Source organism: Euprymna scolopes, chromosome 28 (assembly GCF_053919585.1).
Source record: "Euprymna scolopes isolate OS-2025 chromosome 28, ASM5391958v1, whole genome shotgun sequence".
NCBI lineage: Eukaryota > Metazoa > Mollusca > Cephalopoda > Sepiida > Sepiolidae > Euprymna > Euprymna scolopes.
This window is the reverse complement of record NC_136509.1, coordinates 49,518,190-49,651,607: the sequence shown is the minus strand read 5'-3', so window position 1 is coordinate 49,651,607 and position 133,418 is coordinate 49,518,190. Positions and strand designations below refer to the sequence as shown.

General features: G+C 31.4%; 2 protein-coding genes across 3 annotated transcripts; one reads left to right on the top strand and one right to left on the bottom strand.

Moving 5' to 3' along the window:
- Nucleotides 1-18,142: 18,142 nt before the first annotated feature.
- LOC145249601 (DNA topoisomerase 3-beta-1-like) lies at nt 18,143-101,363 on the bottom strand. 2 transcript variants are annotated; one of them, XM_080111310.1, is made up of 17 exons: nt 101,235-101,363; nt 58,526-58,603; nt 56,026-56,139; nt 53,933-54,100; nt 52,450-52,584; nt 46,499-46,611; nt 43,811-43,902; nt 42,730-42,838; nt 38,032-38,115; nt 35,817-35,937; nt 31,221-31,403; nt 30,479-30,688; nt 29,819-30,036; nt 25,776-25,956; nt 22,911-23,110; nt 20,862-20,967; nt 18,143-18,493 (listed from the first exon to the last, which is right to left on the bottom strand). In XM_080111310.1, the coding sequence occupies exons 1-17, from the start codon at nt 101,298-101,300 to the stop codon at nt 18,269-18,271; spliced, it is 2,403 nt and encodes an 800-aa protein (XP_079967436.1). In that variant the 5' UTR covers nt 101,301-101,363; the 3' UTR covers nt 18,143-18,268. The 2 variants fall into 2 exon arrangements, with proteins under 2 accessions (XP_079967436.1, XP_079967435.1); XM_080111309.1 differs by lacking the exon at nt 101,235-101,363 and adding an exon at nt 71,078-71,388.
- A 3,729-nt stretch (nt 101,364-105,092) lies between these two features.
- LOC145249600 (lambda-crystallin-like) lies at nt 105,093-129,537 on the top strand. Its single transcript, XM_080111308.1, has 6 exons — nt 105,093-105,259; nt 122,463-122,697; nt 123,714-123,875; nt 124,481-124,675; nt 127,224-127,329; nt 129,211-129,537. Exons 1-6 carry the CDS (start codon nt 105,228-105,230, stop codon nt 129,420-129,422), a joined length of 942 nt encoding a protein of 313 aa, XP_079967434.1. The 5' UTR covers nt 105,093-105,227; the 3' UTR covers nt 129,423-129,537.
- The last annotated feature ends 3,881 nt before the right edge of the window (nt 129,538-133,418 follow it).

The following is a 133,418-nucleotide window of genomic DNA, read 5'->3' as shown; positions in this document are numbered from 1 at the left end:
ATACTGTACTTTGGGGTAATTGCGCCAAATCCTGAGATAAACTAAAAAAAAGTGCTCTTTATATGCGTGGTTGCCAAAAGAGCACTTTTAGCTAGTTGTCGCAATTACTCCAAAGTATGATATATAATTTACTTATAATGTATCCACATGTTATGTACATTTTTAAATTCAGATATATGTGAGAATCTTTTGTTTTGTTTATAGATATTTGTTTATATTTTTCTGAAAATGATTAAAAGATGCATTTGGGATTGAAACCTTTTTTCCTAGTAACATTCGCATGCTTCTTAATATCAATGTATCCATGATGTCATGTGACTACTAAGAAAGTTAACATGAAAAAAAACAAAATGCTAAATTAGGTTGTTACAGCTTTACGAATTAAGTATTACTGTGTACAGACATATTGGTTTTCTTTTTAAGTGAAACTAACTATTGAAAAATAGACAAATAGAAATAGCAATGCATATTTAAATAATCAATTTAGTTACAGTGTATTTTGTTATGAAAACGATTGCAAATATGAGCATCTTTATTCATAACAATAACGACCTTTGCTCTCGATAACTTGATTTCATTTGTCAAGGAATTTATAAATGCATCATTTGTAAGATTCTATAGGTTTTGATGTGAAGTATGAATTGTATTCGTGTTAAATCTTTTTTTGTGAATGTTAACCTAAGGCCATTTAAATTGTTTTGTAATCCTCGAAATAAGTGATGAATCGAGGGAGCTAGGTCAAGAGAATATTTCTTTCAAAAGCCAGAAATGAAAAAAAAAAACTGAATGTTTAATTATCAAAGAAAAAAAACATATTTATTTTTGTGGTGTATACATTCTGAATATGTCAGGCTTGGTATTTAAGTATTTAGTAGTTAAGCAAAGCAGTGATCGCCTGTAATATTAAGTTTTTTCAGGGAGTGCAAAGACCAGCTAGCTTCAAATTTGAAATACATAATATTTTTGGTTTTTCAATATTATCCATTCGTTTACAGATGGAATATGATCTTTCAAGTCTAATACTCGACTTGCAAGTTTCATTGCAGATCACTTATCAAAAAAAAAATTTGATACTCGATCTTTCTCTCTTTCTATTTCATAGTAGCATATTTTCAATGTTACAAACTAATCCTGATTCCTTCTTTCGATTGACTGTTTAAGCCATATAAACAATTAGGAGAGACAACTGAAAGAAGCTTTACGCTAATTGTAACATTACCCAACATGTAGCCTCAGTCGCGAAGTAGACAAAGAATAGGAAAGAACTTCAACTCGTTTTTTCTGTTGTAACAATGATATTTCCTCATTCTCCCTCATTCTCCCGCCATGCATGGCTGCTCGTTATGACTGTGACATATTTATACGTCTCTAACGTGCTCTCAAACGTCATCCACATCTCTAACATGATCATCTTCTCTAACGTAGTCTTTCTCCTTTTTATAGTCTTTTCCTTTACCGGTGACGTCATTTTGCATGCATTTGCATATGTGCATCTGCGCTGTGTTACACAAGTCCAGTAAGTAATTACTTGAATAGTAGCTCAGACCACTCAACTACTTCAAACGAATATAACTCTTTTGTTGGACATATCACAAACAAAAACAGATTTGTTTTTTGTAAACAGACAAAATGAGTGTAATTCTTTCTAGGTAGATAGAAGTGGTGCTAGTTTTAATAAACTAACATAAGAACTATTGTCTCTATTTATAAAAAAACCAAAAAAACCTTGTTAAATAAAATAAAAACCTGATAAACTGATCTGTGCTTTATCACAATCTACAATCTAATACTTGATGTTGGGACAATTTTATTTTGCACTGAATCTAAACATGATCTTCATTTACCACAAATTCTTTAAATATAAAACTATCCTTGCTGTATGATTACTATTTTCTGTTAATTTCGGTATTATGTGACCAGTAGTTTAAGAGTCTGGCAGTTAAATATTTACACGCAGACAGATACACGTATATACATCTATTGTTTTATTTATATAGATTAATAAGATATGGATATGTCGAATACTGCAGATTAAATTAAGCTCAATATGTCAAGCAGTAAATTACAAAATTTATGGCAGAATTAATATTTTAAAATTAACACTTAAAAATGTTTATCCAGAAGTAAACATGGTTCAAAATATCATTATCAATATTAGATCAGAGTTAAACTTTTTAAAAATATATATATATACATATATGTGTATATATATATATATGATTCCAGATTAACATTTTAGGTGAAGCAACCAATGAAGTTTTTATGGAGTTCATGCAAAAGTATTCGATACTGAAGTAAGGCCAGATATACTTTTTATTTGTTTTACATAAGCGTTTATATGTTGTTACACATTCATGAGACTGTTTCGGTCAGCCAGTTACAAGTAACTAGAGACCTCTTAAGCATTATCGCTTGAAGAGGTCTCTAGTTACTTGTAACTGGCTGACTGAAACATGCTCATGAATGTGTAACGACATATAAACGCTTATGTAAAACAAATAAAAAGTATGACGTTTCTGAATTTTTGAGATGAGGATTGATTATTCATATCTTTTCGAACTCAGGAATGTTTCTGTCGAACTTGGGAGTTTGGACGGAACCCTTTATTTACTTCATAGGGGTAGCGATAATGATGCGATTTTAGAAAAAAAATAAAAAATTAAGCAAATCTTACAGGTTAGAGACGTGATTTTCGCCTCTGCACAAAAAACATTTTTTTTAAATAACTTTTTCTATGTTGACTGAGGTATGTTGCTGGTCCTGTGCAGTTCTAGGAAGTTCATCCATGTAGGCTTTGCCTTCTAACCCTTCGGGAAGGGGTTAATTTGTTGCTAGTCTCCTGATGTATCCCTACTGAGAATTTCGAATGGGACTCTGCCTGATCATTTTTTACAGGCCAAAGACTTCTCTTTCTCTTTCTTTTTATTTGGCAAATGTAAAAATGATCCCAAATCAGTTTGAAAACTTTTGACTTGTGAAAAAGATTTGAAATGTAGACTTAGTGTAACATATAAACTTTTGTTGGCAGACTTTGTATCATGATGCTTTGCTATTAGGTTGGTGCAAAAATAAGTTTTTTTTTTAATTTTTGACTTATATATATCTGATAAAAAATATTTTTGCACCAACCTAATAATTACAAATGTATTATTATTAATGAAAGTTCATTTAATAAAAATGTGAATGAAACATAATTGTCTGTTAAGTTTTAATATAGACTAGTAGACTCCTTACCTCTTTCTTTCCTGCTCTGCTCAGCCCATTCTTCTCTAGCTGGGGACACACACACACACACCTTTATATAATAGATACCTCTAGGAATGAGTCGACATTTCTTTCCAAATTCGTACACTGAAAGACCGAGCCTCTCTAACGAAACCTGGCTCCTAGTGAATGAATAATTTTTTCTAAATTTTAAATATTATTTATTCAGAATAACACAATCAAGAAAATACCAACCTTGAAGGTATTTGTTTAGTCATTTTTTTACTTTTAACCAGATATACAAGCATACACACAGACAACTGTCGTTTATATAATCGATTAGTTTTTGAGTGATACATTTTTTATTCTCAATTCATAATCTTACACCAAATTTGTTTTCCTCCTACATGAGAACAAAAACAAAGACTCTGTTTCATCTCCTAATCATTGCTGAACATTTTCAAAATGAAGGCATTATCATAAAATTAATATTTAAAACTATTTTTTATTTCAATATCTCATTGCAATTATTGTTTTCTGGGCAGAATTATTGGAGCACCACGTAAAGGCTGAAAGTAATACTGATCTGCTCAAAACAACAAATTTATTTTCTAAGATTGGCACAAGGTCAGCAGTATGAAGCCTCAAAATGCAGATGAAATGCATTGCTAATAGTTTAGAAACTTATATCACTTACCCTTATCTTATGTAAAAGTCCTGATTATTTTCCCAACTTTAGATTTGGTATAAAGCCAGTAGTAGCCTCCTCCCACTTTTTGCCAAAATATTTGAGACCATAATTAACCATGCTCTAGTCCATCATCTTACAGATGCTAAACTACTGACTGACAAACAATATGGATTTAGACAAGCCCGTTCCACAGCAGACATCCTAACTGTGATCTCTGAACGTATATACCATTCACTGGACAAAGCGGGGGAGGGCAGAGCGGTAGCTCTAGATATATCTAAGGCTTTTGACAGGGTATGGCATGAGGGTCTCCTCAGTAAAATCAGATCATACGGTATCACTGGTAGAATACTTAACATAATTAAATCCTTCTTAGATAAGAGAAAAATCCAGGTTGTCCTCGACGGTCGTACATCTAAACAATATGATATAAATGCGGGGGTGCCCCAGGGTTCTATCCTTGGACCTCTATTGTTCCTGATATTCATAAATGACCTCCCCGACAACATTGCCTCTGAGATGGGTATATATGCTGATGACACTGCACTCTATGGCAGGCACGACAGGAAGACGAATGAACACATTTCTAAAGAAATGGCAGAAACACTAGAGGAAGACCTCCAATCTGTAGTGGAATGGGGACAAAAGTGGTTGGTCGCATTCAATGCTGCCAAGACTAAACTAGTTTCATTCAATAATTACAAGAAACCCTCTCTACCACCCATAGCAATGGCCAACGACTCTTTATCTGAGAGTCCATCTTTCAAACTCCTTGGCCTAACGTTCACAGGAAACGTGAGTTGGAACAATTACATTGAAGGCATTGCTAGGGCCGCTGCAAGAAAGGTGGGCTCTCTCTACCGTGCTAGAAAACTACTAACACCCGAAAGTATCCTGTACCTCTATAAGGCCACCATTCGCCCATGTATGGAGTATTGCTGCCACATCTGGGCTGGTGCATCTGCTACTAGTCTCTCGCTCCTTGACAAGGTTCAAAAGAGAGTCGCAAACCTGATAGGCCCTGAACTGGCATCTAAGCTTCAGCCTCTGTCCCATCGACGAAATGTTGCATCCCTCTGCCTTTTCTACAAGTATTTTAGTGGTGAATGCTCTGACGAACTGCAATCACTTGTGCCCCCACGACGTGAGCACCCTCGACAAACCCGACAGGCTGCTAAATCCCACCCCCACACTGTAGAGATCCCTAGATGTAAAAGATCTTTTTACTCCAATAGTTTCTTCCCCAGAACCGCTAGACTCTGGAATTCCATTCCAGGTCCCTGCTTCCCCAACAGTACTGATGTGCAGAAGTTCAAGTGTAACGTGAACCGACACCTTGCTGCCCAAATCCCTACATAGTACCCCAGTAGTTGTTGCCCCTGATAGTAGCCCCCTACACCAAAGTGGCAATTTGCCTTGTTTGGGGTGAAAATGTAATAAAAAAAAAAAAAAAAAAGTTATCGTATGGGACATTCAGTATATATTAATTCACTAACAATAGTATGCTAGTATAGTTTCACCTTCGAAAGTAACACCAAACTTAGATTTGGCACAAAAACATCCAATGTAGATCAACTATACTGATAATAATCAATTAGTGCTTATCGTTATTACATTGTACCTATTTACAATGCCTCCCCACGGGACAGAGTTAGACACCAAGGTCGTTTTTTAACGTGGAGAAAAGGTACAAAAATAAGAAATTGTCTCAGTCGTGAAGGACTGATCCTCCACTGAAAGAGAACAAGAAATGGAAGTGCAGTATCTGAAGAACAGATACTACACTATGATCTTGACCAAAAGGCCAATTGGGAATTGCCTCTCCTTTTTGGTAATTATCTCCCTTTTCTGGACTTCTTTAGTCACGTAAGCAGAATAAAACTTTCCAAATCTTTTGTACTCTCATTATATGCATGCATTAATCATTATTCTTGAATGGCCTTTATAATTTTAATTAACAATTTCTTCATCATATTTTCCCTCCTTTATTTTGACCTCATGTTATCCATGATGACCCAACATATTCAATATGGCGGCCATGTGTTGGAGAAGAGATTCCAACATACATTGTTTTACAAACGATAAAATAGAATATTCTAATTTTTAGCTAAAGTGTTTATCTCTCTCTCATATATATATATATATATATATATATATATATGTATATATAAGTAATATTAGTGATATTAGCAATGTATGTGTATGTATGTAATATAGGTGTGTGTGTGTATATATATATATATATATATGTGTGTGTGTGTGCGTGTACATGTATAGATATACGTATGTATGTATATTAGTGTTGGGACAATGAATCGGAATCGGGAAAAATCAGAATATTTGAGGGCATGGGAATCGGTATTGGAATCAGAAAAATTTGTACCGATTTTCCGATGCCAAAACGATTCTTTTAATTGTCTTTTTTATTTGATTTTGTTCAAATCAAAATCTTCCATTGTTGGTAATAATAATAAAATAATAAATATTTATCAATTTAAACTGAAGCTAAAATCGATAGATTGTCTCCTATAAGTATATTTTTATGTTTAGGAAAATATCTGCACATTTAATGTGTTTCTACTGTAATCCTAGAAAAATACAGCTACATAGTTAAATATTTAGTGATTTATAAAGAATTAAAATCAGGAATTTAGTGCGGAATTGGTAATTGTATCGGAATCGGGAAAAATATTGGAATCGTCCTATCACTAAAATATATATATATGCATGTATGTGTATATATATATTTTATATACATGCATATATAAAATATATATGTATGTATGTGTATATATATATATTTTATATACATGCATATATAAAATATATATGTATGTATGTGTATATATATATATTTTATATACATGCATATATAAAATATATATATATATATATATATATACATGCATATATAAATAAAAATGATTATATAAGTAATTAAACAATGGAAGTTTACATTAAACTCATGATAAATGTTTGAAAGTTCCCTTAAGAATAAGTCAGCACATTTAGTTCAATTCTTCACAAGCTTAGCAAATTCACACCGACACAGTTTGAGTAGGTATTGTTCTTTACTAGTCAAGCATATGTCTTCGTTGACAATCAGTTTGACAGTTGCCTTGTTGCTGTTGGGTTGAATTATACTTCTGTTCAGTCATCGAAAGTCCACCTTCCTAACCTGTACGTTGAATTTTCAAAACCTCACCTGACGTTGTATCTAACATCCCTGAAGAGGAGGTAAATAAATACTTCATTTGTTTAAATGACATTATTGTCTTTTATTTTTTTATGCAAACGTGTAGAGCAAGTAGATTGCGACCGAGCTTGTTGGGTGTGATGATAAACATGAGCCTTTAAATGTCGCCACAACTGAGCTCAGGAGACTTTCTCCTGTGTAAAATGTACATGCCTTTTCCCAAGAACACCAGCGTCATCGTTTTTCTACTTTCTCTGCATGATTGAGGTCTGATGAAGGCAGTGGCCATCATTGTTCAACTCCTCTGGTGATAAGTCAGTCCTCTGTAAATTGATTTAAAAGGACCTCATCTAGACTATTGGTCACGGGGATTCCTAAATATTCATGTCTATCATCACAGACTCAACAATTTGGGGGTGATTTATTTGATATTGAGCACTTTTGCTGTAGAGTCAGTATTGTTTTTGCCTTATGTGATCATTTTTTAAAAATTGTGAAATATATTAATTCTTGTATACATACACACATATACAGACGTATGTAAATAAGGATTAGAAATGAGAACTGAGTGAAAGCATAATAAAAAAACAAACTATTTTGTGAACTTACAACACAGAAGAGTTAACAAAGGGAGATTATCATCAGTTATCAAGGTGTTTGTTTATATTAAGACTCGAGTGAAATATATCAGTTCAAAATAACAGGAAAATATACTTAATTATCAATAAAAAATATATTAGTGTACACCAAAAATTACAGAAAATTATTGAGCAGAATTTTAATTTAAAATTATTTTACTATTTGGAGTTCACAAACTCCAAACAACAAGCCAGCATGTTATTTCCATATTGGAATAAGCATGGCCAAAAAATGAAAGAAAAACCTAGTTGTTTTTTTGTTTTTTTTAAATTAATAAAATCTATCAAAATGCATTATTCTTGAGCAACTTTTTTTTCCCAGAAAGATAAAAGCCTAAATTTTATCATATGAAAAGCAGAATAATATAAAACTTTTCTATTTTTAATAATTTCAAATTTACAAATAAACACCATTCACCACTATTTTTGTATCGATGGATAAACATAATTAAATATTTAAGAAAAATATTTTTAAACCAATCTTTATTTGTCTAAATAAGATTTAGGATAATTTGCTATAAGAATATGCAAAAATATAACATAAGTACCTTAATTTCAAATAATTCCATCTTTTATCTCAATATACAGATATCATGTGGCGAAATTAAAAAATCAAAAATTTAATATTAAAGAAACTATGGTAGCCTTTACAAGACAAAATAAATTTATTTAGTCCTAACGTTTTCCTTTTTTTTTTTTTTTTTAACAATTAAGTGAAGAATAAGAGTTTAATTTTTTCATAAACGAGATAATTCCCAAAGTTAAGCAACAACGAGGCTGGCCATACCAGATGGGTGACCATTTTGGGAATGCTAGGCATCCTATGTGTTTGGGACAACACCTGCATCTAGTATCATGCTTGGTCGTCTTGACGCTGTCTTGCCATCAGGACCAAGTGTTTCTGGACGATAAAATGTGGTAAATGTAAATCCCCACACTTTAAACTAAATCAAATGCAAGTCACGTCATCATTAAATAGTTGACAAACCAGTAATGTTCCCATTTACTTGCCTCCTCAGGAGGGCAGAGTTTGACACAAAGTTGGTTTTTAGTGTGGGAAAAATCAGGCTCACCAAAATGGGGCACTCTGGATAAGAACAAACATAAAAATTGCCCCAGTCTAGAAAGAGTTCTCTTTCATTGAACAAGGAAAGGATAAGTGTAGCATCAGAACAGATAGTAGACTCTGATCTTACCTTTTCTCCACGTTAAAAAACGACCCTGGTGTCTAACTCTGTCCCGTGGGGAGGCATAGTAAATAGGTACAACGATGGATGACATAACCATAAATTCTTTTATTTTCAAAAATTGAATATATTTTTAATTTCATGATTGCAGTTATTTTCCCATTTGTAACCTGTGAACCATATGCTTGTTCCATAAACCATATAAAATTGTTTTTTTTTCTATAAACCATATAAAACTGTTTTTTTCCCATAAACCATGTAAAATTGTTTTTTCTCCAATTTTTTATCGCATAATTTGTGAAAAAACTTTTATTAGAATTTGTTGTCTCTTAAAATTATGGAATCGCGTAGCGGCAGACTTGGACGTAATTTTGGAAAAGGAGGAGGTGACAACTATTTGCAAATACAAAACAACTGTTTTTAGGTTGTATAATCTTTCGTAGATGAAGTAATATCATGTAGCAACACATTACTGAAAGAAATTATTGTATTTTTAGCAAAATGCGCAGTTATTTATCGATTTTTTTTTTTTTTTTTTTTGGTATTGATTCTTCAAAGCATTTCCTATTTATGCAATATTGGGCTCACTAAAAGAAAATTATTAATTTATTTTTCAAAGATTTAAAAGTAGTGTTTTTCATAAAAATAATCAAAATATATAATTTTTTTTTGCTAATCTGAAAGAATAATAATTATTATTAACACATTCGATGAATTTCATACGTCAAAACACAAAAGATGAAAAATGAAATGCGTTTAAAATTCGGATTTTTAACTTTAAAATCTGATATGTGCAGTTTTTTTTTTTTTTTTTTGTTTTAACTACAATCCTAACCCTTCTCACAATACAATATATTTCGTTCAGTTTAGGCTGAATATTTCAACCATATTTGTAACCACAAATAAAGAAGAGGGTTTTGTAGGCAAAAAATATATATATAAATATCGATTATGAAAAAAAAAGTATACTGTTATAAAGTTCATTCTTTACTTAATAATTGGTGAAAATTTCGTATTGATTATGAAAAATTATTGAATATATTTTCAATGAAAAAAAAAATTAATTTACTATTTGCAATCCATGAACTCCAAATGACATTTGCGTCAAGCCAAGCTTGTCATAGAAGATTATTTCCCTTGTTAATGATGATGACATGTCGGGTTGTCGTTCATCGACTCTGAATAGTGAATGAATTTTTTTTGATTTTTGTTGTGCACAAATATTTTTCACTGACAAGTTTTAAACCAACGATTTTTCTCTTGGCGCTACAATCAAATCTTGGTTATTTCTGAAATGATGTGGTATATGTGCACTACTAGAAGGTCCACCCTCCCAGGCTTTGCCTTCTTCCTTTGAGAAGGAGTTAGTTTATAGTTAATTACCTCGAGTTTCCTTACTGGGGAATTCTAACAGGGCTGCTTAGGTGTTTTTCACAGGCTCCCCAATCCCACTTTGTAACCCTTGTGTCACACCATCTTTTCGTAGGAGGGAGATAAATTACTTCCCTGTTATTTTATTTTGAAATGTCATATTTTACTTGAGTCTCCATAAAAATAAGCACTATCATCGAACTTGTTAAATACTTGCAACAGTTTTATCGGTAATGGTTGTTTTTATTATTGCATATTAAAAATATTTGTTGACGTTATAAGGCCATACTTGACACTTGTTTCCGTGATTATTTAGTGTTGATATTTTTTGTTTTTATTTGGACACAATATTTTCCCACTTTTCAATAGTTTGTTATATTTCAGCAGGAAATCTTTGGTTCGTTCACTTGTAGAAATGAAGAAGTCATGAGGTCAGTTCAAAAACGGAATAAATTGTACAAAACTTGTTCAAAATTTAACTGTTATGAACATAAAACTGTTATGAACATAAAACTCGATAGTGAATATGCAGGATGTGTAGAATATTTGAGGACACATTTATTCACAAAAAATGACTTAAAACAAATAATGTATTTTTGTGAAAATATTAAAGAATAAATATATCATTTTTTATGTATTGAATATATATATTGAAGTCTATATTCCAAAGTATGTTGACCATCTTATTCCTTTAATTCAGTTGACTTTTACAATTCTTGACAGTATCTGTTTCGTAGCACAAAATCAATTATTTAATTATTATATCAATCAGTAAATCTATTATGCTCTTAACTCATCAGAAGAAATAGCAACAATCTGTCAAAAGGAAATAAAGTGCGTTTTGACACGACTAAAATCCGAAAATTGGAAGAGAAGCTATAAATACCTTATGTTTCTATCCAAATTCAAATGGTATAATTTCAGTTTTTGGATTTTAATCATGTCAAAACGCACTTTATTTCCTTTTGATGGATTGATTGTTGCCATTTCTTCTGATGAGTTAAGGGCAAAATAGATCACTGATTGATATAATAATTAAGTGATCGATTTTGCGGTACGAAACAGATACTGTCAAGAATTGTATAAATCAACTGAAAGGAATAAATTATAAGATGGTCAACATCATGAATTTTGGAGTATATAGTCTTGTTATTTATTCAATATATTGCTCTATAATTACATTGAGCTTCTTAAAAAAAGGATTGTTATATATTATAAGAAAAAATATATATATCTATAAAAGTGAAACTGTCTGTCTGTGTACATTTCCCTACACAATAACTACGTCAACCTTCAGTTTACAGACTCGAAATTTGATATACAGAGTAGTGAGATTTGGGAAAATCTTTGTAATCGGTTTTCAGCCAGAAATTTGTTAAGAGGTCAAACCTTGAGAACTCTACCAAACTCCTCCGACAATTTTGGGTCTAAACACTTGAAATTTTAGATGTAAGTTCCTTGGACATGGATCTAACATAATAACTTGATTTGAGCCCAAAACAATAAATGTTAAGGGGTCAAAGTTAAAAAAAATTTGGTACCTCTGCGGTCTCTACCAAATTACTAAAGACAATTTCTGGTCTAAACATTTGAAATTTTACATAAAGGGTATTCAGAGATAGGGCAAGCTTTTTAATTGGTTTGGGTCGAAAATTTGAGCTACAAATATATAAGTCTATGTATGTATGTTTGCATGTCTGGCTAAAACTTTCGACAGAGGCGACGGATTTTCACAAGATCAGTATCGTTTTGAAGCTCGACCCTTCAGACGACAAATACCAAAAAATTGGCTAAAAACATTAATTTCTTCACCCTCAACTGGGCACTTTTCTACAGGGAGGGGTTGCTTTTTTTCACCGATATTTTCGAAAGTAATCCCCTCTTTTTGATTGTCTAGCCTTTATTTAAACCTATGTCACTTCCGGTTTGGCGGTAGTCGTAACAGCAAAGACGTCACATTTTTTTCTTCCTTCGCGGTACGGGTTCGAGCCTGCCTTCCTACTACCACTTTTTTTTTTTTTCACCACACATATCTCCAAACACCCGGGCACCCATGCTAGTATATATATATGCATATATATATATATATAAATATATATATATATATATTGTTTTATTATTTTACTAGCAGGCCGCCTGGCATTGCCCAGTCATAAAATCATTATAGTTTATGCAGATTTCGTCTTTATTATGATAGAGCCAACTTTCTAATGATTAAAGTAAAAAAAAAAAAAGTATATCATTTGCATACCATCAGGTAGAATCGAAACCAAAACATTTAGTACTCCAACCTTAGTCATTATTGTTTGAGCTATTGTCAGACAAAAAACAAATAGGTTAAAATTTTTTCAATTTTGACCCCTTTAGTAATTTTTTTTACTGGCTTTTGTATATATATAAAATAATGTATATATATAAAATAATGTATATATATAAAATAATGATTCACAAAAAATGCAATCATTTAAGCCACATCATGCCACTCTGTGAGTTTGGGTCTTGGAGGAGATGCACCTTGAAAAAATGGGGATAGACAGATATTCACACAAACATAGTGAGTTTTATGTATATACAGATATATTAGAGGTTCATTCAGCTTCTATAAAGGCTTTTATGCGAGGTATGAATCACCTACGTGTTACGATCAAGTGATTGTTGATCATATTTTGACATTAGTCAAATGTAATGTAGATCCTAAAGACAGGCTTAGATCTGATGACCTCAGAGGAAGCTCAAATATGAGGAATGCTTGTAGAAGAGGAAATTCCGATGGTATGGCCACATTGAAAGAATGAATGAGAGTTCTTGAATTAGTATACAAGTAAATACACGATCTTTATTATAGAGTGGAAAATACTAATGCCCTCAAATACCTTACATGTCCTGTATATGTTTTTTGAGTGAATCAAAGGAAGTGAAAAGAAGTCACATGCAATGGATCATGTGTAGATTCAGTGAATCCCCAGTTCTGTTGCTTTATACGAAAGGAATCTGTTTAGCTGATTACATCATGACTTCCAAAATAGAAACAACATAAAACACCTTTTTTTTACGTTTCAGTCGATGATCTGCTTCAGGTCTATCGTGGGAATCTTTCTGTTGAACTCGGGAATTTGCACAGAATTTCAAATGGTATCCATTATTTAATCAAGCCAATTACACTCTTTTGAGGTTGAAGGTTCAATTCTCAGTATGGGGCGTCACTCAAAACAATTGCGAATTATTTAGACTTGGACCCATGGCTGACAGAATGAGATAAAATAAAGGTTTGTTTGAAATTCTGTGCAGATTTCAAATCCAGAGTTTGACAGAAAGGCTCCCAAGCTGGACAAGGCACACCTGAAGAAAATTGAAGGTTACATCAATTGAAACGTTATGAAAATAACACTAAAGGTAAGAACAGTATTCTGAAGAATCCAAATAATACGAATAATTAAACATCATGAAGATAATACCTACTTTCAAGTTGCCCTGTTCTCAGAATAATTGATTTCTTTTTCTATCTCACTTTGAAAATCCATGTTTATTATTTAAAAAACAATGACATTCAGAATGTCATTTAAATGTCTGAGTTTTTTTAAGATAACGATTCAGAATTAGTTTCATTTGGAGTATCACTCTCATCTTCGTTGTTATTCTCACATTTCAACCGATATACCAAGAGTCATATTTTAGGTGTGTCTTGTTGAACTCAGAAATCTGTGTGAAATTTCGAACAGAACCCTTTATTTAATCTACGAAGGATCGCTTGTTCTCATTCTGTCAGCCATGACCGGGTAGAAGTCTTAAGTAATTCTTTATTTAGTATTGCCTTTGATTAAGGATCGAACAATCAAATTCCAGAAAAGTGTCGAACTGATTATTGTTTAGAATGTTATCTGTTGCAGCACAGTTTGACATTACAATTTCTCAAATTCAACAAGACGCACCTAAAGGTTAGAGCTGAAATTTTGTGAGAACAACATCCAAGATGAGAACAATAATTTGAATAATCCGATTCCTTTCAAAGACAAATGGCAACATGCAATTTGAAATTGAGTTCCAAATTTTTAAAGGCAAAAAAAAAAAAAAAAAAAAATGCCACCCATGGAATTATTTGTCAACTTGTTCCAATTGCAGTTTTTGTTTTATTGCCATTAAATCATATGAAGGGACACTTTAGTGATTGTCTCATCAGTATAATCTTGAATGAGTTTCACACTCACTGAACCTTAGCCCCCTCCTTTTTTATCTGTAAAGTTATTTCAAAAAGAATCTCTATCAAAACAATCCTCCAGACTATCATATTTGAATTCTTCGGACTACTTGAGTGTTATTTCTACGTTTCAGTCGATGTAACCTCTATTCTTCAGGTATATCTTGTCAAACTTGGGAATTTTTCTGCCAAACTCAGGAATCCGCAGAAAATTCCAAACAGAACTGTTTATTAAATCACCGGAGGTAGCATGCTCTTTCTCATTCCATCAGTTATGACCACAGAGAAGTACTAAGTAATTCACAATTGTATTCGGACCCGTGATGTAACGGATAAAGTACCTGGAAAAATTGTATTCGGACCCGTGATGTAACGGATAAAGTACCTGGAAAAATTCAGTTGTAAATAACACTCCTCTGAAGGTTGAAAATTCAATCCTCATTGTGGGCAATACTAAGAATACAATTGCGAATCACTCCTACTGAGTCATGGCTGACAAAATGAGAGCATGTTACCCTCATGGATTAAATAAAGGTTTTCATTTGAAATTCCATGCAGATTCCCAATTCTGATAAGATACACCTTGCGAAGGTCGGAGGTTACATCAACCAAGATGTTGTGAGAATAACACTCAAGATGAGAATAGTAGTCAGAATAATCCAAATAATATAAATAATTTATCCTCATCTCAAAAATTCAGAAATATAATCTCCAGACTATTTCTGAACCGAAGATGACCATGACTGGCAAAATTGTGGCAGTTTTTGATAGCTTTGCATATTGCATAGAGTTGCGATTGCAATGCAGAGGTGCACATTTTGGAATATGTAATGGAATAGTACGAAAAAAAAAAAAAAAAAGGAAAAAGACTGTTGAACATTCATGATTGTAACGGTGGAAAAGTCTTTGATGTATGTACCTGTTACGGAATGAAAAGATCATATTCCAAAAATTATGTAAATTGACAGAGTAGTTTTTTTTAATATAGAAAGTTTTTTTTTTTTTTTTACAATTTTAAGTGATTAATGTTGCCATTGTAGACATTACATGGCTGAAAACAAAATTTTATAATCTTGAAAGTTTTGAGTTATCTCCCTTTGTTTATTCAAGATAGCAGAGCAAGATACTATGTCCTTGTTTCCTCATAAAAGTTAATTTTCTTAGTAAAAAACAAAAAAAAAAAAACAAATGATCAATTTACATGATTTTTAGAATGAGATTTTTGTTCCATGATGGTTATGTACATCATACAGATTTTTCTTTTTGTTTTATAATACAAGGGGAATTCTGGACAAGAACCTTTTATTCTGTTGGGAAAAGATGCATGCTGAATAAAATTCTAAATCATTAAAGATTACTGGTATGAATAAGTCTCTCTTGACAGTACTTCGCAAACGAAGATTCTATGAAGGGGGTTTTCCACATCGACTGCAGGCACGCTTGTGGCTGACGAGCCCGATACGGGACAAGCAGATTTGGCCACAGCGGTTGCAGTAAAAAATCACGTTAGGTGTGGCTGCCGAGGCTTCCCGAATGAATAAGTAACGTAATGATGAAAGACATTCTGATTATTTTTTGAATGACGGAATGGCCAAAGAAAACTAAGATTTAAACACAGAATATCTGGTTGTTATTATACATGTCAGAAAATTTAACATTTTTATTTTTATGTTAAATTTTACAAACAGAAATTGCTCCAAAATTAGTGGAGCTGATTACTGTCTTGTTATCCCATTGTATTTTGCACTGAGTATTTCATAAAAACAAGATGGCCGTATATAAAAAAAAAAATAAAATAAAATGCATTTTTAAAAATTGATTTGTGTTTTTCTTTATAATTTTCCTAATTAAAATTTTTTTTTATTACTAATAGAAATTTAAAACACTTGTGTATTCTTGGTTTGGAGGGCAAATTTTTTTGTTTTTAAATTTTTATCAAATAATTAGAATTTTAAAATAAATTACAATGAGCATTTTGCGTATTTATGTGACTTAAAACCAAAAATAAACCATTTTTAAAATGAATGACTTTTCTTTAAAAAAACTTTTTAATTAATATTCTCTCTAAGAATCAAAAATTCTAAAATGAATGAAAATGTTTGACTTTTTAAAAAGAACGTTTTTTTTTTGTTCTTTTTATTACAAAATTTAACTTTCATAATAAATCAAAATAATCATTAAGTTATAAACTTTTTCAATTGTCTCCCCTTAAAATTCTTTCAAAAATGAAAACAAAAAATGTTTGTGCTCCAAACCACATATACCAATTTAGTATAAGTTAGTGCAACAAAAAATGATTGCGAAGGATCTAAGAGGATGGGGGAAAAATTGAGGAAGGCAAATACAATAAATCCTCTAAAATAGAGTGCAATCCTTTCATATCAAGAATTTTGAGAGATCAGAGCAACGTTTCGTTCCTGTGTCTGTTTTGCAAGTACTTTACTCAACTGATGAACTTATAGCATTTCTGTTCACCTCAACATACATACTCCCAACTAATCAGCCAAGCAGCAAAATCCCATTCCTTCACTGTTGAGGTCCCTAGATGCCAGGAAGCCTTCTTCCCTCGGATTGCTAGACTTTGGAATTCCCTTAGTTTTCTGCTTCTCTTTTTTTATTACATTTTCACCCCAAACAAGGCAAATTGCCACTTTGGTGTGGGGGGCTACTATCAGGGGCAACAACTACTGGGGTACTATGTAGGGATTTGGCCAGCAAGGTGTCGGTTCACGTTACACTTGAACTTCTGCACGTCAGTACTGTTGGGGAAGCAGGGACCTGGAGTCCAAAGTCTAGCGGTTCTGGGGAAGAAACTATTGGAGTAGAAAGATCTTTTACATCTAGGGATCTCTACAGTGTGGGGGTGGGATTTTGCAGCCTGTCGGGTTTGTCGAGGGTGCTCACGTCGTAGAGGCACAAGTGATTGCAGTTCATCAGAGCATTCACCACTAAAATACTTGTAAATTGCAGAAATTTAAATTTAATGTGAATAGATATCTCGCTGCTCAACTCCCCCACATAGTGCCCTGTAGACATGTTCCCAAATAGTAGCCTTTTTAGATCAAGTGACAAAAATGTATTTTTACTCCAGTAGCAGGAAAAACTTCTAGAGTTGTTGACTCTTGTTGTTGCAGCTCCTTTAATACTTGGCAAATTGAATGAAAGATGATGCTTACTTTCAATAGGGTGTGGAGTATTACTTTTGTCATCCTTGCAGTTAGAAGAGAAAGCTGAAAAAATTTGTCATTAAGAAACTATATGGTACTTGTGTACATTGGTCATCTTTTAAACGAATGCATTTCAAGTGAAAACATTACGTACTTATGTGTCATGTTGAAATTAGTAGAAGTTTCAAAACTGTGCTTAAAAATGATGGACCTCAATTAAAGTCAAGAGAGAGAAGTCTTGAATTATTTGCACAACTTTTTCACATTAAATCATGCAATAAATTCTATTTTTCCTAGGAATTATTTTTCTATTGGATCATTTCTCATAATTTTTGGAATTTATACTAATTTCGACATAAGTATGCAATGATGTTTTCACCTGAAATGCGCTGATCACCAATCTACACACGCACTATTTTCCACTTTTTCTGCCGCAAAGGTGTTTTTACCTTGGAATCCTGGAGAAAGAAAAAAACAAAAACAAAAAAAAAAATCAAAAAGAAAAGATATTTATTTTTGTATAATTTTAATAGAAAATTTGTTTAATTTAGAAATAAATTTAAAATAAAAAAAAAGAAAAAAAAAAAAGCTACTAAAAATAACAAAATGTTCAAAATGGTTAGACAAAATAAGCTGCTAGTTGTGCCATTTTGTCTTTAGGTTTATTCTTGCCTCGACTCCGACCACGTCCTCGTCCACCCCTTCCTCGTCCTGTCCCACCACGAGCAGAACGTCGCATCTTGGGAGCCATGGCATGATGCATTTCCACTAATGGTTTGAAAGTGGCATCGCAGAACACACATCCGGTACAATCCGTAGCACCATCAGGAAGAGGAGATTTGTTCTAGAAAAAAAAAAAAAAATATTGACATTCACCAATATTTGTATGGATTTCATTTTAAACTGATTTTAACTTATCAGGTTGACAAGAAAGTTTTTAATTTTTTTAATTCAGATGAACATATCTCAGCTCAAACATTTATTGATCAAAATAAGCAACATGAGAATCAACACACCATTGTTCATGCAAAACAAGTGTATTTATGTATTTACGCCAGTAATGTAAACATCTTGTGTTCGAGTGGCGATGAAGTCGCTGAAAGTGTTTTTGATATTACTTAGGTTTTTGAAGCATTTCTCACATAGAAAGTTGTTGAGATGCTTGAAAAAGTGATAGTCAGTAGGTGAGAAGTTTGGAGAGTATGGCGGATGAAGCAGAGTTTCAAAGCCCAATTCGTTGAACTTTTGCAGGGTTGGTTTAGCAATGTGCGGTTGGGCATTGTCGTGGAAGAGAATTGAGCCTTTTCTGTTGACTAATTTTAGGTATTTCTAATGCATTTCATTAATTTGTTCACAGTACTTCCCTGCTATTATGGTTTCACCGGCCTTAAAAAAAAAAAAAAATAACGAATGAGACCAGTCGCAGACCACCAAACAGTCAGCATGACCTTTTTATGGTACAACTCTGGCTTTAGGAAGTGCCGTGGAACTTCGTCGGCGTCTAACCACTGAGCTGAGTGTTGCTGGTTGTTGTAAAGAACCCACTTTTCATTGCAAGTCATAACCCGGTCGAGAAATGGGCTGTTCTTTTTGCATAAAAGGGAAAATGACTTTTCATAACATTTCTTTTTGTTGTCGTTCAATTCGTGAGGCATCTATTTATCATTTTTTTTTTGTCTTTCCAATCTTTCTCAAGTGGTTAGAAATTGTTGTATGCGTTATGTCTAATGCAGAAGCAAGTTCTCAAACAATTCTCTTCGACAATCCATGCACAACTGTGTTGTCAACATCCGATGGCCAACCACTATGCTCATCAACTTTAAAACTTTCACCACCACAAAATTTCTTAAACCACCATTGTGCTGTGCATTCAGTAGTGGTTCCTGGGTCAAGCGCTTCATTGATATCGCTCTTTCAACTGCTGTTTGGCCTAGCTTGAATTGAAATAAGAAAATTGTGTGAATTTACTTTTTTCCCATCTTGAAATCAAAATTTCCGCAAGTACTTTCTAATCAACCTAATAAAACAAGCTTAAAATAATTTAGAAATCTATTTATAAAGTTAGACTAATTTATCATATTTATAGTGATGCGAGACCCATGTGTTATCCAGCTTGACAACAGCTAACCCCTACACTATCTCTTTGGTCTTACTTTGTCTTTTTTCCTGCCGTGTCATTGTCTCTCACACTAGCATCCACCAAGGGGGTGCACAAGGATTCACAAGTATAAAAAATAAAAACACTAAAAACTAACTCACACACATTCCATTGGACTGGGTGTGTGTGTGACACCATCGACCCTCTACACGCTCCACATCTACGTCTACTGTTGAGGTAGTGTTCATCAGTTTATCAATTCACTCCCTCATCTGCTCCGAGCCACAGCTTGCATTTGTCTGTGTCCAACTTGCAACTCTCGTAACATTTTGGGTAAAATGAGACTGACTGGTCTTTTCTGATAAATTTAATTGTAGGGGTTGCAATTCTTAGTTTCTTCAATTTTCCCAGTGAATGCCGAATCACAAGAGTATAATAGACAGGTTTTTATAAGCTATTAAATTGTCTTCTTAGATTTTTTAAAATCAAATCAAAGTGAAACTGAATTAAGTTTTCACAGCAATTTTATATTTGCTGCTGATAATCGTCGTCATATAAATTTGCATATTTGACAAAGTTTGCTCTTTGATCTTAACTGTTACTCGTTGAAAGAAAAATTTTGCAAACATTTAAAAAAAAAAAAAAAAATGAACCCTATACATTTTTTTTTTTTACAATTTGTCTCGGTTATGTTTATTTAAAAATATCTGTACTTTATCTGATGTTGCCTGGAAGTCTTTACTTGTATGGATTCATACATCATACATTATTTTTTTTTATATGAATTCTAGACAAAACCATAAATTGTCCATATTAAAACAAGCAAATAATTTCAGATTTGAAATTTTTTTGCTTGTTTAAATTTGAGAAATGTGTTTGCAAACTTGATTATTTTAATTAAATATGAGTTGATAGTTAAAATGAATGCACAAGCTAAAATTGGACAAGTAATTATCTCTTAAATTTTTCTTTTATAATTTAAAAAAAATGCATAGATGAGAAAAATAAAGAGGTAGTGCCAGATAAGCTTTTTGAGAAAACAAATAAAAAAATTAGAAATCCAATATAATGAAAAAAAGTATTGCTGTCCAAAAGAAATCATCTGCACACATACCTTGCCATAATCAACATGAATTATAGAAGCTCCACATTCATCGCAATCAACATCTTTTAATGTGACTTTGTAAGCTCCTTCAAGGAGATTAATCACAAGGTTACATCTGCAAAAAAAAAATAAATAAATAAATAAATTATTAACTAGAGATTTTTGTTGAATTCCATAAACATTTAAGACATTTATCATTTGAAATTCAAAAAATGTTACGTTGTGATATAGAAACTATGTTTAATAAATTTTTAACAAAATCTTAAATTTCACTTTCAATAATTTTTACCAGAAAATAATCTAATAACAGAAAGTTGACTCCTCCCACTCTCAAGTAATACAGGTTAAAGAAATGTAGTTCTTCTCCAGAATTCTCTCTTCATTAAAAAAACAAAACAAAACAACAAAAACAAAAAATCTGTAGGATATATATATATATATATATATATATATATATATATAGCATGTTTATATAACAATAAACAAGTATATATATATATATACCAATGATGAAATGAAAACATCATATTCAAAAAATCAAGCAAATTAATCAAAAAGTTTTTTAAATAAGAAAAGTAACATTTTATGAGTATCTGAAAAGTGACTGCCTCATTTGTCATTGTGAAAAATAAAAACAAAAACAATGGAAATAATCTAACAATAATTCATACTATATACTTATGTGTATAATCACATTGACACACCAGTTCCCCTGGATTGCTGAAGTTAAGCAACTTTGAACCAGGTCAATACTAAACGGGCAACCATTTGGGACTTTTAGGTGCTGTATATCCATAGCCCTTGAGCCCCTGGAGGAGCATATGCCATCTACAAGTTTTTGTAGATGTTTTTGTAGCGAGGAGTTCTTTTTTTTACAGGGTGGGGGTGCTGGCCCCATGCCCAACCTTCCCAGAAGGTACATACACCGAGAACTGGTGTGTCAACGTGATTGTGCCGTACAGGTGTTGTATATGCTCTCCATTTATCTTGGTATTGTTTGCAGTTGTCTTGAACTTCTCCTTGCCACTGGACTCAAATAGTGCAGATTCAGGAGAGGTGTGATTAGGATTGCGCAACCCTTGTCTCACAAGTACATCCGAGACAGGATGGAGGCATCGTAATTCATACTAGATTTATGTTGTATTGCTTACAAATTGCCATTAACCACTTAAAAAAATGATTTTTTTTATAAAAATAAAACTACTGATCAGTTTACAGGATTTTTGGAATATGATATTTTCAACTTGTCATGAGGACATACATCATACAGATTTTTCTGTATTTTTATTTATAATATAAGGGAATTCTGGAGAAGAACAAAAAATGAAAAACAAAGTCATTAAAGTCTTGTCACTAATGTTTTTACATTCGAGCTAAATCTTTCAGTGAATGTTCTACCGCCATCACTATGATCGTTCATTTTTGTTCTCCCTTAACTGCCAGCAGATCCAAAATATAATTACTTTTTGCCAGAAATGTTTGTTTTTTTCCTTCAACAGCTTTATAAATTTTCTATCTCGTCTTGATCCCCACCCTCCCCAGCTATTAAAAGCTAACTGTCTGTTTTTTTTTTTTTATATAAAATTGAAATTGCTCCAGACAAGGTATGAAACTACTTGATGTAAGTAGCTAATAAAAAAAAAACACTTTAAGATCAAAAACTAGCCAATGATAAATATATGGATAGATCTCAACTCTGAAAACAGCAATTCTCCCCACTTTGTCAGAAACATTAATCAGAGACAGAAAAGCAAAATAAGGAAAGTAGAGTTATAAGGCTGCCATAATTAAACCCAAGGTCCACCTTCTCATCCAACGAGCCGATCCTTTTTAGTGTCTTTTCTTGTCATTCCTAAATTCCTAGTTAATCTCACCCGATGATCAATGGTTGTTGGTATGAAATGTCATTCCATAATATCACGTTGATAAATAAAAATACTTTTCGAGACTTGAAAAACTGGATGAATGGTTTCCGTTAGTGAAGCAAGAGACAAAACAAAAAAGAACATTTCTGGTTGAATTTGTGAATGAAAATGTAATTTCACATAAGACACTTACTTGTTACAGGCCATGCGCCATTTAGGGGCTGAGGATTGATCGAGAACCAAAATACCGAGGCTACATTCAAGGCATTCAGACACTCCATTCTGGGAGAAAGCGTGCTGGCAAGTTGGATGTGTGCATTCATTGCAACCCATTCCTTTACGCATGTCTTTGAAAGGAGGATTGTTATAACAATAAGGACACAACGGGTAACTCTGGAAGAAAAACAAACAAGTGTGAATTTTCAATTTTAACAACTTTCAAAATCACATGCAAAACAGACAAAAGTTTAATTATGAAAAGAAAAGGTGGTTCTTGTTCAGAATTCCTCCTACATTAAAAATCTGTATGTACCTGTCATGAAGTATCATATTCCAAAAATCACAAACTGAACAAACAATTTTATTTTTAAGAAAAATCATTTTTAAGCGATTGATGGGAATTCATAGACACTAACCAGGGGTAGCCAGCATTGCCCGGGTGTTTGGAGGTGGGATGGGGGGGGGGTTAAAAAAAAAAAAAAAAGTAAGTATGAGGATCGAACCCGAACCGTTGAGGCAAAGTTATAAATTAAAGTGTGTGAAAAAAACAAAAACGTGCGGCATTAACCATTGCCCCACCGCGACATGCCTACGGAAACATGTTTGAATTTATTTAATTACTTGGATTTAGCAGGTGCTCGTTTTAATGAGTTAATGAGGTCAAGTTTGACTGCGGGATTTCATTTACTGCTGAACGCTCCCCCCCCCCCCCCCCCCCAAGATGTTATAGGAAAAAGACTAACCCACATGCGGCGAGCGACAAATATTGAATATCTTCCCGAAATCGAGCAAATTAAATAGACAGGCGAGCTTCGTTGTTAACTGTGAGATATTACGATTTACATGTGATATAAAAAGTTTTAAAAAGTTGTGAAGCGAGCGACCGCTTCTCTGAAAGAAGCCTTTTGTAGACACACAGAAAAAGCGAACACACATACATACATTTTCGCTTTTATATTTTATAAATCTCAAGTTGGAATTATTGTTGAGTTATCTTCCTAGTTACTCGAGATCTTTTTTTCAAAATGGTGGTCAAAACAGTCTTTCTTCTGTTATTCATAAAATTAGATCATTCAATCCCGGGCAACATCGAGTTTCCCTGCTAGTTATATAAAATACTAATATATTAGTAAAAGAAAAATAAACCCACAAAAGACATTGGAAACCAAGAGCAAAATAATGTTGGTGTTTTTAATTGCTTCAATTATTAGTCACTATTTCACAAAGAAGAGAAAAAAAAGGAGAGGCAGATCAACTCTACACACCACACGATGAATTACTATTACCAAATCTATTCTCTGACAACAGCTGTTTACAATATTTCTACAACAAAATATTGGTAAGAGATTCTTAACTGAAACAGCAATTATTTATTATCTCTTGTAATCCAATCAGATTAGACATAGGCAAGTTTTGCTTTTTATTGAAAAATAGCTGTAGTTGACCAGGAGTTTTCTTAGTTTCATTTTCGTTACACTTTTTAAACATTTATTTCTTAAAAATTATTATCTATATATTAATACGACAGCATGTGTATTTTTTTTTGTGTCACACTTACATCCGGGTCGTTTGATTGTTATGTAATTCTATTTCTTGCCATAAATAATTTTACTAAGAATTCTTCATAAATTTTGGTTTCGGTTTTGATTATAGCTAATGTCACTTAAGTTATCTATTTTTTTTTATAAATAATTTTATCAAGAATTCTTCATAAGTTTTGGTTTCCATATGACAAGATATTGGTCCCTCTAGTCTTTTTTAAATAATATTGAAAAAATTGTCATATACTACAGTATAGCATTTTTCATTGAAAGATTCAATATTAAATAAAAATAATTCAATGTGTAAGTACCAATGTTGTGTGATACGAGAAATATGCACATGCACATGAATGAAATCATCTTTATATTTCATTAACAGAGAGATTACTAATTTAATTGTTCAATATGGAAGACTTACATCAGATGCATTGCCAAAGTCACTGGAAGAATGGTTGGATCATTCTACTGCTCAAGAAAGTATCTCAGTCCTGATGCAATTTTTCTATCTGTACAAGAGCCAAATACATCCGAGATGAAGTACTTTTGCTACATTTTGGGTGAAGCTGCTTAGAGCACTCTTTCCTGCCTTGACAGGATACAAAACCATCTTTGAAATCTAGTGGGCAAAAGCTTTTTCTCTTCCCTACTTCTTTCTCACAAAAGAGACATTGAAAGTCTATCTTTGCTCTATCGTTACTTTCATGGTAGATGCTTGACTGGGCTTCAATCTATGGTTCTCTACCCCTGCAACACATTCGCAACACTTGTCTAGCTACAACAACTATTAATAATCTCCTTATCTCTTTATCAGTGCTAAAAACTAAACAAAAATTCTCTGAGCAAAGTTTCTTTCCTATAACTGTCCGTCTGTGGAACACAATATCGTGGGCTGCTTCTTAGCTGACTATAACATGGTCGTTTCAAATCTAATGTAGATAAGTTCTTAAATAATAAAATCCTCCCCAAGTTCTGCCATTACTGATCATTAGGGCTATGATAATAGAATATTCTTATCATTGTTTTGACTCTTGAGTATATATCCGACAGTTAATCAACCGAGAACCACATCATTCAACAAATATCAACAAATACACACTCGAGAGTCAAAATAATGAAAAGAATATGCTGTTGTCCTAGCTCTACTGATCATATAGGTGTTGTTTCACAGTTTATGCGGCAGTCATTAACTTTTATTCTCAAGTGACCTCTGTCTTCTTGATAAACAGTGACCCTCTAGTAAAAGAAAAAAAAAGTGGTATTCAAAAGATTTTAAAAAAGATGAAAAAAACAAGAATTACCTTTCCTTTGGTGCCTGTTGTCCACAAAACTAATTCATAATCGTCTAACGGACATTTTAGTTCTTGATAAAGCTTGATACCACCATTCTGCGGTAATGAATACGTCTCGTCACAGTTTGAACAATGCAAACGGCTTGGTTTTGCTTGAATTAGTTTCATGTAACGGCGACATTTTCCACAACTAAAAAGAGAAACAAAAATTTTACTGTAGTAATCTATTTTATCACAGAACGACCAAATAATTATTGAACCAACTTTTAGTGTTGCTCAACAGCAGCAGCAACATTCATGTTGCCATTAAAAAAAATTAATAAACTGAATTTTCAAATCCCAAATAAATTGTAAAATATAAAATCATTTTAAATTAACTTGGATGAAAGAGTAGTATCTGTTTTGTTCTCGGTCAGAGTGTGACATGATAGAGTATCATGAATGCATGCATCGAGGTGCATACTGCAGTGAAGGGGTGTTTGACCAGATGAGATAGGGTGGCGAGTGCAGAGAAATGTAAAAATCTAGCTAGAAATATAGGATATAGAGATAGAGACATAGGATATCGATATAGATATAGAGATATAGGACCGACTGCAATGTTGTCATTCTCAGTTTGTTACGCACAAGCCAGATGGAATATCATCTTAGAAATGAAGACAGAATTAAAATTATCTTCTTCAGATATTGGAGAAAATGTTTTGATCTGGAAAAGCATTACTGACAGACCCCTCACAGTGTTGAGCAAGGAAAGCCAGAAACTGTCACAGATATCACTGTGAGCAACCACCCCCCTCCTAGGAAGGAGAGGGAGAGGTGTTGAATGATTGAGACAAAGAGAGGCCCAGAGAGAAAGGGTGTTTTTAAAAAACTTCTCCTCCTTGAGGGAGAGGAAAGGGAATGGCATTGGATTCAGAAAAAGGATTCTGAGAGACTGAGCAAACTGAATGTTCGGGCCAACTAAGTGTTCCTTGGCCTGGAGGCCCTTAAGGGCCTGATGTGATGATGTTAACTAGATTGTGTTAATGGGATTTGTGATTTTTACTTGATCTGATCAGACATTGTTCACTGCTTGTTTATAAACCAGAGTTCTGTTTGTTTGTGGTGAGGGCTCTCCATCTGCAGCAAGCTGACCGGACTAGCAAGAAACTCTGAGATGATACAAGAAACCCGGAGACTACACAGGAGAACAAGAGATAATTGGATCGAGAAACGAAGTGCTGCACCATGGGACACAATGCACAGTGTGTGAAGACGATCATTAGGCCACCTAGTGATGGGACTTGTTCGAAAACATCTTTCTTGATTAGAACAATTTTTTATTATTTTTGTCTTATCCAGTGATCCTCCTTTTTTCAGGGTGTACGATAAAAAAAAAAACTATGCAGTATAAAACTGTGCTATCAAAATAAAGCAAATAAAATTTCCAGATTTTACACAGAAAAGACATTAATCACTAGATCCAAGGTTTACGAATTGGATTCCATACACAATCTCCAGATCGAATGAGAAATCTACTAAATTAGCAATACTGATCTGTGTAAGATGCTGAAACACGCAGTCTTTTATATTGTCATTCACTTACTCAGGTACTCTTTTCTGATGGTCCTTACCTTGGAGTGGAAATAGTCTGGATTAAAAATTATTGCTACTATAAAATGGCCTGTCTTTGTCCAACGTGTAAAACCTCATTGTGAGAAAAAACAAGTAAACTGAAACTAGAGAATTTGATACTTATGCAAAATAACGACCGTGCTTATGTGGGAATTTTCCAGGAACTGAAAAGTGCTGAAATGCTGAACCAATGAAATTATAGCAGCCAACATCATTTATGACAACATTTGTCATCATAGGTTTATCATATATATATATATATATATATATATATATATATATATATACACACATATATATATATATATTGTAAATTATGGAAATATATATGGTAATTAAGCTACACAGAATATTCTGTGTTTCATTCTCATGAGAATTTGTCACGCTTATGCATAAGCTTAATTGCTTTCATAACTTACTACCTAGCTCTATGTATTTATCGAGCACTGTTGAAGTAAATACTGAAAATTTATGCATAAAATTATATCTTTGTATATTAATTTAGTGATTAAAAGAAATAGTTATAATATATATATATATATATATATATATATATATATATAGAGAGAGAGAGAGAGAGAGAGAGAGAGAGAGAGAGAGAGACGAATAAAAGTTATATATAACTTTATTATATCACCAGAACAGCTGTCCAAAAAAGACTGTCCTGTGCTTTCTCCTTCATTCTTTTTCACAGCAGTCATTATTCTCATATGCAAATTAATACCATATTTATATTAATAGGCCGTCTATAGACAAAAAGTTTTTCTTTTCTCTTTCCTTCCGTCACCCGATAGGATAGACAGAAGCACTGTTGCTTGTGTAAGTCACGTATTGCATTACTTTCGCGACACTGCCTGGAAAATTCCAACAAAAGCACAGGCCTTTATTCTGCATAAGTATTAAAATAACTAAAAAAGAAAATGCTTTTGCATTAGTTTTAAACCCTGAGGAACTTATATAGATTTTATTGCAATGGTGTTCACTGTGATGTATTGATGCATCACAAATTATTGTACTCCAAATACAACAATCCGTGATGAGTTCCAAAGTAATTTTGTGCAGCTATAGTTAACCTCTCTATAGTGAAAGACTGTTTATATGTGGTGAAGGGTCACACCCTTTATGAGGTAATCCTGTTAATGCTGACTATTTGAGAGCTCAAACAAATCTTCCTTGACAGTTGTTGTCCAGATCCACAGATATGCTTATGTCACTCAGGCGGAAAGTATTAATGTTTGATAAAACTAGCTAAAAGGAACTTATTTTTCAGGTGACTTTTAATATTAAATTTAATATAATTTTAGAAACATATAGATTTCCAAATTTTAACATAAAATCCAACAAGATGTAAAAGGTTAAACACAAAAATAAAATAAAAAACATCTTTACAGAAAAAATATCAACATAAATCTAGAAGTGTAAGCCATTTTGAGTTTCAGAACAGTTTCAGATGGTTCGCTGTTACACACAAGTCCTGGGAGGTGACTTGTTTGTAGTAGACAGTTCCACAGAACAAAATATTCTTACCGTGTCGAAAGCCGGGAAAAGAACATGTGAAATTGCTCCAGAAAAGGTTTAATATTTATGAAGCAATTCTGGTTTCTGATTGGTTGGTAGCAGAACGTGAATTAATTTGATTCGTCAGTTCTTAGCAGCATCGTTTATAAATAGAATCGTCCGACTGTGTGGGATCATACCCCATTAAAAGGTCCAAAATATTGCAACAATAAATATCAACACAAACATTTGTAGGGTATTGAAATTTTGTCAAAGAGAAATTTTAATGAGTTTCTTTAGGATAAAAAAATTATGTTTCAGGAAAAACAAAAAGATTATTATTCAGAATTCCCCCATATAAAACATAAAAGAGAAATCTGTATGATGTACTTAACCATGACAAAACGAAAATATCATATTTCAAAAATTACGTTAATTGACCAAGTAGTTTTATTTTTATAAAGAAAATCATTTGTAGACGTGACAACATAAACTAGTAAATATGAATTCTCCCTTGGTTTTTTTTTTTAAATTGCTTTCAAAATGGTGGATAAGACAGCAACTCTTTGGTTACTGATAAAATTTGATTTTCTTATCTAAAAAATAGACCTTGATCAATTTACGTCATTTTTGGAATATGATATTTTTGTTTCGTCATGACTATGTACATCAGAAATTTTTCTTTATTTTTGTTGTTTTAATATAAAGGGAATTCTGGGCAAGAATCAAACAAAGTATTTATACCTATGCATAGAGTGGTAGAAAAAAAAAGTTCAAAATGCATGGACAAAGTTAAGAAATATATGTAGAAGTGGGAGGTAGGTGTTGAGGACCGTAATGGGAGATGCAATGTAAAACGGATACGAGATTTAACCTATAATGTGGATTCTACGAAAAAAAAAAAAGAAAAAAAAAAGTGGAGGTAAGGCTTAACCACTTACCGAGACATTGGTTTGCCTGATGAGGCCAAGGGCGAGAAGGAAACTTCAAAGAGTTCATCCATGCCACTGATATTATTCACAAAATATTTGAATTTGAGAACAAAAATCTCAAGTGCATGTTCGAGCACCGCGTGGTAATTTGCCTTGCCGATTGCAATCAAGTTCAATTGTTGTTCCATGGCGGACCGGATCGTTGGAAGAACAAGGTCTGCATCAATCTGCAATAATCAGAGCAATATTTTCAAAATATATTTGATTCAGGGATTTTATTTCTTTGTTGCAGGTCAACAGTTTGGGGGAAAAAAAGTAAAAGCAAGTGGAAAAACTAAAGAGGAAAAAAAGTAAGAAAAGGAAATTGAAATAAAATTTGCAGATATCTTTATGATTTTAGCAAAAATTTTTTTATTTCTATGTCATGTTCTATTCATTCTATTTATTATAGAAAAAAAGGAGATAAAAGTGAGTAAAAATTTCTTTTAAAAAAGTAAAATAAAAAAGTGGCAAAATAGGGAAGAGAGAAAAGAGGGGAAATTAAGTGGAAAAAGATGGAAATGTGAACAAAAAAATGAAACAAAAAAAATAGAAAAAAAATGAAAAAAGAAAATGGAAATAAGAAAAAAAAAAAAAAGTAAAAAGTGAAAAAATTTGCAGCCATCTTACTTTTTTGTAACCATGGACAAGAACGATTCCCAGAGTTGTTGGTTTGAGTTTCCGTCCAGAAATAATAGTGACATAATTTCTTTCACAAATGTTGTTGATATGGACTGGTATACTGGCATCAGTACCAATGCCATGTTTCTCCATTAATGTGATGAGCTCGCTTTCAGTCAAATAGTCAGGTGGTCCTGTTTGACGCTCTCCAAGACGAACCTTCAATTAAAACATACCAATACAACATTAAATAACTTGAGAATTTATTTCATTAAACATAAGAGAAACTTATAAATCTCCCGTTAAATAAAAACAAAAATATAAATAAATCTTTACGTACCTGTCAAGAAACAAAAATGTCATATTCCAAAAAATGACATAAATTGATCAAATAGTCTTTTTTTTTATATATATAAATTTTTTAAATGATTTTTAGTGATTAATGGTAAATTGAGTTGTTCCCCTTTATTAAAAATGTTGGAGCAAGACCTATTCTTATAATAAAAGTTGATTTTTGTAGTAAAAATAAAAAAAATCTCCTTGATCAAGTTATGTATAATATAAAAATATTTCTGTATGTTTGTTTTTTTTTAAATTAGATTGAATTCTGGACAATAACTGAAAAATGAGATAATCTACATTTACTTATTTTAAATAATTAAATGCAAACTTTGTAATCCCCCCTCCCCCAAAAAACGCTTGCAATGAATAAAGATGAAAAGAAGAGTGTTAATTCTATCGTCATACTTACCTCAGTAATGTTACATGATTGTCCTTTGCTAAAAGGTGGAATGTCTTCATCATCACTAATTGCTTGCCACGTCATGACAGAAGTGAAACCAGGATCTATGAGAATTTTGCCAGTGCACGAGAATTTCTCTTTGCCAATATCAAAATAAACTGTGGTTTGCATATAACGGCAATCAGGAGACAACTGAAAGATAAAACAGAATGTGTATAATCATAAAAAGCTAACGCATTTCACGCTTGTATGTACGTTATCACCTTTCACCCATATAAAAAAGCTAAAGAAACAAAAAAAAACAAAAAAACCCTAATACAAAACATCTATAAAAGTGAAAATGCGTGTGTGTGTGAATGTGTGTACATTTCCCTACCAAATAATTCTGTCAATTTTTGGTCTAGACACTAGAGATTTGGCACAAGGGTTATTGAGATTTGGGAAAATCTTTCTAACTGGTTTTCGGCGATAAATTTGGCTGTCAAGGGGTCAAAGTTCAATGATTTGACCATTGAAAACTCTACCAAATTCCATCAATTTTGGGTCTAAACACTTGATATTTTAAAGGTTACTTGGACATGGATCCAACTTTTTAATTTGATTTGAGCCCAAAAAATAAATGTTAAGGGGTCAAAATTGGTGTCAAAGTTAAAAAATATTTGACCTCTGTGGTCTCTACCAAATTACTCGGTCAATTTCTGGTTTAAACATTTGAAATTTTACACAAAGGGTATTCAGACAAAAGGCAAGTTGGTTTGGGTTGAAAATTTCAGCTGCCAAGGGGTCAAAGTTCGAGAGATTTGACCTTTGCTGCAGTGTCTATCAAACTACTCAGACAATTTTGGGTCTAAACATTTGAAATTTATACATAATAGGTATTCAAACATGCGACAAGAAGTGAGGCGAAAATTTGGCTGCAAAAAAGTCAAAGTTGAAAGAGTTGACTTTTGTAGATTCTACCAAATTCCTTCGCCAATTTTGGGTTTAAAGACTTGAAATTTTAGATGTAGGTAACTGGGACATGAGTAAAACTTGGTATTTTGATTTGAGACTAAAAGATAAATGTTAAGGGGTCAAAATTGGGGTCAAAGTTAAAAAAAAATTACCTCTGCAGTCTCTACAAAATTACTCAGACAAATGTTTGGTCTAAACATTTGAAATCTTACATAAAGTGTATTAACACATAGGGCAAGTTATGAATAATACATAGGGCCCGAGCAAAGCCGGGCTAAACTGCTAGTAATTTTAGAAAGTTTACTTTCAGCAGCCTCGTAACTCTTGCTTCCCTTATTTTGTCCTTTAGTCCTCACATTCTGTGAGCAAAGTTTTTGACCTTGAAATAATATATATATATATATATATATATATATATATATATATATATATATATATTTAAATAAGGGAGTAGTCATCAACAATGTGTATTTTTTAACATTATTTTATTATTCCGTGTCTTGGTTTTTCATTGAGAATTATGTTTGGATCATTGTAATAATGTTTTTAAATCATTGAAATCGTTTTTAACGCGTTTCGGACGTTCTGTGAAGCGTCCTCGTCAGAAATTATTTTCAAATGTGTTTGAGATGTAAAAATGGTAATTTTCGTAGTTCATTTGAAGTGTTTCCAAGGGATGGAGGCTTGTAAGTGTTTATTATTCATTGGCATGTTCATTTTTTATTACTTATTTATTGGGCTTGTCCAGGCTGCTGACCTGGCTGTAGTCACTCTCTCTTTCTGCTAATGTTTTTTTCTTTTCCTTTAGGGTAGGGTAGTGTGTGTATGTGTGTATGTGTGTGCGCGCGTGTGTGTGCATGTTTGCTTTTATTGGTTTAAGGATGTGTATACTGTTTTATAGTATTATGAGGTTATTTTCTTCCTTAGGAAGGTGACTGTGATCCGAGGTCATTACTAATGTGTATGTGTGAGGAGGGTGGGGGGGGGGACCAGCTCTTCTGAAATAAGGGTAGGGGTGCTTTCATTCTATTTTGATATTTATTTTTTGGATTCTTGGATTTTAGTATTTTTTCGTTTTAGTCTTTTCGGGTATTCCTTATATTATGTTTGTTTAGAAAGAGGGGTGTATTTAAAATATGTATAGGGGATTTTTTAATATTTCTATTTATTTGTCTCCCCATATGGGTATGGCCAGACTCAGGATCGATTCCTAGTGTGGGGGAGATTTTGTTCCTCAGAGGGGGGGGATTGGAGGGGGTATTGGTATGGGAGGGGGATGATAGAAGGGATGATAGTTGTTTCAGTCATGGGGTTCTCCTCCACTGACTGAGGAGGGACCGAGGTGTTGGAACAGATATTATACTATGGTTCTAGGTGTTTCCTAGTGTTGTTGGTTTCGAGGTTAAGTAGGGTTGGTATTGTTCAGTGTATTGTATTAGAGATAAGGGTGTTATGTCTGTGTGGTTGTATGCGCGCACGTGTGTGTGTTTTAATGTGTCAGTTCTGATTTATGTGTGGGTGTGTATATGTGTGCATGCGAGTGTACCTTGCATTTCATGTTTTTGTGTGATGATATTAGGCTCTGTTCAGTTTAGGAGTGAATCTGGTGATGAAGTTTTTTTCCTGTGTAAGTAAATAAAAATAATTGTCTGTTTGGAAGATTGACATTATTTTGAAGCGGTTTCCACTGCATGTGTGTACGTGTTTTGAAACATAGAGGTGTCTGTTATCTGCAATTTTGATGTTGCTCTTATGTAAGGCCACTCTATTGCTGAAATTTTTGGTGGCGCCTATGTAGGATTTGTTGCATGTTGTGCATCTTAGTGCATATACTACATTTCTGGAGGTGCAATTTAGATCTTTTTTTATTTTGAATGTTTGTGTTGGGTTTTTGAATGTGTATGTGTTACCTTCTATTATTATGTCACATACTCCACATTGTGGTTTGTTGCATTTTGTAACTCCTTTTGTAGTATGTGGGACGAGTTTTGAGGAAGTTAGGATGTGTTTTAAGTTTTTGGGTTGGCGTTTGCTTTTTATTATTTTTGTTGTTTTAAGTATGTTGTTTAGTTTATCGTTCTGATTGAGGAGGATAAGGTTTTTTGTTATCTGTGTAAATAGTTCTGGGTTGTTTGCGTTGTGTGTAGAGACGTATGCTAAAAGTTGTTCTTTGTTGTGTTCTTTTGGGGTTCTTAGTTGGCCTATTGGAATTTTTTCAGCCAGTTCAATACCTTTCTGTATTAGTGGTAGTGGATATACTCTTTTCCGCAGTGTTATTTGTAGTTCATTCAGTCTAGTTGAACGGAGGTGTCTGTCTGTTACTATGGTGCAGACTCTACGTGCTAGGGAGTAGGGTATTGATTTTAGACAGTTTTTAGGATGGTGGCTTTTGAAGTGGAGGTATATATATTTTCAATGTCCTTACATCAATTAGCTTCATGCCTTGTCTGGCACGATTTCCACATGCATACACAAAAGATATTTTTAATAAGATTTTCAATTTTTTTTTTCTGCTAATCATTTTTTATTTCAATAATTATACGATTAATGATGTTAATAATACTAAATAAAAACAAAGTAATTCAATGTTTAAATTATCAAAGTCACATTGACACGAAAAATGCACAAACACACGCAAAATTGTCTCATAATGTTATTTATAAAGAGAGGAGTTCTTTTTAACTGGTTGTAGGCTGCTAAGTTTCTTTTTCTTCTAATGATGATGTGATATTTTTTTACAAAGGGGAAGAACTGGTCTTTTCTGGGTCAGAAATCATCCATCTAGTTTTTGACCTTGAAGTATTATTTTATTTTTTATTTATTTTTTAACCTCTTTACATCAAGTGGCTTCATGCCCTGTCTAAAGCAACCCCCCCCCCCATACTAAGATATTTCGTATTTATATGTACGTTATCACCTTTCACATACATTAAAATAAAATAATATCATTGGATCAACAAAGATTAATATGATGTCGCTAAGGTAAATAATTCTGACTTTAACCATTTTAAAATGAATTCTTTCCATATCAAATTGTGTCCCTTATTTAACAACAAAAAGTACTATTTTAAATTAATTGGAAAAAGTGATGTTTCTTTCATTGATTTAAAGAATATTTACTGGACGATTACTTTTGTGGTAAGAAGAGACAGAATATTTGTTTAAAAAAAAAAAAGTTAAATTGCTATAGTTTTAAATAAACGTTTCTTTTATTTATTTAAAAAAACACTTAGCTGGCGATAATTATTTTTACAGAAGAAAGACTCATATTAATAATCGTATTGGTGCTGACAAACATCTATTTCGAAAGGAATATAATTATGAACAATAAATAATACAGATTGATGTAGAAAGTAGCGTAGAATTTCTATGGGTTTCGCTAGTTAAACCATTATTAAACAAACAGGATTTCCATTTATGATGAAGATTTTGGTTCATTTTATGGCTGATCAACACTTTCTGGATTATTCAATGCAGTTTTTTTTTCCTATTAAAAATAAAAAAATTATTTTTAAACACGGAATTTCCAGAAGGATACATCTTAATAGGTCTGAAGATGTGGAATTTCCAGAAGGATACATCTTAATAGGTCTGAAGATGTGGGTGATGTGTTTTGGGATATGATGTGTTAGCACTAATAATAATACTTACAGTTCCAATGAAATGTTGTGTGATGTATTCGTAGAGTTTCCATGCTTCATGGCCCAATTCGGATTCACTGGCTCCTTTCATGGGTGTGATGGGAGGATGGTCACCAGCATCAGAACCTTTCCTGAAGTAAAGGAGAAAAAAAAAGGGAAAATCAGAAAAAAAGGAGGTAGGTGAGAGAAAACAAAGGAGGGGGAAAAAAGAGAAAAAATAAGAGAGGAGAGAAAAAATGGTGGAAAACACACACATTAAATTTTTTCAGTCCTGAATTCTAAGATTTTTTTTCATAGCTCCAAACAAAGCGTTAAAAGCTACTTGATGTAAGGTGTTAACAAGAATGAAAGATGATTATCACAAAGACCTATTAGCCTTATTCTTGAAAAGACCAAGGAGGAAAACAGCAGGAAGAAATTTTCACATGTACTTCTTGGAAAAAAAATCTACTAGAATAAGAAGCTGTATTACAACAAGGTATAAAAATAATTGATGGAGACCATTAGACCAATGAATTAAAGAGCTGGAACAAAAGAAGCAACTCAGACAACTCTGGAGAAAACATACGATAATAGTATTTAAAGAAAAGACTGAGACTAGCAGCATCACATCTATGAGAAAGTGAGGATGCAGAGAAGAAAGAGTGGGGGGTGGGGGTGCAATCAAATTACGGATATATTTCTACACCTTATCAAGAATCCTCAAATGAAAGAGATTTACCAGTTGAAACACAAGATATGCTGTGGTGAAAATGTCTTTGAATATTTGATTTAAAACATTTTCCAAAATTTTATTTTTATTATTCACTACAATGGATACCCGACGTTAACTGGATGGACATAAAATTCGGTTCGGACAGAGCTGCTATACTAAGGATATTGAGCAACCGCTCAGAAAAGAATCAAAGAAGTAGGTGACAACCTAGACTCCCCCCCCCAAATTAATCAAAACAACTTTTGTTTCAATAAAAATAGCAGCGAGTGCCCGTATCACCGTAAAAAAAAAAAAAAAAATAGCCACGTAGTCATGCTTGAACCTGAAACATGAAAGAGAGAATGAAAGGAAAAAGTGGCAAACGCTTTAGCCAACCATACCATGACGACATGACTCTAAAAAAATAAATTTTATAAACATAAATGCGTCTTTTTTTTTCTAATTCTCAGATATGCACCTGAGGTATCGCTCTTTCAGATGGTACTGGTTTTGACCCGGTCTAATGCGGGTGACAAAAATTTTTAGCGGATATATGAACACACACACAAACAGAGAGGATAAGACAATAGGGAAAGTAATTCTAAACTGGTTTCTAAAAATACTGATGTCGGTAATAATAATTCAAAATAAATTATCATTATAAATCAATTTTAAATAATCTTAAATAGAACACTTAAAACAATTCTTGGTACTTGTACAGTTTAATGAAGACATTAAAAAATAAAAATATCGAAAAAAGGTTATATTGTACGTATCCGTTATCGAATGAAGGTCTCGGAAAAAAAAAATTTCATCAAGTAGGTTTTTTTTTTACAGTGAAAAAACAATTTGTTATGATACAGAGCAAAAGGTTCGATTTTTAGGAAGAAAAGCTAATGATGGGGAGGGAGTGTCGGCACTTTAAATTGAGTTATCTCCCTGTGGCATTTCTAAAATCCAAACAAAAATTTTAAAAATGAATTTAAAATTTTTTTGTCTACCTTCAATGCGCTCTCATAAAAACATGTTTTTCCGCTGTTAAAAAAAAAACAAAAAACTACTCGATCAAATTAAGTGAAATTTTTTTCGGAGATCTTCAGTTCAAAACGGATACGTACAATATAACCTGTTTTTGATATTTTCATTTTTTAATGTCTTGATTAAACTGTACACGTACTCAATTCTCTCGCTATAAACTAACTAACATACAGCTTTTTAGTAAAATCGATTTTCCATAATGTAATATGCAAATGAGGTTATCTCTTAATCGTATACTTTGCAAGAATCATACTATATATGGAAATAAATGAAAATAGGAAAGTAATGGACCATTTGTATAAATCAATCAAATTGTGAACAAACATACCAACAAACAGACAGGAATATGAATTTATATATATAGATTTACCAAGTTCAAATCAAGAACTTTTAGTGATGAAGATTAAAAAGAAAATGATGTAATAAAGTCATATTTTTTTTTTTTACTAAAATGAGAAAAAAAAAACTAAAAAATTAGTAAAATATTACTTACCGTGGTTTCTGGATTCCTTGTTTGAGTAAATCCTTTACATAAGAACCCCAGCTGGAATTATTTGTTTGTTGTCGCAAGGTACCACTGTTAAAAAAACAAAAAACAAAGGTTTCACATTTCATTTGAAACATCGAATCAACAGTAAACAGAAAAGTGCTTGTACAATTTTATAAATGATGAATCATTTCTTTTACGTTGCATTCAACTGTCAACCTGAACAAACAAAATGTGCATTCAATTTTATGTCCTAAAAATAATAAAATAAAAAATTCAAATTCATATCTTAAAAATAATAAAATAAAAACAAATTTTTTTTTTTTATTACAATTTCACCCCAAACAAGGCACATTGCCACTTTGATGTAGAGGGCTACTATAAGGGACACAGGCTACAGGGGTACTATGTAAGAAGTTGGGCAGTAAGATGTCAGTTCACGTTACACTTGAACTTCTGCATGTCAGTACAGTTGGGGAAGCAGGGACCCGGAAGGGAATTCCAAAGTCTAGCGGTTCTGGGGAAGAAACTACTGGAGTAGAAGGCTCTCTTACATCTAGGATCTCTGCTGTGAAAAGGTGGGATTTAGCTGCTTGTTGGGTTTGTTGGGGGTATTTACATTGAGAGGGGTACAAGTGCTTGCAGTTTTTCAGAGCATTCACCGTTAAAATACTTGTAGAATTGGCAGACGAATGCAACATTTCGTTGATGGGACAGAGGCTGAAGCTTAGATGACAGTTCAGGACCTATCAGATTGGCGACTCTTTTGAACCTTGTCTAGGAGCAAGAGACTAGTAGCAGATGCATCAGCCCAAATATGACAACAATACTCCATACATGGGTGAATGGTGGCCTTATAGAGGTACAGGATACTTTCAGGCGTTAGTAGCTTTCTAGATGTGTTCATTTGTTTTCCTATCGTGTCTGTTATAGAGTGTGGTATCATCAGCATATCTACCCATCTCTCAGACAATTTTGTCAGGGAGGTCATTTCTGAATATTAGGAATAATAGAGGTCCAAGGATAGACTCTTGAGGCACTCCCGCATTTATATCATATTGTTTAGATGTACAACTGTCGAGGACAACTTTGATTTTTCTCTTATCTAAGAAGGATTTAATTATGTTAAGTATTCTTCTAGTGATACCATATGATCTGATTTTCCTGAAGACCTTCATGCCATACCATGTCAAAAGCCTTAGCTATATCTAGAGCTACCGCTCTACCCTCCCCTACTTTGTCCAGTGAAGGGTATATACGTTTTGAGATTACAGTTAGGATGTCTGCTGTGGAACCGGCTTGTCTAAATCCACATTGTTGGTCAGTCAGAAATTTAGCATCTGTAAGGTGATGGACTAGAGCTTGGTTAATTATGGTCTCAAATATTTTGGCGAAAAGTGGGAGGAGGCTAATGAGGTGATAATTTACTGAGTCAGTACTTTCGCCAGAATTCTTGAAAACTAGTACCACATAAGCAGTTTTCCAGCAGACAGGAAAGCAAGATTCATTAAGGCATTTGTTGTAAAGTTTGGAGAGAACTGGAGCTACTTTGACCGAGCACTTTTTTAATAGCACAGCCGGGATGAGATCAGGTCCACATGCTTTTGCAGTGTCAAGATTTCTTATGATAGCATGCACCTGAGCAGGAATAATTTTCAGATCGTCTAGTGTGGCGTCTATCTGCAAAGGAAAGTCAGGTAGCGGGTGGTTAGCAGGGTCCAGTGTGGAGTTGGAGGCAAACCGACTGGCAAGCATGGTAGTCTTCTCGATTGCTGAGCAAAAAAACCTCATGATTGTTAGATGTTGGGGGAATTGTTGATTGCCCATTATTTACTACACTGTTGTAAATAAAATTCAATTTTATATCTTAAAAATAATAAAATAAAAAATTCAATTTTATGTCTTAAAAATAATAAAATAAAAAATGTAATTTTATGCCTTAAAAATAAAATAAAAATTTACATTTTAATGTCTTAAAAATAATAAATAAAAAATTCAATTTAATGTCTTAAAAATAATAAAAAATTCAATTTAATGTCTTAAAAATAATAAAAAATTCAATTTAATGTCTTAAAAATAATAAAAAATTCAATTTTACGTCTTAAAAATAATAAAATAGAAAATGTCCATTCAATTTTATTTCAAGTTTATACTTTTTGTTTAGATAAGGTTTTTAAAAATTCTTTAGTTTTCTGTTATTTTACTTTTGATTTCAATAAATATTTTAAAAGAATAAAAAATAATAAAAAAGAAAGAAAAAAGTGAAAGACGGTGTCTATTGATAGAAACTGGAATTCACGATTGGAACTTTATTACAGGGTATACTTCTCTCTGGTCATGCCATATTCAATGCAATAACATGTTTGCCACTCGATATTTATCACATTTAAACTTTTCTACCTAACAACATTTGCAATACTGATATTTATCGCTAAATAATCCTAAACCTTTCAAATGCTAAAAGGCCTTGTATCAACTTTCATAAAGACAGTCTTATGGATGGTCACATACACTCTCATTCTAGCATGTACGTTTTTTCTAATATAGAAGCTCTACGTCCTTGGAAACGAGTCTTACATGGCAGTGATAATGTAAGTCAAGATTATTTTCACCACTTGATCCAAGTTCTGAATCATCATGTCTGCCATATTACATACGAGTAAAAATGCCATTAAAATGAACTAATGTAATCATTAACCTGATAGGTCCTGAATTGTCATCTAAGCTTCAACCTCTGTCCCATCGACGAAATGTTGCATACATTTGCCTGTTCTACAAGTATTTTAATGGTAAATGCTTTGACGAACTACAAGCCCTTATACCTCCTCAATGTAAATACCCCCGACAAGCAACTAAATCCCACCCCTACACAGTAGAGATCCCTAGGTGTAAGAAAGCCTTCTACTCCAATAGTCTCTTCCCCAGAACTGCTAGACTTTGGAACTCCCTTCCATGATGCTGCTTTCCAAACTGTACTGGCATGCAGAAGTTCAAGAGTAATGTGAGGAGACATCTTGCGGCTCGTCTCCCTTCATAATGTCCCTGCAACTTATGTCCCCGATAGTAGCCCCTACTTCAAAGTGGCACTGTGCCTTGTTTGGGGTGAAAATTGAATAAAAAAATAAAAAAAATTAGTTTTTTTAAAAATTATTCTAATTCTCAAATTCATAAAATTTCTATCAACATTTGAATGAATATAAAAAGAGAGAGAGAGAGAAAAAAATATAGTCTTTATCATTGGAAACAACATGCTCACCATTGGAACTTTTTTACCTGGTATTCTTTTCTCTGGTGACACTATTTAATGCAATAACTTTGTTTGGCATTGGATCTTTATTACATAGTAGTTTTTTTTTTTTTTTGACAACAGCATATTCTTTATAGCAATTTATCCGTCACTGTACTTGAACTGCATAGTGGATTTTTCTCCCACAACATTCTTTTCAATACTGATCTTTATGTATTAATAGCCTCCTCTCAACTTTCATTAAACCTTTCTTTTATGGATAACGAAGCATGCTGAGCAAACGTTGTCGATACGTACAAATACTCTTGTTCCAGTGTATACTTGTTTTCTCACATGAAGGTTCTACATGTTAGACAAAGAAGTATGGTCATTTTTAAGGTAAGTCAAGACGATTTTGCCCCTATGGCAGGAATCACCAAAAAAGATTAGCTGGGATAGTGAATGACAATATAAGACTAGATGACTCATCATCCTAGAGAGACCAGTGTTGCCAATTTAGTGGATTTTTCATTAGATCTGGAGATTTTGTTTGGAATCTAACAAGTAAAATTTGAATCTAGCGACAAGCGTTTTTTTTTTTTTCTGTAAAATTTGGAAATTTTGTTTGCCACCCACACAGTCGCAATCTAAGATTTTCATTAACTCACATACCACGTTCATTTCCTATCTAGTCATCATACGTGACTATTTCTTAAATTATCATCCATACATGATATATGCAGAACAGTAGTAGTTGTACATTTCCATAAAATTTTCGGTGTTTGTCTACATTTGGGCCCATAAAAAAAATTTTTTTTCAAGAAAAATCTTTATGATGTACATACCTGTCACTGCACGAACATGTCATATTCCAAAAATCACGTAATAGTTTTTTTTGTTTTTTTTTAAAGAAAATCAACCCCCTCCCCCAATGTAAACACAGATTTGGGGGAGGGGGGGGTCAACGTCTAGGTGCTCATTTTACGTTAAATTGTGTTCATAAACGTTATTTTCATTTTCAGCACCCCTGAAAACCTACAAAAGTGGTAATTTCAAAGGATTTTTTGAGGATAGAAAGATTGTTTTGTTTTTTCAAAGTTGATTTGTCTGCCCTTGTTGATCCTACATTCCCTTTCATTTGTAATAAAGATGGTGCACTAATCTTTCGATAAAATATGTCATAAAATTTGATTTTCTTAAATAAAAAAAAACTTCTTGATTGATTTACATAATCTTTGGAATATGACATCTTTGTGCAGTGACAGGTATGTACATAAAGATTTTTTAAGATTTTTCTTGAAAAAAAAATGGAAATCAATTTGTAAAAGACGACCAATACATGCCAGTATGTAAAATGGACATCAAACCGATGGTGATGAGAAAAAACATTACAGGTTTAAATTATTAAATTATACCAAGGCATAGTTTTGATATTTTCCAAGAAAAAAAAAAAAAAAAAAAAAAAAAAAGATTCTTACACCAAATCAAAATTTTCTGGATAATGAGTGGTCTCTGTCCTCGGGTAACTGATATAACCCTGCGTATAAAGCCTTTCAGCAACTTGCATGGTGTGATGAGGACTCATACCTAGAAAAAAAACCCAAAACCAAAATGAATAAATAAATAAATAAAAAATGGAGCTTTTTATCTTTTTTTTGTATCAAATCAAAACTTATTGCTAAAAGCAGAAAAAGACATAATACCATATAAAAAGATATAATACCATATAAAAAGATATAATACCATATAAAAAGATATACCATATAAAAAGATATAATACCATATAAAAAGATATAATACCATAAAATTAAATTTTGTTTTCTAAAAAAAATCTTTAATTTTTTTAAAAGATAAATCAATTGTTAAAAAAAAAAAATCGAGGTAAATTTTTATATATTACTACCCTCTGCTAGATGTATTTTTAAGATTCTATTTTTTTTAAAGCATAAAGTGTGAACACTCTGAAAAATTTGGCAGAAAGAAAAAATAAAAATAAAATAAAACAATGGCCAAACTGCAGCTGCGAGAGGGCCATGCCTACTGATCAGTGCACCTGTAAAGGAAGAGCTCAACCCTGATGATTAACAACAAGCGGCCAGCGTGTTAAAGATCCTGCCACACACACTTAGGATTGTGCACGTTTTGTGCACTCTGAGCATCAGAGCAGTAATTCCAGTGACCAGTGAGTGTCTAGTTACGCTTCGAAAGAGTCCATCACTAGACATAGATATAAATGTAGCCACTGGGACTTTAGGTTAGCCCCCTTGTGCCAAAGTCGGCAACACAACCCTCCTGGCCTGGTTAAACTAATTGATCCCATGACACAGATGTGATTGCATATAGGTAATTCTGGATAAGAATGAATTTTTCCGCATCTAATAATCGATTTATTACATTTTGCCCAATGTGGTCTCATCCAGGTAAGAATGCAGACTGGACCAACTATTCAAAAAATTTTCTACATCACACCAATTTTGCCTTACAGAGAGATATGAAAATAGACTTGTAGAAAAAAAAAAAAAAAAAAAAAAAAAAAAAAAAAATGGACAAATTCTTCACCTAATCCAGAACTGGCAATTCTCAACATTTCGACTGTATTCAGCGCTTGTGGACGGGGTTTGGTTTTTTCCTTTTTCACCACGTCAGTAACTCTAATCCAAAGTTGAAAAGAAAAAAAAAATAAATTAAAAAAATAGTTACAGTTTTTAAAATATCAAGAATTATAACTGTATTATTCAGACTACCATTTTCATTTTAGTTATTATATTCGTAATATTCTCAATGATGAAAACTGCAGCCTTCTTCAGGTGCATCTTTTTTTTAGATTTGGCAACATTTTTGTTGAAATTAGCAATCTTCATGGTGAACCTGAAAATTTGTACAGAATTTCAAACTGAACAACTTATTTAACTCATGCGAGTAGATTGTTCTCATTTTTCAGCCACGACAGGTTAATTTATGTTATTCTTAGTAATCGACTGTATTAAAGATTATAACTTTAACTACCAGATTATTGTCACTTATGACTAATTATTAACTAATACTGCTAACCATCAAGTCATATGTCCATAATCAATTAATAGTGTTATCTGATCATGGTACGCAACTAAGCCCATGCTTCTCACTGACCACCTTGCCCCGAATGTATGTGGTTTTTCTTATGAACTGTGTCTAGATTCTATCTAGAACAGCCGATCACCAGGGCATGAAGCCAATAGTCCACATTTTTTTATACATAATAAAGACAACACGGATACAGTCTTGTTGGACATGAGTGTGAGAACAAATGTCATCAGCATTATGTCTTACTAAACTCATCTCCGACCTTCTGAATGGCAGGTAACTGTAGTCTCTGACTGTGATTCTTCGTCCTATTGCAGTTTTTTGTCATTTGTCATGAATGCTTATGGGTTATTTAGAATTTGACTTAAAAAAAAAAAATACAGACAAATTTTTATGATGGACATACCCATCCCGGAATGAAGATGTCATATTCCAAAAATCACATAAATTGAACAAGTAGTTTTCTTAAAGAAAATCAAATTTTATTACAATCTGAGACGCTATTTTTTGATTCGCCATGTTCTTTAAATCAGGAGAAATAACTCAATTTGAACTATGAAGATCAAAATCAGCCCTGTAATGGATACAATTTACTCTCAATATCACTAGATTTTGCCTTTATGAGATATGAGTTGTCTCCCTTTATTTATTAAATATGGCAGAGCAAGACAACACCATAGCTTAATCAGAAAATCAAATTTTTAGTAAATGAATTTCTATATAAAAAAAATCTACTTCAATTTATGTAATATTTGAAATTTATGTAATATTTGTAATATTTGACATTTGTTTAGTGACGAGTATGTACATCAGAAAGATTTTTGTGTTTTCGTTTTTTTTAAAAGTCGAATTCTAAATAAGAACCTACTTTTGTTCTAACAGCCAGCGTTTCCCCAAATATATTTATTTTTCTCTGAAAATTAAGATGTCCATTTCCTTTTTCAGCTAACTTTTACTAGAAACATCCATTTTTCTTCAACATCTTTCTGAATCGTAATTGACTTAACAACTAATTGTTATGGCATCTCTTGTCTGTACAATTCAAAGGGCCCAATACTTTTGTTTGTCATTCATAGATTCTTAGCTAATCTCTCCCACTGGCCTTGTAGATATTTACTTCCTTCCCACCGCAGGAACATGTGACATAAAATCAAAAGGTGAAAAAAGTTAAGCCAGCACCCTTAAAAGAGGAGCACTCTGGTCCTTTAAAAGTTACCTGCGCAGCCCTGTCATAATTTCCTGGTAGGGGTGCTTCAATAAACTTATTCCATCTGAAAGATAAGAAGCAACGATCTGGGAAGGTGAACCTCCTAGAACTACCCAGAACCACACAACCTAACAAATGCAAGGTCATTCCCTACTCCAAAATGGTTAAGACTGTCACATTGTGTTGAGAATGTATACTTGATTAATAGGAATATAACCTACTCAGATTGTACCAGATTTTATGATGGCTGATGGAATAAGAACAATCTACTGACGTGAATTAACAGGTTTAGTTTGAAATTCTGTAAAGTTTCCCAGGCTGAACTACAAATTCTCAAGTTTGAAAAAAAAAATGCTCTGAAAGAAGATTGGAGATTACATTGGGCAAACCGTGAAGATAAACAACCAAAATGAGAATAGTAGTTCGAATAATCTAAATAATAAAGTATTTTGATCATTTATCAAAAACTTGACAAAAATGTTGGTTGTTGTCCAGAATTCAACCTAATTAAATTAAAAAAAAAAGAATATAGAAAAGTCTTTGATGTATGCCCCCATTACGGAACAAAAATGTCATATTTCAAAACTCATGTAAATTGATCAAGTATTTTTTTATACGATTTTTAGTGATTAATAGTAATTACAAAAGGTGATTTTGATCTATATTTGCCGTGTTTAAATCGAGTTGTCTCCTTTCATTCATTAAATATGACAGAGCAAGACACACCACCATCGCTTACTCATAAAGTTTGATTTTCTTGGTAAAAAAAAAAACAAAAAAAAAACTTCTCTATCAATTTACATAATTTTTGGAATATGATATTTTTGTTTCATGGCTGGTACGTACATCATGAAGATTTTTCTATTTTTGTTTTTTAATTAGGTTGAATTCTAGACAAGAACCAGAAATTCACTACTGGAAAACATCTTAAGAGATTAGTGAAATAAAATTGCAGCAGGAATTAATGCCTAACCTACCTAGCTGAATCAGAGGCTTTAATCATTCCAAGGAACATTTGCACAACCTCCTTATCAAATACTCTGCTACGTTCCCATTCCAGGGGAAAGGTCTTACCATCAGGGTGAGCAACCTGTAAAAAAAGATGGAATATTTTAAGCAAATGCATCTTGCTATATTTAAAATGCAGTTTGGCTGTTGTGTTTTACTGTATAACAACCCTTTTCAGATTATTTAATGTCAAATCCAGTCATTTGAGGAAAAAAAGTCTTATGCTTCAAGTTCTTCATATCTTCAAATATTTATTCATGATGTTTGGTTTGATTTGGTTATTTTGTTTTCCAGCATATTAACCCCTTTCAGATCATTTAATGCCAAATCTGACCATTTTTGTAAAAGCCTCCATTCTTCAAATTATTTTAATCTTCAAACACCCATTCATGGGGCTTTGTTTAATTCCTTTGTACAGGAAAATAGTTTTTGATTTTGCAAAATATGAGTTTTATAAAGAGAAAGAAAAAATAAACAATAACATCAATGTTTGGCATATAACAAAAGTCAAGCCAATATCTTCAGACAGCCTAATCTAAAGTGTGTATAGAGATTATATGCAAGTACGGTTTTGGCATACATTGAATATTATGCTGTTTAATACACAACATTTAATTATGAAATGTTTCTAGCATACATTTTATAACTGTAAAAAATCTTTAATTTTTCATTTAATACAATTTTATAATTATTGACTTTCTAGACACACTTTATATCTACTTTTATATGAAAGTTACTTTGTGTGTGTAAGTGTGTGTGTGTGTATATATATATATATATATATATATATATATATATATATACACGTTTACTTTATATGAAAGTTACTTTATGTGTGTGAGTTCCTTCCTCATAGGTTCCGAAACGGCTGATTCTATCTTTTGCAAATTTCACACGAAGGTAATTTATGTCTGGCAGTGTTCTTAGGTATGTTTTGTACAGAAATTCCGATAAGTATCAGAAATCAAAAAATCCGATCTTAAAAATAGTTTTTCTCTTACAGATAAATAAGAATAACTTTGGTACTTGTACAGCTTAATCAAGACAATAAAAAATTACAACATCGACAAAAAGGTTATAGTGTACGTAATGGTTTTGGACTGAAGATCTCCAAAAAAAAAAAAAATTTCACTTAATTTGATCGAGTATTTTTTTACAGTGGAAAAACATGTTTTTATGAGAGCACAATGAAGGTAGCCATTTTTGAATTTTTTGAACATGCCACGGGGAGATAACTCAGTTTAAAGCGCCGACACTCCCTCACCATCTTTAATACTAACTTTTCTGCCTAAAAATCGAAACATCACTACCTTTTGTTTGGTATCATAACAAATTGTTTTTTTCGCTATAAAAAAAACTACTTGATCAAATTAAGTGAAATTTTCTTTTGGAGAACTTCATTCCATAACAGATACATACAATATAACATTTTTTTTTCGATATTTTCATTTTTTAATGTCTTGATTAAACTGTACAAGTACCATAATTGTTACAGGGGAATATTTTAAATTGCACTGGCTGGTGTAACGTAAAATATTCCCTGGTAAAAATTTTTGCCATTTTATCTGTAACAGAAAAAAAGACTATGTTTAAGATCGTCCAGCCCAAATATCAGCTGATGTGATATTGTAAACAAACACAGACAGAGTTTGATGAACGACAAATTATCATTCTTATTTTTTATTTTTATTTTTTGCAAATTAGTCCGCCAGGCAAATTATTCCTCGCAGTATACAATAATCAATAGAAGATTGATTCTATAAATCTGCATAAATTAAAATATCATGTGTAAGCATATTATATGACCAGGAAATGCTGGGCGGCCTGCTAGTATATAATAACTCTAGTTAATTGAATTTATGACAGTTAATTTTGATGTGTTTATTGAAGAGAATATTGATGGACGCCATGTTTAACTTTTGCAAGTGGAATTTGTAAGTGTAATATAAACTGGTTTAAAAAAAAAAAAAATGATATTAAACAGTCAATCAAATCGTTTGTTTATTAAAAGTTTTGTAAATTAAACTAAAGATTTAATATTTGAATTATATATTTTTTAACAAAAAATTAATATTTGATGCATAAAAATTACCTAGGCCTAGAAGCAGTTATTGAATAAAGAGGAGCATTCAAAATTCTCATTAAAAAAAAAAAAAAAAAAAAAAAAAAAAAAAAAAATCAAGATCTCTACGTTCGTTTATTAAAATTTTTTCTTAAAAAGAGCCCCCATCCGCCTCAGATAAAAAACTCACCCAACATAAAAAATATATGTTCTCTTCATTTTTGTTTAAATATATGTTCTCTTCATTTTTGTTTAAATAAATCTTCCCTTTATATTAAAAATCAACGAATAAAACAAACAATTCAGATTGTGTATGCTTGTTGACAAAATCATTCTTAATATGGGGAGTGTGTTTCTGCACTTTCATCTAACAAGTGGCCCACTGCTATGAATTCAGAATAGGGGCATGTGAGTGAGAAAAAATGAGAATAGAAACAGGGATACAAAAAGTACATGAGTACCAAGAAAAAAAATAAAAACAAAACCTACATTAAAAAATAAATATTTAATGTTTTTCTTGAATGCTTAAAAGAAAAAAAGCGAAATTGAATAATTGTAGAGGATGAACTCATTTTAAAATGAGAAATTATATTTGTTTTGAAAAGTTTTGTTAAAAAAGGACCCCCTCCCCCGTAAACGCATTCAATATAAAATATATATTCCCCCCACCATTTTTCTTTAAATCTTTCTTTAATATCTAAAATCAACAAATAAAACAAACAACTCAGGTTGTGTATGCTTGTTTACAAACAACACGTGCGTTGGTAGTCAACCAGTGTCAATTGTAAAGTATCCCCTTGGAGTCACTCAACTTCTAGAGTCCTTATTCCATACTTTGTCCAAATTTATTTATTTTTTCAGGCCAAATATTAAGTTGAAAAGTCAGTGCACTAGGATTAACACATTCTGGCCTATAAAAAATGCCTAACCGACCTCATCAGCATTCCCTGGTAGAGGTGCCTTAAGTGAATTGTGATAAACTGACTCCTCTAGGTAAAGCCTGGGAAAGTGTACCTTTTCAAACTGACCAGGACCAAACTTCAGACTGACTCACACCAATTATACTGGCTCACACCATTCATTTGGCATTCGGTTGGTGTTGCACTATAGTGGGAATTCTGGACAAAAACCAAAAGCTTTTAATGTGGCCATATAAATATTTGCAAAACAAACATCAACTTATGATTATTCAAAGTTTGTTGAAAATTTCCTGTCTTGTGTGCGATTTCATCAGAAGCCAATTTTCATAATGTATAACTAAAAATGCAGGACCATACCTTCAACAGACTTGCACCAATTGTATTGACTCTTGGCATTCAATTTAGTTGTGATCGGTGTGTTACACCAATCGAGATTTTAATATCGACAATCAGTCTGCCAGAAACTGGACCATTTTGATAGCGTTTTAGTCTTTGGGCTGAGGCAGCCATTTTGGGTAGTCCAAGGAAATTCACTCTCTCAAACTTTGCCTCCCAGCTTTCAGGTGTAGCAAGTTTATTGTTTGTTGTCTCAATGGGAATGGTGGTTACTCAGGCATTTTTTTTTTTTTTGCAGAGTTATAGTGCTCCTTTCTTAGGAGATCTGGTTTAATTCTGTCCACCTTCTGACCATGTGTCATTCTCTCAGCAGCGGGACAAAGATAAATACCTACTTCAGACGGATAGCAACAAAGTCACTCACCGACTGTGGAGGACGTATCCATGAAAACAACACATAACACATAATAACACATGAAAACAAACAATTAGAAAATAACAGAAATGATAACGTGGGATTCAGCTTTTGGAGCAGGAGTATATTGATATTCATTGATACACAGAAAACAATGAGTGTGCATAGTTGGATCGAATCATCTGTTTGTAATAGGACTGCACATGTAAACAGCTGTTGTGGACATGTAGATTGGAGTAACATGCATAGAGTTGTTCTCCCTTTTTTTCTATAGAGCAATCATAGTCCATATTAATTGTAGCAGCAGAAATAGTTGTTCTATCACGTTCTCCTCTTCGACAACAATTGCTGAACCCAACGCTGTTTGCATGCTTTCCTTGTCTTTCATCTTTTATTCTGGTTGGGTCATTGTCTCTTACAGTAACAACTGCCGAGGAGGCAAACACATTTGTTCACAAGCAAGTTTTAAAAAAAAACAACACATAAAAACCATATTCTGTTGATATCAGTTGGGCTCTAGGTGCGTGTGCAACGCCATTGTGGAAAACGGCTCTCTAAATGCTTAACTTCACATCTAGTAGTTTATCAAGGTTTCTTTGTCATCATTTGACATCAGTCCATCTCTATCTGCAACCTGCTTTCAACTGTCCAATACTCTAGACTGTTTGCAAACTGTCGCTGTCATAAACTGTTGCAAAACTCACTCCAACCCTAAAACTGTCTATAAACAAACTCTAAATATATTGACCTTTCTGTTTGGTCTTTTGTCCCAGTTACTGCTATACCATGATTAACAATCCTATTTCAGCGGCCTTTGTGTGTCTTGGTAAAACAACTACCCCATAGTCTTTCTACTAACCTAACTTTCTTTTTTTTTTTTGTTCTATTGATTAACTTATTTCCTATTTTTGTTATAGTTTTTTTTTTATTTCTTTTTTTTTTTTTAACTTCCTAACACTTTGGAGGGAGGAATGTCGATTAGTATCACACAGTCCCATAACATTATAGTACTTAAAGCAATAACACATATTTATCTGTCAGAGTTCCTTTTGTAGATTTTCCTTTTACAGCAAACACGGGCATTGATGGAATCAGCATGCCACCTCCTACAACAACTTAATAACATGCATGGATGGCCTAAGTAAATAGACAGTTTGCAACATGGCTTGTATCAAATGTTTGGATCAACCTGCATGAAAAACAGGCATGAGGTCTTTATCTGGTGTTGCCTATTTTGGAGTCCAGGACACTCACAATATTTTAAATACCAAAACCAGATGATGATGATGATGATGATGATGGTATTACATTGTTTAATTTTATTAACCACAAGATGACATTACATTTGTTTGAAGTTTTCAATTTTAGTTATACACTGTGAAAATTGGATTCTGGATAAATAACACACAAGATGTTTTGCAAATATCTATATGACTACATTAAAAGCTTTTGGTTCTTGTCCAGAATTAGCATACTCTATAATCTATATTAAAAAAAAAACAAGTATAAATACAAATTTCTATGATATATGTACCATGATGAAACGAAAGTATCATATTCTAAAAATCATGTAAATAGATCAAGACGTTTTTTTATAAAGAAAATCATTTCTAAGCGATTAATGGGAATTCATAGACATTACAGCATAGATCTTTCAGGTTTGAATTATTGTGTTATCTCCCTTTGTTCTTAAGAAAAAAGATTGTTTTTATAATGGCAAACAAGACAGCCGCTCTTCAGGTGCTCATAAAATTTGATTTTTTTTATTTAAAAATAAAACTACTTGATTTTGATATTTTGGAATATGATATTTTTGTTTAATCATGACTATTTTTAGTCATAGCAGATGTTTGAGTTTACTACAGTGCAAATTCTGGACAATTTGAAGTTTGCTGAAAATTAGAAAATTTTCCGCCTTGTGTGCCATTTAAGCCAAGTTTTCATAGTGTACAACTAAAAATGAAAGCTTTGAACAAATTAATTTTTCGTACAAGAACCAAGCTTTTTTTTTTTTTTTTTTTTTTTACAAGGAAGAAGGAAGTCACCAATTATCAAGGTGTGAAATCCACACAAGGATAAAGATTTTAGATATGAAAATAAGATATTCGTTTGGGATATCTAATGATAATGTTATAACTATAATTATTGTAACACAAAAAAGATTAAATAAAATCTAGTTTGACTCACCTGTACATTAATGACCCAGTAAGATTCTGGTTTGAAGGACTGAATTTTGTCATGTCTTTCCACACAAAAACCTAAGGTAGGTGATTGACATGGACCATACGATACCAGAGTACTGTCCAAGTTACCATATTTGCCCTACAAAGAAAAATGCAGGATTTGAGCAAGACAAAATTTTACAAATTAAATAAGTTATTTGTTTGCATTAAAACCAAGAAAATCATTTCTTAGGAATGCGAGTAGTCAATGGAAAAACAAAAACAAAAAAAAACAAAAAAAAAAGCAAAACAATAAAAAAAACTGAAATCAAGATGAATCTCCTCCCCACTTGGGTGGGTAGAGGTTAGCATATACATGACAACTTGGATGATGATTGGTAGTAAAAACACATTTTAAATAATTTGAAAAAAAAAAAAAAAAAATAAAATAAAATTTAATTAGTGAAATTAAAATTTTGGTAATCAAGAAAGCCCAAATTAAGAGAAAGGACACCGAGCACTCATGTAAAGAAAAGGAGACAGTGAGTCTCCCATGACTCCATCATTAACTGTTAGCCTTATTGACCAAATTTAATATTTTCAATTTTTAGGGAGAACTGTCATAAGAGGGAAAAGGAAGGCAAGGCAATGCAGAAAGAGGAAGAAAGAGAGAAAAAAAATGGGGGGAAAAAAAAAAAAGAAAGATAAAATGAGGAAGCGGAAAGAAACCAAACAAACAAAAAAATAAAATAAAAAAATTGAGGTCAGGCGCTAGCAATTTGGCAGAAATTGTTTTTATCTTATTTAGAAAAAAGGACAGATTTTTGCTAAAAACAGATGTCACAATCATAGGAGGTTCTTTAACTGGAGATTTGTTTTTCCCGAATTAACAACTAACAGAAAGCATACACCCCTGTTGTCTCCCTTGACATAAGGATTAATGTTCATTCATAATGGGAATATTCCAATATTTTTTGAATACTAATAACAAAAGCGCCTAAAAAAACACAGCCACCCACAGCATAAGAGTAATCATCTATGCAATTATATAAATGGTGTTAATTTGTTTATATAAAAATTTTCTGATATTTGGAGCTTTTATTAGAAACTTTTTCCAATTAGGTTAAAATTTTAATGTACCAAAATTATGATAAAAAAATCAACTAACAATTAGTTTGTGTTAGCTTTTTTATAATTTTGTACTCGGATACAATCTATAAAAAAACAAAAAATCCATTCACTTTTTGTAGTAGATGTAGAGTCGTTGAGGTTCAGTTCACAAAAGAAGATCAAGTAAAACATGGGAAGAAGCTTTAAAAATGGAGTTGAGAGAAAGAAGGATGAATAAAGACTTGGACAGAGATAGGTTAGTTTGGAAATTAATTTCTAAAATCCGTCCATTGCATGCAAGCATGTAAAACCTTGAAGCAAATATAAAGATATGGCAACTTTTTGTTTTTCAAAAATACGCAGAGAGAATTTGGTTTGCCTGAAAGAATTTGGTTTACCTGAAAGAATTTGGTTTGATATCGAGTAAAGGCACATCCAATTCGGAGGTCAAGTTCCTGCCGGGCATCCACAGACATGGCCTCATTCTCGTTGGGGTGAGCAAGAGTGTTCATGGCACGTTTCACATCTGTTTCAGTAATGGCACTGAAACGTGCACGGTAGACTGTCTGAAAGGAAAAGAAAGAATGAAAAACTTTCAACAAAATAAAAAAAAATGCAGATTTGGGGAAGCAATCAATTACGAATTACGACTAACAACACAGACATTAATATTGTATAAACTTGACTTGTTGAACATGGGTGCATGTCATTGGGATTCTCTTATTCATATACACTCTTCTTAGCTAGGCCTCTTATTTCCCAAGTCCAGATATATCAGTTAAGACTTAAATCTGCCTGTCAAAATCTTGATCTTTAGATCTACTGTCTCCTGCTCCTGGAACTCATTTATCTTCTTCTTAAGCAACACTAACCTTTAATTTGCTCATCTTCAAAATATATCTACTCTTATCCAGAAACACTAGATGTTTGGTCCTTCTCTAAGTCACTGCCAGCTCCTCACTAGAACTGGCAACATCTGCCTGTTTTTTTTTTTTTAGATAATAACTAATTGTTGGGACTCCATTTTATATGGGAAGTTGAATGAATTTGCTGGACTTTTTATTGTTGCTCACTTATCTTCATTATTTTGTATTGTCCATCTATTTCTTGATTTAACATTTTCCGATGATCCCAGCTAATGTGTGTGAGTGGAGTGGAGAATGGTTCCATATTATCACAGTGAAAGGGAATAATTTTTTCCTCATTAATATTTAAGAAAAAATGTATTCATATTGTCAATATCTGTTGCCAGGGTCGCTGGAAAAATGGTGGGATCTTTCTATCGATCCAGTAGATATCTCACTGCTGATGCAATTCTCTATCTATATAAGAGCCAGGTACATCCAAGGATGGAATACTGTTGCCACATTTGGGCGGGGGCAGCTAGAAAGAACTTGTCCTGCCTTGATAGAGTTCAAAATAAACTTCGTAGCCTCGTAGGAGATGTCCTTTTCTCTTCCCTGCAACCTCTATCTCACAGAAGAGATGTTGCGAGTTTGTCTCTGATGTATCGTTATTTCCATGGAAAGTGTTCGACTGAGCTTCAGTCTATGGTCCCTCCTCACAAAATTTTCATAAGAAACACTCGTCTAGCTGAAAACACTATCAATAATTCCCCCCACTCTTTATCTGTGCCTAAACCTAAACGTAGATTCCATGAACAAAGCTTCTTTCTTAGAACTGCACGCCTGTGGAATTGTCTTCCGTGTTCCTGCTTTCCAGGTGACTACAATATGGTTGTCTTCAAGTCTAACGTAAACAAGTTCTTGATGAGCCGTTCCATATAAGTTAACAAATTTACCGAATTTTCATTACTAATGATTACTATATTGTCCAATTTCTACTGTACACTCTTTAACCCTTATCCTCGAGTGGCCTCTTGGCCTTGATAATGTGGTGATGCCTGTGTAGAAAAAAAAAAAAAAAAAAAAAATCACAAAAGGGCACCAGGTTTCAGTTACTGGGGTTAGAGTTTTAAATCTCATTAGATTCATCATGCTGATAAGTAGTAAAACAGTGAAATATGTATATATAAAACTATATATATATAAAACAATATATATATAAAACAAAACACAATTGCAACTACTCTTCCGATTTTTTTCATATTTTTGTAATCATGCTCATATTCCTTTTATTTTCTTTTAAAGTTGGTGAGTTCATATTCTTCTGATGAATCAGGGCAGAACAGATTAAAAAATTCACAATAATTGCATTAATGATTCTGCGCTACGAAATAGGTGCTGTCAAGAATTGAATATTTTAACATGCTGAAAGAAATAAACAGTAAGATGTACAACATTTTGAAATTTGGAATATAGATTTTTGTCATTAGGGGCTCACAACCATATGCACTTTAAAGTCATACTAATAAGAGATTAAAATAGATACACGGTGCAAATGATTATAATAAAGACTATTTGAAAAAATATTCATTGAAAATTTGAAAGAGGATAAATTCGAGAGATTTGTGATGAAAAAGTGTGGTTACCTGATCTGAAACGCGTTTCATTTGTGACCTGACAGCATCAATAACTTCAAAGCAAATGTTTTCTCCCTCTTTGTCACAATCCAACCACAAGACCAAAATGTCAATTCCTTTCGCCTGGAAAGAAGAAAAAAGTTATCTGTTATATAAACAAAAATAAGCATTTCTACAAGTGTCTAGCTAAAACTTAAAAACAAAAAAACAAAAATAAACATCAACATAATAATAGATGCTCTCAGATACAAAATAGACGGTATCATGAAAGTAGTATTTATTTTTGATTACTATTAATTTCCAATCAAGAGATAGTAAAATACATTACAACCCCGGGATATGGTGGTCCTAGAATACAGTTTTTTCAGGTTATGTTAAGAAATAAAATGTTTTTCTGGCCCCTGGTTATGATATTTGCCCTGCTTTATGCTGTACTTATAACGTTTGATTATATCCATGTGTATTATGTACGTTACTGTATTCTGTTACTAATTTTTAATGTCATATTCTGGTGTTCTACTGTAATTAAATACCAATTATAGAAAACATCACTTCCTCTTAATATATTAGTCTGGATTTATCCCATCTCGTCTCAAATAACTATTAACTATGTCTACCTAATTGCCTTAAACCTGAGGTTTTAATGGAAATATATTTAACAGAAGTATATATTTATTTGTTTTTGTATATATTATAAATACAACATTCAAAAAGAGTTTGAGCATTGCATATTCGTACACATATTGATACATGGGTGTGTATGTATATGTATATATGGAAAAATGAAAAAGGAAAAACCAAAACTATTTATATATTCATCAAAATTTTATTTTTATTCCAAAATGATTGATTTGAAGAAATACAGTGCAAGTACAATATTTGAAAATATATGGTTGTTTGTGATGTGAAAAAAATGTTTTGCAAATGAAAAACTTTGTTACAATTCAAAATATTGTGGTGTAATTATGACGTGAAAAGAATGTTTATGTTTTTTTATCAAGAATGAACACATGAGTATATCAAATTTTTTTTAATGAAAATCATTAAAAAATAAAAAAATACTTTAAGGTTAAAATCTCCACAATGATAAAAGTTAGATAGATAGATTCAACCCAGAAAACAGCAATTCTAACCCTTTATCAAAAACACCGCTCTTGGAATGTGAGGATTAAAGGACAAAATAAGGGAAATGAGAAATAAAATTGTCGGAAGTCAATTTTAAAAATTATTTAAAAGGATGTAAATAAAAAAATATTGGAAGAAGATAAAAAATATAAAAATAATACAAAAATAATAAAAAATATAAAAATAATAAAAAAATAATAAAAAATTAAAAAATAATAAAAAATATAAAAATAATAAAAAATATAAAAATAATAAAAAATATAAAAATAATAAAAAATATAAAAATAATAAAAAATATAAAAATAATAATAAATATAAAAATAATAATAAATATAAAAATAATAAAAAATATAAAAATAATAAGATATGCATGTTATATGTTTTAAGCCAAATTACAACGTAAATTTTTGTAAAATAAACATTTATTTAAGATTATTTATAATTTCGGCAAAATATGCCTTCTTCAGAATTTTTTTTTCATGTCAACAGGAAATATTTATTTGTTTGTGGACTATTGTCCTCATCTTCATAGTTGCTGTTTCACAACGTTTTGACCAACTATTCTTCTGGCCTTCGTCAGATGGTTAACTGCGATGGGATAGGAAAGCTGAGTCTCTTTACTGTATCCTTAGTAATTACTGCCTTCCATAGTTGTTTTCGTCTCACCAAGTTTTTTGGCCAACTAATCCTCTGGCCGATGGATGGATGGAGGCATCGAGTCTCCACGGTTCCAGGTGAGAATTGTCTGAAGATAGTGGTTTCAATCCTACCCAAAACCAGCCAGAGGATTAGTTGGCCAAAATCGTGATGAGACAACAACTATGGAAGGCAGTAATTACTGAGGATATAGTTGAGAGATTTAGCATTCCTACCCCACCATGGTTAACCATCTGACGAAGGCCAGATGATAAGTTGTCCGAAATGTTGTCAAACAACAACTATAAAGATGAGGATAACAGTCCGCAAATAAATAAATAAATAGAACGTACAGATTTTTCCGGTTAATAACATGACACGAAAAAATTCTGAAGAAGGCGTATTACGTCAAAAGTATAAATAATGTTAAATAAATGTTTATTTTACAAAATCTTCACATTGTAATTTAGCTTCAAATACATATTTTATTTTAAAATTCAAACAACACTTATAGAATAGACAGAACACAATCTTAATTAGAACAAATAATTTTTATAGTTGATTACTGTTTGCAAATACATTTAATTTTAGATTAAATATTGTTTAAATATTTTTATTTAACAACACCAAAAAAGTCAAACAAATAGATTTTAGTTCTTTTCAAAATATTAACTTCATTTATAATCTGTTCTGGTGAAAAAAAAAAAAAACCATTTTAACCAATTAAAATAAAACTTTTCAATCTTACCTCCCTTCTAAGGAAATCTGGCATATGCAAATTGGGAGAAGCTTCCTTCTTGAGAGTTGGTGCTGAAAAGAGCTCCACCTAAAATATACAAGAAATTTGATGACAAATTTTAGAACAGTAAAAAAAAGAAAAGAATTTGAAAGAAAAATATTTTTTATTCACATAACTTTGGATGCTAATTGACAGTATTATAAATTAAGTAGACTTTTACCTATTAAAAACAGGTAAACATTATAGCCTGTTGACTTAAAATGAGTGGCTTTATGTCAAAATTGATGGTTGAATATGATTAAATTTATGCTCATTTTTACACTAAATATTAATCCCTATGATCCCTAACTGTGTATCGAATGGATGCTGTAATACTTTGTTCACTGCACTTTATAATAAAAGTCCATGCAAAATTTCAACTAGATTGGTCAGTAGTTTCTGAGAAAAAGTGTTACAGGCAGACAAATTAAGAGAAATACAATACAGATTGGCAAATTTATAAATCTAGTATAAAAGTTAGTGTCTCTCTGATGTCTAGCAATGCAATTTACAACAAAATGCTAAACAAAATCAAAGATTTTAAGAGTAAACTTTGAAGAGAAATCTAATAGTGGTAGTAATTTTGTATTAGATTTTTTTTTTACAATAATATTGTGGGGGTCTGCACTCATAACTAACATTTATAAACAAAAAAAAAAGGTATTTTACTAGAGTTTATTTTTAATGTGAGAATTAAAAATAAAAAATGATAAAAATAAAGTTAAGGGCAATGCTGAGACTACCAGTTAGAAACAAATAGTTAAGAACTATAGAATTTTTCAAACTATTTTGAAATATTTCAATATGTTATTTTTTTATTGAAATCCTTTGAGAAGAGTAATTTCTATAATTATTTTATTGTCCATGCTGCTGTGTTGAATCTCTACGGTTTCAGGTGAGCATTGCTAGTGGTTTCAAGCCTACCCCAAAACAGGCCAGAGGATTAGTTGGCCAAAACATAGTGAGATGACAACAACTATGGAAGGCAGTAATTACTGAGGATACAGTTAAGAGACTCAGCATTTCCTATTATGTCGCGGTTAATCCCCTGACAAATGCCAGAGGAGTAGTTGGCTGAAACGTTGTGAAACAACAACTATGAAGATGTGAATAACAGTCCGCAAATAAATAAATATTTCAATATGGTTCAATATCTGAACATAGAAATTTTATGTAAAAAAAAAAAAAAATTTTTTTTTATTGTTTTGAATAAGGCAAACAAAAATGTTCAAGATATCATGATGTGAGATGTTCATTAATGTTGTAAAACATCTCGAAAGGAAAAACATATAATGCTTGAATCATGGAAACAACTATTTGATTTTTTGCAAAAACTAAAGATTGTTGTTTGGGGGGAAAAAAAAGAAAGAAAGAAAAAGAAAAAGAAAATGAGAAGAAGAGATCAGATTTAGCTCCAAGCCAATATTGTATGCCATGAGGCACAATCTGTTATAAAAAACGTTAATACTGCAACCATTAAACACAGACTGTTTGCTAGCTTCAACAGCATATGGGCCATTTTGAAATGACCTCTTCCCTGTTGACTGAGGCCAATGCAGCAAAGTCTTGTGTAGTTCTAGGGAGTTCTATCCTCCCAAGCCTTAACTCCTGGCTTTTGGGGAAAGTAAGTTTATTGCTTAGTGTCTGAGGCGCGTCTACTGGGGAATGCCAACGCGGCTGGCCAGGCAATTTTTGTTAGGCCAGAATGCTCCACCTTTAGGAGTACTGGCTTAACTTCTACCACTTTCCTGACCTTGTGTTGCATCTGCCTGCAGTGGGATGGCAGTAAATACCAACGCCACAACCATTTAATCAGCAACAAAATGCATGGAATACTAGACTTATCTCAAATAAAATAAAATAACAATTGAAATAAAGTGACACAAAACCTTTTAAATTAAACGACATGATAATTAAAATAATTAAAATAATTAATTAAAATAAGTAGTAGTAGTAAACAGGAGGGCAATAAAGAAAGAAAAAAAAAGAAAGAAAAAAAGAAAAATAAAGACAGAAAAATAAAGAAAAATAAAGAAAGAAAAAAAAGAAAAATAAAGAAAGAAAAAAAAGAAAAATAAAGAAAGAAAAAAAAGAAAAATAAAAGAAAAAAAGAAAAATAAAGAAAGAAAAAAAGAAAAATAAAAGAAAAAAAGAAAAATAAAGAAAGAAAAAAAGAAAAATAAAGAAAGAAAAAAGAAAAAGAAAGAAAAAAGAAAAATAAAGAAAAAAAGAAAAATAAAAGAAAAAAGAAAAATAAAGAAAAAAAGAAAAATAAAGAAAAAAAGAAAAATAAAGAAAAAAAGAAAAATAAAGAAAGAAAAAAAATAAAGAAAAAAAGAAAAATAAAGAAAGAAAAAAGAAAAATAAAGAAAGAAAAATAAAGAAAGAAAAGAAAAATAAAGAAAGAAAAGAAAAATAAAGAAAGAAAAGAAAGAAAAATAAAGAAAGAAAAGAAAGAAAAATAAAGAAAGAAAAGAAAGAAAAATAAAGAAAGAAAAATAAAGAAAGAAAAACAAAGAAAGAAAAACAAAGAAAAATAAAAGGAGAAAAAAAAAAGAAAAAAAAAGGTTGTCTTTGTGAAAGAAATGTCTGTTGAGAAATTTTGGAGTTTTTAAAGATTGTCCCCTTCCCTACCCTATGCTGGATAATACCGACTCAGTAAAATTCGTTAATTCAATGACATAAAATTGAAAACAGGTTTGAGAAACAGAAAATGAAAAACATTATTTCTTTTTACAAATTTATTTACAATTTTTAATTGTATTTTTTTTTTCTTAAATTGTTGCTTTTATTTATTCTTTTGTGTTATTTTTTTAATGTTTTCATTTTTTTTTTAAAGTAATACCAGGTTAGATGTAGATATTTAGGATACCACGAAGACAGAGATTAATCTCAGCCAATAAAAAAAATAATAATAGGCAATAATGTAAATAAATCAGAAAATACTTTTTTCTTGTTTCCTGTTTCATTTTGTGTAGTTGCGATTTTTGCATTTGAAACTCCAAATGACTTGTTTTAACAGTTTTCTAAGTAATATTATCAATCGTTAAAAAGTAATAATTGACATAACCAAGGCTTATTATTTCTCATTTTTTTATTTCCTTAATTTAACAAGAATCGTAACCATCACTCAAGGGAGCAAAATAATAAAGTTGCGATGCAGGTTAGATCTTCTATAATTCTTTAGCTTAAAGTCAATAAAGTTTTGACTTGACTTACAAGCCAAATTGTTATACACCTAAAAAAACTTTACGAATATTTTCCTTTTGCTTTTATTGGTGATGCAAACTTCTTTTCAAACATGAAAACCATTTTTCAAATCACACAACAATTAATGCAATTAGTTTGACTTGACTTTGATATATTATGCTTATTTCATCTGATCTGCGGCAAGTAGAATTATACAAAAGATTTTAATTTATTTTATTTAATGAAAGACATTTTTACTGATGTCATCTTCATCGTTATTTCAGATTTTGATTGAGTCTAGTAAATGCAAAAAAAAAAAAAAATAAATAAATAAATAAAAACATTATTAAACTTTAACAGTGCAAAATGGCAAAAAATAAAAATAAATAAAAACATTATTAAACTTTAATGGTGCAAAATGGCAAAAAAAAAAAAAAATTGTGTGTAATCAACGTTATCAAATCTGGTTATGCGTGACAGTTCAAAATTATTTACAACTTCCGTTACATTCTTTCATCATCATCTGGTTTTGGTGGGAGTTTCCTGAACTCCAAGGTTGGAAAGCTGGAAAATCAGGCAATACAAGGAGCGTGCAATAAGTAATGCCCCTAACCCACTTCCAGTTGTCTGAACTAGCTGAAATTTTGCATGTGCAATGATTTATATCTCTACGGGTTATGTGGCAAATTACATCTCTGAACTAATTGTGGTTTCTGTTTTACAGGTGTTGGAACTGAGTCAGGTGTGAAATGGAGCCTGTTGAATGTCGAGCAGTGATCCGGTTTTTGTATTTGAAAGGACGCACACCACAGGAGACTTTTGATAAAATGAAAGAAACTTATGGTGATAATGCCCCATCATATGACCTTGGCATCATGAATTCAAACATGGCCGGAAGTCTGTGGAAACAGCTCCCAGACCTGCCCCCCCCTTCTGCCATTGATGAGGCATCTGTCCGTCAAGTTGAGGCTGCCATTTTGGAACATCGGCGCATTACTATTTGCCAAATAGCCCAAGATGTCAAAATTAGTACAGGGTCTGTGGAAACTATCATTCATGACCATTTGCATATGCATAAGGTGTCTGCCAGATGGATTCTCAGGTTGCTCACACCACTCCAGAAGCGAGAACGCGTCGAGTGCTAGAGAATGAATTTGGAGATGTGCCAAGAAGATGAGTCAAAGTTTTTCAAAAGATTGATTACACAGAATGAAACCTCGGTCCATCACCATGATTCAAAGACCAAAGCCCAGTCAATAAAGTGGAAGCACTTGGACTCACCACCTCCAAAGAAGGCAAGGGTGCAGCCCTCCGCTGGCAAGGTCATGCTCACAGTCTTCTGGGACCAGGACGGAGTAATGATGACAGATTTCCTGGCAAAGGGTATCACAATTACAGGAGCCTTTTATGCTTCACTTTTAAGGAAATTAAGAGAAGCTATCAAAATCAAGAGGTGGGGCAAGATCAGCAAAGGTACTCTCCTCCTGCAGGACAACGCTCCGGTCCACAACTCGCATGTCGCCAGATCAGAAGCACGGGCGTGTGGTTATGAAATCTTCCCCCATTCTCCCTACTCTCCTGACTTTCACCTCTTCCCAGCCATGAAGTTGTTTTTGAAAGGAAAGCGTTTCCCAGATGATGCAGCCTTGATTTCTGAAGTCACGTCATGGTTGGAGGACCAACCTGGGGTGTTCTATAAAAACGGTCTTCAGAGCTGCATCAAACGATGGGAGAAATGCATAACTCTGGGTGGTTCCTATGTAGAGAAAGACTAATAACTGTGCCAAGTTTCGTTGCTCTACTGCTATGAGAAGTGGGTCAGGGGCATTACTTATTGCACACCCCTTGTATCTCATACTTGCTCTCCACAAAATCTGATAATAGAGACCAGTCAAGTCACTTTGTATATACTCAAGCCAAGTCTTCCAAGCACCCTTGTGCCTGGGGTATCTCTGCATGTTATTGACTTGATGTAGGAGGTGGTATGCGATACAATGGCTAATTCATTCAAAATGCAAAGCATATAAAGCATCGAAAATCCCAAGCTTGTGATAGAACATGGCTGAAGGGATGATTTCTTTTAACTTGCAGGCTTGATGGCATTCACCCAGGATGGCTGGCTCCTCTCAAAGAACACACAGCATCCTGGATAAACACAAACCACGCACGATGGTCCACTGTAGCCAAGATAGTTATGGACAGCCAGTCCCGGGACCAACACTTTAGACTTGTGAACAGGAGGTAGGTTTGACGTCAGCTTTGATGGATTGTAACCACATCTTCAGTTAGCCTTCTGAGTGTCTTTGTCAATTTTGAAATGGCCCTAAAGCTATTGTTTTGTAGCTGAACTCTCCCATGTTGTAGTGCACAGTGTGACCAAACCAACAAAGTCTCCCCTTTAAAAGTGCTTGGTCAAGGAGTATGATCCTGCAGCATGTCCAGATTTGTGTATTCAAAACTAAATAATGCCAGCAGACCTGCAGAATTTGGTGGAGGTAATATAAGGCAAACACTAGCACCCTACAGACCTTTTGGAATTCATGATAGCTATTGAAGTAACATTGTTAAACTGGATTTCTTATTTTTCTTGGAATTTTATACTTAATATCATCATTTTCTATGATGTTTTATTTCAGGTGAACAAAGTTTTTTTTAGGTTATTATTGTTGTTGAGCATCATTGATGATGATTTTGTTGGCATTCATTTCCATGATATCTTTCTATTAAGAATTCTTTCTAGAAGGATATTCAGTACTTACAGAAGGGACCACGTGAAGGTTGCCAATGTCCCTAAGTGAAAGGGTTTCTGTGGAATAAACTGGATTCGAACTTGGTACACCCAGGTTGCTAGTCTGTGTTATTAACCACTGAGTCACTGTCACCTCAATGTTATTGTTGCTGAGCATCATTCGTACATTTGCATTTGAATCAGATTATTATGAGGGTTTGTTATCTTGGTATCTTTCTAGTTAGAATTCTTTCTATAAAGATGTTGGGTCCTTATGGGAAGGACCATGTAAAGATTACCAATATCCCTAAGTGTTATGCCCATGGAAGGGTCACTAAAGAAAACACGGATACGGAGATGAGTTAGAAAACGTAGAATATGTTGAAACAAAAAACAGCATATACAAAGAGCAACCGTCGTAGTAATCACCGCAAAGATGTTGGACTACGAAAATACACTGACCACCACGAGAGTCATAACTCTCAGTTAATTTATGCAGTTTGGAAGAGTTCATATCTTGTGCATAAGTGAAAGTGTTTCTGTGAAACAAACTTGATTCGAACTTGGCACATCCAGATTGTCAGTCTATATCATAAACCACTTAGCCACCGTCACTTCCTGATCTAGAGACAAGAGGGAGAAAGTAGCAACTCTAGTGTCAGTGTCCCTAATGATGTTGGCTTGAACAGAGCTGAGAGAGAGAAGTTATGAAATACTAAGATTATGATATGAAAAGAAACCAGAAAATTCTAGTTATTTTAGAAGCAACCAGATTTGTGAAACAGAATTTCAAAAACTGGTGAATATACTCGATGAACCAATTGTAAGAGTGAGACAAACTTAAGGCGACAATTAGAATCTTAAAAAGATCTCTTGTTTGTGAAGCGTTTAAAATAGCAGATAAATATCTGCCATCAATCTGATGCTCCATCCACAGTAAAAATGAAAAGATAAAAAAAAAAAAAAGTTGCTTTTTGTTTTTTTTTCAGTCCTAGTCAACAGATGGACGAACGGAGACACATCTTGCATATATAGATAATCAAAGTAAAAATTAAAAGGCAAGAATCATATAGTAAATGGGCACAAATGTCTTCTAAATAGCAACCGATTCTAAAATGTCTTTTATTCCGGTAATTTCTATTGATTGATATTTGCAAAATCTCCAATAAGTAGGTCTTTTAAAAATTGCAGCGATTTTTCTTCTATTGAAACATCCATATGAAAAATTGTACATTTTCTTTTTTTTTTAACCATTTTTCTTCATTCATATACAAGTGTACATTGCTTTTTGTTCATTTTTTTGCCATTTTTCTTCATTCATATACAAGTGTACATTGCTTTTTGTTTATTTTTTTTGCCATTTTTCTTCATATTGATTCTAATAACTTAATTGCTTTCAGTTCTAATTTCTCTCTTTTATTGCTGTAAGGTAAAGAAGACATTGCACAACAGTTCATTGTTGAGTTCTACTCAAAAAGCAAATGGCTGCCTCCATCCGTTCTATATATATAGTGCTAAGAGGCAGATAACTCCCCGGGTAATTCCTGTATCGGTGGCAGATAACTTTTTTTTTTTTCATGACATAATTTTTATTTGACCACAAACTGAATTACCTTGTTCATCTATTTTTTCTGCAGATTACAGATATGTCATGTTTCAATGTTCCAGTCTGAGTTAATAACAGATATACACAAAAGTTCACTTAGTATTTCAGATCTTCTATCTTATAAAAAGAACTTTGTGTGTATATGTGAGTGTGAAACAATTCATTGATCATCATTTAATCCCGGGCAACATCGAGTACCCCTGCTAGTTCTAGCATATGTATATAAAAAAAGAAACATAAATTATGAAAGTTGTGTATTTTGTCATCAAGACATCATGCTACAGCCTCATCCTTTAGAAATTCTAGTTTTTGATAAAAAGTTGTACTTGAGAACAGGTATCAACGTCTAATAGTGAAGATAATTTAATCTTTTTTTCGGTTAAAAAGTTGTACATAAGATATCTTTAAAAAAAATACATATGGTTAGGGGAAGGTTCCTTTGAAATTTTCAGGATGAAACGCAAAAATCTTAGCAGGCCGCTGAGAATAAAAATTCTAACTTTTTCCGAAATTCAAACTCTTAAATGCAACAAAAAATTGGAAATTTAAAGATGGCACTCAAGTCAGGATAGCCTGGTTGTATAATACACTTAAAAATGATATTTTAATTCATGCAGATTTCGTATTTATTATTATAAAGCCAATATTCCATTGATTATTATATATAGTCGTGATTTCAAAAGTTAAAAAAAAATGACTTGGGTGACATCAGCTAAAATCGAAACGAAAACATGCAACTCTCCAACGTTATTCATTACAATCTGAGCTAAGTCTATATGTATATAAAAACTTCAAAAATTAACGTAGTTAAATATATGAATGTATATTTGTGCATGTGTACAAGGTACACAGTTGACTTATATCTGCCATGTTCCAATTAGTAGCTATGCTTTTGGCTAAAAAACAAATTTAATTAGTTCTACAGGTTTGAATACCCTATATAAGTTTCAAGTCTGTAGACCAAAAATTAACAGAGTAGATTGGTGGAGACATTCCACGCATACACAGACAAGATAACTTTCACATATATACCAGCAGGCCACCCAGCATTGCCTGGTTGTAAAATATGCTTAAGTATGATATTTTTAATTCATGCAGATTTCGTATTTATTATTATAGAGACAATTTTCTATGGATTATTATATTGTACCAAATATATAGTCGTGATTTCAAAAGTAAAAAAAAAAAAAATATCAGCTAGATTCAAACCAAAACATATAGCTGTCCGGCCTTATTAGATACCCTTTAAGTCATATCCATACATATATAAAAAGTTAAAAAATAATGTTGCTTAACCTACAAATGTATATTTGTGCAAATGCAGAAGATCACTTTAAGTTGACTTATGCCTGCCCAGTTTCAAGTTTTGAATTTTGACATCTTAGCAGCTATTTTTACTGGCAAAAACCAAACCGAATTTGTTCCACAGGTCCAAATCCCCCATATATCAAATTTCAAGTTTGTAAACCAAAAATTGACAGAGGAGTCTAGTAGAGACTGTTCCTTAGACAAACAAGATCTAATATATATATATATATATATATATATGAGCAAACAGTTAATAAAACATTAAAAAACACTTTGAAAAAGAGTTAAAAACATATTTAATCTGAAAAGGAAACACTTGATAAGTGGATAGTCCTTAATCCGCAGTGTCGAAGAAATACTTTCCTACTCATCAGAGGGTAGGAATTAGCAAAATGCGGGATAACTCAATTAAGGGCATAGAAATATTCCAGATCATAAATCTAGAAGAATGAAAACTGTAAAACCTGTGTCTGAAATTTTGGTAACAAACTACTAGGGGAGAGAAACCTCTTTAATCCTAGCCAACAACTTCTCTAGGATTGACGACTGGAACAAAAATATCTGATTTGCAACACTACAATTTCTTTTGGTCATCTCTGAACGTACATACCATACAAGGGATAATAAGGCAGGTGAAGCTAGGACAGTAGCACTTGACATATTTAAGACCTGTGACAAGTTCTAGCATGAAGGTATTCGCAGGAAAATTAATTTGTATGGTATTACTTGACGAATATTTAATATAATCAAATCTTCCTTTTAGCTAAAATAGGATTGTGGTTGTTCTCGATAGGCGTACACCTAAACAACATCACATTGATGCAGATGTGCTTCAGAGATTGATACTTGGACTTTTATTATTACTGATCTTCAAAAAGGACATGCCTGATTCAATCAAATCTGAACTGGATATATTTGCTGATCACACAACATTATTCTAAATACATGGGTAAATCAAACACACATATACACTCAAATGGCAGTCTATATAGAATGGGGCCATGAGTATTTAATGCTACTAAGACAAGGCTCCTTTACTTACACTTAGTTTGGCTTACCACCGTGTATCAGTTCAGCCAGCACCACCCGTTGAGTTGACTACATCCCAAATTGAGGCCAACCACGCCTGACGATCCGATGCTACTGTAGCCATGAGCGGTTCCAGTGATGTAGACCGTAAAGGTGAGGTCTCAGAATCAGCTTGGCATCTTGTTTCACCGTTTTCATACAGGACTACCACAACACAACTTCTTCTAGTCCTGTAATGGCGCCAGGTCAATGGCTTCATGGACGAAAATTGTCTGGTTGTCAGCGAAGTACATGACAAAATCACCAGACGCACCTCATGAGGATAGACTGGGCAAGCGAGGATGTTTTGCAGCGTGTGTGGACTACATTGGAGAAAGATTGTTGCCAGTGAACCCAGAGGATGCGGTGTAGATACTGATGGTCAAACACCTCAATTGATCAGAGACTCCCATTAACCACGTTTCACAGCATTGAAACTCCTATGAAAAAGCTCTTTTTGTTTAACAACAATAAAAAACTTTTTAACTACAAATAGTATTCTTCCCGAGACTTTAATATTCAAACTTACTAGGCTAAAATAGATTGGAATACATAGAAGATATTGTCAAGCCTGCTGCAAAGAAGGTGGACTCTCTCTATACTGTATACTGAGCTAGTAAACTTATCACACCTCAGGTAGACTTTACAGAATAAAGGATATTGGCAGGTGTGACACACCTGCCAATATCCTTTATTCTGTAAAGTCTACAACCCCTATCCTATCGTCGTAATGTGGCATCCCTGAATGTGCTCTGACGAACTTACTAGATTTATATCCCCTGAACGTAAATAACCTTGACAAACAGTAAAATCCCACCCTCATGTAGAGGTCTTTAGATGCTGAATAATTTTCTACTCTAATGGATTGCTTTTGGAATTCCCTCTCTGATCTATTTCCCCGACTATAGCAATATTTAAATGTAATCTGAACAAATCTCTTGCTGCTCAGCTCCCCATTTAGGATGCACCCTATAAATCTGACCACTGATGACAATATCCCCTTATCTGCCGATGTGACTTAGAAACAGAATTAGTTATAATTTTAATAATTTGCTTCAATTTATAATCTAATGACCAAACACTAAAAATTAAAAAAAAAAAAGAAAAAAACTAAAATGCGAAACAATAATGAAAGGTGAGTAAAGAAGTATTAAAAGAAAACCAAATAAAGAATTACTGGTGCTTCTTTACATCGCCATAAAAAAGTTATTTATTTTTAATAATTTCATTTTGTGCATGGAAACTCCAATAGTCATAAACAAAACACTATTGAAGTAGTTGACTCCCAAAATAGCTCCAAAATTAATCCGATTTTACAAGATGTGAAAATGAAAAGGTTGTGATTGATTTTTTGGTAGTGGCTGCAGTTCCGTGCTAAAATAATAACGTTATTATTTAAAAAGCCATTCTTAACATGGGGAGGGGAGGGTGTTTTGTACCTATTCTGTACTTCAACCTTACAATTGAATAAAAAAAAACATAAAACTTTAAACTTGGAAATACGATTTAAAAAATAGCGCGGATCGGATCACTCAGTGCAGAATTTTTAAAATCGGTGTTAGTGCACTTAGTGATCCGACGGATCACTAAGTGCACTAGCACCGATTTTAAAAATTCTTTTTTTTTTTTATTTGCAAATTTTGATTTGTTTTCTGATTTTCGCAGATTAAATTGTATTTTTGCGGATTCTTTTTGCAAATAATTTTTTTTTCTGCGTATTTCTTTATTTTATTTTGCAAATAAACTAGACAGAAATAATCGACACAATTTGGCAACCATTTTTGGAGTCAACGAATTCAATATAATCCATAAACTTTTATAATTTCGCCACAGTTCGATAACAATCAAGTAGTTTTTATTTTCTTCGACTTGACTTACTAATGTAGTAAATAAAATTACGGTGTACAGTCATGTTGCTTGTGTCTGTATGAAAACTACGGTAGCACAAAACGCTCACTATTAATGACGCTTAGATGAGGAAATAAGGTCCACGAGATACTCGAAAACGTCAAATAATCAGCGATTAGGGGCTGCCGTAGTTTAAACAACATGGCGACATACATAATTCTTTGATCACAGTCAAATTTTAAATCAATCAAACAAATAAATAACGAGTATACTTATTCATTAGTAAAATACACAGAGCTTCTACGAGTTGATACAATTGTTAAAGTAATAACAACGCTAACAATTAAATTATTTAAAAAGAAAAAGATGTGTTTATTTCATGACGGGGTTATTGTACAGAACCAACGAACTTTTCAATTCATTTCTAAGTATAGTACACATGACGATAAAAGCAAGAACAGAAAAACGTGGTAAACGAAAGAAAAGTTGGAGTTTTAATAATTAATTTAGTATTTTAAGCTTGACAATTTTGAATTAAGAAATCAACATAAAATGTATTTAAAATTTAACATAATTTAACAGAAAAATGTAAATGAAAATTTAGATACCATTATCATCATCATCATCTTGAAGAAAACGATGAAGAATTCACTCGTTTTTCTAGTTTAAAACAATATAGTTTACTGCCAAAACAATGACGCTAAATAAGATTATCTATTTTTTAAATTTTATTTTCAACAAGCATCCACTAAATAATAAAAGATAATTCACCCACCGGATCGACTTTATCCCAATTATTATATTTTCCGGTGAAGTCGAGAGTCATGACATGGCCGCAAACCGACGTAAACTTAAAGTAAGCTGGTTCTCCTTGGAACTTTCCACGATATTCATGGACCGAACATGCTCCGTTTGAACCTTTCCGCGTGGTCATACTTCCATTGGAGAGAATTTTGGCCAAGGAAGCGGCCAGTGACGGTTTCTCCGCCACCATTAAAACCGTCCTCATGGCTGCTGGTAGGTGAAAAAAACCTTTTCACTAATTTGTAAATCTTGTTCTCGTCGTAAATGACACCGGTACACTTCGGCATTTTCCGGCAAGGCTCGGAAACATAAACCGAGGTTTTCGGTAATCTTCGTGCAATTTCGTAAATATTGAATCCATCGCGTTTTTACCATTATTTGTTGTTGTTGTATTCTTCTTCTTCTTCTTCTTCTTCTTCTTCTTCTTCTTCTTCTTATTTATTTTTTTACCCCCCCCCCCTCAAGCACAAGATTTAATGGGTATCATAATGGTCAGTGATGGTGAATATTGGATAAGTTAATTTATTTTAGAGGGTGGCTCAGGAAGAACTTGTTCACGTTGAACTTGAAAATGGCCCTGTCAGCTAGGAAGTAGCTCAGCGGTATTGTGTTCCACAAATGAGCAGTTCTAGGAAATAACTCATGCTCATGGAATTTTCGTTTAGTTTTAGGCACAGATAGAGAGTAATGTAAATTGCTGATAGTGGCCTTTGCTAGTTGGGTAGTTGACGTAACTGCCTTCAGGGGGGGGGGCATAGAGTGAAGCTTAGTCGAGCAGCACTTGCCATGAACGATAGAGCAGGGATAGGCTCAGGACGTCTCTTTTATACAAAAGAGGCAGCAGAGAGAAGAAAAGAGCATCGCCCACCAGATTTCAAAGTCGATTTTGTATCCTGTCCAGGTAGGAAATGATGATGTTCCGAGTAACTCCTCCTCAGAATTGGCAGCAGTACTCCATTTTAGAACCCCCAGCTTATCTCACAACCAAAATGAGATTCTAGTTTTTTAGGTGATTATTTGGAAACATCACGAAAAACTTGTCAGCAAAAATACTGTAGAATTTATAGTGGCGAATTAGTTTTGCACATAAATAAATTTATATGTGAAACTGATTACCCCTCTAAATTAGTTTTGCACATAAATAAATTTATATGTGAAACTGATTACCCCTCTAAATTAGTTTTGCACATAAATAAATTTATATGTGAAACTGATTACCCCTCTAAATTAGTTTTGCACATAAATAAATTTATATGTGAAACTGATTACCCCTCTAAATTAGTTTTGCACATAAATAAATTTATATGTGAAACTGATTACCCCTCTAAATTAGTTTTGCACATAAATAAATTTATATGTGAAACTGATTACCCCTCTAAATTAGTTTTGCACATAAATAAATTTATATGTGAAACTGATTACCCCTCTAAATTAGTTTTGCACATAAATAAATTTATATGTGAAACTGATTACCCCTCTAAATTATAAAATATGGGAATCAGTTTCGCATATAAATGTATTTATATTCAAAACTGATTTCCCACTCTGGCAGTCAAAATTCTAAAACATTTTTTCCGACCAAATTTTTCATGGTGTTCACATGTAATCGCCTAAAAAAAATAAAACCATCACCTATTTCCGGGCCATTTTCGTATAGCAATTTAGAGAAGGTAACCTTGGGTGTTTTGGTTAATAGTGAGCATCCAGACTAAAGATTAATAGTAGAGTTAAGGTAGTGTTGTTTTTAAATGGAGAGGCTTGCACTCTGACTTAGGGTTAGTGAAAGAGATTTTCCACCTCTTTCCAAATAAGCCACACAAAATTTATTTCTTTTCTTTAGCATATATATATATACATATATATATATATATATATATATATATTTATATATATATATATATATATATATATATATATATATATATATATATATTAGCGTTGGCACAATTAATTGGAATAAGAATCAGGAATTGAAAAAATCAGAATATTTTGGAGCATCGGAATCGGCATCAGAAAATGTTGTACATATTTTCTGATAACAAAAACGATTCTTTTAATTATCTTTTTTTATTTGATTTTGTTTAAAATAAAATTTTCCACTGCTGATAGTAATAATAAAATATTAAATATTTATTTATTTTAAATTACCAGTAAAATATGGTATAGCTGGAAATGTCTTCTCAATTATTAAATCATTTCTCTTTGATAGGTTCATAAGAGTAGTGGTTGATGGGCAGAAATCAGAAGTTCTTATTATTAATGCTGGAGTCCTTCAGGGGTCCATCCTGGACCTAACTCTCTTCCTGATCTACATTAATGATCTTCCAAATCACATCCTTACATCATTCGTAGACATCTATGCTGATGACACTACTATCTATGGCAGCACATCTAAGACCATAAACGACCAAGTTCTCTCTGATTCTTTCTCCTCTGATCTTGAGTAAGTGGTACAATGGGGAAAGAGGTGGCTTGTTACTTTTAATGCATCTAAAACCAAGCTTTTATCTTTACATCATCAACGCTCTGATCCCCATCTGGCATCAATTGAAATGAATGGCTCTCGTCTTGGGGAGGCTTCATGTTTTGACAAGCTTCTGGGCTTGACCATTACTCCTGACCTTAAATGGAACACATACATTAAATCCGTTGCCAAGGCTGCTGAAAAAATAGTGGGATCCTTCTATCGATCCAGTAGATATCTCACTGCTGATGCAATTCTCTATCTATATAAGAGCCAAGTATGTCCAAGGATGGAGTACTGTTGCCACATCTGGCCAGGAGCTGCTAGAAAGGACTTATACTGCCTTGATAGAGTTCAAAATAGACTTTGTAGCCTTGTGGGGGGGTGTCCTTTTCTCTTCCCTGCAACCTCTTTCTCACAAGAGAGATGTTGCGAGTTTGTCTCTGCTTTATCATTATTTTCATGGCAGTTGCTCGGCTGAGCTCCATTCTATGCCCCCCCCCCTTCGCCAAACTTTCACAAAAAACACCCGTCTAGCAGAAAACACTATCACTAGTTTTCCCCACTCTTTATCTGCGCCTAAACCTAAGCGTAGATTCCATGAGCAAAGCTTCTTTCTTAGAACTGCACGCCTATGGAATTGTCTTCCGTTTTTCTGCTTTCCAGCTGACTACAATATGGTTGTCTTCAAGTCTAACGTAAACAAGTTTTTGATGAGCTGTTCCATATAAGTTAACAAATTTACCGAATCTCCATTACTAACGGTTACTATATTGTCCAATTTCTACTGTACACTCTTTAACCCTTATCCTCGAGTGGCCTCGGCCTTGATAAGTGGTGATGCCTATGTAAAAAAAAAATAAATAAATAAATAAAAGCTATAGATAACTCTCCACAAGTGTATTTTTATGTTTGAGAAAGAATTTGCACATTTAATGTATGTTTTTACAGTAATTGGAAAAAATAACAACTTTATAGTTAAATGTTTAGAGATTTCTAAAGAATTGAAATCAGAATCGGTAATTGTATCGGAATTGGGAAAAATATTGGTATATATTCTGTTTAACTGCTCTTAAATACTGTCTGGTTTGACAATGACTCTGATCATTCATGTTAAATCTATATGCAAATTTGATCCACCACTTTAAATTCTAAAATAATTGTTTGTTTGTCATTTCCTGCCTAGTTTTTCAGAGTATTAACATGTAATCACCTAAAATAGTAGAATCTCATTTTGTTGGGGAAGGGGGGGAGTTGCTGCAAATTATTTAATCATTTTTTTTTTTTTTCTTATTGGTCATTTACATATTTGACATGATACAGGCTTTCAGTCCAATATCAGAGTGAATTATGGTTTTGTATATTCTTAGGAGACCATTCTCCCAGGTATTACTTCCCCCTTTTGAGTGGAGATTTGTTTATTGCCAAGTGCTCCTACTAGAGAATACCTACATATCCAATCACAACAAATTTTGCACCCATATCAAGTGCCTGTTATAAACTATAAACTTGTAGCGACTGCTACATATGGCCAGAACAAATCTTCGATGGGAACATTTTCATAGCAATCACCGTTTTCAACACCCACAAGTATCAGAACACATAAGCACATAATGTTGCGATTTGATCACATGGAACAAAGGAACTATGTTACGTTTCTGCACGTAGTTACCCAGCAAATAGGCTGGAACCTTTGAGAACACCTCTATATAAGGTTTTTACCACCAAAATTCAAACAGTCTAGGATGCACTTCCACAAGAAACCACCACCGTTGCCCATAGACATAAAACAGCATGGCTGAGAATGCCACAAAATCAAATTAGTTTATTCCAGTTTTTCTCTTGTCAGACCCAAGACTGAATGTCAGGATCACTCCGCCATTGGGAGGCGTTAAAATCCCCCGTCTTGAATTTGTGCGCCATGCACATGATGAGAATTAAGATTCTCATCATGGAAAATTACCACATGGAACGAGAATTAATTCTTCTTTTAAACAATGTTATTTCGAACTACTATTTTCTTATGTGATAAACACACGCACGTATTTCACTTACATGCTTTAATGACTGTTTTTCTCTTAGAAAATAACCGCATTAATTTCAAGCCACGTGTGACACTCTGTTCATAAAAATCAGTAATTTTAAACTCCATGCTATTCTCACGAAATCCTCATTTAACTAATCCTGCATAATAAATACTCATTACAAAAATACACTTATGTTGGAACGATTTGAATTAATATTCCTAACATGTAAATAAATGTTATTTCATATTAATACAGGGATTTCGAGTTCTTTGTCAAGTGTCGTTATTTTCCAGAGTTATTTCTCTTTTTTTATTTTATGTGAAGATGTGATCTGGTGACATCTTTCTATTAATCGGCGATCTCATTAAATTTACCTTTAACGGTCCTGCAGACACCCTACTACTTTCGATTTCAAGAGATTCTTGCACCAGCAACCTTGGTCCTAAAAATTGATTGATCCTGATTATGAATTGGTGAACACTGACTCACACCCTTACAAATTAGGGACTCCCGGCTGGAGATACTATGTGGTACCCCCCTCCATACTGTGAGTTCCTACAAACTGAATTACTCTTTTTCTGCTTCCCATTGCAGTAAGATTAAATACAAAATCAGTTTAATGCATGTGTGTGTATGTGTGTAGGTGAAAAAAGGGTGCTGAGGAACTGCTTCCCAAAGTGGGAATTTTATAAGGATACAAAAATAGCTGAAAATGGACCCATGAACAGTCACTGTACGGGTGTCTCAAAGAGAGAAGATAATATTTAAGTGAGTTGTAGACAGAAAAGCAATATCACAAGAACGACAAAGTCTATCCATACAAGAATAGATCAATTTTAATGTGATTAAATGCCTTAAAAATGAGTACAAACCTGTTTTGTGCAGCCTGTAGTATCTGATGGCAGAATAAAGAAAAGAAAAAATGGCTGCTGCTTCTATTTATATGCTGGTGATTTTGTCACCTCATATGCAAATGAGATGCTTCTGGTTTAAAAAATTTCACTTGATTTGGATTTGGATGTTGGAGTAACAAGTTTTGACAGCAGAAAAGTTTTGAGTTTTGGAGTATCTAGTTTTTGATAGTAGTGTGTTGAATTTAACCCGGGAAATTGTTAGTTGGAAGTGCAGCATAGTTAACAATTCATCAGAGTAAGTGTAAAATAATTAACACTCAATTATTTAACCACAAATGAGAACCTGTTAGGACAAGCAAAATAAAGAGTTGATAATGAGTGAAAGTTCAGAATGTCCAAAGAACATTCTAGATGGAGAAATAGTTGTTTCATCGTGGAGTTCATATATTAAATCCATTGCTTTTTCTGATTCTCATTAAGTTAGGTCTCTCTATCACGCTAAACACTTTATCACATCTGACGCTATTCTCTACCCCTACAAATCTACTATCAGATCATGGAGTACTGTTGTGATATTTGAATTGGCGAATCTCTGTCACATCGAAGGGTTCTTGATAAGGTGCAGAAACATATCTGTAACTTGACTGGCTGCCCACTTTCTTCTCTGCAATTTCTCTCTCACAAACATAACGTTGTTAGTGTTCATCTTTTCATGTGTTCTTCAGTGTTGTCTTGTTGTTTTGTATTGAAGGGGATAGCTCATGGTAATTAGAGAAATGAAGTAATTAGTGTCAAAAATAATTATTATTAAAAAAGAATGATGGAACCGAACTCAGTGATCAAATGTTAAAAATGAATACATATTGCTATTTAGATGCGATTCCAGGAATGTAGTAAATTATCCATTATAGTAAAAATAACTATACAACAAGTTAGGTCAGAGTAGGTAGAATGGGACAATGGAAATTAAGGAATGTTTTTGTGTTGCCAGAAACGTGTTGGAAGTAGATACAATATCTACATGAAAAAACATTCACATGCTTGACCATGTTCTGACGTCACAAAGAAATATAGGTTCAATATATGCAGTTAAGTTAGAGTCGAGAAAGTGAGAGCCGAGAGAGTTAGATGTGAGAGAGGGTAGTAAGTAGAAGGAGCCAGAGTTCAGTTAGCCTAAGCCCTTTTTGGAAGTGAGGCATAAAGGGGGAGACAAAATGTAGAAATCTAACGCGGCATCAAATTCTCATCATTCCCCTCCCAGCTGAAAATAAATGTCTTCATATTATCATGTAAGCCTTTGTCTTCATTTGTCATCAACCGCAAGGTAATGTTTTTTTTTTTTGTTTTTTTTTTACATGGGGATCACCACTTATCAAGGCCCAAAGGCCACTCAGGGATAAGGGTTATTGCGTGTACACTAATCAATGAGATAGTATTGTAGTAATCATTAGTATTGGGGGTTTTGATAGAGTGTCTTACTTAAGGGAGCGGTTTGTCAGGAGTTTGTTTATGTTGGACTTGAAAACGTCCAAGTTGTAGTCAGGTGGGAAACAGGCAAGCGGCAGAGAGTTCCACTGGCGTGCAGTTCTAAGAAATAAGCTTTGCTCATGGAATCTACGTTTGGATTTTTATCTTCGTTTCGTATTATGAATTATATATGAAACCCCTTCCAAAGTATCCCCCTCTGCAATAATAATCTCCCCTTCATGTTTAAAGAACGGTTCATTAACACATCTCTCTCTCTCTCTCTCTCTCTCTCTTCACATCTATATCCCTTCTATTATAATTATGAACTCCTCCAAGTAATTGTCTCATCGTCGTTGCTGTGTACTCTGTTACAAATTATGTCTCATCTCCGTTATATGTCATTGCATCCCCGTTCACACTCTGCAATACAACTCTGCTTTATTTGTTTGAGCTGGTTTGACTCAATGTGATCTCTATCTATTTGCTGTTTTAATACCTGATTGTGACACATGTAATTCTTGAAAAGAAGCTACTGGAATAGAAAGCTACATTCCACATACACACCCACTTTATCAAACTCAGGGGCCCATAAATTCATATGCACACATTCTCTCTCTCTCTCTCTCTCTCTCTCTCTCTCTCTCTCTCTCTCTCTCTCTTACTGGCAAAACAGAATTGAGCTAATATACACACACATCTACAGTGTCTATTGAATTTATACACACTGTTATATGCAAATGCACACGGTGCTAATCAAAGCTTCTTTCCAAGAACTGTAGGCTTGTGGAACTTTCTTCCTGCTGTTTTCCTCATACCTATAGCCATGGTCTTTTAAAGACTAAGATCAATAGGCATCTCCTGTCTTTGCACTAATCGTCTTTTGTTTTTATTAGTTCCTTCCATCAAATGGCTTCACACCATGATTGGAGTGATTTCCCCATATATATATATATATATATATATATATATATATATATATATATATATATACTGCTGATTCCCGAAAGGATGAAACACTAGTGCCTATAGGTATTTATTTATTATAGTAAATAATTATGTCAGCCCCTTTAAGAAACTCGTTTCTTATTATTGAGCACTTTCAGTTGAATTAAGTCGGTCAGTTTAGCTCTTATGCATAGATCATCATATAATGATTAGATCACTCTGACTGACATAAAAAACATTTAAAAATAAAATGTTTAATTTCAACGTTATTTCACATGGTTAACGGTAGCCTAATGGATACGGGCCTTGCTAATCAAGCCAGAAATGACTTGTGTCGCCAAGTTCGAATCTATTGACTGGTGTTAATTGTGACCCCCTGCTCTGAAGATTCCTGAAAGGATGAAACACTAGTGTCTGTAGGTATTTAATTATTATAGTAAATAATTATATATTTGTGTGTGTGTATGTGTGTGTGTGTGTGTGTGTGTGTGTGTGTGTGTGTGTGTGTGTGTGTGTGTGTGTGTGTGTTCATTTATTTCTTTGATAATCGCTCAAGGCAAGGCATGAAGCCACTTGATATAAAGAGATAACAAGAAAAAAAGTTGATTATTGCAAAGACAGAAGATGCCTATTAACCTTAGTTTTGAAAAGATTAATGTTGTAATGTTGTAGGTAGAAGGAAAACAGAGAGCAGGAAGAGAGTTCTTAGAAAGAAGGTGCTGGAATAGGAAGTTGTGTTACAATGCGGTATTAAAACAGTAAATTGATGGAGATCTCGAGACCAACGAGTTAAACGAGCTGAAACAAAGAAAGTAGGGAATAGATCAGACAATTCTGAGGAACAACACATGCCATAATAGTATTTGTAGAAAAGACTGAGACTAGCAACATTATGTCTGTGAAAGAGAGGTTGCAGTGAAGTAGAAAGTGTGGGGCCAATCAGATTACAATTTATCAAGAACCTTCAAATGGGACACAGATCCATTAACCCAACCAAACAGTACTCCATATATGGTCTGATAGTAGATTTGTAGAGATAGAGAATAACCTCGGGTGTGAGAAAGTACTTGGATCGATAGAGAAAACCAATTTTATAAGAAACAGGAAGAGCAATGGATTTAATACATGAACTCCAAGAAATATTTGATGAGAAAGAAAGGTCAAGGAGATTTAGAGTAGATTTCTCATTCAGAACTTATCAAGACAGGATAAGGTCTTTCTAGCAGCTCCTGCTCAAATGTGGCAACAATACTCTATCCTTGGATGTACCAGGCTCTTATATAGGTAGAGATTTGCATCAGCAGTGAGATATCTACTGAATCGACAAAAGGATCCCACCATTTTCCCAGCGACTTTGGCAACAGATTTGATGTACGTGTTCCATTTCAGATCAGGAGTAAAGGTCAAGCCCAGAAGCATGTTTATATATATATATATATATATATATATATATATATATATATATATATATATATATATATATCTATATATATCTATATCTATCTAAAAAATATATCTATAGATATTTATCATCAGTACTAGCAATAAAACAATTAAGTTAAAAAATATTCATCATCAGTACTAGCAATAAAAAATTAAATTAAAAAAAATATGTATCATCAGTGCTAGCAATAAAAAATTAAATTAAAATAATATTTATCATCAGTATTAGCAATAAAAAATTAAATTAAAAAACATATTTATCATCAGTACTAGCAATAAAAAATTAAATTAAACTAATATTTATCATCAGTATTAGCAATAAAAAATTAAATAAAAAAAATATTTATCATCAGTATTAGCAATAAAAAATTAAAATAAAAAAATATTTATCATCAGTACTAGCAATAAAAAATTAAATTAAAATAATGTTTATCATCAGTATTAGCAATAAAAAATTAAATTAAAAACAATATTTATCATCAGTACTAGCAATAAAAAATTAAATTAAAAAAATATGTATCATCAGTGCTAGCAATAAAAAATTAAATTAAAATAATATTTATCATCAGTACTAGCAAAAAAAAATTAAGTTAAAAAATATTTATCATCAGTATTAGCAATAAAAAATTAAATAAAAAAAATATTTATCATCAGTACTAGCAATAAAATATTAAATTAAAATAATATTTATCATCAGTACAAGCAATAAAAAATTAAGTTAAAAAAATATTTATCATCAGTACTAGCAATAAAAAATTAAATTAAAATAATATTAATCATCAGCACTAACAATAAAAAATTTAATTTAAAAATAATATTTATCATCAGTACTAGCAATAAAAAATTAAGTTAAAAAATATTTATCATCAGTATTAGCAATAAAAAATTAAATAAAAAAAATATTTATCATCAGTATTAGCAATAAAAAATTAAAATAAAAAAATATTTATCATCAGTACTAGCAATAAAAAATTAAATTAAAATAATGTTTATCATCAGTACTAGCAAAAAAAAATTAAATTAAAAACAATATTTATCATCAGTACTAGCAATAAAAAATTAAATTAAAAAAATATGTATCATCAGTACAAGCAATAAAAAATTAAATTAAAAACAATATTTATCATCAGTATTAGCAATAAAAAATTAAATTAAAAACAATATTTATCATCAGTACTAGCAATAAAAAATTAAATTAAAAACAATATTTATCATCAGTACTAGCAATAAAAAATTAAAATAAAAAAATATTTATCATCAGTACTAGCAATAAAAAATTAAATTAAAATAATATTTATCATCAGTACTAGCAAAAAAAATTAAGTTAAAAAATATTTATCATCAGTATTAGCAATAAAAAATTAAATAAAAAAATATTTATCATCAGTATAAGCAATAAAGAATTAAAATAAAAAAATATTTATCATCAGTACTAGCAATAAAAAATTAAGTTAAAAAATATTTATCATCAGTACTAGCAATAAAAAATTAAATTAAAAAAATATTTATCATCAGTATTAGCAATAAAAAATTAAATTAAAATAATATTTATCATCAGTACTAGCAATAAATAATTAAATTAAAAAAATATTTATCATCAGTACTAGCAATAAATAATTAAATTAAAAAAATATTTATCATCAGTACTAGCAATAAAAAATTAAATTAAAAAAATATTTATCATCAGTACTAGCAATAAAAAATTAAATTAAAAAAATATTTATCATCAGTACTAGCAATAAAAAATTAAATTAAAAAAATATTTATCATCAGTACTAGCAATAAAAAATTAAATTAAAATAATATTTATCATCAGTACTAGCAATAAATAATTAAATTAAAAAAATATGTATCATCAGTACTAGCAATAAATAATTAAATTAAAAAAAAATATGTATCATCAGTACTAGCAATAAAAAATTAAATTAAAAAAATATTTATCATCAGTACTAGCAATAAAAAATTAAATTAAAAAAATATTTATCATCAGTACTAGCAATAAAAAATTAAATTAAAAAAATATTTATCATCAGTACTAGCAATAAAAAATTAAATTAAAAAAATATTTATCATCAGTACTAGCAATAAAAAATTAAATTAAAATAATATTTATCATCAGTACTAGCAATAAATAATTAAATTAAAAAAATATGTATCATCAGTACTAGCAATAAATAATTAAATTAAAAAAATATTTATCATCAGTACTAGCAATAAATAATTAAATTAAAAAAAAATATTTATCATCAGTACTAGCAATAAAAAATTAAATTAAAAAAAATATTTATCATCAGTACTTGCAATAAATAATTAAATTAAAAAAATATTTACCATCAGTACTAGCAATAAATAATAAAATTAAAATAATATTTACTATAAGTATTAGCAATAAAAAATTAAGTTAAAATAATTTAATTTAAAAATAATATTTATCATCAGTACTAGCAATAAAAAATAAAGTTAAAAAATATTTATCATCAGTACTAGCAATAAATAATTAAATTAAAAAAATATTTACCATCAGTACTAGCAATAGATAATTGAATTAAAAAAGATATTTATCATCAGTACTAGCAATAAAAAATTAAGTTAAAAAATATTTATCATCAGTACTAGCAATTAAAAATTAAATTTAAAAATATTTATCATCAGTATTAGCAATTAAAAATTAAATTAAAAAACATTTATCATCAGTATTAGCAATAAAAAATTAAATTAAAATAATATTTATCATCAGTATTAGCAATAAGAAATTAAATTAAAATAATATTTATCATCAGTACTAGCAATAAAATATTAAATTAAAATAATATTTATCATCAGTATTAGCAATAAAAAATTAAGTTAAAAAAATATTTATCATCAGTACTAGCAATAAAAAATTAAATTAAAATAATATTAATCATCAGCACTAACAATAAAAAATTTAATTTAAAAATAATATTTATCATCAGTACTAGCAATAAAAAATTAAGTTAAAAAATATTTATCATCAGTATTAGCAATAAAAAATTAAATAAAAAAAATATTTATCATCAGTATTAGCAATAAAAAATTAAAATAAAAAAATATTTATCATCAGTACTAGCAATAAAAAATTAAATTAAAATAATGTTTATCATCAGTATTAGCAATAAAAAATTAAATTAAAAACAATATTTATCATCAGTACTAGCAATAAAAAATTAAATTAAAAAAATATGTATCATCAGTGCTAGCAATAAAAAATTAAATTAAAATAATATTTATCATCAGTACTAGCAAAAAAAAATTAAGTTAAAAAATATTTATCATCAGTATTAGCAATAAAAAATTAAATAAAAAAAATATTTATCATCAGTATAAGCAATAAAGAATTAAAATAAAAAAATATTTATCATCAGTACTAGCAATAAAAAATTAAATTAAAAAAAAATATTTATCATCAGTATTAGCAATAAAAAATTAAATTAAAAAAATATTTACCATCAGTACTAGCAATAAATAATTAAATTAAAAAAATATTTACTATAAGTATTAGCAATAAAAAATTAAGTTAAAAAATATTTATCATCAGTACTAGCAATAAAAAATTAAATTAAAAAAAAATATTTATCATCAGTACTAGCAATAAAAAATTAAATTAAAAAAAAATATTTATCATCAGTACTTGCAATAAATAATTAAATTAAAAAAATATTTACCATCAGTACTAGCAATAAATAATAAAATTAAAATAATATTTACTATAAGTATTAGCAATAAAAAATTAAGTTAAAATAATTTAATTTAAAAATAATATTTATCATCAGTACTAGCAATAAAAAATAAAGTTAAAAAATATTTATCATCAGTACTAGCAATAAATAATTAAATTAAAAAAATATTTACCATCAGTACTAGCAATAGATAATTGAATTAAAAAAGATATTTATCATCAGTACTAGCAATTAAAAATTAAATTAAAAAATATTTATCATCAGTACTAGCAATAGATAATTGAATTAAAAATAATATTTATCATCAGTACTAGCAATAGATAATTGAATTAAAAATAATATTTATCATCAGTACTAGCAATAGATAATTGAATTAAAAATAATATTTATCATCAGTACTAGCAATAGATAATTGAATTAAAAAAATATTTACCATCAGTACTAGCAATAGATAATTGAATTAAAAATAATATTTATCATCAGTACTAGCAATAAAAAATTAAGTTAAAAAATATTTATCATCAGTACTAGCAATTAAAAATTAAATTAAAAAATATTTATCATCAGTATTAGCAATTAAAAATTAAATTAAAAAACATTTATCATCAGTATTAGCAATAAAAAATTAAGTTAAAAAAATATTTATCATCAGTACTAGCAATAAAAAATTAAATTAAAATAATGTTTATCATCAGTACTAGCAATAAGAAATTAAATTAAAATAATATTTATCATCAGTACTAGCAATTAAAAATTAAGTTAAAAAAATATTTATCATCAGTATTACCAATAAAAAATTAAATTAAAAAAATATTTATATCAGTACTAGCAATTAAAAATTAAATTAAAATAATATTTATCATCAGTACTAGCAATAAAAAATTAAATTAAAATAATATTAATCATCAGCACTAACAATAAAAAATTTAATTTAAAAATAATATTTATCATCAATACTAGCAATAAAAAATTAAGTTAAAAAATATTTATCATCAGTATTAGCAATAAAAAATTAAATAAAAAAAATATTTATCATCAGTATTAGCAATAAAAAATTAAAATAAAAAAATATTTATCATCAGTACTAGCAATAAAAAATTAAATTAAAATAATGTTTATCATCAGTATTAGCAATAAAAAATTAAATTAAAAACAATATTTATCATCAGTACTAGCAATAAAAAATTAAATTAAAAAAATATGTATCATCAGTGCTAGCAATAAAAAATTAAATTAAAATAATATTTATCATCAGTACTAGCAAAAAAAAATTAAGTTAAAAAATATTTATCATCAGTATTAGCAATAAAAAATTAAATAAAAAAAATATTTATCATCAGTATAAGCAATAAAGAATTAAAATAAAAAAATATTTATCATCAGTACTAGCAATAAAAAATTAAATTAAAAAAAAATATTTATCATCAGTATTAGCAATAAAAAATTAAATTAAAAAAATATTTACCATCAGTACTAGCAATAAAAAATTAAATTAAAAAAATATTTACTATAAGTATTAGCAATAAAAAATTAAGTTAAAAAATATTTATCATCAGTACTAGCAATAAAAAATTAAATTAAAAAAATATTTATCATCAGTACTAGCAATAAATAATTAAATTAAAAAAAAATATTTATCATCAGTACTAGCAATAAAAAATTAAATTAAAAAAAAATATTTATCATCAGTACTTGCAATAAATAATTAAATTAAAAAAATATTTACCATCAGTACTAGCAATAAATAATAAAATTAAAATAATATTTACTATAAGTATTAGCAATAAAAAATTAAGTTAAAATAATTTAATTTAAAAATAATATTTATCATCAGTACTAGCAATAAAAAATAAAGTTAAAAAATATTTATCATCAGTACTAGCAATAAATAATTAAATTAAAAAAATATTTACCATCAGTACTAGCAATAGATAATTGAATTAAAAAAGATATTTATCATCAGTACTAGCAATTAAAAATTAAATTAAAAAATATTTATCATCAGTACTAGCAATAGATAATTGAATTAAAAATAATATTTATCATCAGTACTAGCAATAGATAATTGAATTAAAAATAATATTTATCATCAGTACTAGCAATAGATAATTGAATTAAAAATAATATTTATCATCAGTACTAGCAATAGATAATTGAATTAAAAAAATATTTACCATCAGTACTAGCAATAGATAATTGAATTAAAAATAATATTTATCATCAGTACTAGCAATAAAAAATTAAGTTAAAAAATATTTATCATCAGTACTAGCAATTAAAAATTAAATTAAAAAATATTTATCATCAGTATTAGCAATTAAAAATTAAATTAAAAAACATTTATCATCAGTATTAGCAATAAAAAATTAAGTTAAAAAAATATTTATCATCAGTACTAGCAATAAAATATTAAATTAAAATAATATTTATCATCAGTATTAGCAATTAAAAATTAAGTTAAAAAAATATTTATCATCAGTATTACCAATAAAAAATTAAATTAAAAAAATATTTATATCAGTACTAGCAATTAAAAATTAAATTAAAATAATATTTATCATCAGTATTAGCAATAAAAAATTAAATTAAAAACATATTTACCATCAGTATTAGCAATAAAAAATTAAGTTAAAAAAATATTTATCATCAGTACTAGCAATAAAATATTAAATTAAAATAATATTTATCATCAGTAATAGCAATAAAAAATTAAATAAAAAAAAATATTTATCATCAGTATTAGCAATACAAAATTAAATTAAAAAAATATTTATCATCAGTACTAACAATAAAAAATTAAATTAAAAAAAATATTCATCATCAGAAATAGAAATAAAAAATTAAATTAAAAAATACATCTATCATCAGTATTAGCAATAAAAAATTTAATTTAAAAATATATTTATCGTCATTATTTGCAATAAAATATTAAATTTAAAAAAATATTTATCATCAGTACTAGCAATAAAAAATTTAATTAAAAAAATATATATCATCATCACTAGCAATTAAAAATTAAATCAAAAAAATATTTATCATGAATACTAGCAATAAAAACTTTAATTAAAAAATACATTTATCATCAGTATTAGCAATAAAAAATTAAATTAAAAAAAAATTTATCATCAGTATTTGAAATTAAAAATTTTATTAAAAAAAATATTTATCATCAGTACTAGCAATAAATAATTAAATTAAAAACATATTTATTATCAGTATTAGCAATAAAAAATTTAATTAAAAAAAAATATTTATCATCAGTACTAGCAATAAATAATTAAATTAAAAAAAATATTTATCATCAGTACTAGCAATAAATAATTAAATTTAAAAAAATATTTATCATCAGTACTAGTAATAAATAATTAAATTAAAAAAATATTTATCATCAGTACTAGCAATAAATAATTAAATTAAAAAAAATATTTATCATCAGTACTAGCAATAAATAATTAAATTAAAAAAAATATTTATCATCAGTACTAGCAATAAATAATTAAATTAAAAAAAATATTTATCATCTGTACTAGTAATAAATAATTAAATTAAAAAAAATATTTATCATCAGTACTAGTAATAAATAATTAAATTAAAAAAAATATTTATCATCAGTACTAGTAATAAATAATTAAATTTAGAAATATTTATCATCAGTACTAGCAATAAAAAATTAAATTAAAAAATACATTTATCATCAGTACTAGCAATAAAAAATTAAATTAAAAATACATTTATCATCAGTATTAGTAATAAAAAATTTTATTTAAAAAAATATTTATCATCAGTAATAGAAATAAAAAATTAAATTAAAAAATACATTTATCATCAGTATTAGCAATAAAAAATTGAATTTAAAAAATATTTATCATCAGTAATAGAAATAAAAAAATTAAATTTATAAATACATTCATCATCAGTATTAGCAATAAAAAACTAAATTAAAAAATATTTATCATCAGTACTAGCAATAAAAAATTAAATTAAAAAAATATGTATCATCAGTGCTAGCAATAAAAAATTAAATTAAAATAATGTTTATCATCAGTATTAGCAATAAAAAATTAAATTAAAAACAATATTGATCATCAGTACTAGCAATAAGAAATTAAATTAAAAAAATATGTATCATCAGTGCTAGCTATAAAAAATTAAATTAAAATAATATTTATCATCAGTACTAGCAATAAAAAATTAAATTAAAAATATTTATCATCAGTACTAGCAAAAAAAATTAAATAAAAAAAATATTTATCATCAGTATTAGCAATAAAAAATTAATTTAAAATAATATTTATCATCAGTAATAGCAATAAAATTTAAATTAAAAAAAATATTTATCATCAGTATTAGCAATAAAAATAAAATTAAAAAAATATTTATCATCAGTACTAGTAATAAAAAATTAAATTACAAAAATAGTTATCATCAGTACTAGTAATAATAAATTAAATTAAAATAATATTTATCATCAGTACTAGCAATAAAAAATTAAATTAAAAATATTTATCATCAGTACTAGCAATAAAAAATTAAAATAAAAAAATATTTATTTTCAGTACTAGTAATAAAAAATTAAATTAAAAAAATATTTATCATCAGTATTAGCAATAAAAAATTAAATTAAAAAATATTTATCATCAATATAAGCAATAAAAAATTAAAATAAAAAACATATTTATCATCAGTACTAGCAATAAAAAAATTAAATTAAACAAATATTTATCATCAGTACTAGCAATAAAAAATTAAAATAAAATAATATTTATCATCAGTAATAGCAATAAAAAATTAAATTAAAAAAAATATTTATCATCAGTATTAGCAATAAAAATTAAATTAAAAAAATATTTATCATCAGTACTAGTAATAAAAATTAAATTAAAAAAATATTTATCATCAGTACTAGTAATAAAAAATTAAATTAAAATAATATTTATCATACGTACTAGCAATAAAAAATTAAATTAAAAATATTTATCATCAGTACTAGCAATTAAAAATTAAATTAAAAAAATATTTATCATCAGTTACTAGTACTGATGATAAATATTTTTTTAATTAGTAATAAAAAATTAAATTAAAAAAATATTTATCATCAGTACTAGCAATAAAAAATTAAATTAAAAAATATTTATCATCAGTACTAACAATAAAAAATTAAAGTAAAAAGATATTTATCATCAGTACTAGCAATAAAAATTTAAATTAAAAACATATTTATAATCAGTATTAGCAATAAAAAATTAAATTAAAAAAATATATTTATCATCAGTAATAGCAACAAAAAATTAAATTAAAAAAATATTTATCATCAGTACTAGCAATAAAAAATTAAATTAAAAAATATTTATCATCAGTATTAGCAATAAAAAATTAAATTAAAAAAATATTTATCATCAGTACTAGCAATAAAAAATTAAATTAAAAAATATTTATCATCAGTACTAGCAATAAAAAATTAAATTAAAAAAATATTTATCATCAGTACTAACAATAAAAAATTAAATTAAAAAAATATATTTATCATCAGTACTAGCAACAAAAAATTAAATTAAAAAATACATTTATCATCAGTTTTAGCAATAAAAAATGTAATTTAAAAAAAATATTTATTATCAGTATTTGAAATTAAAAATTTTATTTAAAAAAAATATTTATCATCAGTACTAGCAATAAATAATTAAATTAAAAAAATATTAATAATCAGTACTTGCAATAAAAAATTTAATCAAAAAAAAATATTAATAATCAGTACTAGCAATAAAAAATTAAATTAAAAAACATATTTATCATCAGTACTAGCAATAAAAAATTAAATAAAAAAAAATATTTATAATCAGTACTAGCAATAAATAATTAAATAAAAAAAATATTAATAATCAGTACTTGCAATAAAAAATTTAATCAAAAAAAAATATTTATCATCAGTACTAGCAATAAAAAATTAAATAAAAAAAAAAATTTATCATCAGTATTAGCAATAAAAAATTTAATTAAAAAAAAATATTTATCATCAGTACTAACAATAAAAAATTAAATTAAAAATACATTTATCATCAGTACTAGCAATAAAAAATTTAATTAAAAAAACATATTTATCATCAGTACTAGCAATAAAAAATTAAATAAAAAAAAAAATTTATCATCAGTACTAGCAATAAATAATTAAATAAAAAAAAATATTTATCATCAGTACTAGCAATAAAAAATTTAATTAAAAAAAAATATTTATCATCAGTATTAGCAATAAAAAATTTAATTAAAAAAATATATTTATCATCAGTACTAACAATAAAAAATTAAATTAAAAAATACATTTATCATCAGTACTAGCAATAAAAAATTAAATTAAAAAATACATTTATCATCAGTACTAGCAATAAAAAATTAAATTAAAAAATACATTTATCATCAGTATTAGCAATAAAAAATTTTATTTAAAAAAATATTTATCATCAGTACTAGCAATAAAAAATTAAATTAAAAAATACATTTATCATCAGTATTAGCAATAAAAAATTAAATTAAAAAATACATTTATCATCAGTATTAGCAATAAAAAATTAAATTAAAAAATACATTTATCATCAGTATTAGCAATAAAAAATTTTATTTAAAAAAATATTTATCATCAGTACTAGCAATAAAAAATTAAATTAAAAAATACATTTATCATCAGTATTAGCAATAAAAAATCGAATTAAAAAATATTTATCATCAGTAATAGAAATAAAAAAATTAAATTTATAAATACATTCATCATCAGTATTAGCAATAAAAAAATTAATTTAAAAAAATATTTATCATCACTACTAGCAATAAAAAATTTAATTAAAAATTATATTTATCATCACTACTAGCAATACAAAATTAAATTTAAAAAATATTTATCATCATTTCTAGCTATAAAAAATTTATTTAAAAAAAATATTTATCATCAGTACTAGCAATAAAAAATTAAATTAAAAAAATACATTTATCATCACTATTAGCAATGAAAAACTTAATTAAAAAAAATATTTATCATCACTATTAGCAATGAAAAATTAAATTTAAAAAAATATTTATCATCAGTATTTGCAATAAAAAATTAAATGAAACAAAATATATATCATCAGTACTAGCAATAAAAAATTAAATTAAATATTTGTCATCAGTACTAGCAATAAAAAATTAAATTAAATATTTATCATCAGTACTAGCAATAAAAAATTAAGTTAAAAAAATAATAATTAAAAGAAACATTTTTTGAAAATGTTAAATTAAGCACAAATTTTTCCAAAACCGATTCTAATACACACATAACTTCTGATGTTTCCAATTCCAAATAATCATCCAAACATTAGTAAATACTGTGATATGATCTGAATAAAATTAAAGTAATAATTTGTCAAGGAATGAAATTAACAATTATGTTTTGCTAAAATTTAAAAAAAATATCAAAAACTATAAAAAAGGTAAAGATAGAATCTTTCACTTTAGGATATTCATTTGTAGATCACATTGAAAACTCCACAAATGCTATCAATAAGATACAGGGGTGAGTTTGTTTTGTTGCAAGCTTCCAGCAGTCGTCAGGGTCCTTATTATGCTTGATATCATGTGCTTTTTTTTCGACATTACTCAGCAAATAAGATATTAGTAAAGTTTTTTTTTTTTTTTTTACACAGTGATCACCACTTATCAAGGCCCGGAAGCCACTCGGGGATAAGGGTTATTGCAAGTACATTACGTTAGTGTGGAGTTTTGATGAAGTGTTTACTTAAGGGGGCGGTTCATTAGGAATTTGTTAACGTTGGACTTGAAGGCATCCAAGTTGTAGTCTGGTGGGAAGCAGGCAGACGGAACAGAGTTCCACAGGCGTGCAGTTCTAAGAAAGAAGCTTTGTTCATGGAATCCGCGTTTTGATTTAGGCACAGATATAGAGTGGGGAAAATTATTGACAGTAGTTTCAGCCAGACGGGTGTTTCTCGTGAAAGATTGACGAGGGGGGATGAGGGATTGGAGCCCAGACGAGCACCTGCCATGGAAATAACAATAAAACAAAGACAGGCTCACAACGTCTCTTCTGTGGGAGAGAGGTTGCAGGGAAGAGAAAAGGGCATCCCCCACTAAACCACGAAGTCTATTTTGTACTCTGTCAAGGCAGGATAGGCTGTTTTTAGCAGCTCCTACCCAGATGTGGCAGCAGTACTCCATCCTTGAACGTACTTGGCTTTTATACAGATAGAGAATTGCATCAGTAGTGAGATATCTTCTGGAGCGGTAGAAGGATCCCACCATTTTCCCAGCGTCCCTGGCAACAGATTTGATGTATGTGTTCCATTTCAGATCAGGAGTAAAGGTCAGACCAAGAAGCTTGTCAAAACATGGAGCCTCTTCAAGATGAAAGCCATCCATTTCAATTGATGCCAGATGGAGATCAGAGCATTGATGATGTAAAGATAGAAGCTTGATTTTAGATGCATTAAAAGTGAGCAGCCACCTCTTCCCCCATTGTACCACGCGCTCAAGATCAGAGGAGAGAGAATCAGAGAGAACTTTGTCATTTACAGCCTTTGATGTGTTGCCATAGATGGTCGTTTCATCAGCATAGATATCAACAAATGATTTAAGTATGTGTTTTGGGAGATCATTGATGTAGATCAGGAAGAGAGTTGGACCCAGGATGGACCCCTGGGAGACTCCAGCATTAATACTGTGGGCCTCTGATTTCTGCCCATCAACCACTACTCTTATGAACCTATCAGAGAGAAATGATTTAATGATTGAGAAAACATTTCCAGTAATACCGTAGCTGGAAATCTTGTGAAGTAGGCCCTTATGCCATACCTTATCGAAGGCCTTCGATATGTCAAGAGCAATTGCCCTGGAAAGGAAACCTTTGTCAAGAGATTCACTAATCCTATGTGATATAACCGTTAGCACATCTGCTGTAGATCTTGCAGAACGGAAACCATATTGCATGTCACTAAGAAGGTTGTTTCTGTTGAGGTGGTTGACTACTTCTTTATTTAATATGGATTCCAACAACTTACTCATGACACAAAGGTGACTTATTGGTCTGTACTGAGAGGGAGATGATTTTTCACCTGAATTCTTAAATACAGGGCATACTGATGAGGTTTTCCAGGGTGTTGGAAAGCACTTCTCCTTAAGGCAATGCTTAAACAGTTTTGTAAGTATGGGGGCAAATTCTGGTTGGAGCTTTTTCAGCACTATAACTGGAATGCTGTCAGGGCCAGTTGCTTTACTGGAATCAAGGTTCTTGATTAGCTTGGCGACCTCACGCACAGATATTTGTATGTTGCATTGTTATAAGAGGAAATACAGGGAGTTGATGGTCATTGTCGCATAGGGTAGAATTAGCTGCAAAGTTCTTGGCAAATAGTCTGGCCTTGTCTAATGCTGACGAGATGATAGTTGGGATAGAACGCACGCTTCTGTTCAAGATCCTGTTTGCTATTTGCCAGAACTGGTGGGAACCAAGCCGCTACTCAGCTACTTTGGATCTAACAGACTGAGCATATAGCTCTCTTGCATGTTTTATTACTCTTTTACAGTGGTTGCTGGCAGTCCTGAAAGCAGCTTTAGTCTCAGTACATCTATTACGTTGGTAGCTATGGAAAAAGTGATTTCTGTGCACGATGGCAGCAGCACATTCAGGGGAGAACCATGACTGGCTGTTAGGTTTTTGTTGGAATTTTTGAATGGTATGAATCGGTCTATGCCTACAATTAACCATTCGGTCAGGTCTGATACTATAGAGGACACATCCTTTTTAAACATGGAATGCAAAAGTAGGTCAGATATGAATCTACGGAAGCTATCCCAGTCAGCCATAGAGTATCGATATACAGTACAGTGGAGAGGTACGTCTGAAGACTTATTACATTTTATTTTTATCTTAATTGATACAACGGAGTGGTCAGAGGATCCCAGAGGAGATAGAACGGAACATGAACACAGCTCAGGGGAAATTGTGAGGAAAACGGGTGGGTTCGTGAACAATCTGAGTGAGGTCATAGGCAATGGCAAAATCACAGTGTACACAGTGTGCTGATGTAGGAAAGTGAAACCTGGTCAGCGAGTGTTGAGGACATGTGTTGCATGTAGAGAAATAATATGAGAATGATACAATGGATGTATAATGTGAATCTTAAAGATAGGCTTAGATCTGATGATCTCAGAGGAAGATGAAATCTGGATAGTACATGGAGATGTGTGCAGAAGAGTAGACTTCGGTGGTATGGTCACATTGAAAAAATGAATGAGAGTTTATTATTATTTAGCAGATGGAGAACAGTTGAGGTAACAAGTTCACTTCACAGGAGGAGACAAAAGAAAACTTGAAAGGAAGTGAGGAAAATGGATTTGAGAGCAAGATAGGTAAATAATAACTTGACCAAAGCCATTCAACATATGCCAGCATGTAAAATAGACATAAAACTGATGATGATAACTGAGTAGGCAGTTGATGAAATTGGACGGTGAATAGGAGTGGCATAGTCTGCATTGTTCCATCTCAACTGGTCTCTGTGCTCTCGACAGGAAATATGCTTGACATGAAGGGACGTATCTATCAGGCGATGGTAAGAATCATCCTTCTCTATGGATGTGAGACATGGCCTTTGAGAATGGCGAATTTGCACAAATGGAAATTCCTTGACAATAATTGTGTTCACAACATTCTGCTCTGTTGTCGTGGAGATCATGTTCCGGTTTCTGCTCTCCACTGAAGACTAAACCTTTTCCCCTTACCAACTATCTTTTTCAACTGCGCTTCCAGTGGTTTGACCAAAAAGAGAGCTCAATCGCAAAATCCTCTCTCCCCCTCTCTGCCTAGATGGCATAAACGTGTCATTGGGCAGCTGAACACCTGGGTGGCAACTATTAAGGATGACCTGGTGTTACTATTGGGCCCACAAGTAGTTGGTCTCTGGTGTTGGAATCAGGAATGGCTTGTTATTTCCTGCAACCTGGCCACGAATCATTGAAATTGGACTGCGATGATTCGTGATGTAGCTGGTGCTCAGGAGGAAGCTGGCTCAATCTGACCAGGATGGTAGCCACTACAAGTAAGATGATGATGATGATGATGATGATGATGATGATGGTGATGATAGTACATTAAAAGATGTAGAGCTACAGAATAAAGTAAAATACAGCCACAAAAAATTGAAGTAAAATGAATCATTAAATGTCGCCAATGATACAGGAAACGATATTGTAATTAGAAAAATAGAAAAAATGGAATTGCATTTACTGTCATACGAATAGTGTGAAAGAACTCAGAAACTGCCCGATTTGTGATCAGAATGATTTCTGATGCAACAGATAAAAAAACACTTTGCAAATCAGATTAGCATGTGCTCCACTGTGTGCTTCAATGATATCATCAAGATAACAAAATGTGGTTGAAAGATATAAAGACTTAATTTACATAGGTAGTGGCTGTGTTGGGAAAGACGAATTGTGAAAGACAGTGAGTCAAGTGTTTGGCAACAGGGAAAACACATTAAATGAAAAAAAGTGCTGCGAATTATGGTGTTAGTGAAAAGGAGTGCTGCTAATTTTTATTTAGATTCCACAAAACTTCTCAACAGCATCAGTAGCTTCGTTATCTGAATATACTTTCTCTCCATCTGTATCTGTTAAAGTTAAATCTGGTTTCCTTAGGAGAATTTCTAATGTCTATCTATTATTTATTTCTTATTTGCAGTTTTATCATATCTTTCTCAATGGCGTTGTTCCATTCACAGTTTTTAGAACTCAACTTCAAATCTAATAGTTCTCAAAGTTTCTATGAACAGAGCTTCTTTACAAGAACTTTGCACCATTGGAAGACGTTACTGCAGGAATGTTTCTCTATAAATTACAACATGGTCGTTTTCAGATCCAATGTGACAAATATTTGCCGAGTCATTCTGTCAATGATTCAATCATAGTACTGTTCCATCGTCCAATTACTGACCTTTTGGTAAGTGGTAAACCTTTATTTATTTAGTTTTACAAAAGAAAAAACAAAAACTAAAATTCTCATTTTCAGTTTGTTATCTTCACGTAGAATCTACTTTGTCTACAATTCATGTTTTCATAGATTCACAACCATTTTGAATATTCTTACATCATTATTATCAACTGTTCTTCTTCCACATTTTGAACATGTATTGTATAAAGATGACTAGAAAATATAGTTAGAATATGTGTTATGTATTAAACATACAATCAAAACATATCAATCATTAAAACGAAAGACTATGAACAATAATATGGTTAACACATGCATTTAAAGTTGACAACCATGAAAGACAAGCAAAGTACATCATACAAAACTATAATGTAAATGAAAATTAACAGCACTCTCAGAACATTCACATTATTATCACAACTTCGACTCATTTTCCTATACAATTTGTCCTACTTATCGCAGCCACTCCTCTCATATACAAATAAATGTCTTTATATTTTTAAACTTACATTTCTAGCACTTCATTCACAACCAGACACAACTAACTCTCACTATACGGCCAGACTAAACTAACCCTCAATACACAGCCAGACTAAACTAACACTATATATATCGCCAGACTAAACGATCTCTCACTATACTGCCAGATTAAACTAGCCCTCACTACATGGCCAGACTAAACAAGCTCTTACTACACGAGCAGACTAAACTAGCTTTTACTACACGAGCAGACTAAACTAGCTCTTACTACACAAGCAGATTAAACTAGCTCTTACTACATGAGCAAACTAAACTAGCTCTTACTACACGAGCAGACTAAACTAGCTCTTACTACACAAGCAGACTAAACTAGCTCTTACTACACGAGCAGACTAAAGTAACTCTTACTACATGAGCAGACTAAACTAGCTCTTACTACACGAGCAGATTAAACTAGCTCTCACTACATGGCCAGACTAAACAAGCTCTTACTACACGAGCAGACTAAACTAGCTCTTACTACACGAGCAGACTAAACTAGCTCTTACTACACGAGCAGACTAAACTAGCTCTTACTACACGAGCAGACTAAACTAGCTCTTACTACACAAGCAGATTAAACTAGTTCTTACTACATGAGCAGACTAAACTAGCCCTCACTACATGGCCAGACTAAACTAGCTCTTACTACACGAGCAGATTAAACTAGCCCTCACTACATGGCCAGACTAAACTAGCTCTTACTACACGAGCAAACTAAACTAGCTCTTACTACATGAGCAAACTAAACTAGCTCTTACTACATGAGCAAACTAAACTAGCTCTTACTACATGAGCAGACTAAACTAGCTCTTACTACACAGTCAGACACAACTAGCCATCACTAAATGACAACACTAAACTTGCTCTTCAAATATATTAACAAGAGACAACCTAGATTTTTCACTTTGTATGAGCCCTACCGACAGCGGTGAATTTTTAATAATTTCTAGTACATTTCAGGCATAATCAAGAACTAAGCTACACCAGAATCCGTTCACTACAATATTTTTTGTAAAAAGGAGTTTTTATATTTGTGGCTCCTTTTTACCGAAGAAATAAATAAACCCATTCCGTTTCTTACAACATTCATATTCATCATTATCTTTCCTTCTCCTTCAAATTCCGGAAATTGAAGAAAACGTTTGCTTCCTTTTTCCAATCTGAAAATGTTAAATATGAACAAATTAAATCTTTGTTTTTACTAAAACGTGAAATGATACTTTCTTCTTACTAGGTACAGGCAAAATGGACGGATAAAGATGGGGCAGACATAGTTTTGAAAGCCGATTTATCATAATTTTTTTTGTAGGTTTCCAACTACTTTTTGATTGTATTTGAATTTTTTTTGATTGTATTTAATTTCACAAAGAAAAAAATATTTGTACATGTGAAAAAAAAAGTTATGAAAAATGATTTCATGAACCAATTCAGCTAAATTTTGAAAGTTAAATAAATTCAGTGTAAAAATCCTTTAAAAGATAAATATTAGTTTTCTGGATCTATTTCAAAGATAATTAGTAATCTCCTAAAATATTGAATTAAAAAAAAAAAAACACTTTGTTTGTCCAAAAAATAGCTTAATTAACCCCCAAATTCGAGGGATTCTGCCCTTCACAAAATCCCAACAAAGGGAAGTTTTGTTGTTGGAATTTTTTTTGTACCAATAATAGTGCACCCCCACCGCGTTTACATTTATTATTTTTTATCTTGTTCTTGTATTTGATTTTTTGTATTTTGTATCTTTTTTTGATTCTTAGTTTTGTACAGTTTGGGTTTGTACGAAACTCCCTTTAATTTGGAGAAAAGGGAATTGCTAGCTCCGTGATGACGTCACGAGCCCAGCGCGTATTTCGCCCTCTTTTGAAATTTCACCGACGTGGAGATTGGACGTTCATTTCATTGCCCAGCGCTGAAAATGGAATTTTGACGAGCCTCTTTCAAAGAAGAAAACCCGGCAAGACATACTTCTGAAAACTATCTACGTGACTACGTTTTGCATGTATTTTAGAAGGAGTGAAATTATTTTAAAGAAAGACTTTATTTTATGTGACAAGGAATTTTGGAACCTCCTACAAAGAAGAAAACACGGCAAAGAAAACCCCGGACAAGCGACGCGGCCATACTTCTGAAATCCATCTGCGTGTCCATGGTTTGCATGCAAACATGGAGGGAGAGAAAATTCTAAAAGGACTTGAAACGAGAAAAAAAAAGAAAAAAGCATGTGCCTGACTGGCTTCCAATTTGTGAGTTCGCTCCTAAAATTTATTTCATATGCGAGTGTGATTAGGAGATACTATTTTGAATCTTATTATTGTATGTGTTAATGGATACAACATCTTCATTATAAGAACCAGTGTTATTTTTTTTTCATTACATGTTACTTTGGCGTTTTATAAGTTTAATACCTGCAAAGGGAAAAATTTGCAACTAAATTTAGCGTGAATAAAATCTCTTCTTCGTTTTGAAGCAAGACCTTTATATTTTATTCTTTACCCACCCCCTTTATTCCATGCTGTCATTTTTTTTTCAGGTTAGTTACTTTAGCGTAGAATTAATCTGGAAGCAAGATAAAATTCCTACATTGTAAACACAGTTATATGGAAGCCCTAAATTTGAGACAGTCAAAAGGCTGCTTGAAAATGACGTCATGTAATTAAAAGGAGGAAGGGAGTGCTGGGTTTCTTTCCCCCCCCCCAGATGTGCATCCGTACATTCCTACCCTGAAAGTTTATATCATTTTTACCATTTTTTAATTTAATTATTTTCCTATGTTCCTGTTTTACAATTAAATTTTTTTATTGTTATTTTTCAAGATTATGTAAAAATTATGTTACACCAAAAGTTTCACATTCATGCAAGCAAGGAAAATATTAGAATCTTACATATAAAAATTATGTATAAAAAGTATGCGAAACCTGTAATTTAAAAAACAAAGTGGAAATATTTTTTGCAATTATAATTTTTTTGTGCGAAAATATTAAATAAACAATGTTTAATTTAATGATAATATCGGTAGTTCGAGAAATTGAGTTATATCGAATTCATTAATACAGACTTTAGGGTCTTTTTCGTAATTTTCCTGTAAAAATTAAATTTTTTGGTATTTTTTTAGTTTACCGACCCCTCGACATTCACCTTGTCGACTTTTATAGTTTTCAGGTACACTGAGAACGAAAATCGCATTTATTTTTTTGTGCAAACACGCAGTTATCCATATTTGAAGATATTTAGTATCCAACGTAATCACTATTGTTTTTGCTGGCAGCCATCTTGGGATCAAGTAAAGATTAGATACCCCGTAGCAGACGACAAAGATAGGCGAACAATTCAAAGGACACAGGTTGTTCGACCTTGACATTGCCGTTGGTTGTTTGTAAACTTGTAAACAGGTCAAACAGTAGACATATTTGAGTGTTCACGAGCAAGATTTTTTAAAAATATATTTACAAAACTTTTAAATATTTAAAAAACTTAATTAAAAAAAAAACTTTTTTCTATTTACACAAAACTTTTTTTGTAAGTAACAAAACGAACATAAATGTAACAAATATAATCAAATAAATGGGTGTCTTTCTGAGTGCGTTTTTTAAATATATTTACAGAACTTTAATAAAACTAATAATAATAATTATAATTATAATAAAAATAAAAAAATAAAAAGAATGAACTATATTAATTGCAAAACATTAGAAACTTAAAAATTCGGACGCTAAATTTACTTGCACTTAATTTGTCTTTATGGAGAAGTAAGCAAATAGCAAGTTTTTTTGTTTTTTTTTAAATAAAAATAAAAATTATAAAAAGATTTGTATCTTGTAATACTACACTTCATCTTTATAAAAATAAAAGTTATAAAAGATATGTGAATAAAATTTTTTTTTTAAATCTCGATTGTTTATACTTATACATACAAATTGCCTCAGTCTGGAAGGATTTCTCCTCTACTGACCACCTACATACATCGCACTTAAAATAAATATTTAATTGTATTATGTGGGAACATGATGAGAATTGGCAGCGAACCGGATGTTAACGCATCCACCATGAGAGACAAAATGAAAAATCATCTTTTGCACATGGCTCCACGCATCGCTTCCGCTTGGGGAGAAAAAAATAAGATAACCACAAAATAATTATTGACTAATGGCAGAGCTCCGCGCCTAAAATAAACACCTCAAATATCACAGTCACTGGGAGCCAGTTTGCCACTATAAAACGAGGGATTTGAGGGAACCAAAAAGTGGGAAGAAGAGATTCACCCTGCTGCGTCAGTGAACGCATGGACAGACTCTCCCACCCGACCTAAAGAGATGAAGAGAAGAGAACTCGCCCCGCTGCGTCAGTGAACGTATGGACGGATTCTGTCACCAAACCTGAAGAGACATAATGGAGAAGTAAAAAAAATAAGGCACCAGTGAACTGAAGCCTATTACGCTCTCATGTTATGGGCCAAACGCCTTCAATTCTAAACACTGCCTAATTCATACAAACCAAAGAGGAGGAAAAAGAAGATGAAGATGACGGGTTGCTAGCTGCTGATGGAAAAAGTCACTCGCTTTTCAGTTACAAGCCAGGACACCATCTCCATCGCCCAAAAAATAAGTTACATTTTACGAACATTCATTCCTTGTCAATTCATACATACCTACAAACAGTTTACGAACGTTCATTCCTTGTCAATTCATACATACCTACAAACATTTTACGAACATTTATTCCTTGTTAAGTCCTACATACCTGCAAACATTTTACGAACATTTCACCGTAATACAAATTGTCAAATATCTCCATCGGACAATCCATTCTTCGTTAAATCACATTCCATCCCACGAACACTTTGCCTCTTCTAATACAAGTTGTTAGTAGTAAATAAAATCGGTTCTCAACCTTCAATATTCGTCTGTTTTTAATTATATGGAGTCAAAATCTACATACTTCCAACGTTGTTCATTTCATGTATTCTTTGTTGTGACCTCTATGGCATCCTACCCACCTCTAATCCTTTTTCATAAAGACCGAGGCCATAATTAAAAAAGCACAAAGAAAGATAAACACACACACACACACACACACACACACACACACACACACACACACACAGTACATAAAAATTAATCTCGGTCGCAAAAATCCGAACAAGTAAGTTATTTTATATTTGTTTCTCCCATTAAAAAGTAGTTTGGTTATAATAATTTTATTTAATTCTTTTTTAAATTATGTATTTTTTAATTGACATCATCCGAAATTATCAGTTATAACCTCGGTTTATATATTTGGTATTATTTTACGACCTGCCTCAGCGTAGTATAAACACCTTCAACCATCTCATGTTAAGAACGGCTTTTGAGGTTGAGGGTGTTTATTCCAAAAGCCGTTCTTAACATAGGGAGGTTGGAGTGTTTATAATATGCTGGGGCACGTCGTAAAAATTTACCATTTATTATTATTATTATTATTATTATTATTATTAATAGTTTTATTAAATGTTTTGTAAATATATAAAAAGAACATACTCAGAAATACACCGATTTATTTAAATATATTTTGTTTAAAATACGTTCGTTTTGTTCCTTACACAAAAACTTTTGTGTAAATAGAAAAATGTTTCTTTTTAATCCTTAAAAGTTTTGTAAATATTTAATATTAAAGAAAATGTTTTGTAAATATATATTTTTTCTTTTAAATACTTAAAATTTTTGCAAATATATTTAAAAAAAATCTTGCTCGCGAACATTCAAATATGTCTATTATTTGACCTGTTTACAAGTTTACAAACAACCAACGGCAATGTCAAGGTCGAACAACCTGTGTCCTTTGAATTGTTCGCCTATCTTTGTCATCTGCTACGAGGTATCTAATCTTTACTTGATCCCCATCTTGTTTCCCATTTAGGAAAAAACGCCAAAAAGAGAGCCAAAACATTTTTTGGCTTCAAGGCCGAAATGACATGCCCTTTCGGATATTTTTCCACTTCCCGATTACGAAATGGACAATCTTTTTTTTCGCTTTCTTAATTATATTATTTTTTTTTCAATTTCTTTCTAAAATGTGGGCACACGCGTAGTCACTTGACATTTCACAAGGTGCATGAATACATGGCGGACATTTTAAATGACAAGAAATATTTTTCATAAAATAAAGTTTTCACCTCATTTAAGAGTAAAAATATTGCTGTCAGTAAGTTTTCACGAGCAGTTTACAAAACATATTTTATGTTTTTCGTTATTTTTTTTTGGGGGGGGGGAGGGGGGAGAGGTATTCAATTATAGAACTTGTGCAGTTTAACAGGTGCTTCTGCAGTTTAATTAACAATTTTCTATGGAGGGGCGGGGGCGGGTGTATTGTGGCGCAACTTCACAAGTTCTATATTTGGATACCCCTCCCCGTCCCCTCTCACCCACAAAAAGAACGAAAAACATAAAATATGCTTTTGTAAACCGCAAGTGAAAACTTAATTTTTTTAGATCAATTAAAAGGGGTGTGTCGCGGCGCGCTCACATCGTAGCTTATGTTTTTGCCCGCCATTTTCTTACACCTTTCCTTGCCTACAGGAAGCTTCAACATATTTTGACATATTTTAAAAAAAAAAAAAAAGAAAGAAATAAAAAATAGTTTTATATCTTTTTATTCAATCTGGGGGGAGTATTTGTACAGTCACTCACACACGCGCGCACACACACACACACGCACACTCACGCGCAAATAACGAAACCTTATTCATTCCATTTTTCCACGCGCATTTTGAGAAAAAACATATTCTCTCAGCAACGGCTCAAATTCAAATACGCCCACATACTTTGCTCAAAATAACAAAATTAAAAAGAACATATGTTTGGCGGACGTAGTTGGAAGCACTATCATGTGACACAACCAGCCAATGAGAAAATTTAAGATATAATCTTTTTAACTAATTTCCAAAACGCCAAAATATCAGCAGAAGCTAATGTCTCCTAGAGCCGATCTGGATTTATAAAAAGAGCATGTTTGCGCTCGAACGGGGGGGCAGTTGACCTTTGAGCACCATGGCGTAAACATCAACATCAACATCGACCCGTCCACGTTTGGACGTTAAACACACGTGCGCCCGTCAATTAATTCCTCCACATGGATACGGGCTTGCTACCCTAGTGGACTTTTTATTTTTACCCTTTTCTATCTCTCCGCTAAGTAAATGGTGGACTTTTTATATTGTTTAATTCTTCATAAAAAGACTGGTTATTTCTAACCAAGAACTTTCACTTTTCTACATCTTTTCATTCAGTCACCTCAGTCGCAGGAAGAGACTTTCAATTAAGAAGAAACTTTATTATTTTCTCTTTTCATTCATTTACAATTTAAAAAAAAAATGTATTTAAGTTATCCATTTGTCTCAGTCATCTTTGCATTATTGTTTCAACTCTATTTTACACGCGATTATTATCACTATTATTTATTATTTTTGAATTTGCGGGATTAACATCGACACCCGTTAGTCCTACAACAGCGGTTAATACCATGCAAACCATAAATTTGCGACGGATTTGACTGTCAGATTTGTGGCCAGCAACATCGAATATCCCTAAAAAAACAAAAAAACAAATTAGTGGTCGGTGTCCTGTTGTAGTGAAAGTTTATCTTTTAATTTATTTTAATAAATATTACTCTAAATGCTGTTTTTAATTTGTGGTTTTTCTTCACGTTCTTTCCTTTCGCTCAAGATTTCTTGGAATTTTCCCCTTCCCCCTCCAATAAACCATACTTTTTTTTTTCGCCAACGCCGCTGGTGGGGAGGGGGGATTCCAGTTACATGTGGCATATTTAGCTTCTTTTGGCGTTTTTTCGTTATTGGAAAACAAGATGGCCGCCATTAAAAATAAGGATTACAATTTCTTCAAATATGGATAACTGCGTGCTTACGCAAAAAATAAATGCGGTATTCGTTCTCAGCGTACCCGAAAACCTGGTTAAGTCGACAAATTAAACGTGAATGCCGAGGGTTCGGTAAACTAAAAATTTACCATTTTTTTAATTTATTTATTACAATTTACGATACTTTATTTTCATAAAAAAAGCAAAAATAAATTCATGTATTTCTTTTTTTACTACTGAAAACCATATCTTTAGTAAAGGTATTTTTTATTTAATCGAAATAATACATTTCCAGTAAGATTTAAATAAAAATAACGGATTCATTATATTTCGTGATCATTATTTGATAAATACTGAAATTTTCATTAAAATTGGTCAATTTCCTGATTTTTGGTGAATTTTTAATTGAAGGGAGGGCTCAAAATACATTTTGAGCATCAGCATTCGTTTTGCACGTACCTAGAATTTCTTACATAGTCTGCAAAAAATAAAGTTAAAATCGTATTTAATGTAATTAAAATGGTAGCCAAAATCTTTTTCGAAAAGTGAAACTGTAAAAATCTTAAAACAAAATATTATAAAACGAGTAGTTTAGTTTTTCACTAAAACTTGAAATAACACTTGTCTACACTAAGTTTTCCAGAAATATTGTTGCAAGTAACTATTGGTAATAAGGGAAGCAATCATGTATTAAAACTTTTAGAGTTATCTCCCCTCTAAAAGGCCATGCCACGTGATATAACACCGTATTTGGAGCACACGGCGTTTTTTATTTATTTTTTTATATATATATAAAAGTATTCGTATAGATATCACCTTCGTGTACTTTGTCTTGCTCGTACCGACAGAAAGTATTGTATTTGGTGAGAATACGCAGCGACAATGGCGCGAGGAAAGATAGCCATTATTGGAAGGTTGGTACTTTTGATTTATCACCTTCCCCATTATAACAATAACATTAGTATTCGTGTTTCTTCATATATCTCTCCCAGAAGTTTTTTTTTCTCCAAAGGATGAGGGTTTTTTTTTTTTTTTTTTTTTTAACGGATATAATAAGAGGGTGCTAGTGCACTGCACTAGCACCCTCTTATTATATCCGTGCAGAGAGTGATTTGCGCTATTTTTAAAATCGTATTTCCAAGTTTAATTAAAGTTTTATGATGTTTTTTTTTTTTTTTTTATTGAATTGTAAGGTTGAAGTATAGAATAGGTATAAAACCCCCATATTAAGGATGGCATTTTAAATAATAACGTTATTATTTACGTCCGGATCACTCTCTGCAGTAGTACCATAAAGAGATGCTGTCTCCTTCCCTTTTTTGTTTTTAAGCGAAAACAAGCAAACAAATAAACCTTTCTTCAAGATCTGCAGCAGCAGCGGCACCCCATGTGACAGGGTTTCCAAAAGACTTTCAGCAGTTTTGTCGGCTGGACGAAAAAACAAAACAAAAAAAACTGAACTTTTATAATAAAAATGTTTATGAAAGATGTTACTTTTTTTTTCTTTTAAAAACTTTAAAAAAGATCCCTCCAGTTTTTTTTGTTTTTTTTATGATGCTTAATTAAGCATCATAAAAAAAACAAAAAAACTGGAGGGATCTTTTAAAAGTTTTTTTTTTTTTTTTTTTCAGCGGACAGGATCAGTGAAAGCCTTTGTTAACATAGAGGTTATAGCCTCTTTGTTTATAGAAAGGATTAGGGGTTGGAAAGGATGCCATAGAGGCCACAACAAAGAATACATGAAATGAGCAACGTTGGAAGGGTGTAGATTCTGACTCCATATAATTAAAGACGGACGAATATTGAAGGTTGAGAACCGATTTTATTTACGACCAACAATTTGTATTAGGAGAGGCAAAGTGTTCTAGGATGGAATGTGATTTAACAAAGGAGATGAATGTTCATAAAATGTTTGTAGGTATGTATGAATTGACAAGGAATGAATGTTCGTAAAATGTAACTTATCTTTTGGATGATGGAAAGGATTAGGGTAGGCCGGTAATCCTGCTGTCGGTGATGCGTGTCCTGGCTTGTAACTGGTAAGCGAGTGACTTTTTCATCAGCAGCTAGCAGCCCGGCATCTTCGTCTTCTTTTTCCTCCTCTCTTCTTTGGTTTGTATGAATTAGGCATTGTTTAGAATTGAAGGCAGTTGGCTTCAGTTCACTGGTGCCTTATTTCTTTTTCTTCTTCATCTCTTTAGGTCGGGTGGGAGAATCCGTCCGTGCGTTCACTGACGCAGCAGGGCGAATCTCTTCTTCCTACTTTTCGGTTCCCTCAAATCCCTCATTTTATAGTGGCAAACTGGCTCCATGTAACTGTGATATTTGAGGTGTTTATTTTAGGCGCAGAGATCTGCCATTGGTCGATAATTATTTTGTGGTTATCTTATTTTTTTTCTTCCCAAGCGGAAGTGATGCGTGGAACCATGTGCAAAAGACAATTTTTTATTTTGTCTCTCATGGTGGATGCGTTAACATCCGGTTCGCTGCTAATTCTCATCATGTTCCCACAAGGTACTGACTGCTGATCTTGAAGAAAGCCAAAATTAGACGGACAAGTTTATTTGCTTAGTTTTATATCGTCAACGTTTTCACTTCCTCGACCTCGTTTACTTATCCATCCCCACAAGAGCAAAATTGGACTCAATGTTGTGTTTTAATGTAGGAAATCCACCCCCTTTTCCATAAAATTGGGCCCCGGAACAAAAATAACTTGCATAATGCATAACTCCGTCAGTATGCAGGTCGGAATGCTTTAGACGATGGTTGCCTCAAACCAAGCAGACATTACGCTTTGATCCTAACGGATAAAAATTACCATAAAAACAATGGGTACTCCTTGGGCATTGAGTTCCATGGCTACCAGCAGAAAAATTTAATGGGTAAATGTTTACTTTAACTACAACAGCGACCAATAAATTTATTTATTTTTTTTTTTTTTAGGTTTTCGGGATCGCTGACAACGAATCTGATATTCAAACCCGTCGCAAATTTACTGTTTGCATAGTATTAACCCCTGAACCCTTGCACTATTTTGTGCCAACTCACCGCCATCGTTTATGCTATTCTTACATGATGCGTTCGCGCATGGACGCGCGTAGTAAGGTGACTTGTCACATCGCGGAAGAATTTTTTAGCAGACATTTAAAATAACAAAAATTCTGTTTACATACGGCGGTGGATGGGTAGTGTCGCACGAGCGCGCTGCTACCCGTCCCCTCAATGTAAACAGAATTTTTGCCCCTCCATCGCCTTACCCCACAATTTAAACAGAATTTTTGTGAAAAATTAAACAGTTCTTCTGCTCGGTGTATATCGGCGCATTACTTACGGAAAAATGGTAAATTAAACTGCAGAAGCACCTGGTAAATGTTCTACAAGTTTTATAATTGAGAAAAAAAAACACGAAAAATAAAAATGCTTTTGTAGACCCCTCGTGAAAACTTAATTTTTTAAATCAATTAAAAAAGCATCAAAAAACTACGTAACACAGAAAAATGAACCACATTTTGTTTTTGAAAACTTTCTTGTTATTTGTTATGCCACAACACTCCCTCCACCGCCTCCCTCAAAATGTAAACAGAATTTTTGTAAAATATTAAACAGTTCTTCTGCTCGGTTAATGTTGGCGCGTTACTTATGTTAAAACGGTAAATTAAACTGCATAAGCACCTATTAAAAAACTATACAAGTTCTATAATTGAATATCCCTCCTCCAAAAAAACAGAACAAAAAACAAACCGGCAGTCCTCCTCTTCCTCAAAAAAAAAAAAAAAAAAAAAAAAAGCGACCATAAAGTGAGTGCATTTCTTCATATCTTAGAAACTACTCGTTTCCTGGAATTTTAAACGTTAGTGGTAATTTTAAAGGATTTTCCGGGAAAAAAAATCGTGGCCACAAAGTGGGTGCTAATTTTATGTTAAATTAATATAGAAAAGTGATCCCCCACTTTTTAAAAACTAAAATTTCTTCATATCTTGGAAACTACTCGTTTGCCGTAATTTTAAACGTTAATTTCGTTTTCAGCAACCTCAAAAACTTAGAGTGGTAATTTTCAAGGAATTTTCGAGGGTGGAGTAATTTAACTAGAAATAACTATCTGCTCTATGATTTTTTATAATTTTGGGATATATTACTATCTTCGCCAGGACAATTAAGTACATAATATTGTTTTTGCTTTAAATATTAAAAAAAAAAAAATTTAATCTGTCTACTGTTCAAATTATGAAAACACCCAATGTTTTCATAATTTGAAAATTTTATTTTCTAAAAAAAAAAAAAAAACAAAACAAAAAAAAACAAAACAAAAAAAAACAAAAGTCATGTGAATAAATTATTGTTTTGGTTTTAAATTATACGTTTCCATTTTCTTTTCGACATTGCCCCCCCCCAAAAAAAAATTGAAATCGGTTGTCTACCCTTGATTTTACCATTGTTCCTACTCCTTATGAACACGAAGCGGAATTTTTTCTTGAATAATTAAATGAAACACTTAATCAAATTACACGCTTTTTTGAATATTTCATCTCTTTTCCATGACTGATATGTACATCATACAAACTTTTTTTGTATTTTCTTTACTTTTAATTGTCGTCGGAAGTGCCAATCTGAATAAGCACCCAGTGCTTTTTTTAAAATGAAAATTGATGAGTTAAAAGAACACCCCTATTCCCCCAGATTTAGTATTATGGTGATTGTGCGGTATAGTTAACAAGAAAGAATGTGCTTTTTAAAAATTGGTATCCATAGATTTGCAATTTTGGCATCGTTGTGACATAGGCAGTTTCAACCATGAACAGAAAAAAAACTGAATCAAATAGCGACTTTTATATAAATGCACTATAAGAAAGGTGCTGTTACTTGCCAGACAGCTATTTTTTCTAGTAATTAAAAAGATCAAGTTCTGACTTTTACAGTTTAAAAAAACTTTTTTTGGGGGGAGGGGGCACTTTTGCAACTTTTCATTCTGAGTTTTTTTTTTTTTTTTTGCATACCTTTTCATCATTATTAAAAAGATTAGTTTAGGCTTACAGTTTTTGATGTTGCTGTTGAAACTCAGAATTTATGGCATAAGTACTTAAATTTTCTTGGACATCTATTCTAAGTACCAGAAAAAAAGACATAACTGTTACCAAAAGCAAGAAAATTTGGTGTTTATGCAGAGAAGCTATCATGCTATTTATTTAAAATAATACTTTCAAATTAAATTCAAGTTTTACAATATCATTTTTTAGTTAAATTGTAAGATAAAAGTACAAAATAGTTAAATACCTCCCCCATGAATGAGTTTCCTAAATGTTATTTCACAGCATGGTAACTTCTCTACATAAATACCGAAAATTCTACTTTCCTATATAATTTATCCATATATTTACTGATTTATTATCTGTGTCTTTGTTAGCGTTAATTTTACTTAGCCAAGCAAAAATTTTGCCGTAAATTTCAGGTTTAAAAGATAGTAAAATAAATAAAAAAAAATGAGGTTAGTGGAAGCCTAAGTTCGAGAGTAGTTGCCAATCAGATTGGGTTATTTTTTGTTGTTTTTATTATCATTTTAAAATCGGAATTCGTGATAAAGTTCCAGCAAAATTGTTGGTCATGTTCGCTTGACTAAGTAATAATGACAATACAGAAAAGAAAATTTTTTTGTCTTTGGTAACAGTTTTTGTTGTCTATTTGTTTTTTTATTCATCACAGTATTTTTGTGAACTAAACTGCACAATCGCCTATTACTATTCTGAACTGAAGATGAGTGAAAATGAGAATCACTTTTTTACAGAATGAGTATATTTTACTCCTCAAAAAAAAAAAGGGTGGGGAGATCCCCTGTGTTGATCTCAAACACTAACCATGCAAAATTGGTTTTTAACGCCCATTAAAAATTTATTGTAAATTTTACATTCCTGATAAAAATTTATTAGGTGTATTTCTATAGAACAAGACCCATATTGACAGGATTGATTGCAATTTACAAGCCTTTATATGGTAATAAAACTTCTTAAATGCATGTGTGATGTGAGGCTGTATAAGGTGTTAACTTTAGTCAAAATCGTCTGTTCCTATCTTCATATACAAGACCTAATTAAGAACACTGCCAGATACATAAAGTACATTCGTGTGAAATTTCATAAAGCTGGTACATATGGGACGAACTCGCATACACACATACAAACTTCTTTTTATATACTAGTAGATCAATTGGTAGATAGATAACCTATGTGTGTAAGTCTTATTGTTTCCTCACCTGCAACAATTCCTAAATTGTGTTTCATGAAAATATTTTATTTTTTTAAATTTACAAATATTATTACATTAATTTCAGGATATCTGCTTATTCCAAATATATATTTGAAAAAGGTAGCAGTATATAAATTTTCTACTTCTACAGAATTTTTCAACACCATGACCCGTTTTTAATGCAAGGAAAATTACTTTACAGCACTAAAGTTGCTTACTCTTGACCCCCTTAAAATCTTCTATAAAATACACATTCACCACGTGGGATAAAAAAAATGAAACAAGTTGACTTAAAGGAGGTGAGGAATTCTTGACGGGATGCGAACCACCAAAAGCTACAGTCTTATATGAAAAACATTTAATTTTTTATGTTAGACTTTTTGGTTCTACCCTTTTTTTTTTTTAGCATTTAAAGAATTACTTCATAATTTTGCTTTGTCAAGTGTTATACTGGTTGGATTTGGTGGCTTTGTCGTTGGGTCCAGTTGGGGCATCTTGTTCGACTGGAAATACCTGAGTGTACCTACTGTTACCTACACACCAAGATATTTGAGGAATTGGTGGGGTGCTCCATCTGTGGCTTCTTCTGGGCTCGCTTAGCAAACCAACATAGATATTTTGCAATTTTCTTCTGGTTTTGAATTAATTCGGTTTTATAGAATGCTTGAAGGGTATTTTTTTTTTTTTTTTTTTTTTTTTTTTTGTAAAAGAAAGAGGCTATATTACGCTGCCCACTTCGTTAATTATTAAAACATATAAAATATATAAAACATATAAAATATATAAAATACACATTTTAAAATAAAAAATAACCACTTCCAACACAGACTAAAAGAATATCTGACCTCAAACTCTCAATCATTGAGAATACCTGTTTCTTCAACCTTTTCTCATTATTTAACAAACACATAATCCCATGCTAATGTCACTATGAAAGCAATGTGAACACAAATAATTTTTATTCATTCAAACCATCATTCATTCATAAATACATATTAATATTAGTCAAATCCGAATAAATTGAGATAATTTAGATTCTTCAGACTATTGTTCTCATTTTGAGTGTTATTTGCACAACGTTTCGATCAATGTAACCTGCGACCTTCTTCAGGTGTATCTTGGCATCTTTCTGTTGACCTTGGGAATGTGCACAGAATTTTTACTAACTTTTTTTATATTTAGTTCACAGGGGTACATGCTCTCATTCCATCAGCCATGATTAGATTGAAGTCCTAAATAATTCGTTTGCAGATTTGTGGCATAATGAATAAAGTTCTTGGTAAAATTCAGTTGTAAGTTACATTCTTTTGGTGGTTAAATCTTCAGTGTGAGCAACACTCAAAATACAATTGCGAATTAAGATAATCATGACTGATGATACGAGGGCGTGCTAACTCTGTGGATTAAATAAAGGGTTCTGTTAGAAATTCTGTGCAGATTCCCGAGAAAGGTTCCCAAGTATGGCAAGTTACACCTGAAGATTAGAGGTTGCATCAACTGTGAAAATAACACTTGAGATGAGAACAATAGTTCAAAGAATCCAAAATAACACAATCCTCATCTAAAAAAAATTCAAAAACCAAAATCTTTTTTCATCAACATTACAATTTAAACCAGCTCTTCATTTAAATATATTTTATTGACTTTCGTGTAAAATAAAAAAGTCAATAAACATCTGTCATTAAAAATTTGTCTTTTTTGGCTTCCATTTACATGCATTTTTAACAATTGAACTAATCGCATGTGACAGCCAACATTTCATTTACATATTTTACATTTGAATGAAAGTTTTTGTTTTCAAAAACGAACACAACTTTTTTTCATTATTCCATTTGTTTCAATTTATTTAAAATTGATCAAATAATTTTTCACACGTAAATATCATTTTTCTTTTCACTATCTCAATTTAGCATTTGAATGACTTTTAGTCAAACAGTAAAACAAAAATACAAAATACCTGCTAACAATCCAAAAGATTTCACATTTGATTTTCACGGAATTATCAAGTAAGTTTTAACTTTCATTAAAATACTATATAAGTTTTAACTTTCATTAAAATACTATATAAGTTTTAACTTTCATTAAAATACTATATAAGTTGGGTTATTAAAACGTGTCCCATTGCTGAAATGTTGCATCCCTTTTAAAATTTTTAAAATGTAAATTAAAAAAAATATTTTGAACCTATTTCGATGGAATGTGCTCTGATGAACTCAAAGCACTTGTATTCTCTTGCCGTGAATACCCCTAATTAACTCGACAAGCATCAAAATTCCACCCCCATATTGTAGAGATTTCTAGGTGCCAGAAAGTCTTCTACTCTAATAGTTTTTTTCACTCAAACTGCTAGACTTTGGAATTCCATTCGGGTCCCTGCTTTTTTGACTATACTGGCATGCAGAAATTCAAATGTAATGTGAACAAACATCTCGCTCCTCAACTTCCTACATAGTGTCCCTATAAATTTGATTTTAAATAATAGCACCTTTTTTTTTTTTTTTTACATAGGCGTCACCACTTATCAAGGTCGATTGGCCACTCAAGGATAAGGGTTAAAGAGTGTACAGTAGTCAAAAGGACAATATAGTAATCGATAGTAATGGAAGTTCGGTAAATTTGTTAACTTAAGTGGAACGGCTCATCAGAAACTTGTTCACGTTGGACTTGAAGACAACCATATTATAGACAGCTGGAAAGCAGGAAAACGGAAGACAATTCCACAGGCGTGCAGTTCTAAGAAAGAAGCTTTGATCATGGAATCTATGTTTAGGTTTAGGCACAGATAAAGAGTGGGGAGAATTATTGATAGTGTTTTCAGCTAGTCAAGTGTTTCTTGTGAAAGTTTGGCGAGGGGGGATCATAGATTGAAGCCCAGTTGAACACATTCCATGAAAATAACGATAAAGCAGACAAACTCGCAACATTTCTTCTGTGAGAGAAGTTGCAGCGAAGAGAAAAGGACATCTCCCACCAGGTCACAAAGTCTATTTTGAACCCTATCAAGGCAGGACAAGTCTTTTCTAGCAGCTCCTGCCCATATGTGGCAACAGTATTCCATCCTTATGTCCAAGTGCCTTATTTGGGACAAAAGCACACTAAAAAGAAAATTATTGAACAGAAAATATACAGAACAAATATGACCAGAGTAAAAGCAAAGATGGTACTTATTTATTTGGCAAAAATATAACTTGTGGAAATATTTACTTTACACACAAATTTGGACTGCTTGTCTTTGTCTTGAAACATAGTCCAGTATGGTTGCAACAAGAAGTAATATTGTCTCTTAGCATCAATAAAACTGACTATAAATTTATTTCTCTTTTTATCAAAGAGTCTAGTTTTTTGAGTTCAAAATAAAGCAGGATTATGTTAATTTTTTTTTTTTTTTTCAAATGCTTTTGCATTTGTCCCCAATGACACACAAGCATAAAATTGGCCTTTGTCCCACACACTGAAAACTAGTTTCTTACTGTTGCATGTGCATGAGAGGATCTTGACCGGTCAACTGGATGAAATCAGCTGGTGGTAATCTTGGGTAATTTGGATGTGAACATATTTTGTTTTTGATTTTGAAATGTTAAAAATAGGATATGTTGTCCAGACAAGTTTGTGAAAGCTTAAACTTTAAAACCACATCCCCTAAGAAAAAGGACGGAAACAAAAATTTTCTGCTCAAAGAAGATTTTATTTTTAACTTTTAAAAATTTTTTATTTGTTTTTTTTTGGATCAACACACCTGGACAACGCCTGGCACCTAGGCTAGTATATATAAAAAGCATCATTCGATACCATTGCCAATGGTTACTAGTTCGATCTTGGACTTAGAATGGGTGCTGGTTTAGCCACACTGAAGAGGTGTAATAAAATGAAACGGTTTGTAACTGACATATATATAATGTGTTACAGTATTTACTTTAACAGTGCTCAATATTTGAGTAGAGCTTGTCAATAGTATAAAAGATATTTATGGCAAGTGTTAAACGATCAAACTGCATTTCTGGAGTATGATTTTACAAGGAATCCATTTGTGGTATTCAATTTTGTTATCATGGAGTTCTAATATTGTAAGGTTGTATTTATACTAGACTTTCATGAGAAATATAACATTTTACTTTATTTCTCGCTTAAAAATTATAGAAAAAAAAACTAAAATGTAGTTCAGGGCTTGGAGTATGAATTCTTATTACCGGTTGTACTTGCTAGTCCGTAGATAATAGCTTGAATATAATTTGTATAAAATTACAACAAATTTATCTTATTTTTGTATCATTTATATGTGCTTGCATAAATTAAGTTGTGGACTGTAATAAGTTTTTTTTTTTTTTTTTTTTTTTTTTTTTTTATTGCTTCAGATTTGACCGATATATTATGAAAGGGTTTTTTTTTTATCTTTTAAGTGGTTAATTAAGGTGACTTTGAAAGAAAAAAAAATATTTATACAGAATCCATATCCATGATATGTTAGTGTATGTGATGACAGAATATTTTGCATGGGAGTTTGTTTTAAAGTTAAATGAAATCTGATTTATTTATTTAAAAAAAAAATTTTTTTTTTTTTTTTTTGAATATTGATTGAAGACTTAGGGCTTAAAATTTTTGTTTTTTACAAAAAAACAAAAATTTTAAGCCCTAAGTATATAAAACAGGGCAAGTTGTTTTTCAAATAGGTAAAATGAAGGCAATGAAAAGTTTCTTTTTGATATTTAAGACTAAAAGAAGGTGCAATATATTTGATTTAACCTGATGGAGAATTGGTAAATAATAGGTGCAACATGAAGATAGTTTTTATGCATTAAGATTTTTGATGTCCCATGATGTGACATCAAAATGAAAAAGGTAAAAAAAAAAAATGATCTTCGAATCAGTTCCATCTTTTTCGTACATGAAAGCAAATGTAATAGCATTTAAATGATATTCAACATAAAAAAAAATGAATGTATTAGTTTAGAGATTTATTAATAGTAAAAAATGAAATATTAGTTTAGAGATTTATTAATAGTAAAAAATGAAATATTAGTTTAGAGATTTATTAATAGTAAAAAATGAAATATTAGTTTAGAGATTTATTAATAGTAAAAAATGAAATATTAGTTTAGAGATTTATTAATAGTAAAAAATGAAATATTAGTTTAGAGATTTATCAATAGTAAAAAATGAAATATTAGTTTAGAGATTTATCAATAGTAAAAAATGAAATATTAGTTTAGAGATTTATTAATAATAAAAAATGAATGTATTAGTTTAGAGATTTATCAATAGTAAAAAATGAAATATTAGTTTAGAGATTTATCAATAGTAAAAAATGAAATATTAGTTTAGAGATTTATCAATAGTAAAAAATGAAATATTAGTTTAGAGATTTATCAATAGTAAAAAATGAAATATTAGTTTAGAGATTTATCAATAGTAAAAAATGAAATATTAGTTTAGAGATTTATTAATAGTAAAAAATGAAATATTAGTTTAGAGATTTCTTAATAATGCTAAAATCGCTGCTGGTAACAGATATGGCATCCATCTGGAAAATAATCCAAATAATCAAATAGCGATTTAGCAGATGTATTGCTAAATGTGTCTGTTTGAAAATATAGTCAACTTAATTGTATATATTAGATAATATATATCTCAAAATCTTAAATATTTTTCCTTTATTTTTTCTCCTCTTTTTCTGTTTTTCTTCTCTTTATCATTTTCTTAACTTTTCTCTTTGGTTCTTTTGTTTTCCTTTTTTTCCTTTTTATTTAGTTTTTTAGGCGAATTCATAAACCAATTCTTATCTAGTTTCCTTGACATAAAAGAATATACATTAGAGATTGCACACGCATACTTCATTATTAGGGTCAAAGTGAGAAGAACACTGGCGAATATGACACCTGACGGAAGCTGATATAATGTGCTCAGGTAATCTTATCAACAAGCAAGCACTATTATCGAACATTTTAACGATAAAGTGCTTCTTTTTACTAAAAAAACAAGATTCTATTTTTATTTCATGCAGTTTCAATAAAGATGAAAATAGTATTTCATTATTCTTAGCTAAACAACTTCAAACCATAAAATCTTTTTTCTTTTTTTTTTTTTTTAACTGAAACTTGGAATAATAATTATATTATTTTAAACTGTATTATAAAAAGTAGTTTTTTAGTTCAAATATTTAAATAAATATTTACAATTTTGATTAGTATTTTATATTCTTGTTTTAAATATTGACCAGACACTGTCGTAATCTGGTTGATTATTATTAGAAAAATTAATTAGATTTTGGAAAATGTAGATTCGGAATGTTTAGTCAGGAATTTAACTTAGAAATAAAATTAAAAAAAAAAAAGTCGATTTAGGAATTTTAAAGTAAATTGGAATTTGGTTAAGTTAAATAAACAAGGTGTTAGCTTATGTGAACGACGTGATTTGATCTGTTTTGTTGATGTAATAGTTAGCAAAAATCAAAATAGGGACTTGCAAGAAATGCATCAGCAAACAAGCATGTGGACAAGATAACGAATAAAAATGTAGAAAGACTCAGCGTGCCAAACTCCGATAAGGGAATCCATAAAACAAATAAAAACTATGTAAAATATAATTTGTTATGGCGTTCTTTTCTAAAAGTAAAAGTTTGTGTTGCATTTATTAACTATGTGTATTGATGAAAAATCAACCGCACACACAATAGACATTTTTTATATACATGCAGGACACAAACATTTCATTCACATGCGAGAATAGAAGTACATTTTCTACTACTAGATGATACATGAATTCAGACACACACACACATACACACACATATATACACACGCACACCCCGGTTACATAACACCTGTAATATGGCATAAACAATGGATAGATTAGATTAAAAAGATGAACGAAGTCATCTCAATTCAAAGTCATGTAATGGAAAAATAATATTAATCTCAAAAAGGATTATTTTAGATGCAGTTGCGAAATTTGAAACCACATTTCTTTGCTGTAACGTCAATAGTTGGACAATGATAATACGATTCTTCAAATATTTGAAACCGAATTTGATTAAAAATTCTGACTAAAATCAGATAACTTTTAGTATTGACAGTAGGACAATTAGATTCCAGGGAAAAGTGGGTAAAAAAAAAATAAGCACTTATAAAATTGATAAACAAATTGAAGAATTTAAGTCTAAAACAGTCAAACCATTAATTAAAAAATCCTTTGGGAAATTGAAGACAAGTAGAATAACAAAAACGAGTTATGCATTAGGTGTGTCAGAATTTTTTGGAATTTTTGACACCCTTAACGCAAAACGAATAAAATATACAAAACTTGTAATTTCTTTTTTTAAAGTGGGTTGTTTAATTTCTTTATGGAATATACTTCCAAAATAAACTATTAAAGTTTTTTAAAAAAATAATAGAAATATTATTTAAAAAAAAAGTGTTTACAAAGTGCATGCGTGCGCTCATGCAGCCATTTTTTCCTATGTAATGAATTGAATTCTACGAGTTAAATTTTTTTTCAATTTTTTCAATTTAAAAATCTATCAAAATTTTTCTATTGGTTCAGTTTTTAAGATATTTTCAGGTTTAATGTGAAATTTTATGCTCTTTCCAATAAACCGAATATAATATTCTAGGCAAACGTTTTTTTTTTTTTTTAATTCACCTCCCCCATTTTGAAATGTCTATTAAAAAGAAAATAATTATCTCACTTCAAATTTATATATTACAAATTGAAGATAAAAGATCAATAAATAAAATAATCTAATTTAAAATAAAAGAATAGTTATGTGCAAATTTACCTGTAAAGTCAAAAATTTTAAATCCTTTCTTTAAAAAAAACACTTTTTTTTTTTTTTTTTTTTTTTTTTTTTTTTAAGTGAGACCTCACATTTTGAAAATATTGTCTTGTAAAAATTGGACACCTACATCAAATTTTTTATTTCATTCAATGTTTTTAGATTTTTGGAAAAAGAAATTCATTGCATAAAGAAGAAATGAAAAAAAAAAAAAAAAAAAAATGGCAAATTTGTCAGCGTTTTTTTTTTTTTTTTTAAAGTAATCTTTGATGAGTGAAATGTGATCATTTTTAAAATGCGGTGACCCATGATTGACTAATTTGATTGCAAACACCTGTCAGAAATTCAAAGAGGAGATAAGACACATATCAGCATTTCAAATGTTTGTTTCTTTATATAGTTACTACCGGGAAATATATTTGGTCTAATGTGTTGTTTTTACGTTTTTAAATTATTAATTATGGCGGTTTTAGGCCTCTGTATTTGTCAACTGGAAGAAAGAGAGACAACTAGGCTCTGTGAACATCTGATATTAGATTTTAAAATCGCGGTCTTTTCAGATGCTTGCTTAAAAAATTCTTTTATTTAAAAAGTACATGGAATATAAAAATATAAATCTGGACAAATTCTAATAAATGAAGAATGGAAGCACCCCTTGATTAGTATTTTTTATAGGTAAGTGATTTTTTGGAATTTATATATATTTATTATGTTTGGAGTAAGTTAAAATTCGTTGAATTTCTTGAAATATTTTTTAAAGAAAACCGATTTAAAAAAAAAATATTGCATATTTTTCTATTAATCCTGCTATTATTTTAAAATTTGGTCTTTGCTTCTTTTATTGAAAAAAAAACCCATTAGGGTTTAAATTAAATTTGTCAAGTAGTTATAAGCTTCAAAAGATAGCGAGTCTAATTATTCAAATTTGTATCACTCATTTTTAATGGCGACATCTGACACTGCTAGTGATGTATATAGTCGAGAGAAGAATAAAATGTTAAATGGGGGTCTACACAAAGGTTCAAAGTTTATATAAAAGACCAAGAATTGTTATGCCAAATGTGAAATAAAGAAAATGATTTTTGTACAAATTTGCATAAACCTTATGTCTATTTATTTTTAACAGCAAATAATCTATGAAAGGGGAACAACTTTGCAACAAACTAAACTACGGATCAGGTTATCTCCTTTACATCTTAGTTGATTTTATGATTCAATTGAAAGCTCATTTTTTAATGCTACATTCTCATACTTCAAATTAAACATGTTTATATTTATAGGAGCAGGATTCACTCTTAAATTTATTAACCGATCATTACGAATGTTGGAACACAGCTGCTAAGCATAATTGGGTGGTAATGTAGATTATATTTAGTTTTGTGCAGAATGGGAGCTTTTCATAAAAATTCGGATATCTCTGATTTTGGTGAAAGTTTAACAATAGGTATAAGATTGCAATTAATAAATATTCCACAATTTTTTTCTTTTTAATTAATTTTTTTTAGTATTTTGCAGGAATTTAAAAGGGACATAGACAACTTCTCATTTGAAAATTCAAATATTTCAGATTTGTATTAAGTTTGATCCATAGTCATTAGACACCAATTATGCAAAGTTTGCTGAATTTCAATTTCTTAAAACCCAATAAGTTTAAGCCTTAAATTTTAGCCATTTTCTAGAATGAAAATCATGTAATTCGTTTTAATCAAAATTGGAATAAGGATTGTAGACAAAATGTTTAATTGCATTATATCTTGATTTTTATCTTCATAAGGCGACATAAGTGGTGTAAAACTTCTGTCTGGAATTAATTTTACTTGTCCTGGGACGAGTATCCTTCTGACATACATATATAATCACTCTTTTTCTTCATTTTACTTTAATGTAAGTTCTAAAATCAATGAGGCCTTATTTCATAGGTTTAATACTTCATCTCTATTTAAATTTTTTTTTTTTTTTTTTTTTTTTTAATTTTCTTTCTTTGAAGATTGTAATGCTGGGTACAGAGCAGCCAAACCAGCTGCCAACATTGCCCTGCTTTTTATTGAAATCAACCGAGAGCTCTTTTTAGTATCCTCGTTGTTCCCTTAAGTGCAATTGTCTGGATCTCTTTTGCACTTGGTTCACCAGGAATATTAGTTAGGTAGGACTTCAGGTTCTTCTTCATGGCACCTATAATGGTATGATTGATATGATCAATATCTCCCTAAGATTTCAGTTTCTTTTCATATCATACATAAATATTTGCATGTTCATTAAGTTTCCTTTACATTTCAAACATTGAGTTAGAAATGAAGAATATTAAGAAAATTAAGATATAGTATATCTATTTTGTGACCTCTTGATCTTACTGTACGGCATAATTACATTGGCATACCGGTTCCCATAGGATCACTGAAGTTAAGCAACGTTGAACCTGGTCAGTACTAAATGGGTGACTATTTGGGACTTCCAGGTGCTGTATGTGCCTTCCACTTATCTCGGTATAGTTTCCAGTCATCCTGAACTTCTCCTTGAGATTAAACTCAAGCAGTACCGATTCAGGAGAGGTGTGGTTAGGAATTGCACACTGCGCATCCCTTAACTCACAATTATATGTGCAATTGCCTCTACAGGGTATCTTTTGTCGTTCGAGACTAAATGGAGGCATTGTTGTGATCTTACTAAATTCCAGGACAAGAATTTATCTGATCTGGTATAATATCTGACTTTGTGCTGTTACTCAAGGCAATATCAGTTCGAGAAGGTTCAACATTTTTTGTTTTCGCTGATGTAAAGCTATCAAAAGTTTGTGTTGCATTTATTAACTATGTGTATTGATGAAAAATCAGATTACAGGGATTGCTCGAGGATAAAGATTAAAAAGATTTTCAATTGGACAATGAACTGAACCACAAGAGAATTGAAATGTGTAGAATGAACAGAAGCTTATTTAAAAGGAATTTATTATCCAAGAGGATTGTTCAACAGAGCTGATGTAAAGCTATATTAGAGATTTTAGTTGAGCTTTGAATACTGTTATTTTGAATGCTTGGTCAGGGTTTACTTGTTGGGGAATCATCTTCATGCCAGGTTGTCCTGACAAACTGCAGTCCATAGAAACCTTAGACACTAAAGGATAGTGTAAGCATTCAAATTTTTTCCTAAGCATTCAAATTTTTTCTCATATGAGTGCGTGTATGCATATGGAAGCATGCATAAATATATACATTTAATTTTTTTTGTTTTTACTAATGGGTCACCATCTACCATGTCCCAGGGATTGCTCGAGGATAAAGATTAAAAAGATTTTCAATTGGACAATGAACTGAACCACAAGAGAATTGAAATGTGTAGAATGAACAGAAGCTTATTTAAAAGGAATTTATTATCCAAGAGGATTGTTCAACAAATATTTGTTTGCATTAGACTTGAAGACCACAATACAACCTCATGGTACTTTGTTTCACAGATGGAAAGAAACTTTGTTCATGGAAGTTCTATTTGTTTTTGGTACAGATGAAGAGAAAGGAAAGTTAATTCCTGTAGTTGTAGCTAGGTGAGTTCTTGCTGTGAATGTTTATATTGGGGAAGAGCAAGGATTGGAGCTCTGTCAAATATTTGCATGAACATAATGGTAGAGTAGAAAAACTGATTCACATATCTTATGCAAAAGAAGGCTGTAGGGAAAAGAGATCATTGGAGAGGGGAAATTTATTAAGGTTATTTTTTTAAAGGAAAATAACTCTATTCTGACCATTTTTTTTAAAATATAAAATCTCTTTACCTTAAAAATTACAAAAATGGCAAATATTTGCTAAACTGCATGTGTTGGGTTTATAAAGGAAAAAAAAACAAACTAAAATAACTCCAAGAAGCATGGAGTTTTTTTTTTTTTTTTTTTTTTTTTTGTAAATAATGTCTGAAGTGAGTTTTTTTTTTTTGTTTTTCACTGTATGTGGAATTTCATACATAGATAAAACTTAAACTTTGTTTTTATAAATGCCTTGTGTGTATTAGCAATGATGAAACAGTTGTGATTTTTGTTTTTATATTAAAAAATTTTTTTTTCCTTTTTGTGAGATTTTTAGTTAGAAAATATCTGAAATTTTATAAAATTTTCTTTTCTCCAGTGGTCTGATTGGAGGGAGTTGGGCGATGATCTTTGTCTCTCGGGGTTATACAGTATCAGTTTTTGATATTGATGAAAAACAGTTGACTGCAGCAAAAAAAAACATTCCAGAGAGTTTGAAGAGGTTTGAATCCCAAGGAAATTTACGTGGAACACTTCCGGTTGATGAGCAAATCAAATTGATCACTTTCACAAACGACTTGGCAGAATGCATCAAAGATGCCATTTATGTTCAGGTGAGTCGAAAGATATTTTTAATATACAATTTTTTTTTTTTTTTATAGTTTAGGTGTGTTGGTAAGAGTCTTCCTGTTATATATTGGTACCCTATGCCAGTAAGTAGTGATTAGTTTAACTAGTATGAATTTTGACAAGGGTTACATAAGTACATGTCAGGATAACCTGGTGGCAAATGGAAATAGACCCAGTACAACTGGTGTGATTGAAGTGAGAAGTCAAGGTTACCTTCCTTGACAAAATGCGCTAGAAAAGCAATTGTCAAATATTAAATAAAAATGACATGTTCAGGGAGATAGAACAGAGTTTTGATTTGACTGACTTTACTATGTGTTATATATTGGGACTCTACGCTAGTAAGTAGTGATTATGTTAACTAGTATGAATTTTGACAAAGGTTACATAAGTACATGTCAGGATAACCTGGCAGCAAATGAAAATAGACCCAGTGCGGCTGGCATGATTGAAGCGAGGAGATCAAGGGTTACCTCCCTTGACAAAATGCGCTAAAAATGAAGTTGTCGAATGATATTATATAGAAATGCAGTCACATTGTCAGGGGACAGAACAGAGTTTCTGCATCTGAAAATGTAAAGAATCTAGACTCTGCCCGTTCTACGTCCATCTTAAATGCTTAGAAAGAAATATTTTAAGCAATCGTGAAACAATAAACAAATATAAAAATGAACGTTAAATTTCTAGACATATTTCAATCAAGCCTGGAACGATTGGTTCTAGTATTTTTGCAAAAAAGGAGAAATCTTTATGGGCTGAGATAAATTCGTTTTGATTTGAAGTGATTGGTAATGACCTAGAATTGATCTTAATTCAAAATGGTTCCTCATTTAATAAAAAAAATATAATAATTATGTTAAAAAAACAAAAAAAAGCAACATAAAATCATTTTTATCATTTTTATACACAATTTTTTAAATTGTGTTCTGTTTACACCTTTAAACTAGACATTTGCTCATATTTCATGCCAGCTTTGTTATTACCATTTTGTAATTTCCAGGAGTGTGTTCCAGAGAAATTGGAATTAAAAAGAAAAGTATTTGAAGATCTCGATAAGTTGTGTACAGATGAAATGATTCTGGCCAGTTCATCCAGTTGCATTGGCAGTTCACAGTTCAACAGTGGCCTGAAGAATGCAAAGAATATACTTATAGTTCATCCAGTAAGTAAAATAAATTTTATCTGAAGTCATCTTTTACTTCATTTTATTTAAAATCCCAAAGTGTTTTATGCTGGAGGGAACTTTGAATCATTCAAGAATGACCATGGCAAATTTTGTGTTATTTTGTATGACTATAAATAAACATTGTTTGGAAACAGCCTTAAACAACTTGGATACCATTGTTTGTGCACTTTATTTGAAAATAATTAAAATTTAAAACAATATATATATAGTCTTTCAGAGTCTGCTTTAGCAGCTATATCAATAGAGAAAGCACAAACCTCTCCTTTTCTGCCTAAGATATCCCAGAAAATGCTGAAGGAGTTTATCAGGCATTTTCTCTACTGCACTGATTTTACAAAACCTCACCTGATCTTGTCTAACCTCCTGGTGATCGGGTAAATAAAATGTAATGTCCTTATGAAGATGCCTTGCAATAGCTTAATCATAAATGGTTAGATACTGAACCATTTTTAAATGGTGCTTGATTCTAGAATGTTACCTGGATTTGTGGAGGTGAAAGAAACTTCTGAATTTTTTCATATGCAAAAAAACAAAAAAAGCAAAACAAAATTTAAAAAGCAAAAATTTAATTTCTTTTACAGGTGAATCCTCCATATTTTGTACCACTGGTAGAGATCATACCATCAGATCAAACGGACCCAGAAATTGTGGCAAAGACCAGACAATTAATGGAGGAAGTAGAACAAGCTCCAATCACCTTGAAGAAAGAAATAAGTGGTTTTGCTCTTAACCGTATTCAGTATGCCATATTGAATGAATGCTGGCATATGGTACAGGTATGTGTTTTTACTTTAATATCTTATGTAGTCCTCTCTTAATTATAATATTGTACATAGTAAGTGTTGTATTTGTAGATGTTGACATTTCTACCTGTATGCCTGATAATGAAGCCTATATTTGCAACCCTATAATTTAATTGGTATCTTTATTCAAATATCTATTTTAATAACTAAATATAAACATTTAAATATAAAAGTATCTTCTTTGCCATCACTCGCAATTATCCTTTTTTTGTTAACTAGAAATCACCACTTATTAAGGCTCAAGGGCTACTAGAGAATAAGAGTTCAGAAAAAGCATAAAACCACTTGATGTAAGGAGCTAAGAAAAAAAAAAACTACTACTGTAGTGTAGCAGGGGTTCATATTGGGAGACATTAATGGGGATATATATATATATATATATATATATGATTGATTGTGATGACATTTCTGATGAAGACATTTATATTACATCCTGACGGTGACTGTGACAATTCTTGGGGACTTCATATTAATAATACAGACTGGGAGATATATGCTACAACAGTTCTTATAGACATATAGAGACGAGGAGGTACTTCACTTATGATGGTGGGGAGGAGGACACATAATACTTGGAAGGGTTTACACAATGTTCGTTACAAGATGATTTGTTTATGACGTCAGAAGTGTGGTTTTGAAACTTGACTAATTTTCACAAGGCTTTACATATGTTTGTCCAAACACACTTCTGGCAAACAAAAGAATCCTCAATTATAACCCTAACCTATTTTTAAACAATATAATTTAACTCGCATTGTGCATTCATTTAACTGACATATTTAACTTCTAGATTTCTAAAGAATGGACAATCGACTCTGTTTTCGAGATAAACAATATTTAACTATTTCTAATAGAATTAACAATAGACTGATTTTTAACATTCCAATTTTCCATTATTATCTTTAACACTTGCCTACAGGGTTCGATTCTAGCCTTATCCTAATCTCATTTTCACCTATCTAGTATGTCTTATTTATATGAGAAGGAGACAGCCCTTTATGTAACACTACTTCAAGGTCAAAAACTTTCCCATTTTCCAATTAAATGGAATAGATTCGAAACCAGAAAACAGCAGTTCTTCCCTCTTTGTCAGAAACATCACTCCTGGAATGTGAAGATTAAAGAACAAAATAGGAGCAATAAGAGTTACTAGGCTGTGAAAAATAAAACCAAGGTCCACTTTTAAACCATAGTTGACCATAGTGAAGCTCTATTTGCAGCTCTATAATTTAATTCCTATATTTATTTAAATGCCTACATAACTTGAAAAAATAAGGTGTCATCGGTTCTTTTTATATTAATGTACAAATTGAAGGGCATCATCCACACTTATCCTGGTAGTTGGTTAGCTGCATGCATGATAGATTTTATTCCACACCTCCAAGAAGTCGTATTATGAGAATCTGCAAAAAGTTTCTCTGCTGCCAACATTACCCATCTCTAAATCCAATGTGTCTGCAATATCTATGAAGGAAGTTTATTTGAAGTAAAAATTTTATGAAGGATGCACTTACTTGTTTGTGATCGACACTGAGTGTGTTACCAACCAAGATCAACAGACTGCACTTGACTCAATCAGTCAACTTTTATGATGGCCAACAGCCCTCAAGTCTAAGCTTTACATCGGCCATTGTATATATCTGACTAAAGCACTTCCCATATAGACCCTCTGAATAGATTACCAGTCGTGGACAGCTTATTGGATATTTGCAGCTAATCTGCATATCTGAAGACTATCCAGTCTATCTGCCACCTTGAGTCCTGGTGGATTTTACACCAAGCATTTAAATATAAAAACTTTACAATTAGATGTCAGTTGCTCATGCTCTCAACTTGTGTGGCAGAGATTATTCATCTTCTTAAAAGCAATGATCTAAGGTAGTCGTTATCATAATCTGATCATAGTGAAGTGATCCTCTTTTCAGCCAGTCTACAGAGCCTTCCTTATATATATATATATATATATATATCAGGAGTAGTCCATCCAGAAAATATTTGGCACACTGTTGAATGGCCCATTCTTACATTCCTGGTGGACTTTACACCAAGCATTTAAATATAAAAAAATATTTCCTTCATCTGAGCCTTCTTATTATTATGCATTATAATGCATAACTTGAGAAGGCATCAAGTATTGTAGATAAGTTTAACTTGTAAATTTGAGCCAACTTTTAAGGCTGATAATTATCAGGTATATATTTAACATGTACACATGATCAAGCACTGAATGGGATGATACAACCTTGCGCCAAACACCAACGTGAAAAAAAAAATGTTGTCCAAAACAAAAAGTATTGTCTCAAAAAAAGTATTGTCTAAACTATTCTGATGAAGACTTTGGTATAAGCCGAAAATGATAAATTTTAAATATTTATTTAAAAATAAAAGTACTGCACAAGTCTGATTTTGAACCATCATGTTTTGAGCTTCATTTACACTGTGCCTTTAAACAGTGGATTTCTATTATTTTAATATAATATTTATATATATCTCCATACATTTGCGTATATTTATTTTTCAGTCTGGTTTGCTCAGTGCTGAAGATATTGACCGCGTCATGGTGAATGGACTTGGAATGCGATATGCATTTATTGGTCCTCTTGAGACGATGCATCTCAATGCAGAAGGTAATTCATTTTACACTCTTATTACAATGGCGTATTAATTCTTCATTAATTACAAAATTTATGTCTTTAATTATTTAAAAGGAAAAAAAAAATTTTGTACCTTTTGGATCAATTTAAAAATTCTTGTTACATTTTTAAATTGTGAACAAACAATAGAAATAAACCAACATTTCTGAAAAAAAGATTTTGCGCGTTGGTTTGATTCAAAAGTCCAATCAAAATTGAATATTTTTATCCAATCAGCATCAAGTATTTCAACCAAGTAAACATCAAACATTTTATCGGGAATTTTATCGTTACGTTCAACGAATTTTATCTCGTTGCACGTGATGATAAAATTCCCGTTACTCTGCCAAATCATGTGAATGATACTACATGTCTTATTTACTAGTAGTAATCCTACCCTGAATGTTTTTTACACCGGTCTTTACTAAGATTTATGTAAAGCCATTTTTTTCTTTTTGAACCCAAAGTTTAGTTTCTCTAAATATTTCTCTATACGTAACTATTGCTAATTATTTTATTCAAATCCTATAAAGAGCACGCTCACAGTTTAGCCGCTCGTAGTGAACACCAGGAATCTCTCACCTTCATATTGTGAACCCTAACAAGGGCTACAACATTGGCGACATATAAATTGAATAAGCAGTCCACAAGGATCTCCTTTAAAAAAGCAACCAACTTCTGGTCAACAAGCACGTATTTCTAACTTCTTTGAAAAAGTAAATGGTGGTTTCACAAAGTGTTTTCAACGACAAAAACAAAAAACGCACATCGGGGAAAAGTTGTAGAAATTTTATTTTTATTTTTCTTTATTTACCTCCCCTTCCTTTCTCCCTTCTAATTGGTATATTTTCTTCTCTCTTTCTCCCCTTCTTTTCTCCCCTTCTTTTCTCCCCCTCTCTCGGTGAATCTGGTGTTACTACTTCTGGCTGTGTCTCGCGATATTCGATAAAAGGAAGAAGAAAAAAAACACAAGACTGGCAGAAGAAAAGGAAAACGCCAAAGCAGTGTTAGGCTTTTGAAAACGCCAAAGCGGTGTTAGGCTTTTGAAAACGCCAAAGCGGTGTTGGGCTTTTGAAAACGCCAAAGCGGTGTTGGGCTTTTGAAAACGCCAAAGCGGTGTTGGGCTTTTGAAAACGCCAAAGCGGTGTTGGGCTTTTGAAAACGCCAAAGCGGTGTTGGGCTTTTGAAAACGCCAAAGCGGTGTTGGGCTTTTGAAAACGCCAAAGCGGTGTTGCAACCTTGAAATTACGACAGAGTAGTTTTTCAGCCTCTGCTTTACATCATAACGGTATTGCGACCTTCGAGAAAGCACCAGAGTGGTTTTGCGAACTTTGACATGCCAAAAGAAAAAAAAGCAAGTAAAAAGTATATTTGTTATAAGTGTTCTTTATGAACCGCCAGAGCGACTGATTTGGCAGCCCAGCAGAACTATACATTTCCTTCCTTTCCTATTTTTCTTTCTGATAAAATTTACACCGGTTTACCGGTTTACCTTGGCCCCTTTTTTTTTTTTTTTTTTTAATGTGATCAAATTTCTTTAGAACACTTAGTCTCGTGCAATGGGATAAAATTCATTGAACGTGACGATAAAATTCCCGTTAATTTCAGAGGTCATTTCTCTGCAGTTGTTGTTACTGCAGGAACAGGGCTTCCATATTTACTCTAAAGTTTCTTAATTAATTTGAGCATTTCCAAATACAGGGTATTGCACATACTATCACATATATAGAAACCAAAAAAATCTAGTAAATTTTGTATTGAAGTATTTTAAAAATAGCAACTTAAATCAAGTTTTAAAAAGTGAGTCGAATCTTAATGCAAGGGTGATGATTGTCGCACAGCTTTTACCATCTGACATTTTGTCTCTATTTACAGGTATCGTAAATTACTGCGACCGTTATGCTGCATCTGCTCTGAAAGTTAGCGAGACCTTCAAGCCACCTCCTCTGTACGATATTCCCACATCGAAGAAGTTGAATGAATATTTTTCTCAGTACATTCCTCTTGATAAAATGGATGAGCGCCGACAATGGAGAGATGAATGCCTGGCTAAACTTGCAAAACTTAAGAAAGAAATACCAAAATAAATGGCTTCCCCTGCTGTCTGCTTCCTCCATCTTGGATTTAGTTGTACACACTGCTGGCTAGGCAGATAAAACTATATTCATAATTGGATTGAATAAAATATTTTTTAATCAAAAATTTAATTTTGAAGATATTTTTAAAAATAAGATTCTATATTGATTGTTAAATGCTTTAGTTTGATACTATGCATGACTATAACCTGTCTGTCTATTCTCTTTATTCTACTCTGATTTAAAAAAAAACCCAAAAAATTGGCTAAAAATTTTGGACAAGACCATCTCACAAATGAGACAGAAACCGTAAAAAAAGCCACAGAAATAATCCAAAATATATAAGGAAGGCTCTGTAGACTGGCTGAAAAGAGGATCACTTCGCTTTGATTAGATGATGATAATGGCTACTTTGGATCAAGACTTAGTGACCATTACTTTTAAGAAGATGAATAATCTCTGCCACACAAGTTTAGAGCGTGAGCAACTGACATCAAATTGTAAAGTTCTGCTGGGGGGATGGCTACTATACAATGTGACCCAAATGTGTAAGTATCTCCACTGGAACATCTGTAAAAAAAGCTGAGTATCTGGTGTTGCAGCAAGTCCTGGAACATATGCCAGAAAGAACAGTTGGAAATAAGTCATTCCCATAGCTAGGCACCTAGAAAATAAAGTTATCAAACTTGACATAGTGATATAGAACCACAGGAGAGGGAGGAAGTAATTAAAGTCAGTGTCTCTACTGATATTGGCTTAAACTGAGCTGAGTGAGAAGATAACGATATGAAAAAAAAAATAACCCTGAAATCTTATGAAGATATTAGCATTTCAGTAATCATAGGAGAAACGGTGCTCAGGAAAAAAGATTAAAACACTACCTGGCAAATATATATATATATATATATATATATGGTGAACCAAGTGCCCCCCCCCCCAAACAATTGCACTTAAAGGGACGAGAATCTTAAACATATCTCTTGTTTGAGTCTTTGAAATAGTGGGTGAATATATGGCATCTGGTAAGATGCTCCATTCCCAGCAGAAACAAAAAGATAAGAAAATTAACTAAAACCAACACGTTTTTCTACTGTTACATTATCTTTATCATTATTTACTTGCTAGATGTTTTAAAAAGCTCATTGTTCCATTTCAACGTTGTGGAAAACCAAGTTGGCATAATCATTACGGAAACATTAAATTTCACAAATTTTTATTCATGCCTTGGAAGTTACATGTTCTCCTTGTATGCATTTCTAGTAATCCTTCCCGACTGAGGGAACACTGCCTGCTAAATAAGCATATCTAGAATACTTACTCAAACAAGACTGATAGCCCTGTCGGTGGGGCATTAGAATACGCCGACTGCCCCCTTGCAGAGGGTAAAAGCCCCTCAAGGGGCTACCTGTTGACCGTGAGTGGCAACCCATGATGCCTAGGAAAAGGATCCTTGTGGCTGAGCAACTGTTGCCTAGGGAAAATAAAAGTATCAGTTTCAATACTCCACTTTGGCCTTGTACTAGGCTAGACGGGCAGTCGGAGAGGCCCGATCCGATCAATTGGCTAGTCATGTCAAGCCCTAACACTTACACTGAAAATGTCAATTATAACATTTAAAAAAAAACAAAAACAAATTTAATCTAAAGATAATGCATCTTATTACTACAAACATAGATAAACCAGGTAAGTGTTAGGTGATGGCAAGTGTCAATCAATTGATGAGACAAAACCACACAACTCCCTAACCAATGTTTCTATCAAACTTGGAAAAAAGAAACTAAAGGAGGAAACAGGAAATGATGGAACAAACTCAATCCAATGAGTATATCTTTTTTGTATCCCTGGGATGAAAGGGCGATTGGGTTCTCCCCCCCCCCCCCAACATCTGCCAGTTTCAGGCTCTGAGGAGGGTGGGGAGCAAAACAGATGAAAATCTAAACAAACTTCCATGGATATAATAAACCCAAACAAAAAACCTAGAAACCAAAAAATAAAACAAAATCAAAAAGAACTCACTCTGACATAATCAGCTCAGACAGTGAGCAAGAATATAACTATGAAATAATTAATAAAGAAAAATACCCAAGATTCATAGTAATCGAAACCTTAGAAGGAAAAAAGATCAGTGATCTGTCGCCATTCTTAATTGAAAATATACTGTCTGAAAACAGCAACCCAAAAACAGCAAAAACAAAAAAAAATGAAAAATGGCAATCTACTTGTCACAGTAGACAACTATAAAGATGCAAAAAACCTCTTAGATAGAGAAAAATTCCATATTTATAAATGCAAAAGTTTTGCCCATGAAAGATTAAACACATCAAAAGGCGTCATAAAAAGCCATGAATTAACCTTGGCTACAGCAGAAGAAATACCCTAAGAAAACAGGGAGTAATCGATCACGTTCGAATAAACCTAAAAAGGAATGGTCAAACCATACCTACAAAAACCTACATACTAACATTCAATACACCAAAAATTCCTAAAGAAATAAAAATCGGATATACAATAGAAAAAGTAGAACAATATATACCAGCCCCTCTGAGATGTTTCAAGTGTCATAAATATGGACATAGCAGAGAAACATGCAAAGAACAGAAAATGTGGAAAATGTGGCTTAAAAGAACCTAACCACACTGAAAGTGAATGCCCAAATGAAACAAAATGCCCAAATTGCCAAGAAAAACACCCAGCATACTCTAAAATATGCAAAATCTTCAAAAAAGAAAAAGAAATAACTGAAAGAAGATACAAACAAAACGTATCTTTTCCTGAAGCAAGGAAAATAGCAAGCTCTCGAGAAAAAATAAACACTTACGCAGACATCACAAAAATTTCAAACCAAACCAAACTCACTACCTAGACCTACTTGAACTAATCTCCAAACACCAAAATCTATTCGAAACTTTAAAAACTAACCAAAACGAAAACAAGAAACAAATACCAATATCTTCTCAAACTCAGTCAAATGATCTAAAACAAGTCCCAAAAAACAAAAAAATACCCGAACAACAAACACCACAAATCCAAAATCCACAAACAAGGACAAAACAAAATCCAAATCACAAACAAGGACAAAAGCAGAAGATAAACACACAATATCTGGAAAGATGGAAACAGAACAGGAAAACACAAATCCTCTTTCCAAAAACCAAAATAAAACAAAAACAGAAATAATATTAATCAAAAACGAACATAAATTTGAATTGATTGAAACCGAGAGTCACAGAAATAAATCTAGCTCCAAAAACAGAACTGACCAGGAGGAGAAAATGGAGACTGAGGAACTAGGCAGTTCAAGTAAACACAAAACAAAAACCACTCAAAACACAACAAATCAATAGAATACTAGATATAAAAACCTAAACAAAAACCAAGCAGTTAAGAAAAAAAAACCCCAAAAAACTTATTTATACAAATGAATAAAAACATTATACAGTGGAACTGCAGAGGCATAAAACCAAACTACGAAGAAATCAAACATATAATAGCACAATATAACCCCAGTATAATTGGCCTACAGGAAACTCTTCTAAAAGAAACAGACACCATCAACTTCAAAGGATACCACATTTACAACCAAACAAATAGATCACCGACCAATAGGCGGCACCTCAATTATAATAAAAAAACAGATACCACATATAAAATTACAACTCCAAACAATAGCAATTAAAGCTACACTCCACCAACCAACAACTATTTGTTCAATCTACATTCCACCTAAACATAAACTAAATAAAACCGAAATTGAAGATCTGATAACACAACTCCTTTTATATTAATGGGGGACTTCAATGTCCATAACAAAATGTGGGGGATGTGAGAATATTAACCAAACTGGAAAATCATTGAACCATTACTGGAATCACCCGAAATAGCTATATTTAACAACAAAACACACACATACCGTCACCCAGGCACAGGAACGACATCAGCTATTGACCTAACATTATGCTCCCCCACAATATTTATGGACTTCCAATAGGAGGTACATAACAACCAGTG

Excerpts from the sequence above, each read along its gene's own strand:
- LOC145249600 (XM_080111308.1), top strand. The coding sequence starts at position 105,228 with ATGGCGCGAGGAAAGATAGCCATTATTGGAAG. Across the intron at positions 124,676-127,223 it reads AATGCTGGCATATGGTACAG|TCTGGTTTGCTCAGTGCTGA; the intron begins GTATGTGTTTTT and ends TTTATTTTTCAG. Across the intron at positions 127,330-129,210 it reads GATGCATCTCAATGCAGAAG|GTATCGTAAATTACTGCGAC; the intron begins GTAATTCATTTT and ends CTCTATTTACAG.
- LOC145249601 (XM_080111309.1), bottom strand. The coding sequence starts at position 71,311 with ATGAGGACGGTTTTAATGGTGGCGGAGAAACCGTCACTGGCCGCTTCC. Across the intron at positions 56,140-58,525 it reads CAGATTTCCTTAGAAGGGAG|GCGAAAGGAATTGACATTTT; the intron begins GTAAGATTGAAA and ends TCTTCTTTCCAG. Across the intron at positions 23,111-25,775 it reads CAACAGGCACCAAAGGAAAG|AGTTACCCGTTGTGTCCTTA; the intron begins GTAATTCTTGTT and ends TTTTTCTTCCAG.